This window comes from Gossypium arboreum, chromosome 8 (genome assembly GCF_025698485.1).
Source record: "Gossypium arboreum isolate Shixiya-1 chromosome 8, ASM2569848v2, whole genome shotgun sequence".
NCBI classification, from domain to species: Eukaryota; Viridiplantae; Streptophyta; class Magnoliopsida; order Malvales; family Malvaceae; genus Gossypium; species Gossypium arboreum.
The window spans coordinates 6,009,211-6,152,510 of NC_069077.1; the positions used below are offsets into that span (position 1 = coordinate 6,009,211).

At 32.5% G+C, this 143,300-nt stretch overlaps 8 protein-coding genes and 2 long non-coding RNA genes across 12 annotated transcripts; 6 read left to right on the plus strand and 4 right to left on the minus strand.

The window, feature by feature from the left end:
* The first annotated feature begins 3,105 nt into the window (after window positions 1-3,105).
* LOC108464148 (inactive receptor-like serine/threonine-protein kinase At2g40270) lies at window positions 3,106-7,443 on the plus strand. 3 transcript variants are annotated; one of them, XM_017764269.2, is made up of 10 exons: window positions 3,106-3,261; window positions 3,534-3,696; window positions 3,790-3,928; window positions 4,419-4,490; window positions 4,576-4,719; window positions 4,822-4,962; window positions 5,336-5,874; window positions 6,141-6,331; window positions 6,413-6,545; window positions 6,651-7,443. In XM_017764269.2, the coding sequence occupies exons 2-10, from the start codon at window positions 3,576-3,578 to the stop codon at window positions 7,247-7,249; spliced, it is 2,079 nt and encodes a 692-aa protein (XP_017619758.1). In that variant the 5' UTR covers window positions 3,106-3,261; window positions 3,534-3,575; the 3' UTR covers window positions 7,250-7,443. The 3 variants fall into 3 exon arrangements, with proteins under 3 accessions (XP_017619758.1, XP_017619757.1, XP_052873937.1); XM_017764268.2 differs by having other exon boundaries at window positions 3,107-3,261; window positions 3,542-3,696; XM_053017977.1 differs by having other exon boundaries at window positions 3,109-3,261; window positions 3,502-3,696.
* A 311-nt stretch (window positions 7,444-7,754) lies between these two features.
* LOC108464147 (ethylene-overproduction protein 1-like) lies at window positions 7,755-12,155 on the minus strand. Its single transcript, XM_017764266.2, is given in 5 exon segments — window positions 7,755-8,420; window positions 8,905-9,214; window positions 9,292-9,583; window positions 9,773-11,559; window positions 11,561-12,155. Coding segments are annotated over 5 exon segments (2,820 nt in total). The 5' UTR covers window positions 11,756-12,155; the 3' UTR covers window positions 7,755-8,184.
* A 6,625-nt stretch (window positions 12,156-18,780) lies between these two features.
* LOC128296461 (uncharacterized) lies at window positions 18,781-19,781 on the plus strand. Its single transcript, XR_008287073.1, has 2 exons — window positions 18,781-18,877; window positions 19,567-19,781. It is a non-coding gene; the product is annotated as an uncharacterized LOC128296461 (long non-coding RNA).
* Window positions 19,782-43,621: 23,840 nt separating this feature from the next.
* LOC108463358 (uncharacterized) lies at window positions 43,622-45,281 on the plus strand. The gene is made up of 4 exons (XM_053031410.1): window positions 43,622-44,113; window positions 44,203-44,410; window positions 44,514-44,577; window positions 44,686-45,281. Exons 2-4 carry the CDS (start codon window positions 44,374-44,376, stop codon window positions 45,074-45,076), a joined length of 492 nt encoding a protein of 163 aa, XP_052887370.1. The 5' UTR covers window positions 43,622-44,113; window positions 44,203-44,373; the 3' UTR covers window positions 45,077-45,281.
* A 3,045-nt stretch (window positions 45,282-48,326) lies between these two features.
* On the minus strand, window positions 48,327-50,807 carry LOC108462502 (basic leucine zipper 34-like). Its single transcript, XM_017762444.2, has 5 exons — window positions 50,703-50,807; window positions 50,403-50,614; window positions 50,183-50,273; window positions 48,878-49,004; window positions 48,327-48,798 (listed from the first exon to the last, which is right to left on the minus strand). Exons 2-5 carry the CDS (start codon window positions 50,609-50,611, stop codon window positions 48,545-48,547), a joined length of 681 nt encoding a protein of 226 aa, XP_017617933.2. The 5' UTR covers window positions 50,612-50,614; window positions 50,703-50,807; the 3' UTR covers window positions 48,327-48,544.
* A 13,372-nt stretch (window positions 50,808-64,179) lies between these two features.
* Window positions 64,180-72,880, minus strand: LOC108465962 (basic leucine zipper 34-like). The gene is made up of 4 exons (XM_053018453.1): window positions 72,774-72,880; window positions 72,544-72,634; window positions 64,673-64,799; window positions 64,180-64,568 (listed from the first exon to the last, which is right to left on the minus strand). The coding sequence occupies exons 1-4, from the start codon at window positions 72,800-72,802 to the stop codon at window positions 64,315-64,317; spliced, it is 501 nt and encodes a 166-aa protein (XP_052874413.1). The 5' UTR covers window positions 72,803-72,880; the 3' UTR covers window positions 64,180-64,314.
* Window positions 72,881-90,647: 17,767 nt separating this feature from the next.
* LOC108469225 (BAG family molecular chaperone regulator 4-like) lies at window positions 90,648-92,970 on the minus strand. The gene is made up of 4 exons (XM_017770119.2): window positions 92,650-92,970; window positions 92,050-92,306; window positions 91,822-91,968; window positions 90,648-91,290 (listed from the first exon to the last, which is right to left on the minus strand). The coding sequence occupies exons 1-4, from the start codon at window positions 92,843-92,845 to the stop codon at window positions 91,132-91,134; spliced, it is 759 nt and encodes a 252-aa protein (XP_017625608.1). The 5' UTR covers window positions 92,846-92,970; the 3' UTR covers window positions 90,648-91,131.
* A 3,084-nt stretch (window positions 92,971-96,054) lies between these two features.
* Window positions 96,055-99,364, plus strand: LOC108468733 (putative RNA polymerase II subunit B1 CTD phosphatase RPAP2 homolog). Its single transcript, XM_053032005.1, is given in 12 exon segments — window positions 96,055-96,695; window positions 96,697-96,735; window positions 96,737-96,862; window positions 96,964-97,138; window positions 97,227-97,419; window positions 97,483-97,736; window positions 97,832-97,890; window positions 97,954-98,043; window positions 98,136-98,390; window positions 98,623-98,780; window positions 98,973-99,042; window positions 99,320-99,364. Coding segments are annotated over 12 exon segments (1,902 nt in total). The 5' UTR covers window positions 96,055-96,257.
* A 109-nt stretch (window positions 99,365-99,473) lies between these two features.
* Window positions 99,474-100,792, plus strand: LOC128279419 (uncharacterized). The gene is made up of 2 exons (XR_008269539.1): window positions 99,474-99,740; window positions 99,937-100,792. It is a non-coding gene; the product is annotated as an uncharacterized LOC128279419 (long non-coding RNA).
* A 3,961-nt stretch (window positions 100,793-104,753) lies between these two features.
* On the plus strand, window positions 104,754-106,889 carry LOC108469387 (probable N-acetyltransferase HLS1). The gene is made up of 2 exons (XM_017770276.2): window positions 104,754-105,223; window positions 105,297-106,889. The coding sequence occupies exons 1-2, from the start codon at window positions 105,050-105,052 to the stop codon at window positions 106,257-106,259; spliced, it is 1,137 nt and encodes a 378-aa protein (XP_017625765.1). The 5' UTR covers window positions 104,754-105,049; the 3' UTR covers window positions 106,260-106,889.
* Window positions 106,890-143,300: the final 36,411 nt, after the last annotated feature.

Here is a 143,300-nt window from a genome sequence, read left to right on the forward strand (position 1 = left end):
AATTAAACAAAAACTTACAAAAACAAATTTCTAAAATATTACTTCGACCCGTCCCAAATCCAACCTATAATTAAGTCTAGGTACAAGGGTCCATCGAAATAAATATTGGGAATTTTCATCCTTGCCGGTATCATCATCATCGTCGCCGCCGGTACTCAACTAAAACATTCCTCACAAACCCCAAAACAATCTCCGGCTCATCTTCGCATTAAGAAAATGTTAATAGTCATTGTTTTATAGTTATTCTTACATCTTTGTTTCAAAATTAAATTCCTCATTTATGTGAGTAATTTAGAGATAAAAAAACTCTCCAACCCCTTTCAATTTTGAAATTAAGCAAATTAATCCCTCTAAAAAAATAGCAACTAAGGACAATTAATTACAAAGTTAATATCTTTCGTCAATTGTACATAATTTTAATTGGTATAATAACAAATTTAGCTCTCGATGTTTGCGTATTTTGTTAATTTGACATTGGTTCTAAAAAATTCAACAAATTTAGCCTCAACATTTACACATTTACACAAAATGTTGTAAGCTAAATTTGCTAAATCAATACTAAATTGATAGAATGTGTAAACTTTAAAGGCTAAATTTATTATTATATCAATCAAAATTATGTACAATTGATGAAAATCATTAATATTATGATTAATTGTCCTAAATTGTTCATTTTCAAAATTAACAGGGATTAAATTATTTTAATTTTTTTAAAAAAAACTAATATACTCAATATTGAAATTGAGAGGGAGTGAAGAGGTGTTTTAACCTAATTCAGATTTACCAAGTGATTAGCTTGAAAAAGGTTGTATCGTACCACTTTGCGTAGGGGTAGGGGAGGTTGTCATGTCTCATTTGGAAGGTAACCAAAACGGAGCCCACTTCAGGCCATGAGTCCAACCCGACCACGCCCACAAGTCTTTGCAACCCTCCTGGTTAGTCTCAGTGTGATGATGGTCCGGTCATGGGTTCAGTCACTCAGGCCCTCCACGTGTAACCTTAAGTTAAAAATACAGACCCATTATTCTTGGCTTTTGTACGGGTGGACTGTCGATGTTTCCGGCATATTTAAGCGTCACCCACAGCGAGTGCTCCAAATGGCTTCTTATCATATTTCCTAATCACCTAAATTATTGAATCTTGTACTTGGTTTTCTTTAACTTTTCCAACATTTTACTTCACGTAAAGGGTATGCCCACTATAAACACAAGTACATCTGACCTTTTTTTCCCCGGAAAATTTTGATTTGGAGAGAAAAAAAGAATTACAAAGTAACACTGAGCCTTCAAATCATATTCATAGAAGCTTAGACATCTTTTTCTGTCTCTCATCTTTCCATATATACTAATATAAAAATTATACAACTTTCCCAACCTTTGGAACTTACCTTCAAAGCCATGTTCTCCATACTCCAATCACAACTCCATCAAGTGGAATTAAATAAATATAAATATCTAGGTATCTTACTGTTTACTCCTTTTTATCTACTTTATGAGTTGATTGCTTTATTTGATCTACCTGGCAACATATACACAATACAAAGCAGGGTTGTAAAATATTATACACACTATATATTATTATTTGGTTACCCACCACCTAGTAATATTTGAGCAAACTTTTGTTGAATTATTGATCTTGATATATTGTAATTAAGGCTTGTCCTTTGCAGGCAGAATTGAACTGGTGTTTTCTTTTTTGGATTGTGATGAAAATGAACATTTCAATAGCTGACAGCCACGTTGGAAATGTAGTTGAAGTTTCCAACAAAAAACCAAAAAGAAATATTCAAGTGAGGGTCAAATGAGCTCTAAATTTCCCAATATATTGGTTTTGAAATTTTCCCTTTAAAATAATTCAGACACCAAAAAACTTGGTCAGAAAACAGCAAGAAATAACATGCGAATGAGTTTGTATTGTTTATGTTGGGACCTTTCTCGTATAGCCGACCTACAAGTTAAAGACATGTGGCATAAATTAATGTTATATATGGTAAGAAAAACAAATGACGGCTGATTCTTAGATTAATTTAAGGATTGTTTGGTTGTCTCAAAACCATTGAATTTTGTATTAAATCTTAGCAGAAGGTGTCAGTAACTTTTTGAATTCAATACTTAATCTTTCGTATTTTATAATCACATTAAAAATAAATAATTAAACTTTCGATTAGTAATTTTTTATCATTTTACTTAATTCTCATGATTATATAATAAAACTGAAGTTTTATTCATTTCATTAATGAAACTATAATTTATAACTGTTATATATAATATCCATATAAATTGAAATATTACTCTTGTACACATTTTATGATTGAATAGGCTCGACCCCAAAATGAAAAGTCATTCAAAAGAAAAAAGCAATAAACATGTGCACCACACCACATCTATGCCATGCCAATATATTTGAAGTAAACGAACCTCATATGTGCGGATGTAACACAAGCCATTGGATTCATGCCAGAGTTGAGTTGTCGGTTTAGAAGGAAAAAAAAAAAACACTACAATATTCTTCTACCAGCCTGCTTTTGTAATATTAAAAAATGTTTCAGTAAGTTTTATTTTTCAGAAAAATTAAAATTTGGGGCAATTGCATGAAAGATTCTCAAATTATGTCTTAAACTTTAAATTGGTCACTTTGAAACATTTTATCAGGGTTCTTAATGTATTGGTATCATATCAATCAAGTTTTATGTGTAGCATATTTGAAATATATTAATCAAATTGTAAATACATATGTAATTGTCATATGAATGACCTAGACTTGACATGTAGAAAATAAACATTGCCTATAAAATTTAAGAGATTATTTTTAACACATCATATCTACGGTATCTTTGCGATAAATATATATATGTTTACAATTTGATTCATGTGCTATGTGCACCATTTCATGTATGAACTAACACAAAAATTAACAGCTAGGCTGACCAAAGAACCTAATTGGTGCAATATTATATTTGATAACTTAATTAGAATATATAGGGACTAATTTAAAATTTAAGTGGTAGTTCGAGGACATTTGATGAAATTAACCCTTAAAATTTAATTAAAGGAAGAATATTCAGCATGTGAGAAGCACGTGGAGGGAGATTTCATAGGGCGGCGCTATAAATAAAGGAAAGAATGGAGAGAGTGAGTCCACCAACAAGTCGACAAAATAAGAACACCAGCGACAGTTGATCGACGAAGAAGACCAAACTCAGATTCAGACCAAAACCCAATATTACATTCTTGATTTGCTCTTTCTCTATTTGTTTAAACCGTAAGTTCTGTCTTGTATCTTGGCCTTCTCTTCTCCCCCCTTAATTATCTAATGTCGACTTTAACTTGCGAGAAGGTTTCCTTTTTATAAAAAAAAGTAAATGATCACCGGCAGTGGCGCCGCTACCACACGCGCTTTCTTCTCGTCTTGTCTAAATTTGCTAGCACTTAGCTGCCTATGGCATTTAGCAGCCTCCAAGAAGCTCTCTTACATTTTCTTTTGTGTTTATTCTATTAATAGATTTTCGACTCTATTTGACATTGTTCTCAAAGTTTGACAGAGAAAAGCTAGAAAAATTTCTTCTTCTTTTGGACATGTATGGACTCTGGGGATTCGAGCGGTTGAAGCTCAGGATGATGGTGGTCATGCTGTTAATGCTGGTTTTATCATTGTTTGAGCAGAATATGAGCTTCTCCTCGCCTTTGAACAGTGAAGGTATTTATTCAGGCCTCAACAAGAGTTTCTTTGTATATTATATATGTTCTTACGAGAAATTATTTGCCTGTGTGGCAAAAAAAAATGGTGCAGGTTTGGCTTTGTTGAGGTTCAAACAGAGAGTGGTGAGTGACCCTTTTGGTTCTTTATCGAACTGGAAGGAAATTGATGGAGAGATTGATCCGTGTTCTTGGTTCGGGGTCGAATGCTCTGATGAAAAAGTTGTAATTTTGTGAGTTTTGTCTCTTTTTGCACATTTTATTGCGTTCTTTTTAATTTGTTTTACAGGGAGATTGTTGAAGTATATGAAAATATTTGGAATCCCCTTTGCATATGGTAGATAGCTGAACATGTTAGGTTCTATTCTTTGCTTAATAATTTTTAAGAGTTGAAGATTGCAGAGTCAATTTCTACTTTTGGCTCTTGATACTAAAACAGGATCTTTTTTGTTTTCTCAAAGCGATTTTTCTCTAAAGGGATATGGACCTGTTTTGGATGTTGTTTGATGTTCAAGTTGTTTATGAAGAACTGAATTTGACATAAATAAAACTTGACACAAATAAGACAACCAAGTTTTAATGCTCCATGTAATGTTCTTATTTTAGATTTTGTTGATGTTAACTGGCTCTCTACCCTGTGGTTTTTGCCTGTAGATGTGCCATGTTTTTCACTGTATAGTTAATTAGAAGGTAACCCTGAATTCAGAGCTATGCTTCTTGCAGAAATTTGAAAGATCTTTGCCTTGTTGGGAACCTGGGACCTGAATTTGGGAAGCTGGAGAATTTAAAATCTATGTAAGTTTATCATCCTTGGTCTATAATTAGACAAATCTCCTTTATGTCACCCTTTCTCTTAGTTCTGCTTTATATACTGCTGCAGTATATTGCGCAACAACTCTTTGTCTGGAAGCATTCCTCAAGAAATTGGGGAATTGAAGGAGCTGGAGGTGTTGGATTTAGGATTCAATAACTTTAGTGGACCATTTCCATCTGATTTTGGCAACAATCTCTCCTTGACAACACTGTATGATCCTCTTTTCAAATTGTTTATATTTCTGTTTTTATTTTATTTCTAGCTATTATTTAGACCCTTACCTTATTTTATTCGAATTTCTTCTTAATGCAGTTTACTTGACAACAATGAGTTTCTTGGAAATCTAGCACCTGAAATATACGAGGTTAAGATGCTTTCTGAATTTCAAGTAGATGAGAATCAGCTAACCGATGCTGCTACTATACCATCTTGTAAAAGCAGTGGTTTCCCCTGGTAAACAATTAAAGTTGATGCAATATATCAACTTCCTTTGAGTACTTTTTTGATGCATCCATCTTAAGAAGAAAAAGAAGTTGTCCTTATAAAAATTCTAGACTTGCCTCATTCTGTCAGCCATGGGCCAAAAAAGAAAGAAAAAGGCTGAGCAGAAAGCTCAAGGAACCATATGCAGAGAAAGAAGCCCAGAGTTCTGAGGCTTATAGGATGTGTCTCCCTATGTTACTTACTATATAACTTTAGTGGTTCCAATTGAGAAGTTGTAGCAAGCTCTCACATCCTTCTATACTGAGGAAGTTTTTGGTTTATGCTGTAAAGTTTGTTATATAGAGTATTAACTACTTGCTTCATGGTGTCTTCTCATTGTTAGGAATATTGCCCAGCCAGGAGATATAGCTTATGGGAGGCGGCTGCAGCAGGTGTTTGTACCCTCTAAGACAGCCAATGAAAGAGTTTCCCAACTGTCACCATCACCTTCGCCATCAGAATCCTCATTTTCACCTTCAATGTCACCTTCACCTTCATCGTTGTCTCCTTCAGAATCCCCCTCCAGTATCTTTTTGACTCCTGCACCTTCACCTTCACCTTCACCTTTACCTTCACCTTCACCTGAATTAGCACCGGCTCCAGCTTTACAACCTCCTGTAGATCCACCAGTATCTATCTCTGAACCACCCCAATCACACAATGCTCCAGTCAATTCCCCTGCTTCAACTCCAAGGCAAATATCAAATGAGAATTCTGATTCAAAACATCATATTTTTCCAATTTTGATTGCAAGTATTGGATGTTCCTTGATTGTTTTGGTTTCAGTCCTTAGCATTATCCTCTTCCGAAATAGCAAGGTGGTTTCTGTCAAACCTTGGGCCACGGGATTAAGTGGGCAGCTGCAGAAGGCATTTGTAACAGGTATGTTTCCTCTGTTACAAAACACGTCCTGCAAATTTCTAAGTGTATGCAGACCCGGTAAAACTTGCTGAAAAATTATGGAACCCAACAAGCATTCTTTCAGGGAATTTATATTGGAATCTTCTACCAAAATACTATTCTATAGTGGCCTTTTGGCTCAATTCCGGATTGAAGTTTTTCCTTGGTGAAACAAAGATGGGAGTCTTTCAACCTCTCTCTGTGAGCCTACAGATTTGCACTCTCTTATGCTGATGTCTGCATTTCAGGTGTACCGAAGCTCAAGCGATCAGAACTTGAAGCAGCTTGTGAGGATTTCAGCAATGTAATTGGTACCTTTTCTGATGGAACAGTCTACAAGGGGACTTTATCAAGTGGGGTCGAAATAGCAGTGACATCAACTGCGATTTCGTCTCGTGAAGACTGGTCAAAGAATTTAGAGACACAATTTAGAAACAAGGTACCGCAACATTATTCATAACTATAGTCTTAAAACACTTTTTAGGCCTTCACATGAATATCAATTTATTCTTTCTTTCAGATAGACTCGTTGTCTAAAGTGAACCACAAGAATTTCGTGAACCTCATTGGCTATTGTGAAGAAAATACGCCTTTCACAAGAATGATGGTTTTTGAGTATGTTCCTAATGGATCACTCTTTGAGCATCTACATAGTAAGTCTTTGGTTACATTTTAATCTGTACCATTAGAAGAGTGTTTATTGATAGATGCCACATAATATACGGCTTAGGCGGTGCTGAAATCTGGATTTCTTGCAGTACAAGAAGCTGAGCACTTGGACTGGGGAATGCGCCTAAGGATAGCCATGGGAATAGCGTACTGCCTTGAGCATATGCATCAGCTTACTCCCCCTATAGCCCATAGAAACTTGCAGTCTTGCTCTGTATATCTGACTGAAGACTATGCTGCAAAAATATCTGATTTCAGCTTCTTGAATAATGCTACCGCAGCCAAGGTGGGATCGGCTACCATGGAGCTCTTAGAATCTCCATCAGCAGATGCAGAGAGCAATGTTTACAGCTTCGGGGTAATATTGTTTGAAATGATAACTGGTAGGATCCCGTATTCGATAGACAATAGCTCACTTGCAGACTGGGCCTCAGACTACTTGAAAAGGGACCAACCCTTGAAAGAAATGGTGGATCCAACTCTTAAATTTTTCCAAGGAGATGATCTGGAAAAATTGTTTGAAGTGGTTAAAACTTGTGTTAATCCTGATCCAAAAGAGAGACCAACAATGAGAGAAGTTGCAGCCAAGTTAAAAGAGATTACAGCAATGGGACCTGATGGAGCAACTCCAAAACTCTCTCCCCTTTGGTGGGCTGAGCTTGAAATATTGTCTACAGAACCAAGTTAATCAGTGAAATTGAAATTTAACGCTAATAAATTTGCATTCTGTTTTCCCTGTTTCTATTGTTGGGCTCCGAAGCAGCGGAGTTCCAAGTAGATTCTGCTTCTTTAATCAAAAGCTTGGAAAGAGAAATGAATCTTTGTATATAATTCATAGAGAAAAATATATGATGTGAGCCTTGATTTGCTGCTGCTTCTCCATTCTTTGCTTGCTTTTGTTTCCTTTCCTTTTCCTCATTTGTTCATTCTGATTCTAAAGTGGATTGTATAAATTCCAGTAGAGCAACTTGGGAAATGAATATATGTTTATTATCTTTGCTTTTCCATTTATCCTGTACCAATACCTTTCACACCATCTGAATAAGACCATTCATATCACAACTCTTCCACTTCTCTCACCACCTCTATTAAGCATGAAATCAAATGGCATTAGAGAGCAGCTGGAAATAGACTGAATTTGATGAGAGGGGGAGATATTGAGACATGGAGGAAGAATATCATGAACCAAAAAATTACAGTTGAAAGAGAGATTTAAACCTATTTTAACATTGTTCATGTACAACAGTACAAAACTTAGATGAGAAGTCTTCCGACCAATGATATTTGTACAATATATACAGTTTCTTTCTATAAGGAATGATTACAACAGAGTTAAACCCTTCAACCTGCATAGTTAAACCTTTGCAACTACCTTGTAGACCTAAATCTGTCGCACGAAACCAACATCCAGGAATAGGCTGGATAGGCTACTTGCTCTATGTCACCCCTCATATTTACATGCAATTCTCTTGTCTTTCATTTTTCATGCCCATCTGCAGATAAATTCTAGCAACCCCATCATTTCAGTAGGGAAGTAACACTATGTGAAAGACTCCATGATTCATTTCCTTACTAATTACAACTCTCTCCTCAAGTCTATCATAAATATAACAAGAGCACCTCTTAAATTTGTTGAGTGTGGATAGCTTGGTCCCGTGCTCTATTATACAGATCAAGCGTGTCTATATGGTCCGGTTCTAAGCAGAGAGCTGCTTCACAATCACAGAGAGCTGAATGGAGATTACCAATTGACTCATAAAATGCAGCTCGAAGGTGAAGCATTTGTAGGTCCGGCTTGAACGCAATGGCTTTTGAAAGTTCTTCAATTGCTTCAGTTTCTTTTTGGTCATCCATTAGCACTACCCAGAGTAATGCAGGATGTGAGTACTGATTAAATTTCTCAGATAATAATATATTTACTGAAGTAACAAAACAGTAAGAAAAAAGATTCATAGAAACCCATGATCACAGAGAAGTTATCCCTCCTGAAATTTATCAAAAAAGAAAATTGGAAGAAGATTATTCTCTCTTGGATGAAGGAAAACCAGGCTTCTAAAAGTGGTGATGCTTGACATTTAATCAATTTTATTTTGCTCCATCTTTACATTGTATCTAGATAAGAACTTCATGTCCTTTCTAATTCTAATGGAGTATAGAGGAAAGTGGACATGTATAGAACTTTAAGGGAAGAACTCCTACTAAATCTAAACAGTTCCAATGATCTATTTCTCAGATTTGCAACTAGTCTTTGTAAACCATGAGTCATGCATGCTAAAGAGCAAAAATACGTGTCGGTAACCAGAATCAAATATAAGAAACTGAGAAAGGACATTAGAAAATTACCAGCTGCCCTGTAGCTATATGGGTATGTTCTCAGTGGATCCAATTCTGTTGCCATGTTGAGATCATTCTTTGCCATCTCACTGTCACAATACTCCGACCGGTTCTCATATGCTGAGGCATTATTATGTGCCTTCTCTATCAGTTTGGACAGCTCAGCATAAGCAGCTTTTTGCTGATTTCTTAAAGAGTATACGCGTGCTAAACCTTGATGAGCTTTTGTATGTTTGATTTCAAGGGCATTCATATAGCAGTTTGCAGCTTGATCCAGTTTACCAGAATCCACATACTTACCGCCTAAATTGTTGAGTGCCTGCAAAATATCACCATAAACAATCAAATAGGAACAATGATGGTCAAATGACAGAGCCCAAGCATAGATTTACTCACTTGTCCTTTCCGAAGACCATCTGAAGGGCATCTAATTGCTTCCTCCAAAAGTTCAATGACATAAGAAGAAGACTCAGGATCCAGATTTGAATCTGACAATGTGTAAGCTTTCAGGAAAAATGCTTCAAACGACCTTTGAATCAAAATGGACTTCTCAGCCTTAGCAAGAGCTTCTTCACGATGGCCGGTGTCATATAAAATCCATCCTTCATAAATTAACTTTTCGTGCTCAGAACTTGAAAGGTTACAAGCTAATTGCAAACATCGCATAGCAGCCTTCTTACAGTTTAGCCTGCAATGTTAATGCATATCCAGTATTCTTCATTTGATCAAATATAGTAGGATCAAGGCTGAGAAAAATCACATTCCAGAACAGAAGATTTTAAACAGAACCAATGCTGCAGTTATTGCTAAAATCATAGACACTATAAGAATTGCAATTCAAGAAAACTATATGGAAACTTTATAATAGAAAGCTAACCTTAAAAGAAGAAGAGATTGCCGAAATCTAAGGAGACTTTTCCAAGGATCATTAACAAGCATCTGGTGAATTATAGCCAAAGAGCCAATATCATCAATGGAAGACCATTGATCATAAAGTTGCAGCCAGCAGTCAGCTTGACTTCCTTGCTGAACCTTATGGTTCAGGAGATCTATCAAATCATCCCCGCTTAATCGCACATTGAACATCTTGTAACTGGGCTCCAAAGTTAACATTGCTCTAATGTCTCTCAAAGCACTTCCATAATCCTCAATCGCTATGAAGAACCAAGCTCGTAATTCAAGGCAGTCTGGTGCAAGCTTGAATTGAATGATTCTGTCAATCTCTGAAATAGCATCCTTAGTTTGTTTCTTCTCTGCCTTTGAAACTGCTCTATATTTATATGGGAAGGATAGGGTGGGATCCAATTCAGTTGCAGTGTTCAAATCAGCAATCTTATCCTCCCCAGTATTATACAAAGATCGTTCTTGATACATCCACCCGACCGCTTTATACTCGGAGATAAGTGTGTTCATCAACTTGTAGGCTGAATGCTGTTGCCCTTGCTTGTACCTAGATCTTGCAATACCAGCTAATGAATAAACATGACCTGCCTCAGTAGCTGCTTCAAAATAACATTGAGCACTTTTGTACTCTAGTCTCTCGAGCCACACACAACCCAATTGATGCAAAGCTAGAGCCTTCTGCCACTTTAATGTGGCACATTCTTTCAACCTTTCTAACAACATCACTGTTGTATTTGACACCATATCCTCTTCCATAGCCACCTGACTTAGGAAATAATACAGTAAGAAAGAAGCATGCCCAGCTGATGCCAATCTCTCCCTTGCCTCAGAGCTACAAAATATCCTCATCACTTTGGGCCTATGAAGAGAACTTGGGAGCTCCCTTAGCAGCACCTGCAAACATGAAGCTACTAGAACATTTGCCCTGTCCTCTAACCCATATTCAATAAGGACCAAAACATCCTCCATACAGTTGACAAAGGTTGCCAACTGAATATCGCAAGCCGACTTCATTTCCTCACAACAGAACCTTTCTGCAAAAGATAAGAGCTCCAGAACAATCTTAGGAGAAAACATGTCCACCCTCTTAGTCCTACTGTACAAATCCACAGCTTTCATTAGCTCAACAGAGATACCATTTTGTGAAAAATCAATTTTAGATCTTTTTGACTCAATGAAACTTCCACATAGCATTGCCTTAAAAGGAGCTGAAAGTGCAGCAATTTTAGATCGAACACAATCAATCTCCTCATTGCCAACACAAAAGGAGATATCACTATCTTCTTCCAATGCCAAAAACTCATCCTCCTTGGAGATTTGCGCATCAGCGGAGTTAGTACACTCTTGATAACACTTGCAGTGGTCATAAATTGAATTCAGATCACACCCCGATTCCAGAGTAGCCTTAGGACATTCAAGAATGAAACAACTGCAATCCATTGGTGATACACTATCATGTTCATCTTCTCTCCTCTCATACCTTAACAAAGCTGATAAAACCACCTTGGAGTGCACATCAAAGGCATGTTGCCTTGCAGCACGGAGGCACCTTCTCAATAACTTAGGATCGCCAAGGCTACTCAAAATCGAGTACTGCTCAATGCATATCAATGATTTCTCTGATTCTAAACAAGTCCCAAGGCGGCGGTAAAGATCAGCTAAGGTTTCTACCAACTGAATTGGTTTTAAGTGAGGTTCTATGGTTGGTTCAAGGTGGTCAGTTTTAGGAAGTCCAAAAGGAAGCATGGTTTTAGCTCCTGAGACGGCAGACCTTACTGGATTTGAGTTTTGATCCTATGAGTCTCACTCTTTGTTTTTTACGAAGCTTATTAGCTATGGAAGAAGAGCCAATAGTGTTAACAATTGTGGTATTTGGTGGACTCGAGGCATGAACTTGAGTGCTTTTGAATGTTCCTTTTAGCTTAAGACTAAGCAGTTTCTTTACAAAATACACCATATGGTAGGTAGTGTTTTTTTTCTTTACTTCTTCAAACGAATATCCTATCTTGTATTGACATAAAAAGGTTGTGCCTTTAACTCAAAAATCAACAAATTAGACAGAAAGAGAAGAGATTTTTAAGCAAGTTGTTGTTTACCTTATTTCTTTGCTCCAATGACCAAGAATAGAGAGAAGGCAGGAACTTAAAGAAACAAAATTTTGCATCTTTTTCCTTTTTTTGGAAATAAAATGAAAAGAAGTAAGCCAACAGAAAGAGATAGTATTTGAGTTTGGTTTCTCTTTCATGTGATACATTCTTATAGCTTTCTCTCTCTTTCTGATGGGGAAAAACAGTGAGCTTTTTTATTAGTATTATGAAACTTTTGGCGGTTTTGAGTTGGTATTACCCATACAACTTGTTACCTCAAACAAAATGGGTTAATTTGGCGGCTAACACACGCCAATGCTGAACAATACAGTTTGGAGGGACTACCCTACCCACCGGATTATTTTTGCCAGGTAAGCATTGGGGGAGGATGGAATTGGGGTAAAACTACTATACTCCCCCTCATATATTAGAGTTGAATGTATTTTGTCTTTATCTATTCAAATAATGAATAAATTTTTATCAATAGGCTAAGCAAAGGTAGCTTAATCACCTTAACTTTTAAGATGCAAAACTAAGTAAAAGTTTTATAATTCATTGGTAAATTTATGATGTATGAATGATGGTAAATTTGTTAGGGTAGAATCAAAGTTAGGATAAGGAGAAAGTTTTGTAGGGTTTGAATTTTGAACAAAAGAAATTTGTTTATCTGTTAGATAAATAAATGTGTCGTGTTATTTTCAAATTTCAACCACAATTTCACTCAAAATTTATAAAGTTGGTACTTATCATTTGCCTAGAGAAAAAAATTGAATAATTAGCCCAATCCTTATCCATCAACGTAATCTTTTTAAGAATAATTAATAATTAGAATCACTGTTTCATATAATTTAATGTTGCGTCGAGGAAGGATTATATGAAACTGTGATTTAACACTTTAAAAAAAAAAAGAATGACAAATCAGATTTTCCCTCCTTATTTTTAGCATTTTAGTTACATTTAATATTTTTTTAAAAGAAAAAAAAGTTAAAAATCAGAAGAAAAAAAATGATTTGTCATCCTCCTATTGAAAAATGATAAAGATAACATGGAATTATAGTTTTATACAATCCAACATAGCGTCACACAACATTTAATGATAGCAAACAGAGCGTCACACAGTACGTAATAGTCATTAGGATTGCATTGATATCGCTTGCATTCACTAATATATATTGCTTCTCTCTTTTGGTTTACAATTTTGAAAAGTTTGATACTAAATATTCTAATATTTTTATTTCTTATTTTTATATTTATATTTAAAAATAAAATATAATCACCAAATTAATTTATTAAATTTTATTTATGATTTTAATATTTATATTTGCATATAGATATTTCTTCGAATGAAGCATATAAATATATTTATTAATGTACATTTGCATGTATATAATATGTGAGAATATATATGAGTATTCTTTATCTTTGAGTGCATAAATATCATGTATGATTAATGAATAATAAATAAAACTTTATCATTAAACAAAACAAAAATTAGTAGATATTATGTTATTCTTAAATAAGACTCCAAAGTCTAAATCCTAATCTAAACATTAGAGTTTTTAATATTTATTTATAATAGTTATAATTAATATTTAATTATGTTTAAATAAAATTATTAATATTTATTTATAAGTTTCTTATAATTTTTTATTTTATATAATGGTGAGAAATCGTGTTATTATTCATTGATGAGGTATAAGATTCATTTGTCAACCGTGCATCAAATATTATTGGGATAATGTTATGTTTACCCCATGTACTTTAGTAATAACTTTCAATGTGGTAACTAAAATTTCTAAATATCCAATATGCCCCTATAATTTGCTTCCATTTTCCAAAAAGGCACCAGCTCTAACGGCATTAAAGTATGATGTGGCAGTACACATGGACAGTTATAATACAGCCGCGTGATTTTTTTTTTGGCAGAAAAAGTCAATCAAGTCAAACCTAGGAGCATGAGAACAATTTTACCATTTTAGTTCTAAATCCAAAGATATATATATATATATTCTTTTGGCATAAAGGTGTAAAAAGCCTTCAAACTTTTTTTTAAAAAACAATTAAGTCACTACTTTTTTTTTTTTTACATTCAATTGGTTACTTGAACTGTCAAAATGCATAAAAAAGGCCCTTTAACCGTTAACTTTAACAGTTGACTGTTAAAGTTAACTACCTTAATTTTATTTAGTTAAAGTCATCCCATATCACAACCACGACGTGACATGTGGAAAAAAATTATAAAAAATAAAAATTATAAAATTTATTTTAAAAGTTATAAATATCGTAAAAAAAATTCTTAAAAGATAAAGATCATAAAAGCTATACATTATTCTTGAAAGGTATCAATTCAAGTTAGTGAATTAGGAAAATATTTGGTAGAAGAGGCTAAAGTAGTGGAAGTAGACAATTGGGGTTGAATCAATATAAATCATTGTGTTTAAGTTTTCCATCATTTCTACCACCTTAGCAATTTTTTTTAGAATTACTAATTCACCCCTCTTAATAAAACCTGATTCACCGATTGTAATGGCCTAAATTCAAGGTTATCGGAATAGTAGTTTCGTAACCACAAATTCGATTTAAAGAGAAATTTATTTCAATATTTTTGCATGAAAATTGATATGATAGGAAAATCGTATGAAAATATTGATAGAAAAATTTTACTGATTTAGTGGTTAGTTAGAAAAAGAAATTATTGAAGAAATTGGGTAAAATAAGGTATCGGAACCTCTATCTCGTAAAATCGAGTCGAAAATAATTTTATAAATATTTATGAAATGTTAGTAATGTGGTATTAAAATTTCGTTAGAAAATTTTAATGTTTGGATAGTTAATTAAATAAAAAGGATTAAATTGTAAAAGGTGTAAAAGTGGATGGGATGATTAAATAGCTTAAGTGTCTAATGAGAGAGGATTTAAAAGGTAATTAGACCTAAAATTTATTTGGGCTGGACCCAAGGGCATGAAATCAGCAGGAAAATTGATAAATTAAGGGCAAAATTGGAATATTGCAAAATTAACTAAATAAAACTAAGACTAAATAGGAAATATCTAGATTTCTCTTCATTTCTCTTCAATTCCAGCAGCTAAAAATGCCATAGGAGGGTTCTCTAAGCTGGTATTCCATAATTTTTGCACCAAGTGAGTTAATCCTTGCCTTTTTCTTGTAATTTTTGTGTTTCTAAGACTTTTACAACTAGGTCCTACTATTAAATTCATTAGTTTTTGATTTCATGGATGAAATTGAAAATCACCATGGTTGAGTGCTGTAATTTTATGATGAAATAGAATGAAATTAAAGCTTTAATTTGTTTATGAGATGATTTTATTAGGTAATTTCAATAGAAATTGATTTTTAGGACCTAATTGTGAAAATGTTTGGAATTAAAGTCTATTGCTGAAATTTTGATTCCTAAAGGTTGTAAACAAGTTTAAGGTGATAGAATAAAGTGTTAATTGAGAAAAATCAGCTCAATTGAGAGGCTAATTGAGTAGGAACGAAATTGTTATTTATTAAATACTTAGGAGAAAAATGATAATAAACAGCTTACACTAAAACAATATTGGACAGCAGCAGTAGACTAACTTTGAAAAATCACCATAAATTTTATAAATCTAATTAGAAGATGAAAAAAATATGGAATTAAATCTTATTGAGTCTAGTTTCTCATAGAAGAAATAGTGTAAGCAATATATTTGTAAATTTTGAGATATAATGAATTTTGTGAGGCAAGGTCAGAATGAATTAGGGTTCCCCTGTTCTGACTTTGAAAAATCATAAAAAATTGAATAAAAATAATTATGGGCTTAAATTTATATGTATAGAATTATGAATAAGTCTGTTTTTAAGAAAAACAAACGAGAACATTATTTGAATCCTGTATGAAGAGATAATTAATTTTTAGTGAAGAAGGGTCAGAACTGTCAGACAGCAGAACAAGGGTGACTTTAAAGAATAAACTGTACTTATTAGCTAAACCAAAAATTCTGAAAATTTTATGGTAAGAAGATATATGAGTTTAGTTCCAGGTAAAATTAACGGATCTTAATTTGGAGTTCTATAGCTCGAGTTATAAATAATTTAGTGACTATGACTCAAATAGACAGCTTTGAATAAACTATAAATAATAATAATGAAATTATAGAAATTGTTGCATATGAACATGAAATGTATTAAATTGATAATTAAATTTATTTATTTAGATCTAGAAGATTCAAATACGAAGCTAGATTGAGGAAAGGAAAAAGTTCAGGATTAGTAGATTTTTGTACACGAACAAGTATCAAGGTAAGTTCGTGTAACTTGAATTATATTCTTAAATACTTGAAATGTATGTTATTGATGTGAATATGATTTGAATGTTCATTACATAAAAAATTTATGAAACATTGATATATTTGATAAAAAGGGGAAGAAATCCTGGTTGAATGAAAGGAAAATTCGATGGATCTCTGAGAAGGAATTGACGGTAAAAAGGATCTAGCCCGGGCGGGTGATCCTATCCTGATGTAGCCCTCTCGAAGAATATGTGGAAAATGGATTTAGCTTGGACGGGTAATCCAAATTAGGGTCTGAATTTAGCCTGGACTGGTAATTCAGATCCAAGCTCATTAGAGTAATTGTCATTGCAGGGGATTTAGCCTGGACTGGTAATCCCGACAATACTCTATGAGTTTATATTACAGGGGATTTAGCTTGGACTGGTAATCTCGCTGTAAGGATGAGGTTCGCGGGAGTGTGCTCTCTGAAATGGAAATGTGCGCACATGAATATGAATTAACAGACCCGGAAATGTACACTAAAAGTATACCTTTGAAAATCCATCGAAATTCCGAGAAATTCAACGGGATAAATATGGAAAAATAACAAGGAAATGAAAATCATGGTATTGATGAGCTCATCAATCATAGTATATATTATGGGTACATGGAAATTATTTTACTAACTTGAATGTTGAGTTTGTGCATGTTAGGGTAATAATGCATTGAATGGATATATGAATGTTTATTGTATTGTATTGAAAATATTAGGTAAGTATAATTCTTGTTACATGAGCTTACTAAGCACAAAGTGCTTACCCTGTTTCCTTTCCCCCTGTTTTGTAGTGTTAAGAGCTCGGAGGTCGGATTTGGTTGGAGACACATCACACTATCAACCTCAGGATTTCGGTATATAAAGAAACTTTATTTTGGAAATCAATGGCATGTATAAGCTAATAAAGTAAATGTTAACGTGAAATGAATGTAAAGTTAGCCGTTAGTATGGTTAACAAACCTGGTTTTGGGTATGTGATGACGTTATCTTATAAATATGCATGAATTTATCTTGAAAATATGTTGAATTGGTTTGGTTGAAGTGGATTGGTCTCGATTTAATATTGTAGGGAAGGTTAGATATTTATAAAGGGGCTATATTGTATATAAAAAAAATCGTAAATTCCGGTAATACTTCGTACCCTATTCCGGCAATGAATACGGGTAGGGGGTATTACATTTGTTGGTATCAGAGCTACGGTTTAACAGGTTCTAAGATCGATGTAGCAAATACAGGATTAGCTATACATGTCATTTAAATTATTATTGATAGTGTGATATCTCCTGACCATTTAAATGTGTTTTTCTTATAGTAAATGTCTACCGACTAAGCTCAATCTGAAGAAGCTGGGAGTCATGCTCCGGCTTCAATACAAAGAGAAGAAACTAGCAGTAGAAGGTCCGAGACAGAGGGTCGAGAGGAGGAGGCAAAAATAGCCTTCTTTCAAATGATGAATGAATGGTTTAGTCAATACTTAAGAACTAACCCTGTAGTGCAGCAAGTTCAAGCTCCCCCTCCTGCTCCTCCACCGGTTCCCAAGATCCTACAGGGTACATGTAACGGCCTAATTTTCAGTGGTGTCGGAAATGGTGATTTGAGATCACTAAATTCGAAAAATAAGATTAAACAAGATAGTAATTTAATATTTATGAGTGAAATTAGTGAATTAAAAGAATTTATTAGGTCAAACGGGTCAAAAATGAGGTATCGAGACCTCAAAGTTGAAAATCGAGCTATAAATATTTTTATAAATATTTATGGAGTGTCATTGAGTTAGTATTAAAGTTTCGTTAGAAAATTTTAACGTTTGGATGGCTAATTAATTGAAAAGGATTAAATTGAAAATAGCACAAAATTTGTTAAATTGTGAGTAAATAGCTTAAGTATTTAAAAAGATGGATTTAAAGAGCAATTAGACCCAAAGGTTAATGGCTGGACGGTTTGGGTATGAAATAAGCAAGAAAACAATGTGAACAAGGGCCAAAATTGGAAATATATAAAAGTTAATAGTTAAATAATGATGTAATTGAAAAATCTAGACATTTTCTTCATAATTTCTCAGCCAAAACGCCATAGAAGGTCTTGAGAAATCTGTTTTTTCATATTTTTACATCATGTGAGTCTAATTCTTGCTTTTTCTTGATAATTTTTATGTTTTTATGACTTTTACAATTAGGTCCACTTGTAGAATTCATTAGTTTTTGATTTTATGGGTGAAATTGGAAGTTACCCTGGATGGATAAGGGAATTTTATGATGAATTATTATGAAATTTAAGTTCTAATTTAATATTAAGGTGGTTTTATTAAGTGATTTTGATAGGAAATGATATTTAGGACCTAATTGTGAAAAAGTTGTGAATTGAAGGTTGCTGTTGAAATTCAGAATATAAAAGGTTTTGAAATAGTTTATAATGATAAAATAAAGTGTTAATTGAGAAAAATTAGTTCAATTGATGGGTGAATTGAGTAGGGACTAAATTGTGAAAACTGTAAATTTTGGGGTAAAAGTGCAATTTCGAAATTTGAACAGCATAAATTGTGAAGTGAAATAGAAATCAAATAAATTCTAATGAGTAGAAATATTTTATATTATAGATCAAGAATCCAAAGAAGAACGAGGAAAAGAAAAAGTTGCGAATAGTCCCAAAATTTCAATATCTTCTACAAATTAGCCGGGTAAGTTCATATGGTTGAAATTAGATGTTTATTTGTGAATGATTGAAGTATATAATGTGTTATTATATACTGAATTTGTTGTGGGATTGTGTAGATTTTGTTAATGAAAGAATAAATGTGGAAATGCAAATTAGGAAAAACGCAGGATTGAGTGCGTTCAGTATCGTGACGTGTGATGAATTGATTGGATAAGACCATGGTTGTTCCATGGCAAAGTGTGAAATGTAGGTATGGTATCATCCATACTGAGTTGTGAAATGTAGGTATGGTATTATCCATCTTGAAAATGAAATGTAGGTATGGTATTATCAAATCCATCTTGAGTTAAGAAATGTAGGTATGGCATTTCCCATACCGAGTTAAAAAATGTAGGTATGGTATTTCAATGAGGAAAACCATACTGAGTTGTGAATCGTGGCATTGAGCAACAACGTACTCAATTTCGTAAGCCGTTTCCTAATTTGATTATAAGAAATAAAGAGAAGTGATCCAAATGAAAGAGATTGAGTAGTTATTCTTGTTGAGCTCAACTATGTGAATTATTATAACAATGGTTGTGAATCGCAGGAAACTTTAGTAAATGTTTTGGTATTGTTTGGAAATATTATGTTTGGTAAGCATTACTTTTAACCTATGAACTTACTAAGCTTCAATAAGCTTACTTGTGTGTGTTTAATATTTTTATGTAGATTGACTTGAAGTGAAGTGGGTAGATCGGATCAACACAACAAAGCACACTATCCAGATCAATTCTGGTAGCTTTTGTTTTATGTTTGAAGATTTATATGGCATGTATAGAGTTTGAATGAATTGAAGTAAAGATGTTATAAACTAGTTAACAATATTTGTACTAAAATAGTTTTCGGTAAGTAGCAGTAGTTTGACTTTGAAAAATCACTAAAAATAGTAGAAATGGAATTAAATAATGAATAAATTATGGAATCGAATCTTGATGAGTCTATTTTCATATGGAAGAAGCAAAACAGGTATATGAGCTATATTTTATGAGATGTTTAAATTTTTGTGAAACAGGGCCAGAGCAATTTCTGGATCCCTGTTCTGACTTTGGAAATTCACCATAAATTTTACAAAGATAATTAGAAGTCATACTTTATATGTACAGATTCCTTATTGAGTCTAGTTTTATTAGAGACAAACGGCATAGTCATTGAAGCTCTGTACAGAGAGATATCTGATTCGTAATACACAAAGGTCAGAGTAGTCAAACCCTGAAACAAGGGAGATTTTAAATAATAAACTGTACTAATTGGCTTGACCAAAAATTCTAGAAAAAAATTGGTAAGTAGATATATGAGTATAAATTTAGAGAAAATTTACAGATTTGGATTTAGAGTTTTATAACTCGAGATATGAATTATTTAGCAACTATGACACAGTTGGACAGCTTGTCTGGAAAGTGTGATATAAATTGTATGAATTTGTTTAAGTGCTCAAATAAGTTTAGTAATGCCTCGTGCTCGACTCCGGCGACGGTCTCGGGTAAAGGGGGCGTTACATTTATTGGTATCAGAGCCTGGTTTAGTCGATTCTCGGAACGAATTTGATGTGTAAAGTGTTTAAAAATACATGCCATATAAATCTGTGATAGTGTGATGTGAATGATCCGATCTAATTACTAATTTTTGTTATAGATTGTAAAAATGTCTGATAATCCCGATGGTGCTAGTCAGGAAGAGGAAGTTAATAGTAGAATACAGACTTCTGAGCAGGGAACAAGTGGTAATGTCCCGATTTCTTTGATGAGAGAGGAAGAACTTAAAAATATGATTTACGGATTAATGAATCAGTGGTATCATGAAACAATACAAGGAAGAAGTCAGGCACAACAACCTCCTCCTCCCCCTACTGTACCACCAGTTACAACCCCGGTTGCTCCTCCTTTAATAGATGAATCTAGCAAAAGAACACCAATTGAAAAACTCAGAAAGTTTGGAGCTGAAGAATTTCGAGGGAGATCGGACGATGATCCGGTTAAAGCAGAGTATTGGTTAAAGAGTTTGGAGAGAGTTTTTAAACAGATGATGTGTTAGTTTTTAAACAGATGATGTGTTCTCCGGAGGACTATTTGGGATGTGCAGTTTCGCTATTGAAAGAAGAAGCGTATAATTGGTGGGAAACTATTGAGGCAGTGGTACCTGCAGATAAACTTACCTGGGAATTCTTCCAAAACGAATTTAAGAAGAAGTATGTGGAAAAGAGATATTTAGATAAGAAGAAGAGAGAATTTCTTGATCTTCGACAAGGAATAAAACAAAGGGCGAATATGAAAGAGAATTTGTGTATCTCAAGAGATATGCTCGGGATGTTGTAAACCAACAGAGGAAGAAATGTGCATTAGATTTGAAGAAGGGCTTAATGATGAAATCGAATGATGATTGGAGGTACAGAGATTCGGAATTTGTGATTCGTCGATCGAGCTCAAAAGATGGAAGAAGTGTATAATGAAAGATGCAAAGAGAAAGAAGAGGTAAAGAGGTATACAAAAGAAGTTTCTCTAGACCAACTTCGACTTTTTCGCCAAAAGTTCGAAATGATTTCGTCGACTGTTATAATCCCGAACGATCGAATAACAAGAAACGACTCAACAAGATGTTGGAGTAACTAAGAAACCAGCAGACTAGTGTTAGTAGTGTGCAAAATATTCCGAGACTTAGATGTAAAATTGTGGTAGATTTCATATTGGTGAGTGTTAGGGAAGAGCGGAGCTTGCTATAAATGTGGTGGAACCGATCATTTTATTCGGACTGTCCTCAATTATTAAAAGAAGATAGAGAACAAAGGAGAAGCAAGCAAATACTCCTCGAAAGGTAAACGTTCAGTCAAAGTAGTGCTACTGGACTGTTCATTCGAACGAGATACTGCACCGATCGAGACAAGAGTACCTGACGTACATATGCTATCCGCAAGGGAAGAAGCTTCGCTCCGGATGTGATAGTGGTAATTTCTATCTTTTGATGATTCTGTATGCTTTAATTGATCCCGGATCTACACATTCATATATTTGCACCGCATTAGTGTCGAAAAGAAAATGACTGTTGAGTCCACTGACCTTGAATTGCAAGTCACTAATCCACTAGGGCAAAGTGTATTGGTTAATTTAATATGTCGGAATTGTCCACTGAAAATACAAGGTTGTGAATTCTCTGCTGATTTAATGTTGTTACCTTTTCGAGAATTTGATGTTATACTTGGAATGGATTGGTTGATTGAACACGATGCCATAGTGAATTGTAGAGAAAAACGGATTGATTTAAAATGTCGATGTGGGAAATAGTTTCACTGAGTTTGGGGATAAAAGAATGATGTCGATTATTTCACCTTCTATTTCGAAAATTGATTCGGAAAGGTAATAAAGCATTTCTAGCTTATATTCTTGATACTCGGGGTTCTGAATTGAAGATGGAACAATTGTCAGTTGTTAATGAGTTTACTGATGTGTTTCCTGAGGAATTACCTAGTTTACCCCCAGATCGTGAGGTTGAATTCACAATTGATGTAATTCCTGCACACTCTAATATCAATAACACCGTATAGAATGGCACCAATGAGTTAAAGAGTTGAAGACACAGTTGCAAGAGTTATTGGATAAAGGGTTCATCGGATCGAGTACATCACCTTGGGGCGCACTGTCTTATTTGTGAAAAAGAAAGATGGTTCGTTGCGATTGTGTATTGATTACGTGCGGTTGAATAAGGTAACAATTAAAATAAATATCCATTACCTCGTATCGATGATTTGTTTGATCAACTAAAAGGTCTGCAGTGTTCTTAAAATAGACCTTAGATCCGGGTATTATCATTTGAAGGTTAAAGAGTGTGATGTGCCAAAGGCGCTTTTCGAACTCGGTATGGTCACTACAAATTTTGGTAATGCCTTTTGGTTTAACGAATGCCCTCACTGCATTTATGGATTTAATGAATCGAATTTTTCAGTCTTATTTGGATAGATTTGTGGTGGTATTTATTGATGACATATTGGTCTATTCAAAGATGAATCCGAACATGCACAAAGACTTGAGAATTGTACTACGACTTTGAGAGAAAAAGCAGTTATATGCGAAATTTAGTAAATGTGAGTTTTGGCTTCATGAGGTTGGATTTGGGTCATATTATATCATTTGAAGGAATTCGTGTGGATCCAAGTAAAGTTTGGCGGTGGTGAATTGGAAAACACCAAGAATGTAATGAAGTGCGAAGTTTTCGGGATTAGCAGGATACTATCGCCGTTTTGTAAAGAATTTTTCCATGATTGCTTCACCAATGACTCGTTTATTACGAAGAATGTTGAGTTTATGTGGTTCGATGAATGTCGTGAGCTTTGATCGATTAAAGAAAATGTTAATGAAGCTCCGGTCTTAACTCAACCGAATCGTATACCGTATGTTGTGTACTGATGATGCATCTTTAAGTGGTTTGGGTTGTGTGTTAATGCAATCGGAAAGGTAGTGGCTTATGCTTCACGGCAATTAAAACCACATGAAAAGAATTACCCTACACATGATCTTGAGTTAATGCAATTGTTTTTGCCTTAAAAATTTGGAGACACTATTTATATGGTGAGAAGTGTTATATGTATACGGATCACAAAAGTTTGAAATACTTAATGACTCGAAGGAACCGAACTTAAGACAGAGACGGTGGTTAGAGTTCTTTGAAAGACTATGATTTGGTTATTGACTATCATCCGTGGAAAGCTAATGTAGTTCTTGATGCAATCGAGTCGAAAGTCATCCTTGTTTGCACTTCGCAATGAATGCTCATTTGGCTCTTAATGAAGAAGGTGTTGTATTAGTAGAATTGAAGGTAAAACCAATGTTTCTTCAACAAATTCGAAGCTGCAGAATGAAAATCCAAAATTGGTCTGAAACGACAAATGGTTCGGGATAATTTAGATTCGAGTTCAAGATTGATGATGAAGGTATATTGCGCTATCATAATAGGATTTGTGTTCCCAATAATTCGATTTAAAGAATGATATTCTTTCAAGCACATAATAGTATGTATTCTATTCATCCGGTAGTACAAAAATGTATGGTGATCTGAAAAAGACATATTGGTGGCTCGGTATGAAAAGAGAAATTTTAATTTATTGCAAAATGTTTGATTTGCCGCAAGTTAAAGCAGAGCATCAAGTGCCAACGGGTTTATTACAACCCATTATGATTCGAATGGAAGTGGGAGCATATTTCAATGGATTTTGTGTCGGGATTGCTCGTGACTCGAGAGAAAGAAAGATTCGATATGGGTGATTGTTGATAGATTGACAAAGTCAAGACACTTTATTCCAATGAATAGATTTTTCACTTAATAAGTTAGCGTAATTGTATGTGTCGAGATTGTGAGACTACATGGAGTTCCAATATCTATCATTTCGATCGGGATCCGAGGTTTACTTCAAGATTTTGGAATAAATTGCAAGAAGCCTTAGGCACCGATTGAATTTTAGTACAAACATTTCATCCTCAAACAGATGGACAATGAGCGAGTGATTCAAATTTTAGAAGATATGTTAAGATGTTGTATACTCGAGTTTGGTGACAGTTGGGAAAGGTATTTACTGTTGGTGAGTTTGCTTACAACAATAGCTATCATCTAGTATAAAAATGACAACATTTGAGGCTCTTTATGGTAGAAAATGCAAGACTCCATTGTGTTGGTCGAATTGAGTGAATCAAAAATAGTTGGGGTTGATTTGATTCGAGAAACCAAGAGAAAGTCCGAATTATTCGAGATAGTCTAAAAGTCGCTTGGATCGTCGAAGTCATATGCGGATTTAAAACGAAGAGACATAGAATATGCGTGGGTGATCGAGTATTTTTAAAAGTTTCACCATGGAAAAGGGTGTTACGATTTGGTAAAAAGGAAAATTAAGTCCGAGATTCATAGGGCCATATGAAATTGTGGAAAGGGTTGGTCCTGTGGCTTATCGTTTGGCTTTACCTCTGGAACTTGAGAAGATTCATAATGTGTTTCATGTGTCTATGCTAAGGCAGTATAGGTCGATCCTTCACACGTAATTCCCATCGAAATTGAGCTTCAACGGATATGACTTATTCGGAAGAACCGGTGAAGATTTTGGCTCGTGAAGTTAAGGAATTGCGGAACAAAAGAGTACCATTGGTTAAAGTATTATGGCATCGACATGGTATGGAGGAGGCAACCTGGGAAACAGAGGAGTCAATAAGATCACGATGATCTGAATCTATTTTCAGTAACAAATTTCGAGGACGAAATTTTTAAAGGGGAGAGTTGTAACTACCTAATTTTCAAGTGGTGTCGGAAATGGTGATTTGAGATCACTAAATTCGACAAATAAGATTGAACAAGATAGTAATTTAATATTTATGAGTCAAGTAAGAATTTAGAAGAATTTGTGAAATGGTGAAATTAGTGAATTAAAAGAATTTATTAGGTCAAACGGGTCAAAAATGAGGTATCGAGACCGAAAGTTGAAAATCGAGCTATAAATATTTTTATAAATATTTATGGAGTGTCATTGAGTTAGTATTAAAGTTTAGTTAGAAAATTTTAACGCTTGGATGGCTAATTAATTGAAAAGGATTAAATTGAAAATAGCACAAAATTTGTTAAATTGTGAGTAAATAGCTTAAGTATTTAAAAGATGGATTTAAAGAGCAATTAGACCCAAAGGTTAATGGCTGGACGGTTTGGGTATGAAATAAGCAAGAAAACAATGTGAACAAGGGCAAAATTGGAAATATATAAAAGTTAATAGTTAAATAATGATGTAATTGAAAAATCTAGACATTTTCTTCATAATTTCTCAGCCAAAACGCCATAGAAGGTCTTGAGAAAGCTGGTTTTCATATTTTTACATCATGTGAGTCTAATTCTTGCTTTTCTTGATAATTTTATGTTTTTATGACTTTTACAATTAGGTCCACTTGTAGAATTCATTAGTTTTTGATTTTATGGGTGAAATTGGAAGTTACCCTGGATGGATAAGGAATTTTATGATGAATTATTATGAAATTTAAGTTCTAATTTAATATTAAGGTGGTTTTATTAAGTGATTTTGATAGGAAATGATATTTAGGACCTAATTGTGAAAAAGTTGTGAATTGAAGGTTGCTGTTGAAATTCAGAATATAAAAGGTTTTAAATAGTTTATAATGATAAAATAAAGTGTTAATTGAGAAAAATTAGTTCAATTGATGGGTGAATTGAGTAGGGACTAAATTGTGAAAACTGTAAATTTTGGGGTAAAAGTGCAATTTCGAAATTTGAACAGCATAAATTGTGAAGTGAAATAGAAATCAAATAAATGCTAATGAGTAGAAATATTTTATATTATAGATCAAGAATCCAAAGAAGAACGAGGAAAAGAAAAAGTTGCGAATAGTCCCAAAATTTCAATATCTTCTACAAATTAGCCGGGTAAGTTCATATGGTTGAAATTAGATGTTTATTTGTGAATGATTGAAGTATATAATGTGTTATTATATACGAATTTGTTGTGGGATTGTGTAGATTTTGTTAATGAAAGAATAAATGTGGAAATGCAAATTAGGAAAACGCAGGATTGAGTACGTCAGTATCGTGACGTGTGATGAATTGATTGGATAAGACCATGGTTGTTCCATGGCAAAGTGTGAAATGTAGGTATGGTATCATCCATACTGAGTTGTGAAATGTAGGTATGGTATTATCCATCTTGAAGTGTGAAATGTAGGTATGGTATTATCAAATCCATACTTGAGTTAAGAAATGTAGGTATGGCATTTCCCATACCGAGTTAAAAAATGTAGGTATGGTATTTCAATGAGGAAAACCATACTGAGTTGTGAATCGTGGCATTGAGCAACGACGTACTCAATTTCGTAAGCCGCTTCCTAATTTGATTATAAGAAATAAAGAGAAGTGATCCAAATGAAAGAGATTGAGTAGTTATTCTTGTTGAGCTCAACTATGTGAATTATTATAACAATGGTTGTGAATCGCAGGAAACTTTAGTAAATGTTTTGGTATTGTTTGGAAATATTATGTTTGGTAAGCATTACTTTTAACCTATGAACTTACTAAGCTTCAATAAGCTTACTTGTGTGTGTTTAATATTTTTATGTAGATTGACTTGAAGTGAAGTGGGTAGATCGGATCAACACAACAAAGCACACTATCCAGATCAATTCTGGTAGCTTTTGTTTTATGTTTGAAGATTTATATGGCATGTATAGAGTTTGAATGAATTGAAGTAAAGATGTTATAAACTAGTTAACAATATTTGTACTAAAATAGTTTTCGGTAAGTAGCAGTAGTTTGACTTTGAAAATCACTAAAAATAGTAGAAATGGAATTAAATAATGAATAAATTATGGAATCGAATCTCGATGAGTCTATTTTCATATGGAAGAAGCAAAATAGGTATATGAGCTATATTTTATGAGATGTTTAAATTTTTGTGAAACAGGGCCAGAGCAATTTCTGGATCCCCTGTTCTGACTTTGGAAATTCACCATAAATTTTACAAAGATAATTAGAAGTCATACTTTATATGTACAGATTCCTTATTGAGTCTAGTTTTATTAGAGACAAACGGCATAGTTATTGAAGCTCTGTACAGAGAGATATCTGATTCGTAATACACAAAGGTCAGAGTAGTCAAACCCTGAAACAAGGGAGATTTTAAATAATAAACTGTACTAATTGGCTTGACCAAAAATTCTAGAAAAAAATTGGTAAGTAGATATATGAGTATAAATTTAGAGAAAATTTACGGATTTGGATTTCGAGTTTTATAACTCGAGATATGAATTATTTAGCAACTATGACACAGTTGGACAGCTTGTCTGGAAAGTGTGATATAAATTGTTTGAATTTGTTTAAGTGCTCAAATAAGTTTAGTAATGCCTCGTGCTTGACTCGTGACGGTCTCGGTAAAGGGCGTTACTGAGACAGTAATTGAATCTGTCAGAAAAGGGAAAGCTCCAGTAGATAAAATTTGAAAATATGGGGCCGAAGAATTTCGAGCAGCAGTTGATGATGATTCCGAACGGGCTGAATTCTGGTTAGAAAACATTACTCGGGTTTTGGAGGAATTATCTTGTACACCAGAAGAATGTCTGAAATGTGCCGTCTCACTGCTAAAAGATACAGCTTACCATTGGTGGAATACTAAAGCTTCAGTTGTTCCGAAAGAAGAAATTACATGGGAATTCTTTCAGATCGAGTTCAGAAAGAAATATATCAGTCAAAGGTTTCTCTATCAGAAGAGAAAAGAATTTCTTGAGTTGAAACAGGGTAACAGATCAGTATCTGAGTATGAAAGAGAATTTGTTCGATTGAGTAAATATACTCGAGAATGGGTACAGTCAGAAGCTGAAATGTGCAAATGATTTGAAGAAGGGTTGAATGAAGACATTAAGCTACTGATCGGAATTCTTGAAATTCGAGAGTTTGCTACATTGGCAGAGAGAGCTTATAAAGCAGAAGAATTGAGTAAAGAAAAGAAACGGGCTGAGAGGGAAGCTTGAATTTTTAGTAAAAGACCGATGGGAAAATCCCAGTTTTCTGCTCCAAAGAAATTGAAGAAGTACCAGGATCGTTCTACCTCAGCCACTGGGCATTCGGGTAGAGAGCGAGGATCTCAATGCACTAATCCAAGACCTTCCACTCCATCAGTGGCCAGTGTTGGCAATGTTGGCACTCCTAAGCCGAGATGTCAGTACTGTAATAAAGCTCATTTTGGTGAATGTCGATTAAAGAGCGGGGCTTGTTACCGATGTGGTTCTTTTGACCATTTCCTCAGAGATTGTCCAGAAAGAGATGAAACAGAAGCTGAGCAGATATCGAAGCTAAGTAATCCAGTTTCGAGGGGCAGACCACCTCAACCATCCGGTAATGTCAGTGGTAGCCAAGGAGCTACGAAAGATATTGCATGCAGGTCTGAGGCACGAGCACCTACTAGGACATATGCCATTCGTGCCAGAGAAGATGCCTCAGTACCCGATGTTATTACTGGTACATTTTCTTTACTTGATACTGATATTACTGCATTGATTGATCCTGGTTCTACGCATTCATATATATGTGTTAAACTTGCAATTGTTAAAAATTTATCTGTTGAACCTACTGAATTTGTGGTTAAAGTCTCGAACCCCCTAGGTCAATCTATTTTGGTGGATAAAATTTGTAAAAATTGTCCACTGATGGTAAGAGGTTATTGTTTCCCGGCTGATTTGATGTTACTGCCATTTGATGAATTTGACGTGATATTGGGCATGGATTGGTTAACCCAGCATGATGCAATAGTAAATTGTAGAGAAAAATATATTGTACTAAAATGTCAGAATGGTGAGTTGCTCCGGGTTAAATCTGATTAGACAGAGGGGTTATCTGATTTAATTTCAGTAATGGCAGCACAGAGGTATGTCAAAAAAGGGTATGATGCTTACTTGGCTTATGTACTCGACACCAAGGTATCTGAGTCAAGGATACAGGCAGTGCCAATAGTATTTGAATTTTTCGATGTGTTTCCAGAGGAATTACCAGGGTTGCCACCAGAAAGAGAAGTGGAATTTTCCATAGATTTGATTCCGGGAACTACTCCGATTTCCATAGCTCCGTACCGGCTCCTACTGAATTAAAGGAGTTAAAGACACAGTTGCAAGAGCTTGTTGACAGGGGTGTTGTCCGACCGAGTTATTCACCTTGAGGTGCTCCTTTTCTGTTTGTGAAAAAGAAAGACGGGTCTTTAAGACTGTTTATCGACTACCGGCAGCTTAATAAAGTAACCATAAAGAATAAATACCCGTTACCTCGGATTGATGATTTATTTGATTAGCTGAAAGGTGCTACTGTGTTTTCAAAGATTGATCTTCGATCAGGTTATTATCAGTTACGGGTAAAGGAGTTGATGTGACAAAAATAGCCTTCAAAACCAGGTATGGACATTATGAGTTTCTGGTTATGCCGTTTGGGCTAACTAATGCACCTGCATTATTCATGGATTTAATGAACCGGATATTCAGACCGTACTTAGACAGATTTGTAGTAGTATTCATTGATGATATTTTGGTTTATTCTCGGGATGAAGAAGAACATGTAGAACATTTGATAATTGTGTTGCAAATTCTACAAGAGAAGCAGTTATATGCTAAATTCAGTAAATATGAATTTTGGCTTTGAGAAATGGGTTTTCTTGGACACATTGTATCTGCCGAAGGCATCAGGGTAGATCCAAGTAAAATCTCAGCTATTGTCAATTGGAATCCACCAAAGAATGTATCTGAAGTTAGAAGTTTCTTGGGTTTAGTTGGTTATTATCGGAGATTTGTAGAGGGATTCTCTATGATAGCTTCTCCAATGACTCGATTATTGCAGAGGATGTAAAGTTCGAATGGACTGATGAATGTCAGCGGAGTTTCAACCGATTGAAAGATCTACTAACAAAAGCACATGTATTACTGTAGCCTGAACCGAGTAAGGAATTTGTTATTTACAGTGATGCCTCATTAAATGGTTTTGGTTGTGTCTTGATGCAAGAAGGTAAAGTAATAGCCTATGCTTCAAGACAACTTAAACCACATGAAAGAAATTACCCAGTACATGATCTTGAATTAGCTAATATTGTATTTGCACTGAAGATATGGCGGCATTACTTGTACGGTGAGCAATGTCATATTTATACTGATCATAAAAGCTTGAAATATTTGATGACACAGAAAGATTTAAATTTGAGACAGCGCAGGTGGCTTGAACTGATAAAGGACTATGATTTGATTATTGATTACCATCCGGGTAAAGTTAATGTTGTAGCTGATGCTTTGAGCCGAAAATCTCTATTTGTTTTACGAGCTATGAATACCCGGTTGTCACTAACTGATGATGGTTCAATCATAACTGAATTGAGAGCTAAACCGACATTTTTACAGCAAATATGTAAAGCTCAGAAGAATGTTGAGAAGTTACAGGTTAAATGAGCATAGTGTGAGTCGTAATGATTCGAATTTGATTGGTTCGATGGTTGTTTATTATTCGAGGTAGGTATGTGTACCTCGAATTGAGCTCATCTGTAAGATTCTACGCGAGGCTCACATGCGGTACTATGTCTGTACATCCGGGGAGTAATAAAATGTATAATGATCTGAAAAAGATGTACTGGTGGTCGGGAATAAAACATGATATATCTGAGTTTGTATCAAGGTGTTTAATATGTCAGCAAGTTAAAGCTAAACATCAGGTACCTTCAGGGTTACTTCAGCCAATTACTATACCGGAATGGAAATGGGAAAGAATCACTATGGATTTTGTATCGGGGTTACCTTTGTCTCCGAGGAAAAAAGATGCTATTTGGGTGATTGTTGACCGATTGACAAAGTCAGTGCACTTTATTCCTGTATATATGGATTATTCTTTAGATAAATTAGCTGAACTATACATATCTGAGATTGTCAGGCTACATGGAGTGCCTGTCTCTATTATATCAGATAGAGATCCCCGATTTACGTTTTGTTTCTGGGAAAAATTGCAAGAAGCCTTGGGTACTCAGTTGTATTTCAGCACTGCATTTCATCCTCAGACAGATGGTCAATTTGAGCGTGTAATTCAAGTATTGGAAGATATGCTACGATGTTGTATACTAGAGTTTGAAGGTAATTAGGAGAGGTGTCTACCTTTGATTGAATTTGCTTACAATAATAGTTATCAGTCTAGTATTAAAATGACTCCGTATGAAGCTTTGTATGGTAGAAAATGTAGAACACCATTATATTGGACAGAACTCAGTGAAAGGAAGATACACGGGTTGATTTGATCAGGGAAACAAAAGAAAAAGTAAAGGTTATTCGGGATAGTCAAAAGCAGCTTCCGATCGTCAAAAATCATATGCCGACCTTAAACGAAAAGAGATTGAATTTCAAGTCGGTGAGAAGGTATTCCTAAAAGTGTCTCCTTGAAAGAAAGTTCTTCGATTCGGTTGAAAGGGTAAACTAAGTCCAAGATTTATCGGGCCATATGAAATTATAGAAAGAATTGGACCTGTGGCTTATCGATTGGCATTACCACCGGAACTTGAGAGAATCTATAATGTTTTTCATGTATCTATGTTATGACGATATCGATCAGATCCTTCACATGTTATTTTTCTGACAGAAGTGGAGATTCAACCGGATATGACTTACAGTGAATAACCGGTCAAGATATTGGCACGGGAGACAAAAGAGCTTAGAAATAAAAAGATAAACTTGGTGAAATTATTGTGGTAAAAGCACGGGATTAAGGAAGCGACATGGGAATCGGAGGAGGCAATAAGGAAACAATACCCAAATCTCTTTACTGGTAAGATTTTCGAGGACGAAAATCCTTAAAGGGGGGAGAGTTGTAATGGCCTAAATTCAAGGTTATCGGAATAGTGGTTTCGTAACCACAAATTCGATTTAAAGAGAAATTTATTTTAATATTTTTGCATGAAAATTGATATGATAGGAAAATCGCATGTAAATATTGATAGAAAAATTTTACCGATTTAGTGGTTTGTTAGAAAAAGAAATTATTGAAGAAATTTGGTAAAATAAGGTATCGAGACCTCTATCTCGTAAAATCGAGTCAAAAATAATTTTATAAATATTTATGAAATGTTAGTAATGTGGTATTAAAATTTCGTTAGGAAATTTTAATGTTTGGATAGTTAATTAAATAAAAAGGACTAAATTGTAAAAGGTGTAAAAGTGGATGGGATGATTAAATAGCTTAAGTGTCTAATGAGAGAGGATTTAAAAGGCAATTAGACCCAAAATTTATTTGGGCTGGACGGCAAGGGCATGAAATCAGCAGGAAAATTGATAAATTAAGGGCAAAATTGGAATATTGCAAAATTAACTAAATAAAACTAGGACTAAATAGGAAATATCTAGATTTTTTTCATTTCTCTTCAATTTCAGGAGATAAAAATGCCATAGGAGGGTTCTCTAAGCTGGTATTCCATAATTTTTGCACCAAGTGAGTTAATCCTTGCCTTTTTCTTGTAATTTTTGTGTTTCTAAGACTTTTACAACTAGGTCCTACTATTAAATTCATTAGTTTTTGATTTCATGGATGAAATTGAAAATCACCATGGTTGAGTTCTATAAGTTTATGATGAAATAGAATGAAATTAAAGCTTTAATTTGTTTATGAGATGATTTTATTAGGTAATTTCAATAGAAATTGATTTTTAGGACCTAATTGTGAAAATGTTTGGAATTAAAGTCTATTGCTGAAATTTTGATTCCTAAAGGTTTTAAACTAGTTTAAGGTGATAGAATAAAGTGTTAATTGAGAAAAATCAGCTCAATTGAGAGGCTAATTGAGTAGGGATGAAATTGTTATTTGTTAAAAGCTTAGGGGAAAAATAGTAATAAACAGCTTGCACTAAAACAATATTGGACAGCAACAGTAGACTAAATTTGAAAAATCGCCATAAATTTTAAAAATCGAATTAGAAGATGAAAAAAAATATGAAATTAAAGCTTATTGAGTCTAGTTTCTCATAGAAGAAATAGTGTAAGCAATGGATTTGTAAATTTTGAGATATAATGAATTTTGTGAGACAAGGTCAGAATGAATTCGGGTTCCCCTGTTTTGACTTTGAAAACTCATAAAAAATTGAATAAAAATAATTAGGGGCTTAAATTTATATGTCTAGAATTCTTAATGAGTCCATTTTTAAAAGAAACAAACGAGAACATATTTGAATCCTGTATGAAGAGATAATTAATTTTTAGTGAAGAATGGTCAGAACTGTTAGACAGCAAAATAGGGGTGACTTTAAAGAATAAAATGTACTTATTGGCTAAACCAAAAATTCTGAAAATTTTATGGTAAGAAGATATATGAGTCTAGTTTTAGGTAAAATTAACGGATCTTAATTTGGAGTTCTGTAGCTCTAGTTATAAATAATTTAGTGACTATGACTCAAATAGACAGCTTTGAATAAACTATAAATAATAATAATGAAATTATAGAAATTGTTGCATATGAACATGAAATGTATTAAATTGATAATTAAATTTATTTATTTAGATCTAGAAGATTCAAATACGAAGCTAGATTGGGGAAAGGAAAAAGTTCAGGATGAGTAGATTTTTGTACACGAACAAGTATCAAGGTAAGTTCGTGTAACTTGAATTATATTCTTAAATAATTGAAATGTATGTTATTGATGTGAATATGATTTGAATGTTCATTATATAAAAAATTTATGAAACATTGATATATTTGATAAAAAGGGGAAGAAATCCCGGTTGAATGAAAGGAAAATTCGATGGATCTCTGAGAAGGAATTGACGGTAAAAAGGATCTAGCCCGGACGGATGATCCTATCTGATATAGCCCTCCGAAGAATATGTGGAAAATGGATTTAGCCGGACGGGTAATCCAAATTAGGGTCTGAATTTAGCTTTGATGGTGCTTGGATCCAAGCTCATTAGAGTAATTGTCATTGTAGGGATTTAGCACGACCGGTAATCCCGACAATACTCTATGAGTTTATATTATAGGGGATTTAGCCTGGACTGGTAATCCCGCTGTAAGGATGAGGTTCGCGGTAGTGTGCTCTCTGAAATGGAAATGTGCGCGCATGAATATGAATTGACGGACCTGGAAATGTACACTAAAAGTGTACCTCTGAAAATCCATCGAAATTTCGAGAAATTCAACGGGATAAATATGGAAAAATAACAAGGAAATGAAAATCATGGTATTGATGAGCTCATCAATCGTAGTATATATTATGGGTACATGGAAATTATTTTACTAACTTGAATGTTGAGTTTGTGCATGTTAGGGTAATAATGCATTGAATGGATATATGAATGTTTATTGTATTGTATTGAAAATATTAGGTAAGTATAATTCTTGTTACATGAGCTTACTAAGCACAAAGTGCTTACCCTGTTTCCTTTTCCCCTGTTTTGTAGTGTTAAGAGCTCGGAGGTCGGATTTGGTCGGAGACATATCACACTATCAACCTCAGGATTTTGGTATATAAAGAAACTTTATTTTGGAAATCAATGGCATGTATAAGCTAATAAAGTAAATGTTAACGTGAAATGAATGTAAAGTTAGCCGTTAGTATGGTTAACAAACCTGGTTTTGGGTATGTGATGACGTTATCTTATAAATACGTATGAATTTATCTTGAAAATATGTTGAATTGGTTTGGTTGAAGTGGATTGGTCTCGATTTAATATTTCAGGGAAGGTTAGATATTTATAAATGGGCTATATTGAATATAAAAAAAAATCGTAAATTTCGGTAATACCTCATACCCTATTCCGGCAATGAATACGGGTAGGGGGTATTACACCGATGTTTAACAAAAACTTTTTTTTCATTCACAAATTGAGTTAGTGTTTGACCCTAACTCATTTAGAAACTTTAACAATAACTTGGTCATAGTTGTCATGGGCCAAGTGGCTACTTGGCTTGACTTGAGCTTGGATACGAATTTTCATGTCTTGTTTCAGTTTGACCCAAATTCAATTTAAATAAAAATATTTTAAATTTAATTATAAAAATATATAAATATTAATAAAATATATTTTTAGAATTAGGTTGCAACTTGGCCCATAGAGAGCTTTATGGCACACTCATGAAGTGGATAAAAAAAGTAAAAATTGTTATGAATATCTTATTAAGTGGATGTCCATCATGATCAAGATAAAGTTTTGGTACACTTTAAATTCTCATAGTTATTAGAATTAGATATCTACTTCTTTTATACTTCTTATACCTATAAATAGAGACTCTGATGAAGCATTGTAATCATCCCTTTTGATCAATAAAGTACATTTTCTATTGCTTTCATATTTTTTTATTCTTTATTCTCTCCATATCTCTTTATTTTATAACATGTTATTAGCACGATCTTGCTCAAAATGATAGTTCGTCGATCAAATTTATCCTTCATGATTTTCAATATCTTTGACGGCAAGATGCAAAGTTTTTACAGGAAGTTTCTTTTGTTTAATGTTTTATATCTGATTATTATTTTTTATTCTTCTCTTATTATACGTTACCATTGTTTTGATTAACTTATTTTACTTTTTGTTCTTCAGGATGGTGAAAAATTTGATATCGTTATCTATATGAAATCGAGAAGTAAGATTCACTCTCAAAGTTTGTTTTTTGATATTTGCTTGGAGATGATCTCTTTTTCTTCATTACAAAGGATGTTTATAATCACTACTTCTCATCCATGGTAACGTAAGTCAATCTAATCAACTTCTTTTGAAATTTAATTTGATTTCTATTAAAAAGTTCAATTTATATAATTCACTATCTGTATCTCTATGAATTTATAAAACCCTTCACTCATTTAGTTATTGGAATTTTATGTAGAGATAAATATTTTTCATTTTAATAGAATTGATTGGTTTAATTTTGATTTTGATTAAGATATATGATTATTGCGGAAGTAAAAATACTTACTTGTCATGAATTTTGGGATATTTACCTTGTTTGTGATAATTTCATATCATTGTAAAATTTGAGATGAAATTATGTCATAAGAGGTGGAGGTTAGAAAATTTTATGTTTAAACTTTGATAGTTGTAAAGTTATTTTAATTTGACATTATAATATTTTGTATTTTGTTGTGGTATGATACATAAAATATATATATTATCTAACCACAATGATTTATTAGTAGCGTGAATTTATTATTTGTTATGTTTAATATATATTTTATTTATACCTATTCATTTTATTTTTATATGAATAAATAAAATTTTATTTAAATTAAGCATTCACTAAGGTTATACAATAAAATAATTATATGCTCTTGGAGAGCTAATATTACATCAAACTATAAAAGCTCTTTAAGAGCTTATATTTTAACTCCTTATGATGCAAAATTTTGTAAAATATAATATTATTTTTCAGATCAAGAAGATATATGTTGAATAAAACATTTAAGTGTTTTACAATAAAACCATATATTTATGTAAATAACATGAGATACTCAAGTAATTGTATTATATATATTCCGCTAAGGAATACATTACAATATATGATTGAAATATGTAATGTGCTCCTGCAGTAACAATATTATGATTGAAAGATATAATCATGAACCACTAAAAGTGGGAACATAGTAATAAATAAGAGGATAATGAGAGTTCTCAAGATAACTCTTTAGATGGTAAAGATAACTTATATTATCAATGTGATATGAAAGGTTATTGGCCACAAATGTGGCATATACCTAAATATTTTATTTTTGTTAATATTCTTTGAGGAATGGTATGAGAATATAGTAATAAATTCTATCATTATAGATAGAAAATTTTTATCTTATTTGGTACTAAAATAAACAAATATTATTTCAATATTTGATAATACAAAACTAGTCGAAAGCTCCGGAAGAGCTAATTTATTAATATCTTGTGATGGTTACTCCATTGGTTTTAAAAGATATTTATAATGTATCTTATATTGAGATTGTGAATGAGTAAAATATTATATTTCATATGAATCACTATTGCTATAAATATCTATTTTGAAAAAATGAAAAGAGAGGATTGGGTTATTAATTTATATTATAATCTTTGTGATCTTCTTTTATCATCATCCCCATTAAGGGATTGAAAGTAAAATATTTGACTGTGAAAGATCGATTTATAAGCAATAAAATATGATAATTCTATCTAAAGCTTGTTATGGTTCGATGTACCTAAAGTTGTAAAATTTTTTTAAATATTTGAAGATTTTGGTATATTCCTTGAAGCGAATATTGCATATAATTGTTTAAAAATTATATTTATTTTGTTGACTTAGTGACATTATAATATTTACATTGATTTAGTCATTTCCAGTAGCAAATGTCACAATAGCACTTATATGTGGATACAAAGTAAAAGGAATGTTAGTAAAATTATTAATTTGTTATAATTTAGTACAATTGAAACACAAGTTAAAGTAAACCAGAAGTTTACTGATACAAATACATTTACTACTTGACGTGACCAGTTAGACCATCCTGGATCATATATGATGTGAAATTAATTAAGAATTCATATAGACATTCATTAAAGAACTAGAAGATTCTTTAATTTAAAAGAATTATCATATGTTGCTTGTTCTCAATGAAAATTGATTATTAGAAACTCACTAATTAAAGTTGAGATTTAATGTCTTGCATTTCTAAAACGAATATGGGCCCATTCATCCACCATATGGATGGTTTTGATATTATATGATTTTGTTAGATGAATTTAGAAAATAATCACATATGTGTTATCAATTTGCAACCCGTCGTTTGCAAGATTGCTTGTTTAAATAATTAATTTCAGATCATGCAATTAAGACAATTCATCTTGTTAATACTAATTAGTTTATATCTCAATCTTTTATTGATTGAGTTTGAAAAACTTTTGTAAAAGTTTGCTCATAATGGTTTAGAGAAATTAATGATTGAACACCTCTGATTAATGTCTAAACCATTACTTATGAGAACTAAAGTTCCTATTTCAAAATGAGTTATGTTGATTTATGTGTTGTACGCATCAAACCTATAAGTTATAAATACTCCCCATTACAATTGGTTTTTGTGCGTATATATTCCAATTACTCCACCACAATACACAAAGATAAGTGAATCCTCAAAGAAAATTGGGAATATATATTAATTACAAGTCTCTTTATGTTATTAGATGTTTTGAATGCATTGGAGATTCTATTATGACATGATTTGTGATTACAATTTTGATTCAATAGTTTTCCTATCATTCGGGAGAGAGAAATAATAACTTGTAATGAGTTAGGGGGAGAGTAATTTGAACCAGAAGTTCAATAATGATAACTCATTACAAGTTAACTATTAGATGTATTTACAAGCTTAATGAGAATAACTAAGTGTTATATAACATCTAATATTTTAATTTGAATCAAAGTCCCAATAAGACAATCAGTTAGAATAAATAGTAGATTGATCGGTTCCAAAGATGAAAATTCTTCTAGATGATCATATAGTGGAGGCGGGTGCTCCAGAAGAAACCCAAGACATAACTAATAAGTAAAACTCCAAAAAAGATTCAGATACCTGAAACTGAATTTTATAATAATGAAAATAAGATATCTCGATAAGTTATGGTAATTTGAAAAAATGTGGAACCGAATAATAAAAGTGATCGAAAATGATTTTGCATGCAATATTATTATTGAAATAATGAAATAAAAGGAGAATCTTGAATAAATCTATTGAGAAATATAGATATGGAATAAATTGATCAAAATAGAAAGACCCAACTCAAGTACAATTAAATTCGTGGAGTTTTTGGACCAGTAGTCAAATATCTAAAGGTATAAAGCTAGTGAGGGTGCAATTAAAGTAGTTTTGCAAAAGTGGAATAAAAAATATGAAGTTTTCTACTAAATCCTGGCATTGATTACGAAAAGATATAATATTCTTTGTGGTGAATGTAATAACCTTTAGATATATTATTAAATTGACAATTCATAAAAAATTTAACTTGCGTCTAATAGTTATTGTTACAACATTTTATAAATCACTATATAGTAAAGTTTATATTAAAATCCTTGAAGTATTGAGGATGCTAGAAGCATATTGAAATTATCGAGAAATTGTTCATTTATATGAATTGAAATAATTTGAACATATGTGGTAAATTTGACTTAGTAAATAGTAGTTGAAGGAGGATTATAAAATGACCCAAAATACCTATTTGTGTTTTTATAAAAGAATCATGATTAAAGTTTGTTACGATTATAATTGAATCTCCTGAAGAGATCAAAATATATTTCCCCTAAATTTTCCTCTCTCATGACTTTTAAAAGAATGGTAACATAAATGCTTATCAAATACATTCAAATAGTCATTTGAAAAACTAGTATTCAAGATTGAATATGTAAAATATGATAAAATATGTGATGTTTTCATGAGAGGGGAGTAAATACTCATTGCACTCTTTTTCCCTTAATCGAGATTTTGTCCCATTTAGTTTTCCTAGTAAGATTTTTAATTAGGCAGCATATTATGCGTATTATAGATTGTGTAGTGATAAACCATAAAAGTAGCATGTTTTATTCCCATGCTTGGCATGTTTGTAGATGATTTATTATGTAAATTAGTGAATTTGATGCTCCTAATCCTTTAAATTTATGTTTTTATACTTTGGTGAGCATATGAAAGTGAAAGGAGAGAAAAACAGGCCAAAATCAAACAAAAAGAGCTGTTTTCAAGAACCACATGGCCTGGGCACTTCCATACCGGCTAGGCACACGCCCGTGTGAGACACACGGGCTAGCCACACGTCCATGTGGCAGCCCATGTCAATTTCGAACCCTATTTCCCTTTTAAGCGGAGAACTAAATTTTTAGGGTTTCTGAGCATTCTAAAGTTTATAAATACATATCAGAAGAGGATTAAAGGGAGTATGCAGAGTAGAATGAAGAAATTACTCGAAGAACACCGTCAGAATCAACTCAGAAGTAGATCTCCTTCAAGATTGAAGATTTCCATTCAAATTTCTTTCGAAGTTTTATTGGCTTTCCTATGTCTTGTTGTTATTCTAATTTTGAGATGTTTTCATCCCAGATTATGAACTAAATTCCCTAGATACCTAGGGAAGATGAAACCTATGATGGATTTTATTATTTGATTTTTTGAATTATATGATAAATACTTGATTCTTGTTCTCAATTATGTATGCTTATTTCTTGCTTTAATATTTTCAGGATATTAATTCAAGTGTGATGTGCTTATTTCAGTTGAGCAAAAGTCTCTGTTTAAGAATATATCTGACATAATTGAGTGGAGTTGCATGCAATCCTAGAAATAGGACAACATAAATCTACCGGATTAGAGTCAAATCTAATAAGAAAATCTATATATCGAGTTAATGCGACAATAGGGGTTTTAATTAGAAAGAGATTTCAATTAATCAACCTAGAGTCAGTTATTCTTACTCTCGAAAGAGATATTAACATAATTTAGGGATTTCTACAGATCAAGGCAAGTGAATAAATCGTATAATTCAAATTCAGAATAATAAGTGAAGTCTAGGTGGATTCTTTCCTGGGTATTGTCTATCTCATTGGTTTTCTTCAAATATTTTCCCAATTTGCTCTCTGTTGCATTCTTAGTAATTAGTTTAGTTAATTTTAGATTAAAAATAATTCCTCAATTTATCGACTAGATAATAAAAAGATAGTAATTACTAGTACTTTTAATCCTCATGGATACGATATTCCCGACTTACCATAGCTATACTACTATTCGATAGGTGCACTTGCCTTTATTGTGGTTTTAGTTAGTTAAGTGAATCATCATGTACTCTTTTTCCTTCATTAGGTTTTTATCCCACAGGGTATTATGAATATCTTATTAAGTGGATGCCCATCATGATCAAGATAAAGTTTTGATATACTTTAAATTCTAATAGTTATTAGAATTAGATCTTTACTTCTTTTATACTTCTTATGCCTATAAATAGAGACTCTGATGAAGCATTATAATCATTCCTTTTGATCAATAAAGTAGATTCTCTATTGCTTTCATATTTTCTTTGTTCTTTTTCTCTCCATATCTCTTTATTTTATAACAAAATAATATATTTATAAAAAAATTATTTAAGAAATCAACAAAGCTTTAGTTGACATGAAAAAATTATGGCTTCTAAGATTTTGGTATCCTAAGTTCGAGTATGATTTTTTGCAAGATTTATTTTGGGTTTAAATTAATTTTTTTAGATCTTATATAAAAATATAAAAAACACCCTCATAATAATATTAGGTACTTTTCAAAACGAATGATTTTTAGATTTTCTTAATTGAATTGATTTTCGGTTAACTCATTATACAAATTCAATCAAAGGCTTAGTAGTAACTAGATTATAGCATGATGTGATTGAAAGAAAACTTATGTAAAAAATATAAATTTATTAAAGTTTACATAAAAAACAAATAATATTTTGGTTAAAATGTTAAAATTAAATATTTAAAATTATATTATCTTAAGTTCATATCTTATCATATATGATCTTTTACACTTTTATAATAATATAATTTATATAGCATTCTAATAATCTCTTAATCTAATGATAATAGTAGTATGTTATGAGACATGAAAGACCCCATTTATAGAGCATAGCATCTTAATTTTGTTATGGATTAGCTTTTGCTTTATGTGGATTCGGTTTGGATAAAGATGTGAACATTGTTTCAAAATCCATATATAAACAAACACAGGCCATAATCAGCTCTTTCCTAATATGTTCTCCCCAACCCAACCCAAATCGACTGAACATCATAGTCGAATTTGGGGTCTTTCAATGCCTTTTCCATCTTGAAAGAAATCTAGAGCCTGGACCAGCTTTTAGTCTGCTGGATGTAGCCCAAGAAAATTTTATGTATATATTATCGCCCATTCACCATGGCATGATGTAGTCATGATATGCATGCATGCATGCATGTATGATATATTAATACGAAGAATGGAGATAGGAATGTGATGGTTAGAGAAAAGACAAGCATACTCATTCTGGAATATTGGTTCGATCCGCATAAAAAGGGCAACGTATTCTCATGCAACCATATTAAACATTATTAGATATATGTTTAGATGACATCCTGCCTTGGGTTAAAAAAAAAAAAAAAAAACTTAAAACAGTGGGGCAGAGATTGATAGGAGTTGACCCTGGCAGGTGGCTGGCTGGCTAAAGCTTCTCAGGTCTCCATAAGCACATCAAACAAAGTGTTCTTCCTGTCCTGTTTTGATGTTCTTCACATGCACGCAACAGGTCTAGGACCTCCATTTGTCTCTCCCAAAAGCTTTCACCAAAAATATACACTCTATGTTTGATAAATAGGCACGATTCTTAAAGACTCAAGTTGAACAACGTAAATTTTCAAGAAAACACTTTCAATACTTATAGTTTAAGGGCTTCTATTATATTCATCAAAAATCCAAATTTCAATGACATAAACTTATTTCATGTAGTTCACATATACATATAAATGATAAGAATATAAAATTGCAATAGTTGTTACTGGATATTGATGAGTTATATTTACTCATCAACAGCTGCATGCACCTGCTTATCTTGTCTGTCTCATCCATTTACATGTTGGCCAATATTTATACATATATGCCATGTGAGAACTTTACAGCACGTATAAAATATTCAGCATTTTTCATGGAAGACAAACACCCCATAATCACATAAAAACCAGCACAAATTTTTGTGCTCAGATAATCACGATCATGGAAGCTGTGAATTCAGTCCAATATAGTTTGAGAAACCATCAAATTTCATATAATTATATATTTAACATCTTCTGGGAGATGAGGCAGAGGAATCTTGGGACTGTAGCCCAAAAAATATAAGCTCTGTCGTTATTAGGAGCGGTCATATGAGTAATAAGAGACGAAGACAAATCCGTGATCACCGACAGCAAGAATCAACCGCACAGTCTTCCTCAAACACCCATACTCTTTCAAGTTTCTAGGGCTACTTTATAATTATCTCTCTTTGTTACTTCCGAGCTCTCTAGAACCTAAATTTTTCTATTAAAATAACTACTGTACTCTTAGAATATATGGTAATATTCATATTTAAGACAGTAGAAAACATTACTACTTCATAAATAAATTTGTCTTATTTTAAACTTTTGCTGCCCCAAATATGGCATCTAGTTAGTATGCCCTGTCATTACCTTACTAAGTAGTAACTATATATGACTACATCCCATGTATATGAATGGCATGACATGTATATCTATCTGTCAGCATTATCATCATTCACAGAATAAGATCTGGGTTCTCTTTGTATGAAGAAAAATATTATTTCCCCCAAGGATTGAGTACTGTTAGGGTTTGTACTTTCCATTTGGACTAGACTAGGAAAACCAGCTCTGCAGTACTCTTTCCAAGCTATGGAATCTTCTTTCTCACAGTTTATTGGAGAAATACTAAAGCCTGTTTAATCACTTCTACTTGAATTTATTTGAATCTAACTCGCTTGAATGCTGATGAAGAAGAATCCATTGAACTTATATGATGAAGATGAGGAAGGTGATGATGGAACTAAGGCCAGAGATGGTGCAAGTTCAAGCAACAGCATCGTTGAAGAATGTGAGAAGAAGGCAAGTCCAAATGGGGTGCGGCACTATGTAAGATCAAAGATGCCAAGGCTACGATGGACCCCTGAACTTCATCTTTCTTTTGTTCGAGCCGTGGAGAGACTTGGCGGTCAGGAGAGTAAGATCCTTTGAATTTCTCTGCTACATTTACAGCCTTTCCATACAGGTTATATATCCAATTAAAACGATATGTTCTTTGGCGTATAGGAGCAACACCAAAGCTTGTCTTGCAACTAATGAACATCAAGGGTCTTAGTATTGCACATGTGAAGAGCCATTTGCAGGTATTTGTTAAAATATCAAGAATTGCAGTCTTAGAAGGAAGATGACAACACACAAATAATTGCTCTAATTTCAGTTTTGTTTTTGAGCATACAGATGTATCGGAGCAAGAAAATCAATGATCAGGGTAAAGGTACAACTCTTGAATCATACAAAAAAAAAAAAGATCCTTAATTGTATATTTAGGGTTAATAATTTTCTAAATCTCTAACAATGCTATCTTTTGGGAAGTGTAGATGATTACCTTCCTCAAAATCTTTGGCATCAGTCCACGCTTCATGATCATCAAAGAGTTATCAGGTATAGATTGATAAAACAACCTGAATATATTTGCTTCAACTTCAACACAGATTTAGCTTTTGGTTCTTTTGTAAGCCTCCTAACGATCTCTGACATTAATATATATAGTGATATTTCATGGAGTGGTTTCTGTGGAAATCGAACGCCTGAGCCGTACCTGACTAATTTCATAAATAGTAGAAGGAAAGCTTGTTCAAACCCAAGGAGTGAGATTCTGTACAATATGAATAATAACTTCATCTTCAGTCAGCAACCTGTTAATGAAATGGTACATGCTTGTGAAAGCAACGGAGCACAAATACAGCCAATGCTAATGTATATGCATCCCTCTTTTGCAAACAAATGGCCTGGGAAAGGAGCAGAAAGGCAGGGAATGTCCAAAAGAAAACCGCTTGACGAAGACCTTGATTTGAGCTTATCACTGAGCACAAAGTTGAGGAGAAAGACATCCAATGAAGAAGAAGCGGCGAATAGCAATTTATCTCTTTCATTATCTTAAATTGGCTAGTACCCTGGATCTGACTTTATGAATTAGAGAGAATTCTAGTGAGATCTTGTTGGTACTTGTACAAGAAAATAACAAAAGTTATTATCATAGGTTGGTGCCCTACACTAAGAGGTTATGGCAAAAATTGTCATGGTCTAACTTTGCTGTCGATTTTCCGTTCTCAAGTGCTTGTTTTAATCGCAATAAATCTTCAAGTGCTTACTTCCAGACCATCATGATTTATGATCACTCAGTTTTGTTCTTAGTTTTCTCCTTTTCATGCTAAGTACAAAAGTTAAATAGTCCTTGGAGGTTTATGCTCAAAGCCCAAGTTTGTATGTTTTGATTTTTTCTTATTTGGGTTAAAGACCAAGTCGTCTAGTGAGAGAGTTGTCCTGATTTAAGGGATGAACTTTTAGCAACTCAACCTTGATATAAGGGGAATAAAACTTTGACTAGTTGACTAGCTCATCATGGACTGTCTATAAACCTCCGAAGGAAAGTATGCACTTTGAGCATTAAATCTATTCGAAATGGAACATTTTCCATTGATGTGTTTTGAAGATTAGTTGATTATTTGAGATAAGAGTTTTTACAACCTTCAAGAGGTTCAGTGCAGGGAGATATCCATGAAGATGTACAACATCAAGATTGCAGCAATTTTAGGAGGTCCTAGCTTACTAAGTTTTAATTAGTGGTTCTGCTGTTGATAATTTTGAATAGTTGATCAATTCGCATGACCTTGTAGATTCACATGTGTTATATCCAAAGTTACAACGCTTATTGAACCCCAAATTATGGAGTATTCATCTTCTTTAGAAATAACCTGAATTCAAATAATTATCACATCAAACAAAAATTACAACCCCTACTCATAGCCAAATCTTTCAACTAGTGTCAGAGTAGGTCATCAAACCATTTGGGTGTTATCTTTGATTGAAAGGAGGATTTGTCTCTTGACCACCACTGCTATATTAGAAAACTAATTGGAGAGCATCCATCAAGGCCATCAATTAAAAAAGCATAGTGTGGTGCCATGACTGGCTGGTTTCCACCTGTTAACAGAGTTGATGTTAGTCACTTCAAATTTATCTTCACCAGCGAATATGCTAGAGATGCATTGCTTACTCTGCAAATTTCCTATGAAGGAATTCCAATAGTTAGATTGTAAAAGCTTCAAATGTCTACTACCAGGTTTTGAAATCTATAAATGTCTAATGATAAAACGATTTCTTTGGTTAATGAACAATTATGTGATATAGCTGACAAAGCCTTTGCTTTTGGTGAAAACTTTTTTGAGGCTTAATTGTTTAGTAAGCTGCTAAGATCACTACTCGAAAAGTTTGCATTCTAAGTCATAATAATTGAAAAAGCTAAAGATATCAATGTGTTGATTGGGTTCTTTAAACTTTCGAAATGAATTTGGAAGAGAATAAAAGTGAGAAAGACAAAGCAAATAAAAATGTTGCTTTCAAAGTTAAAGACATTATTGAAAATGTTGGCAATTCCATTCCATCTTTTGAAGAACCGAAAGAAAAACTTGCAGTCCTCACTGAAAACTTCAACAAAGCCATTCAAAATAGAAAATTGTAAAATGATGCAGTTCGATCAACAACCAGGAGAAAGGCAAAACAAAGTTGGTAGAAGAAAAATAACACGACAGGCAAAAAACGATCCGATGCCATGAATTAAAGGCTATAGGCATAACCATGCAAAGTGCTAAAAAGAAGAAGAAATCTTAATGTAACCTAGAGTAATGAGGATTTGTAAGAGCTTGTTATGCTAAAACCTCTCAAACAAAAAAAGTTGGAATGAACAATTGTTTTCAACTATCGATTGGAAATGAGATATGTGGAATAGGAATAACATATCTGATCACGCTTGCTAAAAAACTACTCTCTTTACCATATATTTTCAAAGCTAACAAGGGTGGCAAGATTTCAATAGCCTTCATGATCTCATTTTTACTTTCACCATGAATCTACAAAAATCAATATTGCTGCAAAAAAATTTTAATTGAGCCCATTCATCCTTACTTATTTTTAAACAAATATGTGTATAAAAAAGAAAATTCTTTATTTGCTTTTTTAAGCAAAAATAATCATTTCAATTAAACTTCTTTAAAATCAAAATTATTACATTTTTTTATAACTAATTCCACTATATTAAAATAAAAATTTACTTCAACGTCTTCTAAAATTTTTGCATCTTTTCACTCTATAAAAATTATGGTTAACCGATTTTCCTTTTATAGTTATCGTTTTGATTGAATAGATTGGACCATCTATCCTCAATTTAACCTATTCAATTTATTGATTCAATCCTATTCTAATAACAACATATTACTTAAATTGATAAACATTTATTAAGTAAATATAACTAATTAAATAAATAAAAGTTAATTTTTTAAATAAAAGACATTCTTAAATATGGATATACACTCAAATTCATCACTCTTTAAAAAAATTTATATAATAAATTATATTTATTTACATCGAAAATGTTAATTAAAATTTTTTATTTTTCATATTTTTAATTCAACTCACTTGTATTTTAATCTCCTACCAAATTTCGGACAATCATATCATTAATTTAAATTATTTATTTTCTTATATTTTACCTTAAATATATCTAATTTGAATATATCATCCAAATTATATGAGAGGTAATAAAATGTTAGTTGTTATTACTTTTAAATTATAAAAATAAAATATTGAATTATAATAAATTATAACCATTTATACGAAATTTAATGATTTTTAAAATAATGTTAAAACATTATCAATTTTTTTAAAAAATTATTCAACATTTAAAAAATAAATAAATACCCTTACAAATTTATAAAACTAAATTAAAAATGTAAACCAATATTTAAAAAATATTTAAATGTTGTTTAAAATTTATTAAATATAAAAAATAAAATGAAAATAATATTTTAGTTTTTAAATATAAAAATAATATGAATTAATTTTATATATTTTAATTATTAAAAACAATAAATCGACACGCGTAATAAAAAATTAATTAATAATTAAATAACATTTAATTCACTGATCTTATTTAGCTTGATTTTGATATAGTACTAATTACGAAACCAAACATTTTGTGCATTACAGAGAAAGTTAATGGGGAAAAAATTATATGCAAACCATTATCCAATTGTAAATGAAAGTTGATTAAGATAAAATCTGGAATTTTAGTATTTTAATTTTAATTTAATTTTTTCAGAATAAAATCTAGAAATTCAGGATAAGAGTATATATATGACATAAAACTATTAGAAAGGAATACAATGACGTGATGTCACTATCATACATCCTTTCTTCACAATTGTTTCTCCATTTTATTAGATCCTCAGTTTCTAGCTTGTATGGCCAAGAAAATAACTTTAAAAAAGTGCTGCAAATAACTAAACAACAAACCGACTAAAAAGCACTACAAGATAAAGATTTAAATGGGGAGCAGCTAAAAACTAGAAGTTTACATCAGATTATGGTTGTCCCTAATGTTGACATCAAACCCAAACTGGTTCTCGGGGTTTTGATTCGGCATCATTGCCTGTGGAGCTGTTGGTTCCACAGACTGGTTGAATCCTGGTTGATCCATGGCTATATTATTCACATGTTGGTAGCCGTAATGATTTGTTTGGTAGGATTCTGCAAATGCAGGTGCGCGATACATCAAAGACATTTGCTTCAACACCTCCTTCTCATTCTTTAGCTCATGATATTCAGCTTTGGAAAACATTATCCCATAGCTCATTAAAATGAAAGGGCAAAAAAAAAAAAAAAGAAATTAAGAGAGAGGGAAAACCTTCTTTCAACATAAGCTCTCCGGAGAGGGTAGACAACTTTTCCTTCATGGAACCATTCTCCGCTCGCAGCAATGTGTTCTGAGCATCAACATATCTGATCTTGGGAAAGGCATTCGCCACTTCTTCCTGTGCATATATCAAGATAATGCTAGGATTTGGCACCAAAAGAAATTTAAAGTACATGAATATTTCCCTATCGATTTAACATGAGATGTCTATTCATATTGCAAATGTTGAAATTTGTCTGGGTTTATTTAACATAAGGTGTTATTAGGAATTTGATCTGGCTTCGATTATGATAATGACAAATCAAGGATGTCAGCAACAATCATATTGCAATGTGGTGATGAAACATATCATTTAAGGGTTTCATAAATTACTGCTTCGGAGTAAATTATTACCCCCCTTGGGTAGGAGCAGAGATTTGTGGATTGATGATGATTTGACAAATTTTGAAAAATTTTAACGGTGGAATTGGAGTTACAATAAAGCTAGGAAGGCAACACTCATGTACCATCTTTGCTAAGCTGATCAAAACATATTTTATGTTTAAGACTTTAAGTAATGATTTGATTGAGAAGGTTTAATTATAATATAAATATATATATTTAAAATTTTATTTTATAAAACTATTTATAATTTTTATATTCATATTCAATATTTTCTTATATTATTTATTTTAAATATAATTATTCTCATTTGATAATAATTATTTTTATTTATAAAATTTCAATAACCTAAAACAAAACAACTACAAATTCTAGTATTTTAAAATATTAGCATTTTAAAAACTCAAAAATTTTACATTTCGTTTAAGCACATTCTAAAAGTTTTAAAATGACCTGATTAAATAATTAATTTAAATTAATTACATATTTTATTCTTTCCATGCAATGTACGGGTTGTTCCGTACTACTAGTCGGATCATTTACAAACTTGATATTTAAGGATATATATATATATATATATATATAAACGTAAAGCAAGATTGTCTAGAAACTTTCTTTGGATTATATATCTTATTGATCTCTATTTTTAAAAGATTTTTCGTTAATTTTAATCGTCGTAGAAAGTAAATTCAGAATGAATTTCGTTGTACTTTACTTCTTTTTTTCTTAATATTTTAACATTCGGTTTTTGGGTACATAATTTTTTAACTCTTTTATTACGATCACATCTGTTCACACTTCAATAATATAGCTTTGAACACTAAGAATAAAACCTATAATTTAGATTTATTTGGGGGTTATATCAAAGATCATAAACACAAAAATAGAGCAATATATAGGAGTGATTTTGTTTACCTCGAGAGCCTTTACTCCTGCTTCCAGTTGTGCAATGTATTGCAGTTGTTTGAGTCGATACCTTTGTGAATATTCACGGCTAGCGGCAATCCTAACCCAAGAAAACACATTCATCGACCTTTTGATTGACAAATCTGAAACTTTTTAAGGGTATAAGATAATGATAGATTTTAAAATATTTTCCAAACATAATATCTTGCAAATGCTATGCATGTTTCACCTTTTGAGCTTTTTAGGGTCCATCACCATGTTACTGTCAAGTCTTTGTCCTTCACCGTGGGGGACCTGATTTCCATTGGTTGATCGAGGAACTCTCTCATTATTAGCATTGCCACTTCCATTGGATGGTAACTCCGGCAATGGAGCATTGAGTGTTTCTTCATTAACATCTCTATTATTAATTCCTGCCATTACTTCAATCAAGTCCATAACCTACCAAAGAAACAAGCTTAAGTTAAGAAATTGTACAACCTTAATTGACCTTTGAAGAGTTAGTGGCTTGCTAGCACTACGGATTTACCTTTGCCAAAAACAAGAAATGATTGCGGTAGGTGAAACAATCCTAGGAGCGTTCATTTTTATATTGATAAACCAGTGGGGCAACTACTATGGCGGTTTTTAAGTCTAAAATGCTAATGCATATAGTGCAAATACATGTATTTGTTTTATTTTCCTTATATGGTCAAACTGTTATGGCAATGTTTTTCCGTTCTAAAATGGTAATGCATAGTGGAATGCATGCATTAATCTAAAATGCTAATGAACTTTGTCCTGTTATAATTTGGTATTTAATCTGTCATTAAAATATATAGATTTTTTTTCCTTATTAATGTTACCTTATAAAGTTATCTTTTACCAGGGTATCAAAATTGAATAATTGAACAGTTTTCCACTTTGGAAAATCAAATGTTCCATGATGTTTCTTGACCTGGAAACACTCTGGCCAAAGAAAATAAAAACCTGCAAACACCAAGTCATTCTTTCATATTTGGAACCTTAAGAAATATATCTATATGGTAATGGTTAAAAATGGAGGCCAAAGTCTACTAGGATTCTCTATACTACTATGTAAAGTTCATTTTAGTCCCTTTACTAAAAATTGTTCCAAATTAGTATTTATGCATCAAAAATTTATTCAAATCATGGCACCATTAAAATTTGTTGTTAAGTTACTCATAATTTGGAAATAATATATTATAACCAATTGATTTCCCATGACCCAACCCGACCCATAAAGAAACCCAACTATCCCTCAAAAAAATCCATGTGGGTTTGAACTATCGTGTGGTTGAATCTATAAGCAGTTTAATGGAAAATTTTAATGGTATCATGATTTGAATAAAATTTTAATGTATAAGGATTAATTTGAAGTTTTTTTTTAGTAAAGGGGCTAAAATAAACTTTAAATAATAGTATAACAGTCCTAATAGAATTTGACCAAAATATGGACGGTTATTTAATTAACATATATTTTCTTTCCTAGCGGGTGATACCATAAGCACATGGGGTAGGAACCAATGATCTTACACGGCTTTTGTGGATAACATGAGCAAAAGAGTTTCTATTTCTGTTCTTAGAGAGGCATTCAACGAATATGGGAATGTCATTGATGTTTATGTGCGTATAAGAATCGAAAGAGGTTTTATAGTAGTCACACCTTTGCTTTTGTGAGGTTCAGATATGACTTAGAGCTAAGGAAAACGCTGGTGTAAGCTAATGGTAGAAGGATTGATGGTTTTGTTATTCAAGTCTCCATGGCTAGATATGAATTGGATTCACTTTTGTTGGAAAATTAAAAAGTATGTATAGCCACAAATTTGGCGCAACAAGCTTTATTGGCAAATGGGTTGGTTTGTAAGTTGTGTCCTTGGAGAGGCTTGTTAACCATTATTAGTTTTAATAGTAAGGAAGAAATGGCAAAAACTTTGTATTTTTGTCTGTATTTTTTTTTCAGTCATCAAATTGTAAAAATTTTTAATCTAGGTAATAAACTTTGTATTTGCTTCTATTTTGGTCACCAGTCATTAAGTTGATAACAAAAATCTTTCTCTAACTAGTATAATAACACATTTAGTCCTCAATACTTTCATATTCTATGAATTTGATCCTTATTCTAAATAATTCGATAAATTTAACCTTTCACATTTACAAATTCTATCGGTTTGATTTTCAAATTTTTAACCAAAGCTTTCAATTTTTAAAACAAACACGTTCCACATCTATAAATTTGTAAAACCCAAAAAAGAAGAAAAAACTTCTCCAATAATACAAATATAACATACTTTTAATATAAATATGTGGCATCAAATAATACTGTTGGGTGTGGGTCCCACTTGTAGGGAACCCTTACACCAATCAATCCAACTTAAAAGGAGTTGTTTATTTCTTTTGTTTGGTTACAAAAAGGAAAGCTTCTGCCACATATTTATTACCCTTTTTGGATTTGACAAAAAGCCATTCTTTTTGGCTTTTACGTATGGATGTGGGCAGCCATTTATTGAGAGCCAAAAATCAAATTCTGAAACAGAGAGATTGAAGCTTGTCGGAAAAAAACAAAAGAGGAGAAATCAGTTTTTTTTCAAGTTTGGTGCAGCAGTGATCAACTCTTCTATCGAAGGTCCATTTGTGGTTCGATTGAGCTAATTTTTGGACAGCAGCTAGGCGATAAGGTGTTCTTGAATTTGTACAGTCGAATTTTTCATCCGAGCCTTGTAGTGTCAGAAATACCCATTTTTCAGCAGCTACATTTTTGGTGATGTTCTCCCATTTTTCTCTCTTTTGCTAAAGACTACATATTGTTAGCCTTGGTGGAGTTGAATGCTTGTTGTAGGTTTGATATTGTGATCTTGTAGTTGAACATTTGATGATAGTGGAGCTTTTGATCGGACTCTAAAGTCCTGTGGTTTTTATCCTTGATTTAGAGGGGTTTTCCATGTAAAAATACTGCTATTTATTTATTTTTGTTATGGTTGCATTGGTTGATTTATGGTTGATTAATGTTGCTAGAGAACATATTTTGTGCTATTGTGCTCGCTATAATTTTGACAGGAGTTATAGGGAGAGAAAGAACACCGGTTGTGCTTTGCTTTTTTTTAGTTGTTCAGTTTCTTCTCAACAAACTGGTATCAGAGCTAGGTTATTGTGTTAAATAATTATGAAAATCAATAAGAGCAAGATGATTATGTTGAATGGCACAAATTATCAACTTTGGCGAAATGAAATGAAGGACTTGTTGTTTGTGAAGGCTTTGTATCTTTCGGTCTTTGTTACTCAAAAACCCGATTCGAAAAGTGATAAAGAATGGGAATTTGAGCATCAACAAGTGTGTGGCTTTATTCGGAAATTTGTTAAAGAAAATGTTTACAACCACATTGATCAAGAGACACATGCTCAAACATTGTGGGAGAAGCTTGAAAGCTTGTATGCTTCGAGGTCGGGCAATAACAAGTTTTTTTTGCTGAAGAAAATGATGGCATTGAAAAACAAAGAAGGAATGTCTATAGTTGACCATGTTATTGAATTTCAGAGTGTGATGAATCAGTTGCTTGGTATGGGTTTCAAATTTGATCACGAGATTTTAGGGCTTTGGTTGCTTGCTACTCTACTAGACTATTGGGAGACCTTTTGGGTCTCGCTCATTAATTCTGCCCCACAGGGTATTATTACTTTAGATTTGGCTAAGAGTGGTATGTTGAATGAAGAGGTTAGAAGAAGATCTCAGGGTCCTACATCACAGTCCGAGGTGTTGGTCATCGAGAACTTGGGGAGGAACAAAGACAAAGATGGAAAGGGTATAGATAAAAACCAAAGCAAGTCAAGATCGAGATACAAGAATCTTGAGTGCCATCATTGTGGTAAGAAAGGCCATATCAAGAAATATTGCTTCAAATGGAAGAAAGAGAACAAATGTGGTGGTGATAAACATGACCAGAATAATGATAAAAAATCCGAGCGTGTTGCTATTGTTACTCATGAAGATCTATTGGTTATTTGTGATGAGAATTTGGTCAACCTAACATGCGACGAGACTAGTTAGGTGATTGATACTGGTGCATCACTTCATGTCACGTCGAGGAAGGATTTCTTCACATCTTATACTCCTGGTGATTTTGGGGTATTGAAGATGGGTAATAACTGTTTGGTTTCCGTTACTGGTATGGGAAATGTTAGCTTGGTGAGTAACAATGGAACAAAGTAACTCTCAAGGATGTCAGACATGCACCGGATATCCATTTGAATTTGATTTCTGCAGGATAGCTTGATGATGAGAGATTTTGTAACACCTTCAGTGAGGGGCAGTGGAAGCTGACTAAAGGCTCCTTGGTTGTGGCTCGAGGAAAAAAGAGCTCAAATTTATACTTGATGCAAGCTTCGACTTCTCGAGAGACAGTAAATGTGACAATGAATAACAACTCAACTGAGTTGTAGCATAAACGACTCAGTCACATGAGTGAGAAGGGACTTAACTATTTAGTAAGGAAGAATCAATTTTCGGGTTTGAAGAATGCTACACTGAAGAATTATGCTCATTGTCTAGCAGGAAAGCAGAGAAGAGTTTCATTTAGAAGCTGTCCTCCTCATAGAAGATCAGAGTTGCTAGAGTTGGTCCATTCAGATGTTTGTGGTCCGATAAAAGTAAGGTCACATGGCAGTGTACTTTATTTTGTGACTTTCATTGATGACTGTTCAAGAAAGCTGTGGGTTTACACTTTGAAGTCTAAAAATCAAGTATTTGAGGTGTTTAAACAATTTCAAGCATCAGTTGAAAGGAAAATATAGAAGAAGTTGAAATGCATCCGTACTGATAATGGTGGCAAGTACATAGGGTCGTTTCATGAGTATTGTCTGCGACAGGGAATCAGACATCAGATAACACCACCAAAGACTCCACAGTTAAATGGGTTAGCTGAAAGAATGAAACGAACATTGATTGAGAGAGTCAGATGTTTATTGTTAGATGCAAAGTTACCAAGATTGTTTTGGGTTGAAGCTTTGAATACAGTGACACATGTGATAAATCTGTCTCCTAGTGTTCCTTTGCGAGGTGATGTGCCAGATAGAGTTTGGTTTGGTAAAGACGTGTTATATGATCATCTACGTGTGTTCGGTTGTAAAGCATTTGTTCATGTTCCAAAGGATGAAAGATCCAAGTTGGATGCCAAGACTCGACAATGCATTTTTATTGGTTATGGTCTAGATGGTGAGTTTGGTTATAGACTCTATGATCCAGTTCAGAAGAAACTCGTGAGAAGCAGAGATGTTGTCTTCATTGAGGATCAGACCATTGATGACATTGATAAGACGGAGAAAGTGGATTCACAAGATAATGGTGACTTGATCGATGTGAATCCGGTTCCCCTAGACTCTTCACCAGATCCTATCTAGGATGATGTACAAGGTGATATTAGTGATGACCATCAGGATATAGGTGACTTTGATACTCCTATGGATAATGTTATGAATGGTCAACAACAAGCACCTATAGCTCCACCAGTAGTTCCACTTTGAAGGTCTTCTAGAGATCGACGATCTTCTGTCAGGTATTCTTCTGATGAATATGCTCTTTTAACTGACAGGGGAGAACCTGAATGTTATGAAGAGGCTATGGAGAGTGAATGCAAAGATCAGTGGGTTGAAGCGATGAAAGATGAACTTCAATCCTTTCATGAGAACCATACCTTTGAGTTGGTGAAACTGCCTAAGGGCAAAAGAGCTTTGAAGAATAGGTGGGTTTACAGGTTGAAGCAAGAAGAGAAGTCTTCATCTCCACGATACAAGGCTAGATTGGTCGTCAAAGGTTATACTAAAAAAAAGAGGGTTTATTTTGAAGAAATATTTTCTCCAGTTGTGAGGATATCCTTTATCAGAACTATACTGAGTTTGGTAGCTTGTTATGACTTAGAGGTTAAATAAATGGATGTGAAAACTGCTTTTCTTCATGGTGACTTGGAAGAAGAGCTTTACATGGAGCAGCCAGAGGGGTTTGTTACACAAGGGAAAGAGGACTATGTGTGCAGATTGAAGAAGAGCTTGTATGGTTTGAAGTAAGCTCCAAGGCAACGGTACAAGAAGTTTGAGTCTGTTATGGGGAAGCAAGGCTACAAGAAGACTACTTCTGATCATTGTGTGTTTGTTAAGAGATTCTTTGGTGATGATTTTATAATTCTTTTACTCTATGTTGATGATATACTTATTGTTGGTCAGAATGCTTCTAAAATTGAGAATTTGAAACAAGAGTTGAGTAAATCCTTTGCAATGAAGGATTTGCGACCAGCAAAGCAAATTCTTGACATAAGATTGACACGTGACAGAAAGGTCAAGAAATTATGATTATCACAAGAGAGGTACATTGAGAAAGTACTTCAAAGGTTTAGTATAGACAAAGCTAAAGCGGTGAATACTCCCTTTACTACACACTTCAGATTGAGTATTAAGCATAGTCCTTCCACAGAAAAGGAGAAGGAAGAAATGCAGAAAATTCCTTACTCTTCAGCTGTGGATAGTTTGATGTATGCAATGGTTTGCACGAGACCAGACTTGGCTTATGCTGTTGGTATAGTTAGTCGGTTTCTTTCTAATCCAGGCAGAGAGCATTAGAATGCAGTAAAGTGGATTATGAAATATCTTCGTGACACTTCCAATATGAAACTTTGTTTCGGTAATAAGAAACATGTTCTTGTTGGGTATACAGATTCAGACATGGCCGGAGACATTGATTCGAGGAGATCTACTTCAGCTTACTCGATCACTTATGCAGGGGGGCTGTGGCTTAGCAATCGAGATTGCAAAAGTGTGTTGCATTGCCCACCACTGAATCATAGTTCATTGCAACAACCGAAACGTACAAGGAGATGCTTTGGATGAAGAAGTTTGTGCATGAGCTTGGTTTTACTCAGGAGAAGTATGTCCTGTATTGTGATAGCCAGAGTGCTATTCATCTTGGTAAGAACTCAACTTTTCATGCTAGATCTAAGCATATTGATGTGAGGTACCATTGGATACGAGATGTTCTTAAAGCTAAGCTATTAGAGCTTGAGAAGATATACACTAATGATAATGGTGCTGATATGTTGACGAAGGTCTTACCAAAAGGAAAGTTTGAAGCATGGTGTTTAACCTCCGGCATGGAGGCATTCCCCACATAGTTCGAGGAGGAGATTTGTTGGGTGCGGGTCCCACTATGTGGGGAACCCTTACACCGGTCAACCTAACTTAAAAGGGGTTGTTTATTTCTTTTGTTTGGTTACAAAAAGGAAAGCTTCTGCGACATATTTATTACCCTTTTTGGATTTGACAAAAAGCCATTCTTTTTGGCTTTTACATGTGGATGTGGGCAGCTATTTATTGAGAGCCAAAAATCAAATTTTGAAACAGAGAGATTGAAGCTTGTCAAAAAAAAAAAAAAACAAAAGAGGAGAAATCAGTTTTTTTTCAAGTTTGGTGCAGCAGTGATCAACTCTTCGAACGAAGGTCCATCCGTGGTTCGATTGAGTTGATTTTTGGATAGAAGCTAGACGATAAGGTGTTCTTGACTTTGTACTGTCGGATTTTTCATCCGAGCCTTGTAGCGTCGGAAATACCCATTTTTCAGCAGCTGTATTTTTGGTGATGTTCTCCCATTTTTCTCTCTTTTGCTAAAGATTACATATTGCTAGCCTTGTTGGAGTTGAATGCTTGTTGTAGGCTTGATATTTTGATCTTGTAGTTGAACATTTGATGATAGTGGAGCTTTTGATCGGACTCTAAAGTCCCGTGGTTTTTACCCTTGATTTAGAGGGGTTTTCCACGTAAAAATATCGGTGTCTCTATTTATTTATTTTTGTTGTGTGGTTGTATTGGTTAAATTGTGATTGATTAAGGTTGCTAGATAACATATTTTGTGCTATTGTGCTTGCCATAATTTTGACAGGAGTTATAGGGAGAGAAAGAATACCAGTTGTGCTTTGCTTTGTTTTGGTAGTTCAGTTTCTTCCCAACAAATACCACATTACCTTCTCCTTCACTCAGCTTTTTAATAATATCTCCTATTAATGAAGAATTCTTGCGAATGCATGCATGTGCATATTTTTATCCATTAAGATTAATTTCTAATCTAAAACTATTCAAAAGAAAATTATAATAATAAACATAGATCAATAGGCAAGTTATAATGTTTTCACTACACAAAGCATAAAATTAAGATGACCAAATTTTCTATTTCAATGTAATTAATCTTAATTTGAATTTTGTGTAAATGTTATAAAATTTATTTTCATTTATGGTTTTGGACATCAGTTTGAGATAATAAAAAACTACATGTATTAAATTAAATATTATTATTGACTTTAGTATTTCCACAAGTAAACTAATTTTTTATATAAATATATTTAATAAAATAAAATAAAATGTAAAAAGTAAATTAAACATGCAATATTTTTAAACCTCACTTGAAAAATTTAAAACTTTCACCATTGATGATAATCCTTGAATTAAAAGAATGTTTTTTATTAACAGATATGGCAGAATGGGAATAGTTTTCTTTTGGGGTTTACAAATTTATAAATATAGAATGTGTCTATTTTAAAAGCTAAAAGCTTTGGTTAAGAAGTTTGTAGATTAAATTGATAGAATTTGTAAATGTGAAGAGTTAAATTTATTGAATTATTTAGAAATAAGCTCAAATTTATAGGTATATGTAAGTATTGAGGACCGAATGTGTCATTATACCAATTAAAAAAACATCACACTATTATTTTCGTGATCAATTTAACGGTGGGTGACCAAATAAAAACAAATATAAGGTTTAATACCTAAATTGAAATTTTTTAAAATTAAATGACTAAGATAAAAATATTACGACATAGTTAGATAATCACTAGTATAGTTTACCTTTATAGTTTATAGTCAAGCCTAGGTTTGTTTAATTAAAGCCATTTTAGTCATGTTGTAGCCAATTACACAAATGAAGCAAGACTAAATTAACATGGTTTTTACTAATAATTTCTTATTAACAATAATGATGAAAAACAGTATAAGAACATTTGGGTTCTCCGGCGGCAGAGCTCGCCGTATATTGAACTTGAACAGGGAGGAGAGGGTTTTTTGAAACTGAAATTGAAAAAATGGAAAGACTATTTTGGGGTTTCGAGTTTAAATAATAGGGAATGTGGGAAATTTCTTATTTAATTCCTGTACAAGCCCAATGTTGCCCGGGCCCATAAACAAATAAAATATAACAACCCAACAAATAATTTTACAAGCCCAAACCCAATAGGCCTAAAACTAAACCCTAAAAGCCTAACTAGCCCACTATCCTAAAATTTTTTCAGCAACCAACTCCAGGTACCATACCCCTCAGCTTTGGCCACCACGCCCCACGCATGCCCCTCAGCCTTGGTCACCACGCTCCACGCGTCTGACACCCTTATACCCTGCAAACACAAACAACAAGAAACAGCAGCAACAACAAAGGGATGGTAGTCTTTGTAATCGGTTATAAAAACCGAAAAAAGAAATTTTGTGAGGGGGGACTTGAAAAAAAACAGATTAAGCAAAAAAGAATAGACATTTTCTAGAGGTGAATATTATTTGCGTTTCAGTTCTGATCTTTGTGTGTTTCAATTTTTTTATTTCACGAAATAATAATAAAAAGAAATAATAGAACGTACCTCTGATTCATTGTTTGGGAGGGGGGTTCCGGCGTTCCCTAGCCGATTTGGAGGCCGTTGAACCACTGGGGGTTCGGCCAATGGCCGTGGAAGGGAGCATGGAACTCGAGGGGGGCCTTCCTTTTTCTTTTTTCTTTTTTCCTTTTTCTTCTCTCTTTCGTTGCGGTGGGTCACGAAAATATCGTCTTCGGGCTGTTTAGAGATGGACCAAGAGGTCTCGTGCCACTCAGCACCGATCGTCGTTCGTGGGCGTGGAGGGCCGCCAAGGAATCCATGGTCGGCCATGGAGGAGGCTAAAGAAAGGAGAGAAAGCAAAAAAAAAAAAGCTTTCTGTTGAAAAAAAAAGGGAACTGGAAATGAAATGAAAAAGAAAGGTTTTGTTTTTAAATGATGATGATGAGATGATGCCGTTTGGCATAGTGGGGGGTTTGGCATTTCCCCTAAAAGGGAGATTTATGCAATTAGTCCTTTCCCTTTTCAACCCCCATTCAATCAGCCCCATTTTCTGTCTTCTTTTGGTTTTAAAATTTAGCCCTCAGATCCTATTTAGTTTTCGTTTTTATCCTTAATTAACTTTTTAGTATTTATACTTTTATACCTCGAATTTTAATTTGTTTTTAGCCATGACCTAAATCTATTTAATTCACTTATTGACCTTTTTTTTGTATTTGTTTTATTTACATATTATTTCAAATATTTTATATGTTACTTATTTACATCTATTCTAACTTATTTTAATGTGTTGATTATTCAAATTCTTATTATTTATCTTAACTTGCTTTATGTATATATATTACCTTAATCTACTTTATATGTATTATTTATTTATTTTTATTCCTTACCTATTATATATATGTATACATATAGTTTATTTCAAGCTTTTAGATATTTATAATTCTTTAAAATTATTATATATTTATTTTAATTTTTTTATATATTTTAAGTTATTGTATATTATGTATTTCAAATAACTCTCTCTTTATTATCTTTGAATTGTTACTATTACAAAGTATATTTATATTGTCCTTTTTAATTCTTTTACATATTTTATGTTTTTTAAACTTGTTATATATCATTTTAAATTAACTATTATATATTACTTATTTTAAAATTATTTTATATACCTTATTTTAAACCCATTTTACTTATTTCAAATGATTTTATTATTATTTATTTTAGGTTTCTTTTTTACATATCATTTTACCCTTTTATATATACATATTATATATTTTAAAATTATTCATTTTTTTAAATTCTACTTTGTGTGGTAATGGATTTTTAAGACACCTTTTTATATTACTTATTTTAAACTCATTTATTATCATTCTAAAATTTGTTCACACTCTATTTATTTTAATTTATTTTATACCTTTTTATCATTTAATTCATTGGTCCTCATTTATTGATGTTGTCATTTAAATGTTGTATGATTGTTGCTATTGCATGTACTAAGATTCGTTGTTTATATTTTCATATTATTGTCATTCACTAGTGTAATATTTTATTCATGCATTATTATTCCATGCACTATCATTCTATGCACATTACTATATTTTTATCTCACGTCATCGTATCGTGTATTAAACTTCAACGTTTTATCCAATATGGATCGTTCCACTTTTACTCCAAATAAATAACACTTGTTGTTTAAATATTGCATTCGCTACTATTCAAAAACGAAATTTTCCAAATAAGGCAATGTTATGCATTTTGAGATATCGAGGAATTGTGCCCTAACTTACGGGGTTTCGATTTTCTCGTTATTTCTAAATAGCTAAATATCATTTTCGAGTTTTAAAACACACAAAACTCTCATTTAAATTAAAAGACGACCTTGTGCTTGGGAATTCACGGTATTGTGTCCTAACTTACGGGATGTGATATTTCGATATCTCGAGATAAGGAAATCTTTAAACAATCGATTTGAGCTAATTCAAGAATTTTAAAATCGATATTAATAGAAAGGATCGAATTTCAAATCCGTTCCCGTTTTAATTTTCACTTTCAAAACCAAAGTCGATCCCGTTTTCAAAAAATGGTCACGACACTATCTTGTATGCTATGTTTTATCATGTTAACGCGCTCCTTCATGCATCTGTTTTAAAAATGAGACTTCAAGGATTTCAAAAAATATAAAGGCAATACTTGGTGTTTGAAAATTTCGAGAAAGTAGTACCCTAACTTATTGGGTTGCCACTTTTCTCGTTGAATTCGAATAATTAAGTACCCTTCTGAGTTTTTTTAAAGGTTTTCTGAATGCAAGCCACTATCTTGGAATTTCAAAGCAATATGTCCTAACTTATTGGATAGAGCGTTTTGTTGTTCCGAAATAGGAATTTCAAAAAAGGTTAACTTAATGTCAATACTTTGACGCAAGCGAATCCCAATTTTCAAATTTAAAATATTTTAAAGAGTACTACATCTTAAATTTTTTTTTTTAATTTCCAACATTCAAGACATTTGATAATCAATTAGGTACCAATTTTTGGGCGTTACGAGGGTGCTAATCCTTCCTCGTACGTAACCAACTCCCGAATCCGTTCTTTTATTTCGTGGACCAAAACTAATAATTTTAAAACAAAATGTTTTAAAGGTGATCCGATCACACCTAAAAAGATTGGTGGCGACTCCCGTTTTCTTTTTTTAAAATCGATTCCCATTTTCCAAAACGTGGTTTAAAAATGGTTTCGACAGTTCTTTTGTGTTTTTAAACTTGTTTTCAAGGCTTCTACCTTTTGTAATTGCAGATTGGGTCCTTGGGATTTGAAATATCTTTTAATTTTCGAAATTTTGAGCAAATAAATCTCTCTATTAGTCCCTTTGCTTCTACATTTTGTTAAATTTTAAAATTAGGCCTTTCCTGTTATTTTCTTTTTATTTGACTTTAATTCTAAAATTGTTAATTGTTTGATTTGAACTTGAATTTTCATTTACAACTTTAAGATCCAGTTCAATGCAAATTTTTCATGCATTATAGTTTAGATTTTTAAGATTTCTAGCACGTCTTCGGTCTGCTACTCTAGCAAGTTTTCTAGGGTTTTGTTCTAGTTGAGGTTTTTCACGACGACGCTCCTTGTACTTTAGATTTTGATTTAATTTAGGCCGTGTTTTAGAATGGAAGATGATCTGGCGGTGTTCTGATTTAATTCGAAATTTTTCATGCATTATAATGATAATCCTAGATTTTTAAGTTTAGATTTTTGTCAAAATTCGAAGTTTTTAAGTTAGGAATCTTAATTATCAAATAAGATTATCATTATATAGGCATTATAGGGTGTTATGATCTTCCCTACACATAACTGTACTCTTAAATCGAAATTTTGGTGATGAGTTTGAGTCTTAGTTCTTAAGATTTCTTAAGTTAATTTTAGGATAAGTCTTAAATTTTTAGATAATAAGTGGTTAACCGACGTATCTCAAATTAGTTAGTGATGACTCTACTCCTTTAAATTTTTGTGTCTAGCTTACTAGGTCCTGAGTCTAACAACTCACGACAATTAATGTAAAGTAATAGTGGTTAACCGACTTATCTCAAATAAGTAAGGCAAGTTATGGTTTAATATAACTATGCCTCAAGTTGCAAAAACTACTATAGTTGTAACCATAGTTGCACCTTACAACAATGACAACCAAAGGTGATATTAATAGTTAGGCATAATGATAAATTTAACACTTAATATTTACACGTTTTATCGATTTGATCTTTATTCTTCTTTTAAGTTAAGTTTAGCCTTCATTATTTTAAAAATGGTTGAATTTGACCATTAACCTTCTAAAAAGAGTCGAATTATTATTTTTTAACGGAAATACTAATTAAAACAATAAATTTTTAAATACAGCAGCCCATACGATAATCTGCATATACTTCATGCTTTTTTTTTTGAATTTTTATAAACTTTGTATATTGTATATTTTTATTTTTTTATTTTTGAATATTTTATAAATTTTAAATTATTTGTTGATGTAACATATAAGACAAATAGTGCCTAAGATGAAGCACGTATGTGTTGTCATACGGATTGTCATGCAAACATCGTTAAAAATTAATAATTTAGTCAGCATTTTAGTTAAAAAAATAATTTGACTTTCTTTAGAAGATTAATGGTCAAATTCAACTAAAAAAACGAATAAGGACCAAATTGAAAACATATGTAAAGTTGAGGGTAGAATTTATCATTATGCATAATGGTTATTATCAACGGACTCACCCCAATACAAACATAAGTTGTGATATGATTCTAGGAATCATCCAATTGTAAATGAAACTTATGGAAAATCAATCAACTCTTCAGAAATTGTTTCTCCATTTTATTATATCCCTAGTTTCCAGCTTATGGCTGAGAAAAATACTTTAAAAAGTACTGTATACTGTAAAGTCCATGCAAATTTAACTAAAACAAACAAAGCCAGCAAGCCAACTAAAAAGCACTACAAGATAAGATTCAAACGAGGAGATATTCTCAGTCTTATCCAAAAGCTGGAAGTTCACATCGGATTATAGTTGTCTCCAAAGTTGACATCAAACCTAAACTCGTTCTCAGTATTTTGATTCTGCATCATTGGCGGCGGAGCTACTGCTCCCACAAACTGATTGAATCCTGGTTGGTCCATGGCCATATTATTCACCGGTGGGTAGCCGTAATGATTTGGTTGGGAGGATTCTGCAAATGCGGGTGATAGTTGCATCAAAGACAGTTGCTTCAACGCGTCCTTCTCCTTCTTTAGCTCATGATATTTGGCTTTGGAAAACATTATTCCAACATCAGGTTTTGGCTCATTAGAAATAAAGAAAGAAATTAAGAGAGAGGGTGAGGGTGAGGGGTATATATATAATAAGGAAAACCTTCTTTCAACATAATCTCTCCAGAGAGGACTGACAGCTTTTCCTGCATGGAACCATTCTCCGCTCGCAGCATTGAGTTCTGAGCATCAGCATCTCTGATCTTGGGATAGGCGGCCGCTACTTCTGCCTGTGCACATATAAAGATAATGTTAGGGTTTAGCACCAAAAGAAATTTAAAGTGAATGAATATTTCCCTACTAATTTAATATGAGATGTTCATTTAGCCGTACTATGGAAGTATAAATTCTTATATTGCAATTACTGAATTATGTCTGGGTTCATTTAACATGAGGTGTTATTAGGAATTTTGTTTGGGCTCGATTATGATAATGACAAATCAAGGATTGATGAAACAATCATATTGCAATGTGATGATGAAAAATATCGTGCAAGAGTTTGGGAATTTCTTTTGGATGTGCGTATGAAAGGGAAAGTTGAGGATATTACGACAGGTACTGATATGGAGTCAATGTCAGGTTTTGATGATACCAATAAATGTAGGAGATCCAATATGATGCCGGAAAAATATTATGGAGAAGAGTCCCAAATTCAGTTTACAACTGATAGAAAAAGAGGTTTCCAGTGGAAGATTCGTTCATGGCCCATGAGTTGGCTGCAACTTGCAGCTTCTAAGTTGGGTTATTTCAACAAGTGGCTTGATGATAATAAGTGGGCTTTAGAAGCTAGGAATGAACAAGTGGATACCATGGTTAATAGGTAGCTACTAACAAGCTGACTGGGTTAGTATTGAGCACTGGTCTGCAATGCAACATGTGACCAGCAGCTCACCAAGCAGACTTGCAATGTAACAGAACCGAGAGCAGCAGCAACATGGTCGCCTTTTTGTTTATTTTGTTCAAATGTAACTTGTTTAGTTAATTTGTAACTTGTAATCAAAGTTAGTAAGATTTTTGATGTAATGGATGTAATGGCTGATCATATCAGCTTACTTGTTTATGTGGTTCACATTTTGAAATTGTTAAGTATTAGTGGGAGTAGTTAAGTCATTAGGTAATTGTCCATTCACTTTGTAATTTATATAAGCTACTGTTTTCTTAATGAAAAAGTATGATTTTTCAGTTATTCTTGAACTCAAGCTCTCCTTGTTTTTGTTTTTCAATCTTTTAATCTCTTAAGCTTGTGTGAGAATCTTGTTGCTGTCAAATGTTCCAGCAAATGATATTTTGTTTGAAATACATACTTTACCCGGTTAAAGTATGTTGAAACTTCAACAAATGGTATTCAGAGCCTAAGTCTTTGAGGGCCTCTGTTTTGTTTGTTGTTTTGTTGAGAAAATATAAGCTTAAGAAGGAAGAAATTGGGGCTGTTAAGTTTGTTTCAGCAAGATGAGCTTTACAACACCTCCACCTCCAGTATTTGCTGGTGAGAACTACCACATTTGGGTAGTTAAAATGAAGACTTATCTTCAAGCTCAAAACTTGTGGAGTGTAGTTGAAAATGACATCGAACCACTTCCATTGAGGGCCAATCCCACGATTGCACAAATGAGGCAGCATGCTGAGGAGAGCACCAAGAAGCACAAAGCCTTGGCCTGCTTGCAAAATGGAGTGACAGATGTAATCTTCACTCGGATTATGGCCTGCAGCACACCTAAGGAAGCATGGGAAAGGTTGAAGGAGGAGTTCATGGGGTCAGATAAAACTAGGCAGCAACAAGTGATCAACTTGAGGAGGGACTTTGAAAACCTGAAAATGAAAGAGTCTGAGAGCATTAAGCAATACTCAGATAGAATCATGACCACTGTCAACAGCATAAGGCTGCTTGGTGAAGACTTCAGTGAGAGTAGAGTAGTGGAGAAGGTCATCACCACTCTTCCTGAGAGATTTGAATCTAAAATCTCATCACTCGAGGACTCAAGGGACTTAACAACCATCTCTTTGTCTGAGCTAGTGAACTCCCTATATGCTTTGGAGCAGAGAAGGGCCAACAGGCAGGAAGACCATCCAGAAGGAGCCTTCCAAGCAAAGGCCAAAGAAAGTTCCAGCACAAGTCAGAAAGGTAAGAAGCCTTGGCTTGACAAGAGGGATAAACCAAGGAGAGATTCAGGCAAGAGAAAGTTTCCACCATGTGTCCATTGTAAGAAGACCACTCACTCTGAAAGGTTTTGCTGGTTTAGGCCAGACATCCAATGCAAGAGCTGCAAACAGTTTGGACACGTTGAGAAAGTTTGAAAAAACAAACCAAATGTACCAGCACAGCAGCAGATTCAAGCTCAAGCTACTGAAGACCTTCAAGCTCAGGAGGAGCATGTGTTCACAGCTTCTTGCTTTGCATCTTCAAGCAAAGTCAAAAGCAATTGGTTGGTGGATAGTGGCTACTCACACCATATGGCAGGTGATGAAAGTCTGTTCAAAGATCTAGACAAAAGCTATGTCTCAAAAATCAGAATTGGCAATGGTGAACTGATTGAAGCCAAAGGCAGGGGCAGTGTTTCAGTCAGCACTTGTTCAGGTAACAAAGTCATTTCAGACGTGCTCTTTGTGCCTGATATTGATCAGAATCTGTTGAGTGTTGGTCAGTTGGTTGAAAAAGGGTATTCCCTAGTTTTCAAGAATGATTCATGTGTTATTAAGGACTGTCATGGTCAAGAAATGATTACAGTAGGCATGGTAGATAAATGTTTCATACTTGATGTTAATCAGCTTGAAAACAAAGCTTATGCAAGCTTGGTGATAATCTTTGGTCTATGGCATAGAAGATTAGGCCATGTTAACTTTAGATCACTTGATCTGTTACAAAAACAGAATTTGGTGGAGGATATGTCTAAAGTAGAAGCAAGTGACAGTGTTTGTGATGTTTGTCAGTTTGGCAAACAAGCTAGATTGCCATTCCCAGTGAACCAAGCTTGGAGAGCTCGAGAAAGGCTTGAACTGGTGCATTCTGATATTTGTGGACCAATGAAGTCCCCTTCTTTGAATAACAGCAAGTATTTTGTGCTGTTTATTGATGATTTAACTAGATTTTGCTGGGTTTACTTCATAAAACACAAATCTGAAGTGTTTGAGGCCTTTAGCAAATTCAAGGCACTAGTAGAGAACCAAACAGGTTGCAAAATCAAGGCTTTGAGAACTGACAATGGGACTAAGTACTTGTCTGAGAGGTTTCAGAAGCTTTGTGAGCATGCAGGGATCCATCATCAGCTCACCACTGTTTATACTCCACAGCAAAATGGAATTTGTGAAAGGAAAAACAGAACAGTGATGAATATGGCCAGATGTCTGCTGTTTCAAAATAAGCTTCCAAGCAAATTTTGGGCAGAAGCTGTCAACACCTCAGTTTACCTATTGAACAAGCTTCCTACAAGAGCTGTAAAGGACAAAACACCCTTTGAGGCATGGTATGGGCTCAAACCATCCGTTTCCCATTTGAAGGTATTTGGATGCATGTGTTATGCACTCATTCCAGCTGAAAAGAGAACTAAACTAGAAAGAAGGTCTGCCCCTGGGATATTTGTTGGCTATTGTAGTACCAAAAAGGGCTATAGGGTGTATGACCCTTCAACAAAGAAGATTTTGGTGAGCAGGGACATCAGATTTGATGAAGAGAAGTTTTGGAGTTGGGATGATTCAGAAACAAGTCAGTTTGTTGAAGATCAACTTGATATCAACCTAGAGCCAACTGAAAATGAACTAGAAAGTGGTGACATTGATGATCCTCCTGTGCGAGGAACCAGAACCATTGCTGACATCTATCATAGGTGTAATGTAGCCATAGTTGAGCCTTCAAGCTATGAAAAGGCTGCAAGGGACAGAAGCTGGAAAAAGGCAATGGAAGCTGAACTTGAGATGATCAGGAAGAATGAAACATGGGACTTGGTTGAAAGGCCAGACCAAAAGAAAGTCATAGGTGTCAAGTGGGTTTTTAGAGCCAAATTTAACTCAGATGGTTCTTTGAACAAACATAAGGCAAAATTAGTGGTGAAGGGCTATAGTCAAGAGTATGGCACTGACTTTATGGAGACTTTTGCTCCAGTGGCTAGGCTTGACACAATCAAGCTTCTTTTTGCCTTGGCTGCACAGAAACATTGGAAGATTCACCAATTGGATGTCAAGTCAGCTTTTTTGAATGGTTTTCTGAAAGAAAAAATTTACATAGAGCAACCAGAAGGGTTTAAAGTTCCAGGAGAAGAAAACAAAGTCTATAGGCTGAAGAAAGCCTTGTATGGTCTGAAACAGGCACCTAGGGCCTGGTATGATCGAGTTGATACTTACTTGTGCAAACTTGGGTTCGAGAAAAGTCTGAGTGAACCAACTCTTTATGTAAAGAAGACTAAAAATGAAACTTTGCTGATTATTTCAGTTTATGTAGACGATCTACTGGTGACTGGAAGCAGAACTGATTTGATCAATGACTTCAAGACTCAAATGAAGGAAGTATTTGATATGACTGACTTGGGAGCCATGACATACTTCCTTGGCATGGAAGTGAACCAGTCTGATCAAGGAATCTTCATCAGCCAGCAAGCATTTTCCCTGAAGATCCTAGACAAGTTCTGCATGTCCAATTGCAAATCAGTGAGCACACCAATGGCTCAAGGAGAGAAGCTGACCAGCTTTGGAAACCAAGAAAGAGTTGATGAGAAGGAGTACAGAAGCCTAGTAGGCTGTTTACTCTATTTGACAGCAACTAGACCTGATCTTATGCATGTTGTTAGCTTGTTGTCTAGATTCATGCACTACTGTGACACATCACATTTTAAGGCAGCAAAAAGGGTACTTAGATACCTTAAAGGAACCTTGAAACTTGGAGTCATGTTTAAGAAGGAAAATGAACTTAAACTGGTGGGATATTCAGACAGTGACTGGGCAGGCTCTGCAGATGATATGAGAAGCACTTCAGGTTACTTCTTTACTCTTGGCTCAGGAGTATTTTGTTGGAGTTCAAAAAAGCAACAAACTGTTGCCCAATCCACAGCTGAAGCAGAGTATATTGCAGCAGCAGCAGCGGTGAATCAAGCCATTTGGCTCAGGAAGTTATTGTCTGATTTAAATGAAGAACAAAGTGAAGCTACTGAAATCATGGTTGACAACCAATCAGCAGTAGCCATAGCTAAAAATCCAGTCTTTCATGGCAAGACCAAACATTTTAAAATTAAATTTCATTTTGTTAGAGAGGCTGAGCAGACAGGAGAAATCAGCCTTATTCATTGCAACTCACAAGACCAATTGGCTGACATTCTAACAAAGCCACTTGATACATTCAGATTTGAAGCCTTAAGGGAGATGATTGGTGTTTGTTGCATACAGTCCAAGGAGGAGTATTGAGCATTGGTCTGCAATGCAACATGTGACCAGCAGCTCACCAAGCAGACTTGCAATGTAACAGAACCGAGAGCAGCAGCAACATGGTCCCCTTTTTGTTTATTTTGTTCAAATGTAACTTGCTTAGTTAATTTGTAACTTGTAATCAAAGTTAGTAAGATTTTTGATGTAATAGATGTAATGGCTGATCATATCAGCTTACTTGTTTATGTGGTTCACATTTTGAAATTGTTAAGTATTAGTGGGAGTAGTTAAGTCATTAGGTAATTGTCCATTCACTTTGTAATTTATATAAGCTACTGTTTTCTTAATGAAAAAGTATGATTTTTCAGTTATTCTTGAACTCAAGCTCTCCTTGTTTTTGTTTTTCAATCTTTTAATCTCTTAAGCTTGTGTGAGAATCTTGTTGCTGTCAAATGTTCCAGCAAATGATATTCTGTTTGAAATACATACTTTACCCGGTTAAAGTATGTTGAAACTTCAACAGTTAGGAATAATGTTATTTGAAATGCTAAATGGAGTCTGACTTTAGTAAATTTTCTTGTGGTTTGAATTTTTTTTTTTTTTTGTAAGTTAGGTTTATATTGAGGTTTGAATTTTTTTTCGCTGTTTTTATATTAGGGTTTGAATTTTTTTTGTTTAAATTAGTTCATGAAAACCTTAAAGTTTAGACCTTAATGTAAGAAAATTGCTGAGTTCAAATATAAATATAGGAACAATTGCTAAGTTCAAAGATTAGCTTGGACAAAAAAAATTTAAATTTCAATGTAAGAACAATTGTCAAGTTCATACCCTAACTTAGACAAAAAAATTTAGACTCCAATATGAAAAAAGTTACTAAATTTAAATCCTAAATAATTATTTAACCCAATACAAATCCATCCTGTTTAAAGAACGAATGCAAATATGTGTGTAGTAAGAGAGGGAGGAAAATGGTCATTGAGAGGAGAAGGATGAGTCCCTAGTGTGTTTGGATTAGGCAATGGGACGAAAATTTGATTTAGTCATTAAAACTGCTTTGGAGTAATTTGTTACCCCTAGGCTACGAGCATAGAGTTGTGGACTTGATGATGATTTGACTAATTCATAATTTTTTTAATGGTAGAATTGGTGTTACAATAAAGCATTGGTAGGATGAGAACAGGTACATTTAGTGACTGTATTTTGGAGGTTTAGCATAGATTTTTCATATTTAATTTGTTTCTCTAGCATCTTTGCTAAGTTGATCAAAACAGAATTATGTTTTAAGACTTTTTAAGTAATAATTTGATTGGAAGGGGTTTTCCTTTTAGGTGAATTGGGTGTATGATATGTTCATCTATATAACATCCTTCAGATTTCTTGGGAACTAAAACTTTAGCTGACAAAAAATTATAATTGTAATCATAAAATTAAAATAAGTAGTTTGCAAATGATAAAAGAATTGTTATGCTTTCTGTAAAAATAAAAAGAAAGAATTATTATATTTTTATATAAATATAGTCCATGGCAAATCCTAGAATTAAGTTTTGGGGTCTAATAAAATTTTCAAAAATTTTAAGATTTTAAAGATATTTAAAAATTTGAAGATTTAATTAAAATTTTCATGAGATTAATGAAAAATTTCAAAAATTGAAGGTGCCTAATTGAAATTTTCTAAAACTTCAAGAAAAAAAGAAATCTTTTAAATTTTTTGGGAGCTAATTAAAATTTTCTCAAAATTTTTGGGGCCACCCTATGCCCGTAAAGACCCGATATTGAATATAGTCATTTTATGTTTAAAAGTGTTCATGAGATAAATTAGATTCAGCCAGGTGTATGTATGGTATCAATATCATAATAATGACTTAGATTTGATTTAACTATTTTTATAGACAGTTCACCTAAACTTATTTTTAATATTTACATAAATTTCATAATATATTTACATAAATAACTAATCATTTTTAATGTTTTTATCTCTGTCCTAACTATTCTATATATATTTGATTTTTTTTAAAAGTTTTAATATATTCTATATACACTTATAGCTATCCTAATTTTACTTGTGAAATTTTAAAATTTCATTAACATTGTATTAAATATTTTCTTTTATTTAAATATTATTAGGTATAAGTCCATTCATGAACAATTAATTATATGATATCAAATGTAAAAAGTTTAATTATTTGTATTTAGTCTTTTTAGGATTTTAAATAAGATATTAAAGGTTTTCAAAGTGACGTCTTTGTATAACTAATAATGTGACGTCATTATATTAATTATATGTTTTATTCTTTCCATATAACGTAGGAACTATTATTACTAGAAATTTTCTTTAGATCATATGCTTTTTATCTTTATCGTCTTTAAAGATTTTCTGTTTTAACTTTCATTGTCGTACAAAATAAATTAGGCATTTTACATTTTCTTTTTCTTAATATTTTAACTCTTAATTTTTCTTTTTTTGGTTACATAATATTTTAACTCTTTTATTATTACATTCAGATTGCACGACAACTTCAAATTTAATGTTTTCACGTAAATTTTAAGCCTTAAATCTTCAACATCAAGAATAGATCTAACAGTTAAACACAAAATGGAGCCATATATATGAGCGATTTTGTTTACCTCGAGAGCCCTTGCTTTTGCTTCCAGTTGTGCAATGTAGTTGATCTGTTTGAGTCGATACCTTTGCGAATATAGACGGCTTGCGGCAGCCCTAACACACACCACAAAAATATCACATACATCAACCTTTTTGAGAAACAAAACTAAAACCTTTTTAAGTGTATAAGATAATAATAGACTAAAATATTTTCCAAACATAATATATTGCAAATGCTATGTATGTTTTTCACCTTTTGAGAATTTTAGGGTCCATCGCCATGTTAGTGTCAACTCCTTGTCCTTCAGCATGGGGGACCTGATTTCCATTGGTTGATTGAGGAACTCTCTCATTATTAGCATTGCCACTTCCATTGGATGGTAAGTTGGGGAATGGAGCAATATTGATTGTTTCTTCATTAACATCTCTATTATTAATTCCTGCCATTACTTCAATCAAGTCTATAACCTATACAGAAAACAAGCTTAAAGTTAAGAAATTGTACAACCTTAATATACCTTGTAAGAGTTAGTGGCTTGCTAGCACTACAGATTTACCTTTGCCAAAAACAAGAAATGATTGCGGTGGGTGAAACAACCCTAGGAGCTAGCGTTCCTTTTTATATAGATAAACCAGTGGGGCAACTACTATGGGGGGTTTTAAGTCTAAAATGCTAATGCATGTGCAGATTCATGTATTTGTTTGATTTTCCTTATATGGTCAAACTAATTATGGCAATGTTTTTTTAATATCCTGATAAAAGATACCTTATATGGTCAAACACTCTGGCAAAAAAAAAAAAATCCTGGAAACACTGTGTCATTCTTTCATATTTGGAATCCTAATAAGAAATATATCCATGTATGGTCACTGTAAAAAAATGGATGGTTATTTTATCAACATGCTTGACCACAAAAAATGATTAAGCCAACGCCGGTGTATTGTTTATTTTTCGGATTAACTTCCAATTCAAAATGGCCTCTGAAGCGTTAATCTCTGGTGAATCTTTCAGTATGTTTGTGGATAATCTTTCAAAATATACATGTTTTTTCCACATTGATACCCGTTTTTAATATCTTTTTGACGCTAAAGTAGCTCCTAATAATACCGTTATTAATAACCTACCAAAGATATTAAATTCATTATGTAATGTATAACTATAAAAAGAGAAAGAAGGCGGGTTATAAGAAAAATACCCGTAGCTACAATAGTAGCAACATTTATAAGAGCCGAAATAAAAATAGGCCCCTCCATGACATCAACTGACCATATATCAAGAGGAAGTTGCGCAGATTTAGCAACTGTATCGACAAATAATAATGACGCATATAAAGAAACGAATAAAAAATGAACTTCATTATTATAAATCAAGTTATTTAATATACAAATAAATTTTAAATTTGGACATATTATTTGGGTATAATAAACAATATTTTTAAACAACAAATAAAAATTTATTTATTTTAGATTCTTTTATCATTTTCCAATCAAACCCTTCTCTCTCCATCTTCCTCTCCTCCCATCACCATCACAACCATCATCTACCATTTCCAATCTCCCTCAACCTTAACAGCTCCTCTCCGTCTCCCATGCACCTTCACTCTCATTCAAAATAATTAGTTGTATTATAAATCCACATAATAATAATGTTATTTTCAGTTATAAAATAGATGCTGTATAAATATTTTTCTTACAATAACATCTCTCAATATACCATATTTTTTCGGTTTTTTTTTTCGTGTTTTTTTTGTTTGATTTAACTAAAACTTTTGATGATGACATTGATAATAGAACATATAATTATCCATGAGAGAAAACATGTTGCAACAAATACACTCCTACTATTGGTGTTATTTGGCCTTGTGCTTTATCAATAGTTATAGCAAAAAGACATTGAAAATTCCTTTCCCTTAAATTGAAAAGAATATCATTCATTTTCTGCAGATGATAGTAGAATTATTGGTAAAAGGACATGTTTTCCAACATGTTGACCAATGTGTTACATTATTATCAAAGGGTTTGCAGACCATTCTTGTTCCATTACACAAGCTATTTGATGGATCCAGATTTCTTAAAAGTATAATTGGATAATTAACTTTTAAGATCAATTTATGTGGAGGAAAACCATTTGGTAGAAATGTATTCAATAATTCTTTTGGATAATTATTATTTGTATCATCCACGACTTAGTTGAAATGGTTGAATGTTTTAGTATCACTTGAAAACATGTTAATAATTTCTCATTAATTTTTTCCACATAAATATTTTGTAAATTGAATACCTCCTTAATTTTTCCTTAGCAATTTAATAAAGAGATTTTTTTGGTTCCAGGTAACAACCTCCAATTGAAGACCTTAACAACCAAGGGTGAAGCTATTAACTGAAGTATATCACTTGAAGACGGTGAGGAAGGAGGACAGGGACACTTGTGCTTTCCAATTCTATATCCAGGTTAATCCGATATAGATTATTAATTGTCATTGATTGAAGGAGATTATTAACCACTCTATTTATGAATCGAGAATAAATAACATTAGTTTGTATAGTTCCATTATCTTATTTGCATTCTTTTCGTGGACTCTGTATATTTATTTGTTTTATTAATTGTTGACTTATATTAGAAACTTAGTTATGGAGTCAAGTTAGTTAGTTTAAGTCAGCTACATACTTTCTTATGGATTCAATTCTTAAAATACTTCCTAATGAATAGTTATAATTATTACTTAACTACGATACAATACACCTGCAGTTATCGAGTGAATAGTAAACAATTTTTTAAGGTTTTATTAAATAGAGATGAGTAAAATTCGATTCAACTCAAAAAAATCGAAAAAAATTTGAATTTTGAGTTAAATGAATCGAGTTATTCGAATTAATTGAATTATTTGAGTCAACTCAAATTCCGAATTCGAATCGAGTTTGGTTTTCAATTCAATAACTTGAATAATTCAAATAAATTAAATACCAAAGTATAATATTTTACATTTTACCCCAAACTTTCAAACTTATTTACTTTCCCCAAAACTTTTACTCCTCCCATCCCACCCCTTCTACCCCAAACCCACCCCCCAAATTTTACTTCCTCATTTACTTCCTCGAAAATTTTACTCTCACAACAGCAAAATTGACTTTTAGCGGCGTTTTTTAGGCTTTTAGCGGCGCTTTTAAGTCGCTAAAATCATGACTTTTAGCGCGCTTTCCCCACAACGCCAAGAAAAGTCATGACCTTTAGCAGCACTTTCCCCACAAACACGCTAAAGGTCATGACCTTTAGTGGCGCTTTTCTCAAAACGCTAAATGTCATGAAATTCAAAAAAATATTATAAAATATTATAAAGGTCATGAAAAATATAAAAATTTAAAATTTATTATCAAAATATTGAGAAGAATAATATCCATGATATAAATATACAAATTTTCTATTAAAATTTTAACTTTAAAACTAAATACAAAAATTAATGAATTTAAATTTAGAATTTAAAATAATAAATTAATAACACAATTAAAATCAAGGAAATGCAATATCTGTTGCTTCCAACCTCTTTTCTCAACCTCTTTAATATCTACTTCCAAGCAAGCAATATCTTCCATTAATTTCGAGGCATGCTTCGCTTTTCTCTTTTGATAAACCAAGGAAATGCAATAATAATTCGATTCAAGATCATCTCGGTTAATGGATGACGACGTTCTTCCGCAAATACTTCTTGGAATCTATTAAGTACTTGGATTGTAGGATATCCCCGATAAATATCAACAACTATAAACTTAGAATCCTATATTGAATTATAAATGGACATCGTGGTCCTAACATTTACAAATACAAGCACAAAGAAAGCAAGTTGATACTAACGTAAGCATTAATGCTTAAGACTTAGCCATAAAATAATAAAGCGAAAATGGTTTCATCAACATACCGTTACTTGAAATTTAATTCCATGCAGATCTCCAAGATGACTACTTCACATTTTTGTTTTTTATAGTTTGTTAATTTTCTATTCTTGTTCTTTACACCAATAATAAATGGAATATAATTCTCCAATCAATTCATCATCTAATTCACTAATGCTTTTTGCAAGATACATAGGTTATCATAGAGATATAGCTTACTATATATATATATATATATATATATATAATTATCATAGTCTAATCACTAAGGCATTTAAAATTCTAGCCTACACATTAGCATGCTACTTTTTCAAAGTCTCAATATCCAACATCGGTTATAAGATTCTAGAGCTTCACATTTAGCACCGATGAACAATTTGTAGTACCGGTTGTTGGGCTAAAGAAGGTTCTGGGTGAAGTAGTCTAAGACAAAATCCAGCTTCCTTGAGATTTTCGATAGAAAAGTTGGAGGAAAAATCCTATGGCATAGATCCAACATTGCAAAGAGATGTGCTCTCTCGATTCATATTGACAAAGCAACTGAAAGAAACAATCAAATTGCTTTTTAGAACGAATACAAATATCCACTCTCTTCCACGCAGATAAAAAATAGATAAGAAAACAAATAAAAGATAGATGTGAAAAATAAAATAGAATAAAATAAATAAAAATAAAGAACACATAAATTTTACGTGGAAACCCTTTCGGGAAAAAAACCACGGGCAGAGGAGAAGAAAATTCACTATGTCGAAAAATTTTTACTCAAATACAAGAGGAATAGACTATGTCTATTTATAGGCTTGCAAAGCCATATTCTAGTAGGATTGAAACACCTTATCTAATCAATATAAAATAGATGGAGTTTAATAAGGTTTAAAACCTTATTCTAAAATAAAATAAAAGAAGTCTAGTTCTATATGGATTTTACTTTTATTTTATTGTCCATCGTATTTTATTTAAATAAGAATTTGGGTCACTTAATTCTAACAATCTCCACCTTGAAACAAATTCTCAATGAACAAGTTCTTCATCGCGAACTTTCAATAAACAAGTTCTTCACCTCTTCCAAAAACCCCTTAAGGGTTTAACTTCAACAATGAACACCAACCAAGTCTAAGCAATGCTCAAACTTGGTTATAGGAAGTGACTTAGTCATCATATCTGCAGGATTTTCATGAGTGCTAATTTTGCTCACAACAATATCACCACGAGCAATAATATCACGAACAAAATGATACCGAATATCAATGTGTTTTGTTCTCTCATGAAATATTTGATCTTTTGTAAGAAAGATGGCACTGACCGTCACAAAATATCGTGCTGATTTGAAGGTCTTCATTGAGTTCACTAAATAGTCCCTTCAACCAAATAGCTTCTTTACAAGCCTCAAGAATCGCCATGTACTCAAACTTCAGTGGTAGACAAAGCGATCGTAGTTTGTAAAGTGGCTTTCCAACTAATTGCACAACCTCCGATTGTAAAGACGTAACTCGTGAGAGATCTTCTTCTATCAAGGTCTCCAGCAAAATCAGCATCAACATACCCTATAACTCCATCTTTAGTTCTTCCAAACTGTAAGCAAACATTAGTAGTGCCTCGTAAGTATCTTAAAATCCATCGAAGCGCTTTCCGGTGTTTTTACCGAGATTCGCCATGTATCTCGCTAATCGCACCGATCGCATATGATAAATCTAGACGTGAACAAACCATAGCATACATGAGAGATCCTCTGCACTAGAGTATGGAACATGTGACATGTACTCAATCTCATTATCGATTGAGGAGATAAGGCCGATGAAAGTCTGAAATGGTCTGCTAAAGGAGTACTAACAGCTTAGCACTCTGCATATTGAACCCGCAAAGAACTTTCTCAATGTACCCTTCCGACTTAGGTACAATTTACTTGCTTTTCTATCTCGAGAATCTCCATACCAAGTATCTTCTTTGCTGGTCCTAAATCTTTCATCTCAAATTCTTCACTTAGTTGGGCTTTAACCTTTCTTATCTCTCTTTATCTTTTCTTTGTTATCAACATGTCATCAACATAAAGAAGTAGATACACAAACGAACCATCACTGTTTTTCTTAAAGTAGACACAACTGTCAAAACTACTTCTTTTGAAATCATGAGAAGTCATAAAGGAATCAAACCTCTTGTACCCTTGTCTTGGTGATCTGTTTCAAACCGTAAAGGGACTTTTTCAGAAGCAAACATAGTCCTCTTTTTTCGAGACTATAAAACCCTCCGTTGTTGCATGTAAATATCTTCCTCAAGTTCTCCATGCAAAATGCGTTTTACATCTAACGCTCAAGCTCCAAATCATGCATGGCCACAATACCAAGCAAAGCTCGAATCGAACTATGCTTAACAACCTGGAGAGAACACATCTGTGAAGTCCACTCGAATTTGACTGTAACCCTTTGCAACAAGCCTTGCTTTATATCCGGTTCTTCAACTCTTGGAGTCCCTTCTTTCTTTTTAAACACACATTTACAACGAACACCTTTTTACCTTTAGGAAGTTTTACAAGATCCCATGTTCTGTTTTTGTGGAGTGATTCCATCTCCTCTTGCATAGCAAACATCCACTTTTCGAGTCTTCACACTAATCGCCTCGAATAATTAAATGGCTCTTGATTCGCATCTATATCTTCACCACATTTAAAGCATAAGCAACTAGATCAACCTCGGCATACTTCTTTGGAGGTTTAATTTCTCTTCTTGTCCTGTTTTTGGCGATAGAGTATTGCGGTGAAGAAGCAACTCTATTCTCAATTTTGTCTTGGCTTGAGGAGTTGATTTCAGATTAATCGATGCTCCACCGCTTTTGGTTTTCTTTATTGGAAGAGTCTTTAAGAGATAAGTTAGGTAGCATAGCAGTTTCATCAAAAACAACATCTCTGCTAATCACAACTTTTCTATTTTCAGGACACCATAACTTATAGCCTTTTACACCACTTTATAACCAAGAAAACGCATTTAATGGATCTCGGTTCCAATTTTCCATTATCAACATGAGCATACGCAGACACCCAAAAATCTTTAAATCGAATAATTAGCGGGATTACGGACCATACCTCTTGTGGAGTCTTTTTCTCAATGGCAACGGATGGAGATCGGTTGATCAAAAACATGCAAGAGAGGTCGCTTCGCCAAAATGACTTTGTAAGTTGGCATTTGACAACATACATCGAACCTTCTCCATGATCGTTCGTTCATTCGCTCGCAACGCCGTTTTGCTGTGGAGTATGACAAACCGTCAAGTGTCTCATGATCCTTCGACTTGCACAATCTATTAAACTCATCGTAGCGTAACTCTAACCATTGTCTGCAGACGGAGGTATTTTATCTGCTTTTCCGTCTGTTTTTCAATCATAATTTTCCAAGACTTAAATGTGGAAAACACATCGCTTTTCGCTTGGAAGAACGCCCAAACTTTTCTGGAAAAATCATCAATAAAGGTTAGCATATAATTAGCTCCACCTCTCAAGGCACTCGACGGCCCCACGATCGAATGGATATACTCCAACGTTTCCTTCGTGTTATGGATTCCTCTAGTGAATCGAACTCTCTTTGCTTCCCAAAACACAAGTGCTCACAGAAATTCAGTTTGCAAATTCTTTGCCCATTAAGAAGTCCTCTTTGCTTAATTTCGCCATGCCATTCTCACTCATATGCCCTAGGCGATATGCCAAAGTTTAGTAATATCATCATCCGACAAGGAAGAGGAAGCGACAATTGATCACCAAGAATAGATTGAACCTCAGAAACATATAACTTGGCAATCTTTCTTTGCCCTTTCATCACAACAAGGACCCTTTGAAATCTTTAAAACCCCACTTTCATTGTATCTGCATTCTTTTGAATCAAGAGTACTCAACGAAATTAAATTTCTTTTCAATTCGAACATGCCGCACGTCACTAAGTGTTCGACAACTCCATCAAACATCTTAACTTTAATTGTACCAACACCGCGATTTTACATGAAGCATTATTTCCCATCAAAACAACACCTTCAGACATCGTTTCATAAGTTGTAAACCAATCCCGATTGGGACTCATGTGGAAGGTGCACTGAATCAAGTATCCACTCCTCGCTTACTTTAGAATCATTGATGAAGCAACTAGAAGTTCACCATCATTGTAGTCTTCTACAACATCACTTCACCGAATTTTCCGGTGTTTTCTCTTTTGATTCGCACCTCCTTTTAATCTTATTTTGTAGCTTATAGCACTCAGATTTAATGTGCCCTTTCTTCTTGCGAAGTTGCAAGTTTTACCTCTGTTTGAAGATTTTGATCTACCCTTAGATTTACCACGAGGATTCCGCTCTCGTGTTCTACCACGATCATCATCAACATTCCGGTCTTGTCTCCCACGAACAATGAGACCCTCTCCCGAGAGTTGGGTTTAACCACAAGATGCTTCATCTTATCATACGAGGTTAAAGAATCATAAACCTCATCAACCGTGAGAGACTCATGGCTATATAAAATCGTGTCTCTAAAGGTTGAATAAGACGGGGGCAACGAACAAAGTAGAATCAACCCTAGATCTTCCTTATCATACTGAACCTCCATGGCCTCCAAGTTTGAGAGAATTTCTTTAAACACTGTTAAGTGTTCGTGTATAGACGCACCTTCCTCCAAACGATGAGCATAAAGACGCTGCTTCATATGCAACTTGCTTGTTAGAGTTTTCGACATACATATTTGTTCTAGCCTCTTCCATAATGCAGTGGCAGTTTTCTCTTTCATCACATCCTGCAAAATTTCGTTGGACAAATGCAGATGTAATTGTGTTAATGCCTTTCGATCCTTACGCTTCTTCTCTTCATCTGTTAATGTCGAAGGCATCTTATCTATCCTAGCGGGGCATCCTCTAGATCCATCTGCAAGAAGCGCTTGCATCTTAATTTGCCACAACGCAAATCGGTGTTGCGATCCAACAATGAATTTCATACTTCAAAGACGCCATTACCGTGATCGAGATGAATAACCCTAAGCTCGATACCAATTTGTGAAAAATAAAATAGAATAAAATAAATAAAATAAAGAACACATAAATTTTACGTGGAAACCCTTTCGGAAAAAAACCACAAGAGGAGAAGAAAATTCACTATGTCGAAAAATTTTTACTCAAATACAAGAGGAATAGACTATGTCTATTTATAGGCTTGCAAAGCCATATTCTAGTAGGATTGAAACACCTTATCCTAATCAATATAAAATAGATGGAGTTTAATAAGGTTTAAAACCTTATTCTAAAATAAAATAAAAGAAATCTAGTTCTATATGGATTTTACTTTTATTTTATTTTCCATCGTATTTTATTTAAATAAGAATTTGGGTCACTTAATTCTAACAATAGAAGAACAATTTGTTTTGTACCTCAAAAGCAGCACACCCAAATCTGTATATATTAGATAAAATTGTGCAAACACCTTCATTGATTTCCTCCGACTACTATACCACTTCTCTTCCAACTGGTCATTCACATAGACTGATCGATGCTTTGAAGTGAATTAGAAGAATGAGAGCTTCCAAAATTGCTAAATTGTGTATGGGAGGCATTGCTCATCCTGTAAATACATCCATCCATGACAAAGAAATAGGAAACCGACCAGTAAAGGAGGCATTGCTCACCCTGCATTAATTAAAGATAGAACCATAAAATTAGCTTAATTCATTGGGCAAAATTGCCAAAGATCGATAATTAACATTTCCAAATACCGATTGCCATCTTTAATAAAAATGGAAACTTGGAACTTTGCGAGCAAGTAGCATAGAGAATGCTAATACAAAGCAACAAACATAATAGAAAGAAAGGCTAACAACGACTTGCCATGCATGTAAGCATTCATAAAACAGGCATGAGTTTCAACTTTCAATAAATAGCTGCATAACTACCAAGCAAAACCCGATAGCCAAGGATATGGTGTTCTATTAATTGACAATGAAGCAACATTGATAAAAATGCTAAGTGAAAATAGTATGCCTTTGGGGAAAATTATGTGATTAAAGTGTAACAAGAAAGAAAATTAATTTAATATGATTAATTAGTAGATATTAAACTTTTATGATAAAAAATTAAATTAAAAAGTTATGAAAATTTATTAAAAAAATATTTGATAAGTGAAGAATGTAGTAGAGAATGTAACATCTTAATGTTTTGATCCGATGTTCAGGTCAAGTATAAGGATATTACAATGGATATAATCTTAGCAGTTTGAAAAATATCTTACAAAAAAATATTTGATAAAATATTTTACAGGAATAAAGAGGTACTTTCACATTAACTGAAAAATCTTTTACCTTGACCATCCTATTTTACTTTAAACAAACATTCAAAAAGACATTGAAAAAGACAGAATATTTTCCCTAAGCATAAATGTTGAAACCACCTATAACTAGTGAAAAACCTTGTTTAATAGACAAAAGTGGATAATAAGGGTTGTGGCTCAGATACTTTTATATAAGCGCTTAGCGTGAAACAAGATCGAACATGGCTCAATCTGTTACATCATTTTTTTTCCTCCTAAAAAGAGAGTAGTTCAAAGATGAAAAAAATCGGTTGTCTCAGTAGCATTTATCGATGAACTTAACTAGGATGCGAATGCGGGAGAATTGATAGGATCGACATTTTGGATATAGAATAACAATTAACAAGGAATCACTTCCACACATGCATAAAAATATATTCAATAATAATAATAATAGAAATTCTATTTTGCATGTTCACAAGAAAATGTGGTTGATGTATAAATATTAGTAGTAAATGACACAAATGATTTTCATAATGAATCCAATACGAAGTTTGTCCAAGATTGTTCTTCAACAAGATTCTCTAAGAAGAAAAAATCAAGAAGATGAGGAGAGATATTGAGATCCTGTCAAGCAGACATCCCGAGATAAACTTTTTGCTTCTAATGAAAAAATATATATCATGACCTGAATAACAAGTATCAAACAGCAAGACCATGAAAGATTATTGAATTCTTAGCCAAAAGCCTATGGACTATTTGTTAGGATATGTGAAAAGCTTTAAGTGGCTACAGAATTGTCTAAAATGAGGATGATATCCGAAGAGTCTGGAAATTGGTGTTTAAGAAAAACTCATAAAGTCAATTCCTAAAAGGAACGAAGAATTTGATACAAAAAACAATGAAAAAAATATATAAGAAACCAGACATTACCTCCTCTTGGAGCAAAGTTGGGAGACAGTCTGCAGATGTAACTCATAAAGAAGGAATTAACTAAAAAGATAAATGGTAGTTTACTGAAAGATAAACAAATATGCCCATCATACCTTGAGTGCAACCCTTCCTTTCTCCTCTTTACTTAAAACGGTACCACCATCATCTTGTCTCTGAATCTCTACAATCCACTTGATGAAATCCCTCAAACTAGAAGGTGTTGATCTAAATACCATACATAATACATCATTAACATCTTTTAGATTCTTGGAAGTGAGAAAAAGGGGAAGATCTTCCGTTAAGTACTTAGCGACTACATTCCAATTCTCATGTTTACAGCTCTACATTTGATACACAATAGTAGTACCAGTTATCACCTCTTTGAACAATAAAGCTCTGGCAAACATAAAGAACATAGAAAAAATAAATCCGAAACAAATAATTTTTTATGATCAACAGCAAACCCTGGAACCAAATAGCTAAGTCCGAAAGCTAAAATCGTAAAAAATCGAAACCAAAGTAAAAGGAGAAAGATAAAAGAGTGTCAGAATCGTAAAATTACATCATCAGCATCATCGGCGTTTTCTTCATGGACGGCGTCATCATCTTTGTCGGAGGCGTGGCGGAACGAGCAACAGCTTCAATCTCCTCCTCATCGTCTTCTTTGCCGTTAACATGAGCGTTCATTCGCTCCTCTTCGATGAACTCGAAGCATTGTACAGTTCTTCATCGGAGGACGCTGGCTTCAACGATTTTGCCATCTATTCTTCATTCAAGTTTATCAGAACTTTTTTTTTCCTCTTTTATTTTCTTTCAATGATAAATGAAAATGAAAATGAAAAAAAAAAGAGAATCAAAAGGACTTCGGCAAAAATCAAAGGTATTTTGATTTGGGGATTTTGGGAAACCGATTTGAGGATATCGAATTGGGAGAAATTTTAGGGGATTTGGAGATTCAAAGTTTGAGGAATCAGACGTTCGGGGATAATCTGAATTGGGGAAAGTAAAGGGGGGTGTTTGTGGCGTTTTTTATGAAAACGACGGTAATTCATATCTTTTGCGGCGTTTTTAAAAAACGCCACTAAGTATGCAGCCCAATAATTTTTTCTTTCTTTTTTTTATCTTTTATTATTATTATTATTATTATTATTATTATTATTATTATTATTATTATTATTATTATTATTATTATTATTTACTAAAATGGTTAGATTTTAATTTGGTCTCTAATATATTTAAATTTGATTTTTTTGCATATACTTTAATTTTAATATCATTTAGTCTATATATTTTATAATATTATCAATTTATCCAAATAGTTAATATTATTAACTTTTTGATAAAAACATTACATGATAAAGTATAATTGGATAACATGAACTCAACCTACAACTTTACGCACAATACTAAGACTAATAGCGAATTTAACCAAACATATATAATTGCTATCATTTGAGTGATCATGACTAAAATTTTAAATTTTGAAAAGTACAAAAGATAAAATTGATCGATTTGAAAAATACAGGACTAAAACTAATCAAATTAAAATATAAGGACTAAATTTTAAGTTTAAATTTCGCTTAAATAAATTAAGTGTAGAGGAATTAATTTGAATTGAATTATTTTAATATATCAAAATATTTTTAGATTAAATCTTTAACCATTTAATATATATATATAAAGTTTATCTATTATCTCTTAAATAATTTAAACTATAATCATAAGTTTAATATATTCAAATTAATATTATTTCTTTTACAATTATATAAGAAATCATTTAATATATAAATAAAAAAATACTAATTAATCTAAACCCTAAACCTCTTAACCCCTATCCCATAAACACTAAACACTAAACCCTTAACCCTTAACACCAAACCCTTGCACCTTAAACTCCAACCCTAACCCCTAAACCCTAAATCATAATCCCTAAACCCATAATTCATCATAAACCTTCAAATACTAGTTAACTCCTAAACCTTAAACCCTAAACCATATATCTTAAACCATAGTTAACTCATAAACCCTAAACCCTAAACCATCTTAAACCATAAACCTTAAACTATAATGATAATTAATTCAATATTTTAAATTCAATACTATCTCTTTTACGATTATATAAGAAAATATTTAATATATTGTATAACCATAAATTTTAATAATTATTGCTTTAGGGGTTATAGATTAGTGTTTATGATTTTTTTGGGGTTTAGGGGTTATATGAATTTTAGCGGCGTTTTTCCAAAAGCGCCGCTAATGTTCTGGTTTTTAGCGGCGTTTTATCAAAACCGCAGCTAATGCTCTAGTTTTTAGCGGCGTTTTTCCAAAAGCGCCGCTAATGCTCTGGTTTTTAGCGGCGTTTTTCCAAAACCGCAGCTAATGCTCTGGTTTTTAGCGGCGTTTTACCAAAGGCACCGCTAATGCTCTGGTTTTTAGCGGCGTTTTACCAAAAGCACCGCTAATGCTCTGGTTTTTAGCGGCGTTTTACCAAAAGCGCCGCTAACGCTCTATTTTTTAGCAGCGTTTTTTACTAAAGCGCCGCTATTGCTCTGTTTTTAGCGGCGTTTAACGCCGCTATTGCTCTGTGTTTTACAATTTTTGCGGCTTTTTTTGATAAAACACCACTAAAAATGCCGCTAAAGCCCTATTTTCCTGTAGTGTCTCAACCCTCAAAACTTTTCATTTTCCCCCTAAACTTTTACTTATCACCTTTTACCCGCAAATCAAAAATTAAAATCATCCAAAAAAATATTCATGTTAAAATTTTATGTTGGTATCAATTTCACATTTTATCTTTAAGATAACTTTTATTAAAAAATCACATTTTTTACATTTAATATATTTTTTAATTTCGAAATACATAGTGACAAGAATCAAAAGATAATTGAAGTAACTCAGCAAGCAAAAAAACTAACCCGTATATAAAAAGATTAATATATAAATTATGAGGGGATGAAAGTTAATAACAAATTTGATTATGGTGGGTGGCAGTGATTATAAAAATCCAAAATATATTTTTTTAATTTAACTTAAACAAATATATTTGATTCGATTCAATTCAAATTTCATCACACTTGACTCAATTCAAGATAATTTCAAATTGAATTAGAATGATAAAATAGAATTCATCAACTCGATTAACTCGAAAATTTTTCATTCGATTCGATTGAACGCTGACCCTTAATATTAAATATCTATCCTTGAACTAAAATTTGTATATATTATTCAGCACCGATCAAACCAGCCTCAACCCAATATCATTTTTGTTTCAATTTTCAACATAGATTTTTGGAAGACAAGCTTGAGAGATTATATTTCTTTCAATTTTCAACATAGATTTATGAGGTTTTTGTATTTTAAGAATCAAGTTAACTTTTAGATTTAGTTTTAGGGATAGGTATGCTTGTCCAAGGGTTTAACTATTCGTTTAAGTTCAAAGATCCATCCAAAATTTAAGAAGATTTAGACAAAAATATTAAACCTAAAAAAAAATTTATTTAAAGTATGAGCTCAGCTCAAGCATTCAAAGCCCGAGCCCAACTCGCCAATTTTCTAAGTTTGTAATATATTATAATATATTACTTTTATATATTATGTAATTTACAACACATAAAAATTAAATTTATAAGAATATATAATACTACAATGTAAACATAATAAAAAAATGTTTAAGTTACATATAAAACTTTAATATATGAAAGAAACATAAAATTGTTAAATATTAAATTAAAAATAAAATAGTATTATGAAATAAAGATAAAAAGAGTAAAGAACAAAGAAATTGGGAGAGCAAATAGATATTTTATTAAATCAAATCAAAATTGCCGGATTTAAGTAATTTTGTCATCCCTAATTGTTAAATTTAATAAAGAGAATTAGTTTCATTAATTTGTATTTGGTTAAAAATAGAAAGGAAATGATTAATGGTACACATAATAAATTTTTTAACTCCACAATAATGTTGAGATTTTATTATGTATCCTTAAATTATATTTAAAAATTAAAAATAAAAGAATAATATCCGTGGTAAAATCTCAAACTTACTTGTGGAATTAAAAGAAATTTTAAAAGATTTGTGTGAGTATACAAAATAATTATGATTTTACAATTATAATTTTTTTAAATAATCTATATAGAAGATGAAAATGATAAAAGAAATATTCTTTACCTCTTAAAAGAAATTTTGGACTTCATTTTCTAATTTTCCTTTAAATGAAAAAGTATATTCAAACAAGAAAGAGGTTCTTCTTTTCCATTATGCTTTGCTTTGCAGAGTAAAAGGAAAATTAGAAAGATGAAAAATTGAAAGGTAAAAATATAATTTTATATGTGTGTTTCTTAGGAAAGATAGAAAATTTGAACAAAAATTAATTTTCATTCTATCAACTGCTTAGTAAAGTTAAAAATTAAAGGAAAAAAATGGAACTTTTGAATTAACATATACTAACTAATTTTCATTCCATCAACTTTTCAACGAAAATAGTAATTTGAAATTATGGTTATGCATTAGGATAAGAAATTGCTATCGCTCCTATTTTCTTTTCTCACTTTTTTTCTCTAATAAGTACACTAATTTTTTTTTCTTTTCATTCTCTCATTCCTTCCTTTCACTTTTCAACTCAATCAAGCATATTCTTTGAGACCCGTTTTCATTGCTTTTAAAAAGTACTTTTGAAAATACATAAAAAAATATTTTGAAAAGTTTGATTTAAAATTTAAATATTTAATATTATTGTCAAAAAGTTTTTTAAGAAATAAAATGTCCATATTTAGACATGATGTTGTGAAGTAAAATATACATTTAAATAATGTTCAAATTTATTAATATTATGATATTTTAATAAAAATATAAAAATAATTTATTGTAGCTCATTACTGATATTTTAATATATGAAATATAAATTTTAAATATATGTAAGCAAAAGCTAAAAAATTGCTTTTACTTTTAGGTTCAAAAGTTTTTTTTTAAAGTACATTTGACTTCAAAACGATTTATTTATAATTGCTTAAAACTTCAAAAGGACTTTTGACTTTAGAAGCTATATGTTTAGAATTGCTTATAATTCAAAAAAAACTTTAAATTTAGGATTTAAAAGTGTTTTTAGTGTCGAAAATATTTTTAAAACCATAAACAATGTTAAACAAAATTCTTTTTGAGGATTTTTGTGTTTAGGAAAAGCACGCTCAGAGTCAAATGACATTTTAACTTTTATTCATAATCCAATGTATTTTATGTAATATTTATATTGGGTGTATAATTATTTTCCTATTGAAATTTATTTCAAATATATAACATTATATATTTAAATTTGTAATAGTTATATTTTAATATTTAAAATACAGTTTATATATTCAAATTAAAATTTACAAATAATTAATATTAATTATTTAAAATATTTAAAATTTATATTTCATATATCAAAATATTAATAATGAGTTACGATAAATTATTTTTAATATTATTCTTTCTAATATATAATAATATTAACAAATTTAAATATTATTTAAATTTATATTTTATTTTACAATATTATATCTAAAATAAATATTTTTATTTCTCAAAAAAATTTTTGACGATAATACTAAATACTGAAATTTAAATCAACTTTTTCAAAAATATTTTTCATAACCAAGTTTTTACTACATTTTTAATAAAATTCAAATGTTACGGATATCTAATTTAATACTTAATTTTTTCTACTATATTCAAATAAAAATATTTAATTTATGATTTTATTCTTAAAATATATTTATTTTATTTCGATATTTAAACTTTTCACTTTAATACTGAAAGTATGCCAAAAGTTATGTTCTTTTGTCACTCATTTAACACACGTTAGAAAAAACGAATAGTTTTAACTAATAAAAGGTGCCGCTTGACATTCTTTTATAAAATATATAATTTTTTTATAAAAATATATAAACCATTAAAATTTATGAAAAATAAAAAAAATCAGAAATATATATATAATCTAAAAAGCATGTGAATTATAAAAATGAAAAGAAATTATAAAAAGTATATAAATAATCTTAAAATATATGTGAAATAATTAAATATATAAAAATTCAGAAAGTATATAAAATCTGAATATATGTAATAAAAAAATTATAATTTTTTTAGAATGCAATGCAAAGATAAAAAATTAAGGCTTCGATTTGTTTTTTTTTTTTTCTAAAATTATATTTCGTTTTGCTAATATGAGATTTTGCAATGAGAATCCGACGGCAGCAAACACGACAGCGACTGAAGGTGGCGGTGATGGCGGAGGAGATAACTGAGATTCATTAGGTTTCATGGAGTTGCTCAGCATCTATCAAGATTTCTTCGATTCCTTTATGCAGCAGTCTCTTTTGATCCTTTCACCAACATCGTCTCAAGCATTACTGCAGCTGGACACTGAGCAGAAGCCTTAAGCTGGTCTCCAATCGCCGCCGTATTCCGCTGTGCCAAAATCTTCGAAGTGTTTAAACAACCCACCGGTAACGCCGAACTCGTCTACCATCTCGTCCTTATCGAAAGAAGGTGCGAATATTAACGAGCAAAGTTCCAAAGCTGGTGATGAAGAAGAAGAAGAAGATGATGATGATGAAGACCAAGACAAGAAAAAGAAACACTAAGTTAAAAAGCTGTTTTTTTTTTCTTGATTTTCTAAGGTATGGATTTTGGTTTGGTATATGTTTTTTAATCATTTTAGGGGTAATAATTTTTTAGATTTTATTTTATATATTTAGAATGTATTTAGATTTTATATGTTTTTAGATTATTTATATATTTTATAATTTCTTGAAATTGACCTATATATTAATTAGATTATTTATATTCTTTGCTGAATTTTTTATATTTTATTTATAATTTTAATGGTTTATATATTTTTATAAAAGAAAATGTTATATTTTATAAAAGAAAGTCATGTATTTAGTGCAACATGTCAAGTGGTCTCAAGTGGGTAAAAAAACTTCGACCTAATTTAATACCAAATTTGGAAAAAAAGAAAGAAAGATATGATAGTGTGAGAAAATGGGTATAAGCCCGTGAAAAACCAAATTTCACAATGCGTCTCAATTCAATATATTCACAGGTATACATGTAACAATGTCCTTCTACAGTTCTTTACCCAAAGCAAATTGCTACAATTTTCAGGGTGCAGGTAACCTCTTCAGCCATCTTTTCCCAGCTACTCAAGTAACCAAAGTTATAGTTTGTACTTGTTGGCAATGGCTCCTACTCCTACTTCACAAGATTCTTGACTATTCTACCCGTTCCTAAATTTTCCATTCAATCTGCTAAACGATGTTGAAATGGTGGTGTGCATTTCCTTGTGTATTTCAAAACAATTGGTGATGTATTAGCTCATCATCACACACAGGTAATTCACTAATTCTAGAATATGGGAAACTTGCCAATAAGAAGCCTTACCGTTTGTTTTTGTACTTTTAATCAACAGCTACTCACATACCACAACCAAAACGATACAAGCTTTGTTTCATAATTTGTTTATGGACTGATTGATAAATTACAAAATTTGTGATTAATCAAAAACTTCCCAATCATGCGTGATTCTTGTTGAGGATGGAAAAGCGGGTGAGGCACATTCAAATGCCTCCGATTTGCCACTACTGCTGAAGGGATTAGAGTTTCTAGCCTTCATATTGTCCAAGGTATCCACAAGTCGTTGGGCTCGACGAACCTGTGCACCAAATTTCAAAACCCAATGTTTCTCAATCAAAGTGGTGCTAACTGCATGCTAAAAGCTGCAAAATGGGTTCTCATTTTTAACTCCAAAATGAACAAATACCTATGCCGAGGACAGCTTAGCTAAATATATAAAAAGAAAAATGGCTGCCATAGTGATTACCAACAAGCACAATTATTTGTACCAAAAAGTTGGAGGGGTATAATTAGAGCAAGGAACAACCGATCAAGATTCAAAGACCCCATGTCATGTATGGTGAGAGAACTTTTCAAGTCACTGATTGCTGGTGTGGGCTCCAATTCATATTACGTGTAGAACTCTCAGCCTTTTCAAACAAAAAAGCCTTTCACTTTCCAGCAACATTGTGTTGGTATTGAACTTGAAAACTACAGTAGCTAACTTGATTATTATTGTAAGTACCGACAATGCAAACCCCTTCCTCTTTTTAGCCAACAGAAAATTTCTAACTTTATTACTCTAAGTACCTCAATTAAGTACAATATGTGGGTGAAGTTAGTCACTAACCTCAGCCCGCCTCTGGACTTTGGCTTCTCCATTAGCCTCAATTGTATCTAGTTGCAGCAATTGCACCATAAGCAGCTCTGTCAAGCCAAGGAGTTCCTTTTCATTAACCTTTGTACCCCCATGAACAATTCCCTCCAAAGCATTAACCTTTAGAAGAAACAAAGAAAGAAAAACCCTCAAAAAGTTTCCATGTTGTAAGTAACATGAAAAACTAATATGCTAGTTAACCTTGTCAGAGAGTTGAACAACTTCTGCTCTGACTTTAGCAACCTCTTCACAAGCTTTTAACACGCTTTGATTTCTCTTCATCTCTTCAAGCTTCCTCTCTTTGCTAGCTGGGTCCTCTAAAAGTACCACCTTTGACATGTCTTTGACTCCAACCATATGCAAACATTCCTCATCATCCTTTTCTTTTCCTTGGAACAATAGTCTCTGCTCCTTGGGTTCCAAACCAGTTTCTTGTACAAGAACCTTTTTCAGATCCCCTTCAATTTGAGCCAAATTCAGTAACTTAGCCTCTCATACCGTACAACAATGTCAGCAGAGCCAGTTGAAGCCATGTAAAACTTTCCTCAAATTCATAGACTAATTAACAACAAAGGACACAAGTTTTGAGAAACCGACACACTGGAGTAGATGGAGATGACAATAATCAACTTTAATCTAACGCCCAAAAATGGAAACAAAGTTGGTAAAAAGAGACAAGTTGAAGTACTACCATGCACTGGCTGGTATAAACTACTAACCTTTTCAAAGTAAAAACCAAGAAAACCAACATTCTGCCACAGCAGAGAAGAGAGGAACAAAAGCAAAGAAGTGGTTTATTACCGAAAGTGGATTGAGCAGGCACAGTAATATCATGGTGAAAAGCGCCATGAGAGACTTTGATCTTGATCATAGGTCCAGAAGAAGCATCCCCCATGTCCCTCTTTTGAACAAGCATGCCACCAGGCCTAAGCTCCCACTTTATCTCCCCTTTAACCACATTGTTTACTGCCCTTTTTGAAGATGAGAATCTTTTCATGGTCAGATAATAAATACTCAGTAACCATAAGAAGGAAAAAAAAAAAAGGTGAAGTTGGTTGAGAGAGAGGTGTGAGTTTGAGCTAACTGCAATGGCTAAGGCTAAACTGAAGAGGATTGAGTACCAAACAAAAAAAAAAAAAAAACTTTCAAAGAGCCGAGCAAAATTCGATTCGATTAGAAAAAATTGAAAAAGAATTCGAATTTCGAATTATTCAAGTCGAGTTAATCGAATCACCTCAATTTTTTTTTCGAATTTCAAATTTGAGTCTAGTTGAATTTTCGAATTCGAATAACTCGAATAATACGAATAAACCGAATATAAATTATATTTTTTTTAATTTTTTTAATAAACTTTTACTTAATTTAATGTCTTTAACCCAATTACCAATTTCTCCCAAGCCCAGACATTTTATTTTTTCCTACTTCCCCAAGCCTGGCCCTAAATACTTATTTGCCCAAACCCAAATCCCAATTCCTCCCCCAAAATCCAAATCACCCCCATCAAATTCCATCGTCCACCAAACCCCTATTTATTTTTCTTCTTCTCTCTGTTTCCACTTTCCATTCCTTTCAAAGTTCCAACCTTAAAATTTATTTTTCTCAAAAAACCCTAAAATAAACCCTTCTTCCTCCTTCTTCTTCTTCTTAATTATTAGTTCATTCAAACATTCAAATCAAATTTTTTACCTCCAAATTGAGTTGCTATTCCTTCTGACTAAGACAGTTTAATTTTTCATTTAAATTTTCAATTTTTTCAAATTTTTTCATTTTTAAAATTTGTCTTCAAATATTTTGAAATTATTAAAAATTTTTAAAAATTTTTGAACAATTTGAATTTTTGAATAAAAATTTTTTAGTTTTGAAATATATTTGTTATTCAAAATACAACATCTTTCTTTTTATTCTTTTCTATAGCATGCCAGTGTTTAGTCTTCCATCTTGTTGATAATTAGAAGGATTGTCTTTTTCTGATTATCTTGTTTATCTTGTTGTGATGAAGAATTGTTTTGAAAAAGATAAGTAGAGTTTGTTTGAAAATGATATCCTCTCGCAATGAAGTCCAAGTGTCTGCCGTCAAACAAACTCTACTTATATTTTTTTCAAAACAATTCTTTATCACACTCTTCATGGAGTTAAATAAATCAAGACAATCCTTCTAATTGTCCAACGAGATGGAAGACTAAACCGTGGCATGCTATAGAAAGAAAGTATTTGAAACCTCTCCTCTACAATTTTAAAAGGTAGTTCATCCATAATTATCATATTTAACTAATGTTTTTCTAATAAAGATCTTTATCAAACACCCAAGTTGATAAATCTGTTGTTTCTTGGCCAACCTTTACAAATGTTAATTCTGATTGCTTCGGATTAGAAGTATTACCTCGAGGTCTTTTCAAGCATGCTTTCAAATGGTTATTCAAATTTGTTGTAGAACCCGAAGTTGATTCCATTGTGTAAGTAACATCAAATGTATTGCACCTTGCTCTCTTCTCCCCCTCTTCAGTCACAAAATTTGATGAAATGGTCAAGCTGCCCTTGGAGTAATCTTTTTTCGAACACTTTTCTTGGTTGTTGTTTGATCATCTTTACTTGGGGAAGAATTTTGTGAACTTTGAGTTGAACCATCTCGCTTTGGATCACTCATCTACAAGTAAACATTTGCTGCAATCACTAACCATGACCAAAAATTAATTTAAAATCAAACTTAATAAATCAATTAAATTAAAATTAATTAATATATATACATGTACAACAAAGATAAATTAAACAAAAAAGTATGTTAAACTACATTTTAAACTTTAAAATTAGTTAATTGAAGCCTAAATTAATATAATAGTACAATAGCATAAATTAAACAAAAAAAGTTTGTTAAGCTACTGCTTAAAATTTAAAGTTAGTTAATTGAAGCCTAAATTAATATAATAGTACAAGTACAACAGCATAAATTAAACAAAAAAATATAGTATGTTAAACTATAGTTTAAACTTTAAAGTTAGTTAATTGAAGCCTAAATTAATATACAACAAAGATAAATTAATTAATAAAATCTGGTTGAGTGTTATTTTATTTATAAGGTCGTATTTAATATTTTAATTTTTATTTATAATTTAAATATGATAATCCAATATTTTAATTCATCATTTAATGTTATTTTATCAAATTGTATTAGTAAGTGCAAAATCCTTTAAAAAGAAGTACGCTTTTATCAATTTTTTCTATTAATATTACGTTATTACTAATATTATATTATTACTAATATTATATTATTACTTTGGGAAATTAATTGGCATTTTCTCTATTAATTAATATTACATTATTACAATATTATATTAAGTTGTGCTTCCGGCCCCGCTTAGTTATTAATAATAATAATAAAATTTATATCTTCCAAATCAGAAAAAGACAAACAACAATTAAAGGTTTCATTTTTAATTATTTTAAAGCCAAAAATGGCTTTAGAGATTCCAATTTCCAGCAGCTGCATTCAATTCTCAAAGTCTCAAATAAAATAATTATTTTAATTATTTAATAGGGTGAAACAGATGCAAATAGAGCTAAAAATTATTTAATAATTCAAAAATATTTCAAGACAAACTTCGAATATGCAAAAAAATTCGAGCTTACAATGGAAGAGAATAAACTGCCTCGGTCAGAAGGAACAGCAACTCAGTTTGGAGGTAAGGGTTTTGATTTGAATGTTTGAATGAACTAATAATTAAGAAGAAGAAGAAGAAGGAAGAAGGTTTTATTTTAGGGTTTTTTGACTTTGAATGGAATGGAAAGTAAAAATAGAGAGAAGAAGAAAAATAAATTGGGATTTGGTGGACGATGAAATTTGATGGGGGGTTGGGCAAATAAGTATTTGGGGCTTGGGCAGCCAGGCTTGGGGAAGTAGGAAAAAATAAAATGTTTGGGCTTTGGAGAAATTGGTAATTGGGTTAAAGACTTTAATTAAATTAAGTAAAAGTCTATTAAAAAATTAAAAAAATATATAATTTATATTCGGTTTATTTAAATTATTCAAGTTATTCAAATTTAAAAATTCAACTCAATTAGAACTTGAAATTTGAAAAAAAATTCGAGTTGATTCGATTAACTCGATTCGAATAATTTGAAATTCAAAATTTTTTTTAATTTTTTCAAATCGAATCCAATTTTACTCGCCCCTACTTATATGATCAGTATACTAGAAATTAGAAAATGCTTTCCCTTTATTTTACACACTCATGCCAATTACTAAAACCAATTATTCCTTGCCCTTGTTCACTCAAAGGTCAACGAGAAGGCGAAAACCGAATGCAGCTCTAATACCTCACCCCGAAACATTTTATTCACTATAGATAACTTTTCAAGGGGGATAAAGGAAACGGAGTTTAAAATTCTCTAAAACAGAACAAGGTTCATTATCAATGGCGAAAGATCAGTCAATCTCTGGTTTAGAAGCCGTACACAAGATTCAACTTCACCTCCTCGACGGAATCCGAGATGAGAAACAACTTTTCTCCTCCGGTTCCTTAATTTCTCAAAGCGGCTACGAGGATGTTGTAACTGAGAGGTCGATTTCTAACATTTGCAGTTACCCTCTATGCCGAAACCCCTTACCTTCTGAGCCACGTCGAAGAGGCCGTTATCGAAGCTTTTTGAAAGAGCATAGAGTTTATGATTTACAAGAAACCAACAGGTTCTGCTCTGCCGATTGCCTGATTAATAGCCAAGCTTTTGCTGGGAGTTTACAAGAGGAGAGGTGTTCCTTTTTGAATCATGCAAAACTTAATGTGATTTTGAGTTTGTTTGATGATGTGGATTTGGCCGATGAGGGTTTGGAGAAGAACGTTGATCTATCGGTTTTCAAATTTGAGGATTAAAGAAAATGAGGAGATAAAAGCCGGGGGAAGTATCTTTGGTGGGTCCTTCCAATGCTATTGAAGGTTATGTTCCACAAATAGGATTGGTTTCTAAGCCTTCACCCCTTCACCTTCTAAGATCAGCAAAACTGGAGGTTACTCCCCCAACGAATTATTCAAATTATTTATAGAAAAACTTGGTCTTATTTAGTTTAACAGATATTTGTTTTCTTACTTGCCGCGTTTGACTTGGTCTTATTTAGTTTAACAGATATTTGTTTTCTTACTTGCCGCGTTTGATTCTAGTAGTTCCAAGCTGGGTAATAGTAAAGGAGATTCTTTTGTTAAGAATAAGATAGACTTTACTAGTGCTGTAATTATGAATAATGAATATACCATTTCTGAGAGTCCCGGTAGTCTTAGACAGAGTCAAAGAGCGAAGCCCAGTAGTATGGAAAATGTCATTAATGAGATGGACTTTACTAGTGAAATAATCATGAATGATGAATATACTGTTTCCAAGACACCCCCCAGTGTCAGTTCAAGGTTGTTCTGGTTCGGAACTGAAAGAAGCAGAAGGAAAAGGAATTTGTAAAGACTTTGAAGAAAAATGTCTTATGTCAGGATCGTCATCTGCTTTGAGGGAAAAGGATTCTAGCATTGTAGAACTGCCTTCAACTAAATATGTCTATCAGAGTGGTTTGGATACAGTTAGTGCTGAAGCAGAGTAAGAAACCCATGCTGACAAGGCCGTGGCATCAAGTGAGGTTGTGCTTAAATCCGTACTTAGATCTGCTAGAGCAAAGAAACTTAATCGCTCGGTTACTTGGGCTGATAATAAGGATGTTGACAATGCACGGAAAGGCAGTCTTTGTGAAGTTAAAGAAACCGATACTCAGAAAGGAGATTCTGAAATATGTGGCAGAACAGACGATGGTGATGATGATAATATGTTACGATTTGCATCCGCAAAAGTTTGTGCTATGGCATTGAGAAAGGCAGCAGCAGCTGTGGCATCTGGAGATTCTGATGTCAATGATGTTGGTATTTATTTTTGTGCACATTCATTGAATTATATGTGGATTCAAAGTTTCAGCTCAGAATTTTTGGAGTTTGTTCATGAGCCCCTTTGTGTACAGTTTCTGAAGCTGGGCTTATCATATTGCCACATGCACTTGAGGCGGACAAAGAGGAGCAAGTGAAGAATGTTGATACACTTGAACCAGAAGCATAACCTGAACAAGAAGAAGGCCCTGTAAAGTGGCCAACAAAACCTGGGATTCCACGTTCTGATGTTTTCGACCCAGAGGACTCTTGGTGTGATACTCCACCAGAGGGTTTCAGTTTAACTGTAAGTCTTATGGGCCTTACAAGAGTGCCATATGATTTCTGCTTTTTGTACTTTTGTTGATTGCTTCTCTTGACGTCCATTAGCTGTGAACTTTTGCAACAATGTGGAATTCACTTTTTGAATGGATAACATCATCTTCTTTGGCTTATATATATGGGAGAGACGAAATCTTCCATGAAGAGCACCTATCAGTTAATGGGAGGGAGTATCCGCAGAAGATTGTCTTACGAAATGGTTGTTCTTCTGAAATCAAAGAAACTCTTGCCTGTTGTATTTCTCGTGCTTTAACTGCTATTGTTACTGCTCTCAGACTGCCTATACCAATATCTACTTTGGAGCAAGGAATGGTACTAATTATGAACCTGTAACTGTGAAATGGTTGTATCACATTGAGAAATTTATGATAATTCTGTTTAGGACCTTGAGGACACTAAACTGTTCTATTTGAGAGTTTTATTGTAGTTGGCCAAAACTTACTGCTTATGCTTATATATAAAAGCTCTTTTTATCAAAAGATTGCTTGCAGTTCCAATAGCCTTGAGTTGATTCTCAATGTTCTTTAAATGTGCTTTTTTACAGGGGCGCCTACTAGATACAATGTCTTTTGTGTAAGCACTTCCAGCATTCAAAATGAAACAGTGGCAAGTAATTGTGCTTCTGTTTGTTGGTGCTCTTTCAGCATGTAGAGTACCTTCTCTCACTCCACTCATGACTAATGGGAGGATGCTTCTTCAAAGGTGAGGTGCCTAGATTGTAAATGAGTATAAAATTATAAGTGGAATTCTTGAAAAAATCAGCCTTGTGTTAGCTAAAGCTCGATGTTATGCTATGTGTTGACACATGAGAAGTAAATTCCCATTACAAATATGGAATCTTCTCTAGATTTACAATCTTTGTTTGCTGTGGTAATCTGCATTTATGCTGATTAGCATCTTCAGCCAGTTCTTTTGCATTTGTATCAGGCATGACTCACTTTGCTTGCAAACTTATCAACTTGAAGTATTTGTGTAACTTCTTATTATTCTATATATATGTTGCCAGAAAATGGTCTTCTCTAACTTATTTGTGTCTCCTTTGATGCTTTAGTTCATAGATTTAACAAACTGCTATTGCTGCATATATTCAATAGACCATTGAGTGAATACTTTGTAAAGCATAAAAAATGAGTTGATCGTTTCTTTTCATTAGCTGGAAACAGATTCTAGAGTTGATTCTCTAAGTTTGATGGTAAAAACTTCATTTTTGTGATGCTCACTGCTTTTTGATGGTTGCATAGGTGCTTGACGGTGCCCAGATAAGTATGGAGGAATATGAGGTTTGAAGGATCTCATAATACCATTTGACCGAGTACCTCACTTCTCTGAACAGAGCAGGGCTTGAAATTGGGTTGAAGTCATTCTTCCTTAATTGCTGATGGTATTTTGAATAACCTACATAGTCTTTTCTTTTTTCTTTTCCCAGAAGTTTATCTGAAATTATTTCATTTAAATATTTGATTGGAACAACAAAGTAATTTGATTATTTATGCTAAAGTGAAAACTCATTTTTTGGGCACAACAATAATTTATAAACTCAAATGATACTGGTGGGATTTGCAGTCACTGGAACTTCGTTTTTCTTATGATTAGTTTCTACCGATAAGGAGAAGAAGTTGCATAGTCTCACGATCTCCAATCAACTCTTTTGAAGGCGAACATGTATATCCCAAAATAGTAATCATTTTCATTTGCCAATGTGACGGGGTGGACAAATATATTTGCTTGTTGAAGGACTAAATCATATTGTATTTTATTTTATATTTAATGGGTTTAGGTATAACTTCTTAAATATATTTAAGCTAATTTAGGTGATTTAGTTTTTTCTTATTAATAATAATTTTACTTGTTTTTTCAGGTTTTGCTTGAAGTGAAGGATTAGGATGGTAATGGGATGGATATTGTTACTCTGCTTCACTATTGTTACTTTACTTGATGCATTCATCTCCACCCCATTTTGCTTTAATTTAATTGTTACTACTTATTTTTAATTTTTCAATAGTAAATATTTAAACATAATTCTTCAAAATAATATTTTAAAATAAAATATATGATTTTTTTTATATTATGTTATTACAGTTTTACTCTTTTAATAGTTTATATATATATATAAGAATAAAACTATAAGTGTATATAGTGGAGTGAATTGGATAAGGGCAAACAATTACTATAATTACTAGTCAAAAAAAAAAAATCCACCCTTCCCACTTACATCCACTTTTCAAATAAAAATACCCACTTCATTTATAGTGGATTGGTTCAAAATTCATAGGACGGTTTGAATTTTGTCATCCTTACGAATGATGCATACTAACAAACTCGGCTGCAAAGCTTAAACAAGAGTTTTACTGGAGTTTAGTTGGATACAAAAGTTCCATTGCCAGTTCAGGCCGCTGCATGTGGAAATTTAATCTCGTCTCAATGCCAGTAAAGTGAAGGTATTTCTTGATTAAAAAAAATAAAGCAGGATTGCAAATGCAGATATGTTTGTTGAGAATGCTGCTTATGATTTAACTTGAATGGATTCAGTTTAGGGAGACATACCATTTATCCTTTGAGTTTTGAAGATAAATGGAAGGTGTTATCGTATTCGGAAATAACGTGTAAATATGATATTCCGTGAGCGGTTTAGATTTAATAATTCTAATTTTTTATATACCATTTATGACGTCGTGTTACCATTTTTTTCATATCATCATAAAGTTTGCTTAAAAGTTTTGAACTCCACCACCCGCAGAACTAAAAAGATAACATATGTTTTCATGAAGTTCCATTGGTAGTATATGGAAAAAAATTTCATGAAGTTTTGAGATATTTATAGTTTCTGTTAATGCTTTTTATAGTCATTTTATATTGGGTATTGATTTCTTTTGTTGTTGCTTTTAAAATAACGAAAGCTACTTTAGCGTCATTGTTTGATTTTTCTTTTTCCATTCTTTTGTAACTTGTTTCAGATGCTGTTCAAGGGATGGGGGATTAGGGTAGCAATACAAATAGATAATGTAGTTGAGGCTGCAAGCCTATAAAATACTACTAGCATATGTACAAATATGAATACTGTTACAAGGAAAAACAGACCAAAATCCAGAGAGCAGAGAGAAGATTGCGTTAGTGCAGCGAAAACCCACACCACAATTGCACCCATTTATGCAGTATTGAATGTGATGTTTCCATGATAAGATTGTTTGGCAATTAGGAAAAAATTAACATCTAAGGATTCTAGATGATCTGATCTCTCCCCACTTGGGCACTTGGCCTTATTATCTGTTTTGTTTTCTCTCTCAATATGATAACATGCATATACATATACAAGGCTGTGTATCCATTTCATTTTTTTTATATGATTCTTTTGTATTCAACAGTTACATTGAACTTTAAATAAATACAGAGTCGAGTTAAGGCCGAACTCTTAACTTATTTTTCCATTCACTATAACTTGCATAAGGTAAAGAACTTTTTACCACTCAACTTAATAAAACTTGCTATATATTTTGTTTTTGTTGCCCATGAATTAATTAATGATGTCCTCAATTAATTTAAAACAAATTAGTCCTATATATTCTCAGATAGATAGGTATGCATGCTTTATTATCTTCTTACCTGCTGGCTCGGCTCTGATTTAGATTAGGGTTTAGGACACGATGAAGAGAACCTACATTAATTATCATAACTTCTTAATTATATTAAGTAGTTAAAAGAAAGAAGAGCACCAAATCTTGGAAGCATGCAAGCCATTAGAAGCCAATGGGAAACTTCCAAGTGAAGTTAATTAAGGGTAGTAGGACCCCCATTTGTAAATGCTCCTCCAAAGTACCCATTAAAGAAAAAGGATGCAGACAAAATAATTCATGCAACGAAAAGCACAAAGAAGACAGATTGTTCACTTTCTTTGTGGAGGGTTAAATCATGAGTTGAGGGCCAATGCAATGCTAGGAAAGGGGACCATTTATTTTTCTTCTAGTTTTTAGGCTAAGATCATCTCACTGCCTTTTTGGTGGGATAATATAGTATTAGTATATTTAGTGGGTGGGGGAAAACCCCCCTGTTTTGCAATTTTACTGGCTCCTCTGAATCAGCTTTTCTACACGTGTGTAGTTTGCAATTGGTTTTTACCTGTCTTTTCCATTATTAATAATGGGGGGGTTTGATGATTATCATCATTATTCACCTAAAAGTAGAATAAAAAGGATGTTGGTGATGTATTTTATTTCATCAATTGAATCCAATAATTAAAACCACAATCTTGTTTTAATTTTTTCGTAGAGGTTTCGCGGAGATGGTAAAGTGTTTTAACATTAATCAACTCATTTAATTTCCCTATAGACCAGAATTATAGGAAGAGGGGAGAGCTAGGGCACATGTGCATATTTATACATATGTAGGGCGATAAAAATTGAAGGAAAAAAAAAAGGACACAAGGCCCATACTGTTTGGAGTTTTCTCATTTGCCATTACTTGCATAATAGTATCATGGTCCCAACTGTTTTACAAATATATATTTGAGATTGAAATTAATAGTCCGACACTTTATTAATGGATCATTCGACTCAACTGTTGCCAATAAATAGAATTCTCAAATGCTGTTTTATCAAAGTTTTCAGCAGGAATAATATGACATAAAGAAGTGGGTACTGATCTTTCTTCTCTTTCCCTTTAGAGGTAACGAGATATGAGTCATTGCCTGCCGTAAATTCTATTTGCCCCATTTTATAAGAGAAATTTGGTTATAATTCCCACAAAAACCATAGTTTAAATTTTTTCCTAAAAAAGTCTATAGATATCAAATTTAAATTTTATATTTTTTTTATCATAGTCGATTACAAAGAACTTTAGTTCGCCATATTTTATTTTATTTTGTGATAATTATATTCACTAAACCCTAAATATTAAACTAAAAATTGTTAATTTTAAGATATTTTTGGGATTAATAGTTTAATCCTAATGTGCATGCGCTGATAGCATTTTTTTCAAGAAATAAATGATCTTTATAAAGATATTGCATATAAAAAAAATTAAAAAGACAATTATATTCCTATTTTGATGATAATGTAATTAGTTCTGTCACTTTTTATGTTAAAAACTATAGGTTGAAGCATACAAATGCGCTAAAGGCACGTCGGCCTGCATAATTATCATAAATCCACAAATAATAATTAGTTGATAAGCAGAAAGGTAAGCATTATTAATTTAGTGGGGAGAGATTTACTTTTCACTTTCGAATCTCGATCAAGTGCCCTAAAGAGAAGATGGACCACCCAAAACCCACACTCATTTTCCCCATAAATATCATCAATTACTGCACTTGCAAAAAAGTTTAGTGTCAATAGAAAACGACTTCTCTCCTCCACCTTAATATTATATTATGTGAAAAGAAGAAGAAAAAAAAGGTCCCATATTATCAAATTAATAAATGCCAAAACCCTTTTAGTTTAATCCTATTAATTTTGTCTAATCTACTTTTTCACACTTAATTATTGGTTGATGTCTGATAGCCATGCACTAGACGGCGTACACGTAACCCTTACAGCCCCCCACAAATTCTGCACAACCGCATCTTCCCCCATCATTAATTAATAAATATGTTTTTTTATTGGACTTAATTAATTAATAATATGATGTTTTTTTAATGCAATTACTAATATGATGATAGTTTACTAACCTTGAACTGTATTATTGGACTCTAAGATTTTTTTTCCCTGCCGATTGTACGGAATGTTTTTTTTTTTATATTCATGAGCTTGGTAAGTTTGGAGGGTGTAGTTTGATACAGATATTTCTTGCTTTTGCCTAGAGTTTTACAGGTTTACAAATTTTAGGATATATTAGTACATTAATAATTTTGGCAGTAATAATTAGAAAAATGTTAGTTTGAGAATATTTAATTTGTGTATTTTTTTATTTAAGAATTTGAGATTTATAAGTAAAATAAACTTTGTATGAAAAAGAATAAATTCAATATTTTTTTTGTCGGGATTATATCTTTCAACTTTATCGAAAATCTCAAAGTGCTTGAATAACTGAAAATCATGCAAAAATTGAAGAATTTGCACATTATTTCACTCAACCTCATTACCTATGTCATATAAGTAATGGATGAGAGCATGCTTCTCCTTGAGCCAAACACTTCTAATATGTAATTTTAATAAAGAACTATCAATTGTCAAACAAATGTTTGACATACTGATAATGAATGTTCATCTCACCATCCATATCATGAATTTGAGTCTTAAAGATTATTTACTTGTAATATTTGTGTTAGTTATATGTTCTTATAAATTGTAAAAAAAATATATTAATTGTTAATAGTGAAATACTTCCTTTATAATTTTTGGTATAAATTATTTTTTAAAAAGAAAATTAATTGAGGTATAAGATAAATAATAATTAGGTGATTGAATGAATTTTGTTGGACAAGAAATAAGAGCTTAAGAGTGCAAAATGGCGTGAGGCTGAGCTTACGATCTCAAGTCCAAACGTGGTGTGGCTTAAATAAAAATGGCAAAAGACAAAGGACAAAAAACACATCTCCTAGCTATTATTACTCATCTTTGTCTAGTACTAATTATTATTATTATTGTTATTACTCATCTTTCTCTAGTACTTATTATTATTATTATTATTATTATTATTATTATTATTATTATTATATTGAAGACCTAGGGTGATGTTGATATTGATGACAGAGAAACATTCCACATTTCCCCACCCTCTCTTCCCTTATAAAAATCATCACTTTGAGCATTAATTTCCAAGCAAAGCCTTCTACTTCCACTACGGGTGCTGCCTATCCATATCAATCATAAACCTTTGGATTTGTAACTTTAGAGTTTATTGATTGGTATCAGGTCAGGTGATGGACCAATCAAGTTCAACTCATCACCCATGTTTTTAGTCTCTCTTCCTGCTCCTTTCCTTGCTTATATATATATGAAACACTAGCTGTTGTGTTCATTGAAGCTTTATCATATAGAATGGGATATGAAGAGCTTATTATACGAAGCTACGACCCCCAATATGATAGAACTCGATTTGAAGATTTCGAGAGAAAATGTGAGGTAGGCCCAGCTAAGAGAGTGTTTCTCTTCACTGACACTTTGGGTGATCCCATTTGTAGGATCCGAAACAGTCCCATTTACAAAATGCTGGTACGTACCATACTATTTTCCTTTCTTATTACTTGTCATATTGATTGATCATTTTCATTTTTTTTCATGCTAGGTAGCCGAGCTGGGCAACCAGTTGGTTGGTGTCATCCAGGGTTCTATAAAGCTTGTAACAGTTCATAAACCTCCTAATGATCTAGCCAAGGTGGGCTATATCTTGGGTTTAAGGGTTTCATCCCTTTATCGTAGACGAGGGATTGGTTCGAGCCTGGTTATCAAATTGGAAGAATGGTTCATTGCAAATGACGTTGATTACGGATACATGGCGACAGAGAAAGATAACAAGGCCTCGGTCAAGCTGTTCGTAGAGAGGCTTAGTTATGTCAAGTTCCAGACACCAACCATTCTCGTAAACCCTGTCAGCCATCGGATGTCCCGGATATCATCCAATGTTGAATTAGCAAAGCTCAAGATTGAAGAAGCTGAAGCTATATACCGTAAATTCATGTCGTCGACGGAATTCTTCCCGATTGATATAGGCAACATACTGAGGAACAAGCTAAGCTTGGGAACCTGGGCTGCATATCCTAGAGGTGAATCATGGGGTGGAGTTCCTAGTAGTTGGGCAATGCTTAGTGTATGGAACAGTGGGGAGCTTTTCAAGTTGAGGTTAGGGAATGCACCCTTATCTTGTTTGATGTACACCAAGAGCTCACGGTTGATCGAAAAGCTTGCACCTTGCGTTAAGCTACCATGCATACCCGATTTTTTTCGTCCATTCGGGTTCTACTTCATATATGGAGTGTACCGTGAAGGTCCATTGTCAGGCAAGTTGGTGCGGACCCTGTGCCGATTCGTGCATAACATGGCTTCAAAGTCCAAGGATTGTAAGGTTATCGTTACAGAAGTAGGAGGTAGCGACTCATCGAGACTTCACATCCCGCACTGGAAGTCACTGTCATGTCCAGAAGATTTGTGGTGCATAAAAGCCTTAAAAAATGAAAAGAAGAATAGCCTCCATGAATTGACAAAAACCCCACCAACAAGAGCTCTTTTTGTTGACCCAAGAGAGGTCTGAAACAAAAGCAAAAACCCTGACCAAGGTGAGAGCTAAAATCAAAACCCCACCTCATGTATTCTTTGACAAATCCAATCCATGTCTATGGTGGGGGCTTTCTCTTGTTCCTTTCACATCGCTCACACTAAATCTCACAAGATTTCCTTAATTAGGTGCCACCCTCGGTGTTGTAAGTTGTAACTCTTTTTTCTTTTGCACCTCAGTGGTCCAAACCTTTGTTCCTCCTTAGGTAAAATATATCGAGGGATTCGCCATTATCATGAAAGAAAATAAAAATACTATACACGTTTCGAGCAAAAGCTTTCCTACTCAAAGATTTCGGCGCCCATTTCTTTTCTTTGCTTATGTCGTAGCATTTTCGAGCTGGCCGAGAAGATGTTAAGCTCACCATTTCAATTCGGGTATATCTTCCATTTTCAGTAACCCTACTTTATACATGCACAAAGAACAAGGTTGGGTAGGGTTTTAGGTCACTTGTCAGGTCCATGAGACCGTATTTAGACAAAAGCAGCATTCTAGGCTACCCATCTATTCTTTCCTACCAAACATGGAAGCCTATTGTCAATTCCCACTGTTAAGTTCAAAGTTCAAAACATTAGTCAAAGTTTTTTATTAAGAATCCAAATCAAACATTATCGGCAATCTTACAGTAGGCCAAATAGTGTGATATCATTACTGTCTTCATTCCCACGATGATTTGATCCTCATTTGATAAAAGTATATATATATATTGGCCGATCATTGAACTACTTACGTAGTATCTAGACGGATATAATACTATATTAAAGTTTTCAAAATATTTAAGCCATGACGTAGTCATGAATGGCAATAACATATAAAATTATATATAAACTTTGATCCAATTTATAATATTGTAAACTTTAATTTTTGTGATTTTATATAAGAAATTTTAATTTAATTTAATTTTATAAATTATTAACAGCATCATCGAATTAGTACTAGTTTATGTTCATATATTAATTGTATACACAAATAAGTATATTAATTCAATATAAAAATAAATATATGTATTTATTTTTTAAATATGAACAAGTGAATCAAAATTAAAGTTTGGTGTATACATATAAACTATAATTGAAGTTTCATGCTTAAAATTATACTAAATCAAAATTCATTATCAAATTGCACATTAAATCAAAGTTTTGAAGCCTTGTACTATTTTTTAAAAAAAAAGTTTCGATACACTTAGGTAAACATAATATATATTAACTGTATATATGATAAAAGGATACAGTTAGAAATTAGTAAATTATATATGCTAATAACTATACGACCAGACAACATCATAGAAACTTGACATTGACAATGGAAATAAGTTATCCCACATAAATGAAAAGTTTGATAGAAGCTGCTTAACCGAAGAGGAAATTGTTTCTAATGTTGATTGCTGGTCTGATTTAATTAGCATTGGACTAAGAGACATGCAAATCTTGACTTAGATTTCATTCCATAAATGATATTGAAAAGGAAAAGAAAAGAAAATGATTAGTTAAACAGTTCCATCTCACAGTAGAGAGAGGACGTAAAGGTGAGACGATATACATGGTGAGAACTTATACGATAGGGGCATCGAGGGCGAAGCAAGCTAATACTAATAGAGTCCTTTGCCTGCGTTGGGTTGCAATCTAAAACAGTGAAATTAACGAAAGAGATAAGGGGCACTTTGTTTGGTGTCGCTTTGCTTTGCCGATGTTTCCTCAATTTGTCTCATCATTTGGTTCACCAAATAGAGCCGTGCATGAATAAAGACTTATGGCTTTTAAGTAAAAAGGGTGTGCAATTATTAGTACAACAAAGAAAGTTTGGTTTGGATTTGCACGAGTCCGGTTTGTCTCCAATCCTCTTCTAACCTTTTACTCTTATTTTTTATTGGTGAATCCCAATCCTGATATAATATATAAATACATATCATAAAATAAGAAAAATGAGGATGGTAAAATCAAGATTCGACTTTGAATATTAAATTCAAGCTTGATTCATAATTTAAATAAGTTAATTCTTTTTGTCAAAGTCTATTTTATCAACTAATTTGTTGGAATTGGACTAATAGCATGTCTCTTGGACATATTTATTAGGGCTAAGCAAAAATTAAAAATAAAAATTGATCCAAATCATGATTGTTAATTCATAAGTTAAGAAACGGTGATTACCTAAATTGAACTTAATTATATTTTTATTTAATTTATAATTAATTTTAAATTTTCAAAAATTATATATAAGAGTTAGTTTTATTTACTTGAGAACAATTCTCAATTTTGGTTAAAATAAAATCTCAAATGGAATTGAATTATTAAAAAGGAATGAAAGGTGGACTGAAGTGAATTGAAGTCAGCCCGTGCACCACACAGAAGCAAGGAAAGCGATAGGGGGTTGGTCTTAGTCATTATCTTGTTCCTGAGGTGGTCCATATCTAGTTTGATTGGAAGAAGCCTTGGGCTTTTGCTAATTATCTGGTTGTTTGAAGAAGATGAACGGGGTGACCCACTCCTCTGCATTTGTCACTATATATCTGGGTCATCTCCATAATTTGTTTTTTCCCTTCCTAATCCTCTATGCCTTTTCTAGTTTGTATGTGTTGTTTCCTTTTTCTTTTTTTACCAAAATCTGTAGTTTGAGATGAACGAAACACACACACACACACACAAAAAGAGCCATTTTTCTTTTTGTTTAAGGTCTTCTTCCTCTCAGGTAGCTTAATTAATTACTAGCAAATTTTTGTTTCAATGAGAAATGTAGATTAATTTCCTCAAGTTGATGCCATTGTTGTAAATTTGAAGGAGAGAAACTTAGTGGGTTTCACTGTTTGGGCCATGTGGTTTAATTTGGGCCATATGAGATTGATAACAGGTCCAAAAATCATTTGAAACATTGCATAGGTAATGTATGGATATATTTGTTCACTGAATGGCCCAATTTAAAAAAGCCAGAATTCCCGATAACCTTAGCGGATGAACGTGCTGTGTTGGAAGATTAAGAAGCATAAAAAGCCGGCATCTCCGCTCCACAGTTTCTACTTTTTCAATACGACAGTCAGTCAGTCAAGGAAGAAGACTTAATAATAATAATAATAATAATAATAATAATAATAATGTATTATTATTTGAAGAAAATTGCCCGTTCAACTTTATTCTTGAGTACTCGATTAACTTTTAGTTCGATTAATATTGATATTGTTATCAATATAATAAGATGTAGATTTGAATGCGTTAAAACGTATTATCCTCTTAATTATGTGCTAGAGAGCTATAAATAATTCTAAACATTATATAAAAAACAGATATAATCAAAACGTATAATAAAATTATGAAAAATTCTTTAACTTACACTTTCAATTTTTATAGTTGTGATCAAATTCCATTTGCTGGTCAAACAGGTAAATAGTAGAGATTAAATGCCTATTTTTGTTGTAACTTATTTTAATCTTTAAATTAAAGAAGTATTCTTAATTTTACAATAATAATAATACCAACTAATTTAAAATCCAATCAACTACTATAAAAAAAACTTCAATTATTTTTATATTATTTTAATTATATTATATCTACTATATTTTTTACCTCCCATTCTGCGAGTGAAAAACAGTTTTCCGAATAACAGTATTCACTAAAAATAATTTTATTTTAAAATAAAATAAAATACTTATTTTAAGTGAATGATAAATTTTATGGTATTTTTGACACAAAGCATAGTTTTACTCTCAAGTAAATTTAATGTTAGTTATTTATTATTTATATACACTATTATTTATATATTTAGTTGAATTGATGTCACGAGTTAACTAAATATTAACTCGATTAAGGAAATTATGAAAATGTTCTTTCGTAATTAAAATAAGTTATATTATTTCAAGGTACTTTAATCTTTTTATTTTAACAAAAATTAATAAAGATATGTATATAATAAAATTTGAATCCACGCCAATTGAATTAGTAAAACCTTAAAATTACAGCTCAACCGAAGCTTCATTTTAATATTTGTATACTTTTTTATTTTAATATGCATGATTTATTATCTTCATCAGTTGTATATCTATACTAGTATTTAAGTTCTTGGTGAGTTGGTGTTACGAGTCAATTAGGGACCAACACAATTAGAGATATTATAGAAATGTTCTTCTATAATTAAAATAAGCTTTATTATTTGAGGGTACTGTAGTTTTTTTATTTTTACAAAACTAATAAAAATATGCATATGATGAGATTTTCATATAATATTTAAATCATAGTTGTATGATGCTGACTCTATTACCTTCCTCAATTATATATATATATATATATATATATATATCTACATTACTATTTTAAATTTCATTTTACTCACAATTTATTTTTTCATTTTAATATTGTACATATTTTACATGCAATTATTAATCAATTTCAAACCATACGTTTTATTATTTATTTTATGTTATTTTCAAACATATATTTGTATTCTAAATACGTGGTGATAGAATTTCTAGTACTATAATTGAGAATTTATTAAGTTAGTGTCATCCTTAATCGAGTCACCAACTCAATAATGACACTATAAGAATACCCTTCTTTAAATAATATTATTATGATAGAACTTTTGTATTTTAATATTTTTATATCATATTTCAATAAAAAATAAAATTACAAACTCAAGAATTAAACATATCTTCAATAGCATTAAAATACAAATTCATTACCACTCTACCTATATTCATTATTAAATAATTAAAAAATTAACATATAATATTTTCTTTCACTCGGATCATGGATGTGACAAAATTTATTATAGATGAAAAGAATATATGTTAATGGCTTAGCTTTTAAAAACAAATAAATGATATATTTCATTTTTATTTGATAGATGGATTATAATATTTTTTAGTAATTTCATTAAAGAATTAATATCACTAAGTGTCACTCAATCATTCCCTTTATAAATAGTGTGAATTATTAGATGTTTATTAAAATTTTAAGTATAAAGTAGAATAATTATAATTTCTAAAATTATCTCTTTACTAATTAATAAAATTTAATAATAATATATTTTTAAATCAATTTTAAAAAATTAGGTTAAATTTTGGCAATGGTCCCTCTACTACGTTTAAACTTTGGATTTAGTATATATACGTACTTTAATTTGACATATTTTAGTTTTTTCACTTTTATAATATCATTAGTTAGTCCAAAGGTGGAAATTCGTTTCTTAGAAATATCCATTATAAATTATGCCAAAATAGATTTTTGTGTATTAGAAAAGTGCTTTTAAGAAAAATTCACGTTAACATTTTAAAAGGAATAGTTAAGGATATTAACTATTTGGACTAGCTAACGTCATTTTAAAAGTAGAGAACCAATTTATGTCAAATTTAAAATATAAAACTAAATCCTCAATGTTAGAAATCGACTCGGTTTAAGCAATGAACAAGTAAAAATAACAGAACAAATTGAGAAATTGAACACACAAATTTAACGTGGAAAAACTCTTCCAAAGAGGATAAAAAAACCACGGGCAAAGATAATTTTACTATAATGGAAAAATAACGAAGAGTACAAAAGACAGAGATAAAAATTAAACCCCGAAACCTGAAAACAAAGAACTGTCAAAACATAAACACAAAATTCTCTAAATGTGTTATGAGTTCTAATATCTAATGAGTGTGTTTTCTAAGGTTGTAAAAGAGCCTATTTAAAGGCTAAATTAGCAAGTCAAATAAACTATGCTAATAAATGTTAAATATATTATACTAATAAGTACTAAATCTTTTAGAAAGAAAATATATTTTTGTTTGACTTTGACTTGCAAGAAATCTCTTAGAATTTGGGTCATACAATTCTTAACACTCAATATAAGCACACAGTAAAAAACCAAAACTTCAATTTAACCATTTATTATAATAACTGAAGAAAGCCTTTTCACAGGTGTCACGTAGAGGACTTAGGTCATTCCTATTACATATAGAAGTATAGAAGTAAATGAATCCAACGAAATTTTGTTTATCTTTTGTTAAATTCTAAAGATGGTCCATATTGATTTGTGAAGATTTAATCTCTACTTTATTAGCTCAAATTTGGTCTTTTTACTTTTTAATTTGCTATTTTTAGTTATTTGGGTAAATTTTTTGTTAACTCTGTTTAAAAATTAAGCATAATCATAAGTTTAACCTCAATCTTTATAGTTTTGGAAATTAACCCTATTTTCCTCCTTTAATTGAACCATTAATTAGTTATAGCTATTCAATTTATATAAATTTAATTATTTTTAAGTTTATATAGTCCTCTTTCCAACTCCTAGCTTTGATTTATAAAAACTAGTATGATTCCTCATTTTTTTGCATTGAGTTAATTATTTGTTTATGCTAAATTGTAGAATAAAAATTGAAAGGTTAAAGTATAATCTAAGTCTATGTACACTTCGTACTAGTCTTTCTATTTTTATTTTGAAATTTTACTCACTCTACTATTCAAATTAAAAATTTGAGTTCAATTGTTACATTGTTAAATTTTTTTGTTAAATTTACGGGTGTAACATTTTAAAATTAAAAAAAAATCACTTGATAGAAATGTAACAAAAATTTACATTGAAAATGCTCATGTGAAATTTTTTCCTTAAAATCATCGCTTCAAACTTGATAAAATAATTTTTATTAGAATAATATTCTTAAAGAGAAAATGACATAAGTATTGTAATTGAAATAGTTAACAATATTATCTATTTAAATTAACTAATGAGATTACAAAAATAGAGGACCAAATTATGTCAAAATTAAAGTACAAGGATTCAATCCAAGTTTCAACATAAGATAGGGGCTGAAATTGAAATTTAACCATCATTTTATAAAGCAAACCTAAAAGATGTGTTAGTCTCTCCTAAGACTCTAAAGCTATTCAAATTATATATAACTATATAATATTTTAATGAAAAATTTTAACGATATTAATTATCTGGATTAGTTAATAATATTATAAAAATATAGAGACCAAATTATGTTAAAAATTAAAACATAAAGATTAAATTTTGAATTAAGGCATAAAGAGGAACTAAAATGAAATTTAACATTTTCTTATACTGTAAAGAACAAAAAAAAAAAGAAAGAAAAGATAATCGTACATATGTAAACAAAAGACAAGTTCTTTTATATAGTTATGTAGACCGTAAAAGTAGAGGAACAAATTAAAAGAAATTAAATATGAGGATTAAATCCCAATAATAACTATAGTAGAACGATTGGGATTGGAATTTGACAATTTATCTTTCAAGAACAAAAACTGAAAAGAAAAGGGTTAGTAGCATTACTAGAGTCGATGTAAAATGATTAAAGGAAGTGTCATCAAATCGAGGGAGGTGATATATTGATTGGACCTGACATATATGGAAATTGTTTAGGCTCACAATATGTCATGTGGTGTTTTACGAGTTAAGATTAAGATTGAGTTATAAGTGAATTAATAAGGTTAAATTTTAAGGTATTTTATTTTTAAATGTAAACGTTAGGTGATTTAAATATAAACATTAACAAGAGTATAAAAATTCATGAATAAACATATTTTTAGTTTTAAATATAAAATAATGAACATAATTGTTAATAATTATATTACATATAAAATTAAACACAAATAATAATATTTTTAATTATATAATAATATAAAATAAAAGGCTTTTAACAAATATAAACGAAATTGTGATTGAATATAAATGAGTTGGACATACATTAGTTGTAATCGATTGATTTAATAAATGAACCTGGAAATTTTACTCATGTTCTAAAAAAAACAACTGTATCAAACCCTCTGTTCCTTATTCATGGCAAACCATGCGTGGCCCATGTCATCTTATTAGCCCATACTGAATCTTGCTTTCTAAAAACAGTTACGTGGATGAACCAAATTTAACCTCAAACTTTAAATATATATTTTGTATATAAAAATATTTGTAATATATATTTTATCAGTGGAGTTTTAAATTTCATAAAGAATATTTGTTGGTAACGTAAATGGTTAATGTTTGTGGGTATATCGTACAAGTTTTCAACAGAGTTTTTATATAGATTTACTTCGTGTTCTTATTGAATAATTAGGCTATAGACTTATCACATGTGTGCACCGTCATTGTTCACTTGTATTAGTTCATGTTAACACGTATTGCGTGTATAACTTTTTGGGTAAAAGTTTTATTATTTTTCAAAAAATAATATCTTTAATAGTTTTATTTTTTCTAGTTTACTATTATGAAAAATCTAATATTTTTTTTTACTGTTGGGCACAAAAATAGGGGGGCAGTTCTAGTGCATTTTTTTTTCCTCTTTTGCCCCTGCCTAATTATTATTTTGCCCTTTCGTTACTAGTATAAATAGAAGGCTTCTGGTCCATGTCCATGTTAACATGTATCTTCGACATGGACCACGTGTATATCTTTTTGGGTAAAAGTTTTATTGTTTTTCAAAAAAATAATATCTTTAGCAGTTTTACTTTTTTCAGTTTACTGTTTCAAAAATTTCAATATTTTTTTACTATTGGGTGCGAAAATAATGGGGCAATTTCAGTATGGTTTTTTTTACTCTTTTGCCCCTGCCTAATTATTATTTTTTTGTCATTTTATTATTAGTATAAATAGAAGATTGATTTCCGCATTGTATACAAAGAACTAAAAATACAACTCTCTCCAAAAAATATTTTTTCCGTTTTCCTTATAAACTTTATCGATTTTTCTCAAATTACTTTAGTGAAAAATTTTGTCTCGGAGTTTGGATTTTAAGTGGGATCGACTGTGACCCCTCCTAACTTTTTTGAGAATTAATTCTACTGTGATTTCCTGAGAAGAACAACACCAATCGAGTTTCATCTTCCATAATCGAGTGTATGAATATCAAAGCAGTATGTTAACCTTAAAGGACAACGTCCACTACACGATTACACCGATTAGGATGAATTCGTTTTTAAGACTATAAATTTACCACAACATAATAAATTTCTGATTTCATATTTTGTTATTTATTTTCCTGTCAATGCAAATAAATTTATTTTGCAGTTACTTATTATCCTACAATATTAAGTTACTAACTTGTTATATGATTTTAAATTTTTTAATACATTGTGTAATTGAAGGATGGTGACATGGAGTAGGGATGTTATTGGGTTATTTTTTTAAATTTTTTTTTTTATGTTATGGTTCATTTAAATACAAGTCCTTTCACATTCTATTTGTGGTTTCATGGCTTTATTGATTATATAATTTAATTTTTTTATACGAATATATATTTAAAATTCTAATATAAGTATAAAAAAGTAATTGTTTGGTAGACAAATATAATGGTTTGAAGCAAGTGTTATGAGTCGAGGCAATGTAATAAAAGGGAAAAGACGACTCCACTTCCACAATAATGCATGCTTTCAACCTAACTTTTCTCACAAATCTTTTATAACTGCAATATGCAAATCACACTCATCAAACACCCAGTTTTCCTTTTCACCAATAAGCCAAAACATTAAAGGACACACTCTGTGAATATAAAGACTCTCTTTTAAAAGTAAACACCATAATTATCTTTATTCAATTTTATATTTTTTTGGGTTTTTTATTAATTTAATTGACCTCATGGAATAACTTCATTAATAATTTATACATACTAATCCAAAAAACTTATAATGAGTAATTGAGATAAAAAAAAATATCTTTAAAACCTTTGATTCTTATTTTAAGTATGAAATAATTTTAAAACTTGTGATCAACGTCTATCCCTTAATAAATTTACAAAACGTGAAAGAATCTTTAACACAATATTTGCTCCATCAAAAGGAGAGCAAGGTAAGCACGTCGTAAAAACAAAATACAAGCATAATAAGAAAAACACGTCAAATTTTAAATTTTTTAAAATTGATATATATATATACATACATTTTCTTAGTATAAAGATGTGAGAATTTGAAGAAGCAAAGGGCTCAAAACGGCTGATTGGCCTCTTCCTCGGATTAGAGTACACATGTTTGCTCTATACAGAAGTATTACATAATAACATGAAAACACTTGCCCTATATTTCTAGAGGAAATTGAGATTCTTTAATTATAAGTTTTTGAAATTATAGAAATTGTTTTTATTCATATATAAAACTTTTATGCTCAAAACTACTGTAATTAAATTAATTATAGTTACCTTACAATAACTGTCTTGTAAAATATAATAAAATTCTTTTTAGGAGTATATTTAAAACAAGTAAATTAAATTGTAATCATGCGAGGTTAAGGGTAAAACCAAAAATTGTTTTCAAGGGAGTTAGAATAGAATTATAATTCTTTTAGGAGGGTTAAAGTGTAATTTTACTATTGTATTAACCTATAAATTTATTATTTTTAAAGGAACTAAAAGTGAAATTTTGCCTTTTGAGAAAGAAGAACAAAGCCCACGCTTGCTCCTATTGTCTCCCTTATGTGTGCTTATTTGGATGAAGGACTTAATCTAAAGTTTAAAAAAAAAAACTACGAAAAAATTTTAAGATGGTTATTGTTTTAATAAATCAAATCCAAATCATTTGCATACAATCAACTTAAATCAAAGTTTGTTGTAGAAATGATTTTTTATGTTTTTTTGTTTAATCTTTATGACGATTTTCATCTATAACACAACAATCATAAATTATGGAGTATACTTTTTACTAAATTAGGTCTCTATAATAATTGATATCTAGAAGTTTAGCAAAATTAATTATATTCAAGTGAAATACGAATAAATTATATTCCTAAATGTTATAATTTTATATAAAAATCTATTAACCGCATTTTATCAAGCATAAATAATTTTTAATAAATGAAATTACATTTACAAATTTTATTACAAATATAATCTAAATCTCACTAATTAATCTTATTAATACATGTGTAGCGACGTAAAAATTTTAGCTTGGTCGCTAATTATGGTGATTATTTGAAAATTTAAAAACCGACTTTCGATTTTATTTAAAAAGGGAGTCACCACCGATCCTTTTTCTAGGTGTGATCGGACACCTAATAAATCATCTTTTTTGAAAAGAAAATTTATCCTCGAACAAAAGTGAAGGCCAAATGTGGGTCTACGCAGAAATCAGAGTAAAGTAGGGTTCGGGAGTTGGTTACGCGCGAGGAAGGTATTAGCATCCTCGCGACGCCCAAAATTGGTATCTTGTAAAACACGCGTTGTTTTGATTTTTTTTAAAATACGAGTTTGATGTAACATTTAGTCGTGATCCGATTGAAACACGAGAACTTTTTAATCTTTTTGATTTTTAAGAAGGACATACCGTTTTAACACAAGTCGATTGATGTTCACCCAACATAGCGATGAAATTGATGACTCAATGTTAAATCACTACGTTGCCTTGCTTATTGAAATAAATAAAAAAACATGAATAAACATTTTAAAACGGTGAACAGCGAGATGATATAAAATGGGCGGGAAATGAAAAATAAGAATTAGAAATTCGTCGAGGCACATAATAAATCGACAATAATATTAAAAACAATGACAATGCATGCGATATATTAAACGTAATAATAATATCAAACACGAAATAAAAAGAACAAATATACATATAAACATATAATAATAATAGATGAAGTAACGTAAACATAATATTAAAAATACTAATAGTGCTATATATATATATATTAAAAGCATTATAATGATAAGAGTGAAAAGTGTATACATAGTAATATTAAAATAAATGCATAATATATACCTATATAAAATGAACATATGCAAGATACATTATAAATACTAATGACATAAAAATTATATACATTAACAATACTACACAAATATATACATATATTTTAAAATAAATACATAGTAATATTAGGATAAAATAATAAGTATAATGATAAATATAAGGATATATGAAAATAATACTATTTATAAAAATATATATATACGTATAATGAAATGCATATACTAATATTAATAATAAATATACTAGGAATAAAAATAAATAAAATAATAGAATATCTATGATGTGGTATTAAAAGAGATATATATATGTAATATTATTCAAGAAGATATGAAAATAATAATATACAAATAATATGGTATTAGAGGTATATACATAACATATATAAAATACAATATTTAAAGATACATACACACAATATATATAAAAATGTTAAAATATCTACATAGTATATACATATTAAAGATAATGCTAAAAGACAACTCTTAATATTACTACATAACTACATACATATATATTAAAGATATATACACAAGATAGAATACATACTAACATTGATAAGAACATATACAAGAAATAGTATAAAACGTATAACTAATAATACTAAAGATATATACATATAACAAAGTATCGACTTATATTAACAATGATAATAATAATAATGGTAATAATATTAAAATACAAAAAAAATAATAAATAATCAAGTAATTGAAAATCATACTATATATATATACATAATAAAGATATTAAAATAAAGTAATAAAAGATAATACTATATATATATATATACATGCACGTAATATATGTATATTAGAAATAATAAAGGAGTTATAATAATAATATAAATATCACATACATAAAAATAAAAATAATAACAATAGATATCGTAATAATAAAAAATGAATGCCAAAATCAATTATTAAAATGTCAAAACGATAAAAAGGATTGAATCGAAAACAAAATAGAAAGCTCGAGATAGATTTTAAAATATAAAACAAAAGAGGGGCTTATTTGAACACGCATAAAACCATGGGGGATCAAAAGCGCAATATTTCAGCTTATTAAACGATGCGCAGTAGGAGGGCTAATTTAAAAATCGGGTTAAATTTCAGGGCTAATTTATAAACAAAGATAACTTGATTGCGAAATATGAAAATTCGGAAGGACCGATTGCGTAAATATGCCGTCGAATTAAAACCACGCGGATCCTTTAGCGGGTCGGGTCGGATCGGGTCGGACGGGCATGAAACGATGCCGTTTAAGCTTCTATTCTCTAGGCACAAAACGGTGCTGTTTTGCCATGCTATAAAAGTCAAGTTTTTTTGAAAAAAATTCATTTCCTTCCTTCCTTCCAAAAAAAAATTGAAACCCCCCCTTAAAATCCTCTCAAGCCTTTTCTTCTCCGGTGGAATCCTGGTCACTGGGCCACCGCTGTTGGTCACGCCGCCGCCGTCGCCAGCCATTGCACACGGTGGCCGGAAGTTCAAAATGTAACTTTTTTGTTTTTTTTTAATAATATATATATATATATATATATATATATATATGTATATGTATATAGAAAGAAGGAAAAAAAAACAAAAAAAAAGATTCGAAAGAAGAGAGAAAAATAAAAAAAATGCAAACCTTTTTATTGATTTTTCCTTTGTATTCGAAGTTCAGAGGGATTTTTGTGATTGTCTCTTTTTCAATCTTTTTCAATCTTTGTAAAATGATAGATTTTGGCTTTTTAAGGCCGATCTACAAAACATTCATCTTTTATTTTTTTGTTTTCGTTCTTTTTTTATTTCTTCCCCCATCCCTCGCATGCTTTCTCTTGCTGTTGTTTTTGTCTTTGTTGTAGGTGTGTCAGATGTGGATGGCTCACGAGGAGGTGAGGGGCGTGCGTGGGTGGTGCGCGTGATGGCCAAGGGTGAGGGAGTGGCGGTGAAAACTTGGTGGCTAGGGTTTTTTTCTTTGAAAATGTTTAGTTTGTTGGGCTAGGTGGGCTTTAGGTTTTTTTATTGTTTGGGTCATTTGATGTGGAAGTTGGGCCTGCTGTTTTAGTCTTGTAATTAGGTTTTGTAATTGTTTTATTTGGTTGTTATATTTTATCTGTTTATGGGCCCGGGCAATATTGGGCTTGTACAGCTGCCCCACTTTGCTCATTGTCGTGTAACGGGAATAGAGCAAAGACACAAAGAAAGGCCAATTTTGTCATGTCTTGCCAATTGTTGACTTATTTGGCGCTCTTCTTTTCCGGGCAGTCTCTTACTAGTCCACCGCATCTTGTAGCTTTGGTTCAGTTCATTGCATCTTCTGATATGGGCCTTGTAGTTTCAATCTACTTCAATGTAGTTTCAAGGATATGAGATTTGTGGCTTCCATCGCTTCTTTGTAACCCGGAAGGATAAGATCTCTGACTTCAATCTTCTTTTCTATTGCTTCCGTGAGATAAGGTTTTGGTCTTCTCTTCTGCCACTTCAGAAAGGCAAGATCTGATATCCTCAACCAGCTCCACTGCAACTTCAGGGAGACAAAATCTGGTGCCTTCAATCGGCTCCAATCTTTATTCTTTACTCGGTGTGTGATCCTGAGCTCAACTCATTTCTCGCAATATGAATTGACTTTTAAAAACTAGACATTAAACAGAAATTGAAAAATAGCTCAGCACGTGAGCAAAGGCTCAACTCACTTCTCGCAATATGAGTTGATTTTTGAAATCAGAATTTTCCAAACAGATTTTGAAAATACCTCGGCATGTGACCCGAGGCTCAACTCACCTCTCGTAATATGAGTTGATTTTAGAAAAGCATAAATTGAAAAAACATTAATTGAAAATACCTCAGCGTTCCCCGAGGCTCAACTCACCTCTCGTAATATGAGTTGATTTTTGAAAAGCGTAAATTGAAAAAAACATCAATTGAAAATACCTCAGCGTGTCTTGAGGCTCAACTCACCTCTCGCAATATGAGTTGATTTTGACGAACAGAAATTGAAAAATAGAAATTGAAAAGACCTCAACATGTAAGCCGAGGCTCAACTCACCTCTCGCGATATGAGTTGATTTTTGACAAACAGAAATTGAAATTACCTCAGCGTGTCCTGAGGCTCAACTCACCTCTCGCAATATGAGTTGATTTTTTTGAAGAGCAGAAATTGGAAAGCAGAAATCGAAAATACCTCAGCGTGCCCTGAGGCTCAACTCACCTCTCGCAATATGAGTTGATTTTTTTGACAAATATAAATTGAAATTACCTCAGCATGTCTTGAGGCTCAACTCACCTCTCGCAATATGAGTTGATTTTTTTGAAAAGCAGAAATTGAAAATACCTCAGCGTGCCCTGAGGCTCAACTCACTTCTCGCAATATGAGCTGATTTTTGAAAAACATAAATTGAAGAAAACAGAAATTGAAATTACCTCAGCATGTCCTGAGGCTCAACTCACCTCTTGCAATATGAGTTGATTTTTGAAAAACAGAAATTAAAAATACCTCATCGTGACCTGAGGTTCAACTCACCTCTCGCAATATGAGCTGATTTTTTTTTTAAACACGGAAATTAAAACAGAAATTGAAAATACCTTTGTAATACCTCAATTTTGCCCGGCCCATTGGAAGCCAAGGCATAATCCAAAATTTCAAAGTATAAAGTCTCTTAACAGTCCTTTACCCAAATACAAAAGCCTAAACGGCAGGCCCAAATACAAGAGACCTTACCCAGTTACAATAACCAGCAGGCCCACTATTACATCCTACCCAGATACACTAAAACTAAAACCCATTACAACAGACCCAAGTGGACCCAGGACAAAACGGGCCCAAGTGGCCCAGCTTGTTACACCAAGGCATGAAACCCTAGGGTTTCGCCTTTCTCCTCTTTGACAAATGAAGGTTCGAAGCTAAGCCTCATGACTCTTGACTCCTGCTTGTTCCGGCTACCCGTCAAGGCCATGATTCCAGGCCCCAAGTCATGCCGAGATCAACGCCACCAGTGGACCATCGTCAGGCCTTTGCCATTGCCGGATTTTTCGCAAGTACCTGTAAGAAAAGGAAAGAAAATCACAGCAAACATGCGAAGCAAATACGGAAAGAAATCGGAGATTTCTTTCCAAAACTTGTAGTAGTAGAGACTATAAAGCCTTTTTTTTAATCTGTAAAAAGACATAGGAGGCAGAGACCAAAAATATTGTACACGGAGTTTTTTTTTTTTGCAATAATATACCAGAGATTTTTTACAGAAGACAAAGGTGACATATTTTTATTTTCGTTTCATTCTCTTGATCATGAGTTTATGCATATAATATATTAAATAGATAGAGAGAGTATACCTGGAGAATCACCTTGAAAAGCGAAACTTTTCAAGTTCTGACCGTCGTGTGTGGCGGAGTCGGTGGCAGCACGTGGATCTCAGCGCGGAGGTTCGATAACCAGAGCTGATCGGCAAAACGCCGGAGCTCAGAGGACCAGGGATCCTCTTCAGAGGATTTTTCTTTGTTTTTTTTAGAAATTGGGTTTCTAAATGATTTTAAAGCTGAAGATTTGGCTTATATAGCCTTGTCAAAACGACAGCGTTTTAGACCCTCAGGATCCGCGTGTTGACCCGATTACCCGGGGAGGATCCGCGTTTTTTATAACTGGGTTAATTGATCAATTAGTCCTTTTGCTCCTTTTTGCGTTTACAATTAAAACCTTATTTTATGATTCGGCCCTGTTATTTTATTTTAGTTTTAATTTGGTCCTGACAGTTGTTAAATCTTATTTTGGGAAACGTCGCCGTTTTGGGAATAGGGCAATTTGCCCGGTGAGTCCTTTTAATTTCGCGCATTTTAAATAGGTCCTTAATTCAGTTTTATTCCTTTCAAAATTTGCCCCATAATTTTGTTAAGCTTTAAATTTAGTCCTATATTTATTTTATTATTCTATATATATATATATTATTTGTTTATTTTAATTTTACTTTTATATTATATATTATAAAATTGTTTTATTATAAGTATTCTTTTAATCATATATATTATTATTACTTATTATATATATTATTTTCCTTAAATTACTATTTACATCTCTTTTATTTATTATTATATTTTCACATATACTATATTTATTAATTACTTATATATATATGTTGCTTTATATGTTACTTTATATTATATCCATTATTTTTCTTATATGTTTATATTATATTTTATTATATAATCTTTATTATGTTTTATTTTTATATTATTTATTGTTTTTCATATATATGTTATGTATATCATGTATATAAATTATATTATTTATGTTTATATTATATATATATTATTTTAAAATGTAAATTATTATTGTTAAATCATATTTTTAACTTACATTATATACACATTTCATTTTTTTATTTATTTACTATACATATATTATTTCATTTTAAACTAATATTGTTATATTATGAAATCTCTTACATACTTTCAAACCAATATATTATTATATAATTATTATTCTTTTATTCTTGCTACTATGTTATTGTATTATATATTAAATACTTTTGATATGAAATGTCTTGTTTTTAATTGTATGTATATTTTTGTTAGCAATCAATCATTTTTTTAGTTCTTCTATCGTTTGGTATTATATGTATCATGTATGTGTTATTTTATAATTATATGTATATTGACACTACATTTATTCTATTTATGCATTATTTGATTATGTTTGATTTTATATCACGCATCATTTAAATATTATTTCATATGTTTATATATCACGTTTATTCGTTCTCAATACATATTATATATCTTTGTATGCATATTATTAATATTTTCTATTTTATATGTATGAATCTAATGCACGTTCTTTATACCATTGCCATCATTTTGTTTAAATGCACGTTTTATTTAGCATTTTGTCGTTTCGAGATGGGGATTTCTAAAAAGGCTAACTTAGTGTCAATACTTTGATACAAGTGAACCCAAATTTTCAAAAATCAAAATAATTTTAAAGAGGATTAAATCTTAAAATCTTTAAAATTTTCGACATTAAAGACATTTGATAATCAATTAGGTACCAATTTTTGGGCGTTACGAGGGTGCTAATCCTTCCTTGTACGTAATCGACTCCCGAACCCATTATTTTATTTCGTAGACCAAAACTAATGATTTTAAAATAAAATGTTTTAAAGGTGATCCAATCACACCTAAAAAGATTGGTGGCGACTCCCGTTTTCATTTTTTTTTAAATCGATTCCCATTTTCCAAAACTCGATTTGAAAATGGTTTCGACAACCTTAACGGGTCTTGAGGCTCAACTCACCTTTCGCAATATGAGTTGATTTTTGAAAAACATAAATTGAAGAAAACAGAAATTGAAATTACCTCAGCATGTCTTGAGGCTCAACTCACCTCTCGCAATATGAGTTGATTTTTGAAAAACAGAAATTAAAAATACCTCATTGTGACCTGAGGTTCAACTCACCTCTCGCAATATGAGCTGATTTTTTTTTGAAACACGAAAATTAAAACAGAAATTGAAAATATCTCAGCGTGCCCTGAGGCTCAACTCACCTCTCACAATATGAGTTGATTTTTTTGATAATAAAATACCTCAATGTGACTTGAGGCCCAACTCACCTCTCGCAATATGAGTTGATTTTTTGAAAAACAGAAATTGAAAATACCTCAGCGTGTCCTGAGGCTCAACTCACCTCTCGCAATATAAGTTGATTTTTGAAAAACATAAATTGAGCAGAAATTGAAAATACCTCAACGGGTCTTGAGGCTCAACTCACCTCTCGCAATATGAGTTGATTTTTTGATGATAAATTGAAAATACCTCAATGTGACTTGAGGTTCAACTCAACTCTCGCAATATGAGTTGATTTTTTTGAAAAACAGAAATTGAAAATACCTCAGCGTGTCTTAAGGCTCAACTCACCTCTCGCAATATGAGTTGATTTTTGAAACATAAATTAAAATACAAAAATTGACAATACCTCAGCGCGCCCCGAGGCTCAACTCACCTCTCGCAATATGAATTAATTTTTTAAAAAATAGAAATTAAAACAGAAATTAAAAATACCTCAGCGTGTGAGCCAAGGCTCAACTCACCTCTTGCAATATGAGTTGATTTTTTTGAAAAACAGAAATTGAAAATACTTCAGCATGTCCTGAGGCTCAACTCATTTCTCGTAATATGAGTTGAATTTTGAAACAGAAATAAAAACATCAGAATACCAAAACATGTCATCTAGTGGAACTCATGTGTCTTTTCAGTTATCATCACATCCTCTTGCTCTACTAGAGTACCTGTATATGTCATGCATGATGTTATCATGATATGCACTTGTTTTTCGTAAATGATTTTATGCCTACATGATTATGCTATGCACCTTAGGCATGTTTGTCGTATGTTCTTTTTCGTCACGATCTTCGTGATGATCTGTATTCATTACTTCGGCTCTTGACTTTCTCTTTAGGCCCTGTACCCATCCTCAAGCTTCACGAACAACCAACGTTTCTCAAATATCACTCTTCTACCCCCTGTTGAACTTTGTCCTTGTTTTGAGGCTCTTGTACTTATCAAATTCTCATCCGGGTAATACTCAACATTTGTTTTGTTTGGAGTGTGTCATTTCAAAATGCTCTAGATGTTCAACGCATGAACTCTTCCATATTTCTTAATCAAGAATCTTTTCGAGCATGGCTTATTGCGTAGAAAGTTTCGGACTATTGAAGATGCTTCAAACACTATAGTCTTGCTTGTTTGACTCACTACTTGAATCATTTTACTCCTTGGGCCCAAACCTGCTTCATTAGGACGCCCTTTCGGGTTTTCATCCTAATTTTGTTTATCAATACGCCCTTTTCAGGTTTTCATCTTGATCTTCTTCTTTTTTTTTTTTAAGGTGTCATCACTCATTGCCCATCAGGGCTCTATTACTGACGTAGTATGCTGCCCTATTGCTCGGTTAGTATTTCGACCCAAAATCCAAAGAAATAATCGCGTTTTGCTCAACCAGCTTGCCCCACCGTAACTTCAGGGTCTATTCCACTGTAATTTGGGGATACAAGGTTGGCACTATCTTTAACCATTCCACTGCAATTCCTGGCTATAGGATCTGTATCCTACTGTAACTCAAGGGTGTATGATCTGTAACTTGTTCCATCGATGATATTTTTTTGACAGAAAATCTGAGGAGATAAGCTCAATTTGAGCTCAAATATTTCCAACCCTTACACTTGGTGAGCTCTTGAACAACCGACTGGTTTCAGGTTCCTGTACTATTTAGAAGTTTTCAGAGTAATACGAGAAACTCCTTTTACGAAAGTATGATTAGTCCATTAATAATTATTTCAATGCGAAATGCTTGAAAAGAATTACACTAATGGACAAGAAGAAAATTGACTAAGAGCATAACTCGAAACAGACAAGTTAAACAATAGGAGCAAATGCAAGTTTATTGGAAGCGCATTTTGAAAAGAATAAGATAATCTAAGATAAATTCAGAAATGGGTAAAATGGAAAGCTAAGTGCCCCAAATATCGCAGCCTGAGCTTCTCTGTACAAACTTCTTCGAGACCATTTTGAGTTCAACATGTGTTTAGGGGATTCAGAGTACTTTGTCGATGCCCCAAGACGTAGCATACTTCTTCACTGTCAATTCAAGTATAGCAAGACTACCATATGCCCCACCTTTGAACAAAATTTGAGCCGCCTTTTTCAGGTTTTCAGCTCAAAACCCCTTTGGTCTCAAGGCGCATTTTGAGGCTTTTCACCTTGACCTCTCCATTTTCATTTCTTTCTTTTTTCTTTCTTTTTTTTTTTTTTTTGCTTTTGAATGAATGAAGGTCACAAAGCGCCCTTTGCGGGTTTTCACCTTGGCCTCTCCTTTTTAAGTATCTCTGGACTGAATTCGAATTCAGGATTGGATCAGTGCTCTTCTGAGGAAAGCCTCCTTTACCTCATAAAGTACTTAAGCATTCATTTTCCTTTGAAATCTTTTTGTATAGAAAGGGTCTTCTACAATACCAAGTTCCTGCTATGAAATTCCTTTGGGTGAATCATTTTCGTCATAACTCAGCATCATACACGTTTGACTTTCAAACCCTTTTCTGCAGTCAAGTTTACTGAAGACATTTTACGTCATCTAATTCTTGACTCAATCAAAGCTTGGAGAAAAAGAGTCTTAATTTCTACGGACAGAAACACCTCTAATGCCCCAGTGAAGGTCCTGGTCAACTTCAATAAGCACTAAGAGTAAAAGGTAGCTTCTTATGTCAATATTTACAAGTCTTGGTCACCTTCCATAACTTTTCTTTATTTTTGTATTTTTCTTTTGGCAGCCTTTGTTGCATTGCGATATGACATTGTATAGTTATGCACTAAAACATGATTCTTTCTGGCTTTTAATCTCTCTTTTTTGTTTTTTTGTTTTGTTTTTTATATTTTTGTTTTTTTCTCTTTTCATGACTGTTGACTTTATGATATTGGCATATGAAGCAACATTCACCTTTTTAGTAAAGCAATTGACGACCACGACGATGATGTCGACTAGAAGCTTTTGACGAGATCATCCCCAGAACATCTATGCCCTACGTATTGAAAAGTTGGTGAAGAGATAGAAGAAGTACGTGAGTTTTGACGACATAACTGATGTCATTCCCTTCCCATGGTGGACCAAAAATATCCGATCCTCATTGATTAGCTTGGCTATTGCAGAACCATTGTCATGTATTCTCTAGACACCCTTATGGACCTCTTTCCAGATATTCCTAAGTGCGTCTTAATATGATCGTGCGAAAACATCCTTGAATTCTTGGAAATAACTCAATAGTCTTGCCTTATTTCTGCAGTGAGCTAGGTTTCGATCTTCATCTCTTTCCCAAGCTCACAATGTTAGCTGACCCTTTGTAAGTTAGGGTTTTTCTTTCATCTCATTCTGTTATCTTTCACGAATCAGAAGTAGACACAATCTTTGTCATCTTCGAAGTCCTAAGATCCCTCTAGACACATATCTTGCTCCAAAGGGAGTTAGTAACAGTGTCACTCGTGACATTGATATCTGGGGACCTACTGTGGGTATGAAGGCAAATTCCAGAGAATAAATGATTCTAATGATGATTATTTGTATAGGATGATCATGAATGTAAAATAAAAAATGAAAGTTCAAATAATAAAAGAATCTATAAATAGAAGAAAATTTACTCAAAAAGATGCATTTCATTGAAATAAAAATCTTAGACCAAACCTATTTCTCAAAAGAAATCTTATCACCTCTAGGTCTTAAGGTAATAAGTATGTTTTGAATATTACTCTAGATTAGCTTTAAAAGTACATGGATCTCTTCCATTGTCCCATTGTTCAAAACACTCCCAAGTATGTGAAGTTCGGGGTGGGTGATATCGAGATTGTGGTTGAGTTGGAGTGCAATTGGAAGTCTGAGTGGCTTCCTGTTCCTACCACACGGGTTTCTGGCTCTTTTTTTTTCTTCATGGGTACTGCCCTTTTGAGCTCTCGGGGCCTTCCATCCTTCCATTCTTGATGGCATTTTTTATAAGTTCCCCAGATATTTAAATGTCCGCAAAGTCTTTCGTAGCACTTCCTACCAACTTATCATAAAATGGCGCTTTCAAAGTGTTGATGAAGAGAACCACTATTTCAGTTTTGGTTAAAGGGGGTTCTACTTGTACCGAGATGTCCTTCCATCTCAGCGCGTACTGCTTAAAATTTTTCGTCGGCTTCTTTTCCATCATCTGCAGAGTCAACCGATCAGGCACTATGTCAGACACATGCTTGTACTGTTCACAAAATGCTGATGCTAAGTCTTTCCATGATCGGATCCTTTCTCTACTAAGTTGATTATACCATCGAAGAGCCGATCCGACCAAACTGTCTTGGAAATAGTGTATTAGCAACTTATCTTTATTCACGTGACTCGTCATTTTTTGGCAAAACATGACAAGATGCATTCTTGGACATCTCGTTCCGTCGTATTTTTCAAAATCTGGTGCTTTAAACTTCGGAGGCAGAACCAGATCAGGCACCAGACTGAGCTCCTTGGCACTTAATGCAGAGAAGACTTCAGTGCCTTCGATTGCCTTGAGCCTTTCTTCAAAACTCTTATACTTACCCCAAACATCATGATCGTCTAATTTCAACTTGGCTATCTCTACTAGGTCATCCCAATCTGGAATATTGGGATCAACAGGATTAACTCCGGGGTTTGATACAGATATACCTTGCCCTAAATGAGTAGGTGGTACAGGTCGTTGCTCTAAGCCTACAGGTTCCTTTTGAGGACATCCTCATTGCGTTACATGAACGTGAGGCGGGGTGAATCTTAGGGGATAAAATGGATCCTGATTATGATTAACTCTTGACTGAGGTTCCATAACGTCAGGACTCTGCATAATTCCATTCCCTTTAACAAAAGCTGACATCATCTCCATCATTTTGGCCATTTGATCCCTTTGTTTGAGTGATTCCTCTCGAGAACTTACCATCAGATCTCTCGTTTCCTACTGTGATTTAGCCAACTGTTCTTGCAATTCTCTTTGGGCCTTTTCCATTCTTTCAATTCTCTCATTGAATTCGGCCTCCATAGTTCTAGCTTTTAGCCGCGTCTTATACGAATGGTGTGATTCCAGACTCGTAGCGTCACAACTATAGATCATACGGTTTCAGCCTCAGTAAATGATTAAGGGACATGTACATGATGGATGAATGAATAAATGGCAGATGAATGTCAGTCATGAATATGCAAAAATTTGGTGTTAATTTCAAGATAGCCCCTATTTAGGCATTTTCTTAATCAAAAGAGTCCATTACACAATATTTCGGTCACTCGTATAATTGACTCCTCCATCAGAAACCCATTTTTGGCAACCAATCTCTAATCAACACCTTCCTAACAAGATGCCTTAATGCATGATGAAAAATAGAAATACAGACAAACAATCTTGGTTAGCACAACACATATGAATAGAGAAAAACTATAGAAAATCTAACAAATTAAGCTACTTGGTCCAATGGACTCGATTCCCTTACATAGAAAGCGTAAATGTAAAAGAAACAGAAGGTAAGATGTGTTTTTTCCCGTGTACTTATTTTGGTGACTAGTAAACGGACAGAGGTTTGGCATGGCTTTAGTTAAGTGGCTCGTACGGTTCACTATATGCGGTTTTGGTTCTAGATAGGTACTCGAATTTTCCGTACTGTCATCTACTAAGATTAGTATAGAGCCTCGGTCATGGCCCATCATAGGCTTACGAGATCAATTCGAGGGATTACATTTACTTATGCCTATGCGGGGGGACGAGTTAACTCACGAAAGCATAAGTCATATGTAACCCGAAAGTATTCACTAGCCTGTGCGGAGGAACGAGTTAACTCACGAAGGCGTAGCGTTTACTTTCACTTAACAGGGACGGAGCCCGGGTATAGAGCTCATGTTATGCAACAAAAATGCATGTGCACGGTGTGTGGGGAGAAACTTGCAAACCTTTTCTCTTTATTTAAAACTAAAAACTAGAATCGTAAAAACTTAGAGTTGAAAAACGGATGATAAACAAGTTAGGAAAATATTTACAACACGATACAAATGATTCTTCGAAATTTAAAATTTTAAGGATCACGACTAAATATGTTTTTGAACAAGGAATTTTTGCAAATTTTAACAACACATGCTTAACTCGACTCGACTCTCAAAAAGGGTCCCCAGTGGAGTCGCCAGCTGTAGCGGCGTAAAAATTTTAGCTTGGTCGCTAATTATGGTGATTATTTGAAAATTTAAAAACCGACTTTTGATTTTATTTAAAAAGGGAGTCGCCACCGATACTTTTTCTAGGTGTGATCAGACACCTAATAAATCATCTTTTTTGAAAAGAAAATTTATCCTCGAACAAAAGTGAAGGCCAAATGTGGGTCTATGCGCAAATCAGAGTAAAGTAGGGTTCGGGAGTTGGTTACGCGCGAGGAAGGTATTAGCACCCTCGCGACGCCCAAAATTGGTATCTTGTAAAACACGCGTTGTTTTGATTTTTTTAAAAATACGAGTTTGATGTAACATTTAGTCGTGATCCAATTGAAACACGAGAACTTTTTAATCTTTTTGATTTTTAAGAAGGACATACCATTTTAACACAAGTCGATTGATGTTCACCCAACATAGCGATGAAATCGATGACTCAATGTTAAATCAGTACGTTGCTTTGCTTATTGAAATAAATAAAAAAACATTAATAAACATTTTAAAACGGTGAACAGCGAGATGATATAAAATGGCGGGAAATGAAAAATAAGAATTAGAAATTCATCAAGGCACATAATAAATACGACAATAATATTAAAAACAATGACAATGCATGCGATATATTAAGCGTAATAATAGTATCAAACACGAAATAAAAAGAACAAATATACATATAAACATATAATAATAACAGATGAAGTAACGTAAACATAATATTAAAAATACTAATAGTGCTATATATATATATTAAAATACATATAATGATAAGAGTGAAAAGTGTATACATAGTAATATTAAAATAAATGCATAATATATACCTATATAAAATGAACATATGCAAGATACATTATAAATACCAATGGCATAAAAATTATATACATTAACAATACTACACAAATATATACATATATTTTAAAATAAATACATAGTAATATTAGGATAAAATAATAAGTATAATGATAAATATAAGGATATATGAAAATAATACTATTTATAAAAAATATATATATACGTATAATGAAATACATATACTAATATTAATAATAAATATACTAGGAATAAAAATAAATAAAATAATAGAATATCTATGATGTGGTATTAAAAGAGATATATATATGTAATATTATTCAAGAAGATATGAAAATAATAATATACAAATAATATGGTATTAGAGGCATATACATAACATATATAAAAATACAATATTTAAAGATACATACACACAATATATATAAAAATGTTAAAATATCTACATAGTATATACATATTAAAGATAATGCTAAAAGACAACTCTTAATATTACTACATAACCACATACATATATATTAAAGATATATACACAAGATAGAACACATACTAACATTGATAAGAACATATACAAGAAATAGTATAAAACATATAACTAATAATAGTAAAGATATATACATATAACAAAGTATCGACTTATATTAACAATGATAATAATAATAATGGTAATAATATTAAAATACAAAAAATAATAATAAATAATCAAGTAATTGAAAATCATACTATATATATACATAATAAAGATATTAAAATAAAGTAATAAAAGATAATACTATATATATATATACATGCACGTAATATATGTATATTAGAAATAATAAAGGAGTTATAATAATAATATAAATATCACATACATAAAAACAAAAATAATAACAATAGATATCGTAATAATAAAAAATGAATGCCAAAATCAATTATTAAAATGTCAAAACGATAAAAAGGATTGAATCGAAAACAAAATAGAAAGCTCGAGATAGATTTTAAAATATAAAACAAAAGAGGGGCTTATTTGAACACGCACAAAACCATGGGGGATCAAAAGCGCAATATTTCAGCTTATTAAATGATGCGCAGTAGGAGGGCTAATTTAAAAATCGGGTTAAATTTCAGGGCTAATTTATAAAGAAAAGATAACTTGATTGCGAAATATGAAAATTCAGAAGGACCGATTGCGCAAATATGCCGTCGAATTAAAACCACGCGGATCCTTTAGCGTGTCGGGTCAGATCGGGTCGGACGGGCATGAAACGATGCCGTTTAAGCTTCTATTCTCTAGGCACAAAACGGTGTCGTTTTGCCATGCTATAAAAGTCAAGTTTTTTTGAAAAAAATTCATTTCCTTCCTTCCTTCCAAAAAAAAATTGAAACCCCCCCTTAAAATCCTCTCAAGCCTTTTCTTCTCCGGTGGAATCCTGGTCACTGGGCCTGTAACATTCCGAAATAGGGCCTAAACGGAACAGTGGTTGCGAAACCACAAATTCAGGGTAAAATATATATATATATATATATATTATTATTTTGAGGTTCATGGTATGATTACATGATTGTGTGAAAATTTCGTGATAAAATTCTATGCATAAAGTGCTTAAATTGAGGTTAGGGACTAAATCGAATAATTTGCAAAACTTGCATTCTAGAAGTTTTTAGTATGAAATTATTTTGGAATATTAATTAGGAGATCTTAAATGGTGATTTGACCAATTTTAAGTTCATGGACAAAATTAGGAAATGGAAGGAATTTTTGAAAGTTTAGTAAGGAGGGCATTTTGGTCATTTGGTTATTAACATTAATAAAAGGTAAAAAGATGATAAAATTGTATCATCTTCTTCAAGTTACCAGCAGAACCTTACCTCTCTCCATAGCTGGGGTTTCTTCAACTTTCAAGCTTCATAGTAAGTGATTCCAAGCCCGTTTCTAATGATCTTTACGTTTTGAAGTCCGTAGCTCGATAAAGCTTATGCTAGCAATAATTTAAGTTAGGAATCAAATTTGGAAAAATACCCATAGGTGAAATTTGTGTATTTTGATGTTTTATGATGGAATATGAGGTTTTAAATTATGTTAGACAACTTGTGCTACTTGGTTTTAAGTGAAAACGAGTAAAAAGGCTAATCGGTAAAAATACCTAATAGTCATAAGTACATGTTAGTGTGTGAATTTGATGTTACCATAGAAGGGAAAAATGATCAGCATGTCATAAAACATAAGAAAATAGGATGAAGTTTAATTTACGAGCCTTGGGGCAAAAGTGCAAATATGTGAAAGTTTAGGGGCAAAATGTAATTTTGCCAAAGTTTGAGTAAAGGGTTGTTTTGATAAATGTTGATATTAAATAAGCTAAATTTGCTATTATAGATCAAGAAGAGCGAAATTCGAGAGTAGATCGGGAAAAGAAAAGTAAAGGACTAAATTGTAAAGTTTAGTCACATTTTGTATCGAGGTAAGTTTACGATAAATAAATGCAATATTCTTTTATTTTACATTATTATTGTCAATTTTCAGCATTTATATATTTATGTTATGAAAATATTTAAAGTCGAATTTAAGGTGAAGTGACAGAGGAAAAGTGTTAGAAAGCCGGTTGAACCCTAGGAATGTTAGGATATTAGGGTTGTGAGCGAAACGAAATGAGCCATGTAAGTCCATATTAGAAATATGGCTTTGGAGACAGGATTGAGCCATGTAAGTCCATATTATATATGGCATTGGAGACAGGAATAATTCATGTAAGTCCATGTCAAAGACATGGCATTGGCGAGATATAGATAGATGAGAGAACGACCTAGTATCCTTAGTATTCCGAGTGGTTCAACGGGTCAAGATACGAGTTAAATTACAGTGAATTAACAGCAAAGGAAAAGTAGATTATACTTATGAAAAAGGAAAGGTCAGGTAAGAAAGAAGGTAAGGGAATAAAGAAGAAGATAGAAATTGAGAAATAAAGAAATTTATGATGTTAGATGATATTATGCATAATTATCCATTATGTTGAATGTTGTGATTTATTTGCTTGTAAGCTTACTAAGCCTAGTGCTTAATCTCTTTATTTTCTTCTTCTTATAGTACTTATCTAGCCACTCGGGATCGAAGGAAAGCGTCGGAGGCCGATCACACTATCAAAGAAATAACTCGGTATAATTAGGCGTTTTGTTTTGTGTATGGCATGTATAGAAACTTAGCCACTTTTGGTATAATATGAACAATGAATGATGTGTAAATACTTTCTAGTGATTATCTAATAAAAATGGCCGATGATATGCATGTTTATTAATACGTATGATTGAATGGTGATTATCACATGAAAATTATGAAAAATGTGAAAGTAACCTAGAAACAGATTCAAGTAACAGCAATGACGTAACTTTGAAAAATCACTAAAAATTGCATAAACATAGTTCGAAGATGAATAATATATGAAATTAAATATTATTATGTCTATTTTCTTATGGAATAAGAAAAATAGGTAAAGGTATTATATTTCATGATATATTTGAGTTTTAGTGAAACAGGGTCAGAGCGATTTCTGGAACCCCTGTTTCAACTTTGGAAATTCACCATAAATTGTAAAAAACTAATTAGAAGGTATACTTTATATGGTTATAATCCTTGTTGAGTCTAGTTTTAAGAGAAACAAATGGCTTAGTGATATGAATTTTGTACAGGAAGAAACATGGTTCGTAGTAACAAGAGGTTAGTGCAGTTGAGTTTTGAAATAGGGGAAAGTTTAACTAATAAACTGTACCAATTGGTCAAGTCAAAAATCTATGAAAAAAATTAGTAGATAGATATATGAGTCTAGTTTCAGGAAAAATTTACGGATCTTAATTTCGAGTTTTGGAACTCAAGATATGAATTTTTAGGCGACTATGACGCAGAATGGCAGTACATTCCGAAATGCTTAAATAAACAATTTAAACCTATTTAAGGGATAGAATAAGTTTAGTAATGCCTCGTGCTCGATTCTCGCAATGCATCTCGGGTAAGGAGTGTTACATTTATTGGTATCGAGCAGGTTTAGTCGGTTCTCGGAGCAGTTAGTGTGAGAAAAGTCTAGCTATACATGCCATACTTGTATTTTGATAGTGTGACGACTCTGACGATTTTTTTAAATATTTTGTTTTCTAGTAATGGATCCGGGCAGCGGTGATGATGATGTAGAAAGTAATGCGCTTTGCTTCCACGAAGAAGGCGGCGCCATCCGAGAATAGGCCGATAATAGTTGATCGGGAGGAGTGACTCGAGAAGCTCTCTTAGAGCTTTGAATGATTTGTTTGCCGAGTTCGTTAAATGCGAATCCGCAGATTAGACCTCCACTTCCTCATGATTCTCGGGCTACCCATGTAGCTCAAGCTTCCCGATCCATGACTACGGTGGTAAGAGAAAACCACCAGTTGATAGAATCAGAAACAAGGGGCGAAGAGTTCGAGCAACAAAAGATGATGATGCAGAAAGAAGCGAATTTTGGTTAGAAAATACTATCGAGTCTTTGACGAATTATCTTGTACACAGGAATGTATGAAATGTGTAGTATCACTTCTTAGAGACTCGACCTACTACTGGTGGAAGACACTTGTATCGGTTGTACCGAAAGAGAGGTCACTTGGGATTTCTTTTAGGAAGAATTTCGTAAAAAGTACATCATCAGAGGTTTATTGACCGAAGAGAAAGGAATTCTGGAATTGAAACAAGGCAATATGGCGGTGACCGATTATGAGCGTGAATTTGTCGGGCTCGATAAATATGCTCAAGAATGTGTGTCCACAGAGGCTATCCTGTAAAAGGTTTGAGGATGGGTTAAATGATGATATCCATTGTCGTTGGGTGTCCTAGAAATAAAAGAGTTCGTTATTTTAGTTGAGAGAGCCTGTAAGGCGAGGAGCTATTAAAAGAAAAGGCAAAGTTGAGACAGAGACACAAGATACAAAGAAGAGACAGATGAGTAGATCATTTTGGGCTACATCCAAGAGGCCCAGAGAGTTTTCTACGGATCTAGCTTTTCGGCAGGTAATCTAGTCGAATAGAGGTAGCAGATTTAAGGATCCGAAGGCTCGGACCACCTCGACTACGAGTGTAGGTAATGTCGACAGGGGTAGATCGAGGTGTCCACGGTGTGGTAGACTTCATTATGGTCCTTGTCGGGCGGTGAAAATGTTTGCTATAAATGTGGTGCTCAGATCATTTTGTACGAGAATGTCCAGGAAGTGGCTAGCCTAGAGGTAACACAGAGTGCTAGATCCGGAAATGCTCCTACTAGAGGCGATTACGAGGCAACCGGGAGTAGGAGCAAATGTGAGAGGTACCTCTAGAGATTTGGCTGTGAGACCGGATGTTAGAGCCCTGCAAGGACTTATGCTATTCGTGCACGCGAAGAGGCATCCTCCCCGATGTGATTACGGTACATTTTCTCTACATGATATTAATGTCATTGCTCGATTGATCCGGGTTCAACTCATTCTTATGTTTGTATGAAATTGATGCCTAGTATAAGTATGCCTATAGAATCTCTGAATTTGTGATTAAAGTATCGAATCCATTAGGCAAGCATGTATTAGTAGATAAGGTATGTAGAAATTGTCCTTTAATGATTAGAGGCTCTTGTTTTCCTACCGATCTCATGCTATTGCCATTTGATGAGTTTGATGTGATTCTTGGTATGGATTGGTTGACTACACATGATGTGATAGTGAATTGTGGAAAGAAATTCATTGAGTTGAAGTGTGAAAATGGTGAAATTCTTGGTTAATTCGGAAGAGTCGATAGTTCATTTCCTATAATTTCGTTATGTGCGCTCGAAATACTTGAGAAAAGGGTATGAAGCTTATCTTGCTTTTGTGTTGAACACTAAAGATCCGAATTGAAAATTGAATCGATTGCTGTGGTATGTGAGTTTCCGATGTGTTTAGGAAGAACTACCGGTTTGCCTCTGTTAGAGAAGTTGAGTTTGGTATTGAGTTGATTCCGGTACCACGCCCATTTCTATTGCTCCTTATAGAATGGCTCTATTGGAATTGAAAGAATTAAAAGCTCGATTGCGAGGAATTAACAGATAAAGGCTTTGTAAGACCCAGTAGTTCACCATGGGGTGCACCGGTGCTATTTGTGAAAAAAAGACGGATCGATGAGATTGTGCATAGATTATCGGAAACTTAACAAGGTAATGATAAAGAACAAGTATCCATTGCCTAGAATTGATGATTTGTTTGATCAATTGAAGGAGCTCTGTGTTTTCAAGATAGATTTGAGATCCGGATACTATCGATTTATGAGTTAAAGAGTCGATGTCTCAAGGCGCTTTCCGGACTAGGTATGGTCATTATGAGTTCCTTGTGATGCCATTTGGCTTGACTAATGCTCCTGCCATTTTATGGACTTAATGAACCGAATTTTTAGACCATACTTAGATAAGTTTGTAGTTGTGTTCATTGATGATATTTTGATTTATTCTCATGATGAGGCCGAGCATGCGAGCATTTGAGAACAGTTTACAAATTCGAGAGATAATCGGTTGTATGCCAAGTTCAACAAAAGTGAGTTACGTTACGAGAAGTTGGTTTTCTTGGACATATTGTCTCGGTGAAGGTATTAAGGTTGATACGTGTAAGATTTCAACCATTGTTGATTGGAAGCCTCCTAGAAATGTATCGAAGTTAGAAGTTTTCTTGGTCTTGCGGATATTATAGACGATTTGTGGAGGATTTTCCATGATAGCTACCCGATTGTGAGGCTGCTACGGAAGGATGTTAAGTTTGAATGGTGAGAAGTGCCAACAAAGTTTTGACAAGTTAAAGGCATTGTTGACGGAAGCTCTATCTTAGTACAGTAGGAACCGGGTAAAGAATTTGTGATTCTGATGATGCATCCTTGAATAGGCTCGGTTGTGTACTCATGCAGGAAGGAAAGGTAATTGCTTATGCCTCTAGACAATTGAAGCCACATGAGAAAAATTATCCGACACATGATTTAGAGCTAGCTGCTATTGTATTTGCATTGAAGATTTGGAGACATTATTTGTATGGTGAAAGGAGCCGGATATTTACCGATCATAAAAGCTTGAAATACTTGATGACTCAAAAAGATTTGAATTTGAGGCAAAGAAGATGGTTGGAATTGCTTAAAGATTATGAGTTAGTGATTGATTATCACCCAGGTAAGGCAAATGTAGTTGCTGACGCTTTAAGCAGGAAACTTTTATTTACATTGCGAGCTTTGAATACCAATTTAGCCATGTCAGATGATGGTTCTATTTTAGCTGAATTTAGAGCTAAACCGGTATTTCTTGAAGAGATTTGTGAAGCTCAGAAAGATGATAATGAGTTACAAGCTAAAAGAGTTCAATGTGAGTCGGTATAGAATCGATTTCGGATTGGTTCGATGGTTGTTTGATGTTTAGAGACGAAATTTGTGTACCAAAGAATGATGAGCTTATTGGAAGATTTTACAGAAGCACATAGCGTTCTTTATCTATTCATCCAGCGGTACAAAATGTATAATAATTTGAAGAAATTGTATTGGTGGGTAGGAATGAAAAGAGATATTTCGAGTTTGTTTCTAGATGCTTGATTTGTCAACGGTAAAGGCCGAACATCGGTACCCTCGGGATTATTGCAACTTGTGCTAGTTAGGAATGGAAATGGGACGAGTTACTATGGATTTTGTGACGGGATTACCGTTAACACTGAAAAAGAAAGATGCAATATGGGTTGTGATTGATAAGCTAACTAAGTCACTCATTTTATCCCAATCCGTATGGATTATTCACTTGACAAGTTGGCGAGTTATACATTTGAGAGATAGTTAGACTATATGGAGTGCCATTATCGATCATTTCGACATGAGATCCAAGATTTACTTCACGGTTTTGGAAGAAGTTACAAGAGGCTTTAGGTGCGAAGTTGAGTTTTAGTACGACTTTTCACCCTCGAATCGATGGTCGGTCGAGAGAGTTATTCGGTACTTGAAGATATGCTTAGATGTTGTGTATTAGAATTTCAAGGTAGTTGGGAAAAATACTTACCATTGGTAGAGTTTGCCTACAATAATAGTTATCATCAAGTTTGAAGATGGCACCTTATAAAGCTTTGTATGGACGTAAATGCCGCACACCTTTATATTGGATGAGCTTAAAGAAAGCCGATTCTGGGGTTGATCTAGTTAAAGAAACGGAAGAAAAGTGAAAGTTATCGAAATTGTTTAAAAGCGACTTGCAGACAGGTGTAAGTCGTATGCGATTTAAAAAGAAAAGAGATCGAATATCAAGTTGGTGACAAAGTTTTTTGAAATTATCCCGTGGAAGAAAGTTCTCGATTTGGCAAGAAAGGCAAACTAAGTCTACGTTTTATTGGACCGTTTGAAGTGATTGAGAGAGTCGGACCATTAGCATATCGGTTAGCTTTACCGATTGAGTTAGAAGATTCATAATGTATTTCATGTGTCTATGCTACGTCGTTATCGTTCAGATCCGTCACATGTGATTTCTCAAACAGAGGTTGAGATTGACCGGACATGACTTACGGTGAAGAACCAGTAAAGATTCTAGCTCGAGAGGTAAAGCAATTAAGAAGCAGTATTGTACTTGTGAAAGTACTATGGAATAGACATGGGGTAGACGAGGCTACATGGGAACCCGAAGAGGCTATGCAAAACAGTACCCATATCTCTTCACGGTAAGATTTTGGGACGAAAATCCCTAAAGGGGGAGAAATGTAACATTAGAAATAGGGCCTAAGCGGAACGAGTGGTTGCGAAACCACAAATTTGAGGTAAAAATATATATATATATATTATTATTATTTTGAGGTTCATGGTATGATTACATGATTGTGTGAAAATTTCGTGATAAAATTCTATGCATAAAATGCTTAAATTGAGGTTAGGGACTAAATCGAATAATTTGCAAAACTTGCATTCTAGAAGTTTTAGTATGAAATTATTTTGGAATATTAATTAGGAGATCTTAAATGGTAATTTGACCAATTTTAAGTTCATGGACAAAATTAGGAAATGGAAGGAATTTTTGAAAGTTTAGTAAGGAGGGCATTTTGGTCATTTGGTTATTAACATTAATAAAAGGTAAAAAGATGATAAAATTGTATCATCTTCTTCAAGTTACCAACAGAACCTTACCTCTCTCCATAGCTGGGGTTTCTTCAACTTTCAAGCTTCATAGTAAGTGATTCCAAGCCCGCTTTTAATGATCTTTACGTTTTGAAGTCCAGTAGCTCGATAAAGCTTATGCTAGCAATAATTTAAGTTAGGAATCAAATTTGGAAAAATACCCATAGGTGAAATTTGTGTATTTTGATGTTTTATGATGGAATATGAGGTTTTAAATTATGTTAGACAACTTGTGCTACTTGGTTTTAAGTGAAAAGCGAGTTAAAAGGCTTAATCGGTAAAAATACCTAATAGTCATAAGTACATGTTAGTGTGTGAATTTGATGTTACCATAGAAGGAAAAATGATCAGCATGTCATAAAACATAAGAAAATAGGATGAAGTTTAATTTCTGAGCCTTGGGGCAAAAGTGCAAATATGTGAAAGTTTAGGGGCAAAATGTAATTTTGCCAAAGTTTGAGTAAAGGGTTGTTTTGATAAATGTTGATATTAAATAAGCTAAATTTGCTATTATAGATCAAGAAGAGCGAAATTCGAGAGTAGATCGGGGAAAAGAAAAAGTAAAGGACTAAATTGTAAAGTTTAGTCACATTTTGTATCGAGGTAAGTTTACAGTAAATAAATACAATATTCTTTTATTTTACATTATTATTGTCAATTTTCAGCATTTATATATTTATGTTATGAAAATATTTAAAGTCGAATTTAAGGTGAAGTGACGGAGGAAAAGTGTTAGAAAGCCGGTTGAACCCTAGGAATGTTAGGATATTAGGGTTGTGAGCGAGCGAAATGAGCCATGTAAGTCCATATTAGAAATATGGCTTTGGAGACAGGATTGAGCCATGTAAGTCCATATTATATATGGCATTGGAGACAGGAATAATTCATGTAAGTCCATGTCAAAGACATGGCATTGGCAGGATATTGATAGACAAGAACGACCCTAGTATCCTTAGTATTCCGAGTGGTTCAACGGGTCAGGATACGAGTTAAATTACAGTGAATTAACAGCAAAGGAAAAGTAGATTATACTTATGAAAAAGGAAAGGTCAGGTAAGAAAGAAGGTAAGGGAATAAAGAAGAAGATAGAAATTGAGAAGTAAAGAAATTTATGATGTTAGATGATATTATGCATAATTATCCATTATGTTGAATGTTGTGATTTATTTGCTTGTAAGCTTACTAAGCCTAGTGCTTAATCTCTTTATTTTCTTCTTCTTATAGTACTTATCTAGCCACTCGGGATCGAAGGAAAGCGTCGGAGGCCGATCACACTATCAAAGAAATAACTCGGTATAATTAGGCGTTTTGTTTTGTGTATGGCATGTATAGAAACTTAGCCACTTTTGGTATAATATGAACAATGAATGATGTGTAAATACTTGCTAGTGATTAGCTAATAAAAATGGCCGATGATATGCATGTTTATTAATATGTATGATTGAATGGTGATTATCACATGAAAATTATGAAAAATGTGAAAGTAACCTAAAAACAGATTCAAGTAACAGCAATGACGTAACTTTGAAAAATCACTAAAAATTGCATAAACATAGTTTGAAGATGAATAATATATGAAATTAAATCTTATTATGTCTATTTTCTTATGGAATAAGAAAAATAGGTAAAGGTATTATATTTCATGATATATCTGAGTTTTAGTGAAACAGGGTCAGAGCGATTTCTGGAACCCCTGTTTCAACTTTGGAAATTCACCATAAATTGTACAAAACTAATTAGAAGGTATACTTTAATGGTTATAATTCTCGTTGAGTCTAGTTTTAATAGAAACAAACGGCTTAGTGATATGAATTTTTTACAGGAAGAAACATGGTTCGTAGTAACAAGAGGTTAGTGCAGTCGAGTTTTGAAACAGGGGAAAGTTTAACTAATAAACTGTACTAATTGGCCAAGTCAAAAATCTATGAAAAAAATTAGTAAATAGATATATGAGTCTAGTTTCAGGAAAAATTTACAGATCTTAATTTCGAGTTTGAACTCAAGATATGAATTTTTAGGCGACTCTGACGCAGAATGGCGATACATTCGAAATGCTTAAATAAACAATTTAAACCTATTTAAGGGATAGAATAAGTTTAGTAATGCCTCGTGCTCGATTCTGGCAACAGTCTCGGGTAAGGAGTGTTACAGGGCCACCGCTGTTGGTCGCGCCGCCGCCGTCGCCGGCCATTGCACACGGTGGTCGGAAGTTCAAAATGTAACTTTTTTGTTTTTTTTTAATAATATATATATGTATATGTATATAGAAAGAATGAAAAAAAAAACAAAAAAAAAGATTCGAAAGAAGAGAGAAAAATAAAAAAATGCAAACCTTTTTATTGATTTTTCCTTTGTATTCGAAGTTCAGAGGGATTTTTGTGATTGTCTCTTTTTCAATCTTTGTAAAATCCCCCCTTTACAAATGATAGATTTTGGCTTTTTAAGGCCGATCTACAAAACATTCATCTTTTATTTTTTTGTTTTCGTTCTTTTTTTATTTCTTCCCCCATCCCTCGCATGCTTTCTCTTGCTGTTGTTTTTGTCTCTGTTGTAGGTGTGTCAGATGTGGGTGGCTCACGAGGAGGTGAGGGGCGTGCGTGGGTGGTGCGTGTGATGGCCAAGGGTGAGGGGAGTGGCGGCTGAAAACTTGGTGGCTAGGGTTTTTTTGCTGCTGAAAATGTTTAGTTTGTTGGGCTAGGTGGGCTTTAGGTTTTTTTATTGTTTGGGTCATT

Excerpts from the sequence above, each read along its gene's own strand:
- LOC108464148 (XM_017764269.2), top strand. The coding sequence starts at position 3,576 with ATGTATGGACTCTGGGGATTCGAGCGGTTGAAGCTCAGGATGATGGTG. Across the intron at positions 4,491-4,575 it reads CTGGAGAATTTAAAATCTAT|TATATTGCGCAACAACTCTT; the intron begins GTAAGTTTATCA and ends ATACTGCTGCAG. Across the intron at positions 5,875-6,140 it reads GCAGAAGGCATTTGTAACAG|GTGTACCGAAGCTCAAGCGA; the intron begins GTATGTTTCCTC and ends TCTGCATTTCAG.
- LOC108463358 (XM_053031410.1), top strand. The coding sequence starts at position 44,374 with ATGTATCGGAGCAAGAAAATCAATGATCAGGGTAAAG. Across the intron at positions 44,411-44,513 it reads AATCAATGATCAGGGTAAAG|ATGATTACCTTCCTCAAAAT; the intron begins GTACAACTCTTG and ends TGGGAAGTGTAG. Across the intron at positions 44,578-44,685 it reads GATCATCAAAGAGTTATCAG|TGATATTTCATGGAGTGGTT; the intron begins GTATAGATTGAT and ends TAATATATATAG.
- LOC108462502 (XM_017762444.2), bottom strand. The coding sequence starts at position 50,611 with ATGGACTTGATTGAAGTAATGGCAGGAATTAATAATAGAGATGTTAAT. Across the intron at positions 49,005-50,182 it reads CAGGAGTAAAGGCTCTCGAG|GAAGAAGTGGCGAATGCCTT; the intron begins GTAAACAAAATC and ends ATATATGCACAG. Across the intron at positions 48,799-48,877 it reads AGAGCTTATGTTGAAAGAAG|CTGAATATCATGAGCTAAAG; the intron begins GTTTTCCCTCTC and ends TGTTTTCCAAAG.
- LOC108465962 (XM_053018453.1), bottom strand. The coding sequence starts at position 72,802 with ATGGCGATGGACCCTAAAATTCTCAAAAG. Across the intron at positions 64,800-72,543 it reads CAAAAGCAAGGGCTCTCGAG|GCAGAAGTAGCGGCCGCCTA; the intron begins GTAAACAAAATC and ends ATATGTGCACAG. Across the intron at positions 64,569-64,672 it reads AGAGATTATGTTGAAAGAAG|CCAAATATCATGAGCTAAAG; the intron begins GTTTTCCTTATT and ends TGTTTTCCAAAG.
- LOC108469225 (XM_017770119.2), bottom strand. The coding sequence starts at position 92,845 with ATGAAAAGATTCTCATCTTCAAAAAGGGCAGTAAACAATGTGGTTAAA. Across the intron at positions 91,969-92,049 it reads TTGTTCAACTCTCTGACAAG|GTTAATGCTTTGGAGGGAAT; the intron begins GTTAACTAGCAT and ends TTTCTTCTAAAG. Across the intron at positions 91,291-91,821 it reads AAGTCCAGAGGCGGGCTGAG|GTTCGTCGAGCCCAACGACT; the intron begins GTTAGTGACTAA and ends TTTGGTGCACAG.
- LOC108469387 (XM_017770276.2), top strand. The coding sequence starts at position 105,050 with ATGGGATATGAAGAGCTTATTATACGAAGCTACGACCCCCAATATGAT. Across the intron at positions 105,224-105,296 it reads GTCCCATTTACAAAATGCTG|GTAGCCGAGCTGGGCAACCA; the intron begins GTACGTACCATA and ends TTTTCATGCTAG.